Here is a 141,706-nt window from a genome sequence, read left to right on the forward strand (position 1 = left end):
TCTATAATCTATCTATACAGATAGAAACATGAAAAATCTCACAAACAAACAGGAATCAAGGCCTTTTCTAACTTTTATGTTTTGCATTTCTTCCCTGAATCTTGCAGAATAAAACTTTGTTTCTTCTATTATGAAAAAGGATCTGCACCAAGATTTCTGCCACCACCCATGTAATCAGATTTGGCATTATTAAATTCACACTTTGCCTTCAGGATTTATGGTGAGTCATCAGCATGTCGATCCTCCTTCTCACATCTTTGCCTTACCAAGCAACACCCCAGTCTCACTTTTTCCCTAGTGCTTGATAAGGAGTGAGTTTGCTGTACCTACAGAGCAATGCTAATTGGGCTGTAATTGGAGCAGAGTTCCATCTCTGGGATGCAACTGGTGGGTCTGGAGCACATGGCAGTAGGGACACCTGGTGGCCACCAGGAACACAGGGCCTCTGGAAGAAAACTCGGTGCGAGTTGGTGAAAAGCTAACTTAATCTAAAGAAGAGATTGTTAGGCCCGTAGCAAATTCTGTGTTTGAGTCTTTCATTGAGTTAAATAGGTATAGATGCTTGCAATTGTTCTGTTAACATGAGAGAACTCAGGATTCATGAACCTCATTTCCACTGTGAAACAGGAATCTCTTACAAGAGTGAGAGTTTATTCTATTCCTGAAACACCAGAGAATTCCAGTCATCATTTTATCTACATATACCTTGAATCTGATATAAAGTGAATGTTCCTGAGTGTGGTTATAGCATATATCTGTGAGGGAAAATAGATTCTTTTTATTGCATTAACAGGGAATGGGTCATTGTCAGAGGCCATTGTCCCAAACTCTGCACAAAGTCTTGCAGATCTGTGACTAAAATGGTGGCAAAAAATTCCCAGTGGCCCAGTCCTCAACATGCTACCACTTCATAGCCTATCATCTTTGTATCTCACTATGATACATCCCAGAACAACACCACTGTGTAAAAGGAGGTACAGATTTTGCAGTCAAAATAATGTTTTCTGCATGGTACATCCAGGTAAGATAAAAATATAGTAAAGAGAAAAGCTTTATATCCAGCATGTGAAAGGCTCATAACTGAAGGAATGACATATGGGGAAACTAATTTATGGAAGGAGTCCTCTTCATGTTTGCTGCTTAGTGCACAAGGTCTTTTTAGAAATTTTCACATGGTGAAGGCTTATATGAAATTTCAGTATTGTTTCCTGCAGTCTGAACACAGCCTCCTGATGAAGCATTTTGGTACAGCTCAAGGGAGTGGCATCCTGTTATTTTCCAATCAAGCCCATAGCTAAACCAAAGCAAAGCAAACTAAACCAGCCAAACAAACAAACAAAACCCAAAAGAACCAAACAGAAACAAAAAACCACCACCACCACAACAACAGAACAGAGAGGTACTTCATGGAAGGCAAATGTAGTGTTCATGCTTCATTTCCTGCAAAAACTGGGGGAAAAAACCTAGAAGCTGCAAGAGATCATGGCTGGTGAATCCAACAGCTGTATGCAACCCTAGAATAGCAAACTGTGTCTCTGCATTGACCAATTAGTGCCTAAGGGACACTTATATTTTTCTCTGGAAGTCAACTATTGGGTGTGGAACTCGAGATTCCTGAGTTTTGATGTCCAGAATTACCAAGTACAATAGACCAGAGTTAATGTAAGTGAGCTTTGAACAAAGAACATGCTACAAATCCTGCTTTCAGCTGCTGATATCAGTTACCTTCTTGTCCCAGCCACACATTCCATCTCCATATTTTACCACCATTTTTATGTGCAATGTCTTTTCCCCTAAGCTGCCCTGTCTTCCCATGAGGACACTTTTTAAAGCTCCCAAGGTTTGGGGAGGACACAGCTGGAGGTCACACATAAGGGAAGTGGCCAGAAAAGGGCTTTGTGGTAGAAGTGCAATGACGTTTTTAGACAAAAAATTGCAGGCAGGGGATGCCATGCACCCTCTTGCCCTTACGTGCCCGGTTTGTCTGTGAAGGACTCAGCTCATTTGCCAAGGATCAAGGCACACACAGGCACCCATTCCACAGGGCAGCAAGCACCACAAGCCAGGCACCGCTACATGCTTGTTTATTGTTGGCTTTATGGATAATTTTTGATAAAATACCTTGGTTTTGTGGCAGGAGGGAAACAAAAAGTGATCACAGAGTCACAGAATGGCTAGGATTCAAAGGGATTTCAGGAGACTGTCCAGTGACCCACTGCCAAGGCAGGGTCACCCAGAGCAGCTGCCACAGGAATCCAGGTGGGCTTGGAATGTCTCCAGGGAAGCGGATCCCACTACTTCCCTGGGCAGCCTGTTCCAGTGCTCTGCCCCACTCTATGTAAAGAAGTTGTTCCTCATGTAGAGGTGAAACTTTCTGTGTTTTAGTTTATGGCCACTGCTCTTCATCCTGCTGCTGGGCACCACCAAAAAAATGTCTGGCATCAACCTCTCGGCACCCACATTGAGGTTCCCTTCCAGTCCTCTCCAGATTAAAAAGCCCACCTCACACAGTCTCTCCTCATATGAGAGATGCTCCAGAGCCCTCATCATGTGTGGCCATTAATTAGATATTGATTGACACCCATTGACTAAACATTGGAATGGGCTGCCCAGAAAAGTGGAGTCACCATCGCTAGAGGGGTTTAAGGAAGGTCTGACAGGGTGGCATTCAGTTGTAGGTCGGCTCGATGGTCTCAGGGATCTTTCCCACCCTAATCCATTCCGTGTGGATGTTCCGGGGCTCCGTCCCCGGGGCCCCTCAGCGAGGCGGGGAAGGCGCCGTGCGCTTTGTGGCGCCGCCGGCGCTCCGGGCTCGCTCCGTGCGCTTTGTGGCGCCGGGCGGGCGGGCGGAAGCGCCGGGCGGGGGGACGCGGGCCCTTCCGGCGGGCTCGCAGCGCCTCGCCCCGCCGCCGCCTCCGCCTCCGCCTCCCCCGCTCGCCGCCCGCCGCCGCCCGGCGCCTCCATCCTGGTACTTGGGAGTCTCCATCCTGGTTTCTCAAGTGCCCGGACCCAAAACAGGAAGTAAGTGCGCGGGGCCCTGCGGGATCGCAGGGCCGGGAGCTCCGGGCAGCGGCAGCGGCCGCGGGCGGAGGGGAGGGGACGGGGCGGGGAGCGGCCGTGTGCGGCCCCGCGGCTCGGCGCGCTCGGGCCGGGCTGCCGGCCGGGCGGGCAGGGCCGGGCGGGCAGCGGAGCCCGCGGCGGGGCCGTCCAGCGCCGCCGCCCGCCGAGGGCACGGGAAAATGGCGGCGGCCGCCCGGGGCCAAATGGCGGCGCTGGCGGCCGCGGGCCAGCGGGGCTGAGGCGGGCCCGGAGCCGCCGCCCCGGGGGCAGTGCCGGGACAGGGGCAGGGCCGCTGCCTCCCGCCGGCTGCTCTCCTGGAGAGCCCTGGGCCGGCCCTGGGCCACGGCTCCCTGCCTTCCCGGGGAGCTGCCGGGCGGCGGGAGCGCTGCGCGCAGCGAGATTGGGAAGCGGTCGGACGGACCGGGCCGGGAAATGACCAAACCCGGCTCCCTTGGGGGGGCAGGGCAAGGGGAGGCCGGCCAGCGCCTTTGTTTTGCTTATTATGTTTTATTATTTTTTAATTGTTAGTTTTTTTTGTGGTTTTAACTCCCTCCCGCATACCTGGATGTCTCTAATAAGAGGCCCACCTGCACGATGGCATTTGAATTTCTCCATTTCCTCTCGCTGGGTCTGCGCTTGGGGTATCCTGAGCTTGTGGGTTTTATCTGTTTTGTTTCATAAGCTCTTTTTTTTTCGCAGCGAGAGTTGTGATTTGAGGTTGCTTAGGGCAAGTGGAGTCTGAAGTGTTCGACTCTGCCAAGATCAGGGGTTTCATCTTAGGGCGGTACCAGGATTTTGTGCACTAGAGCTATGCTCTGTTCTGCCAAAGTAAAGAATTCCGGTTGGAAAAGCGTATTTCCCCCACCACCACCACCACTCTTTTTTCTTTGTTTTTTTTTTTTTTGGTTTTTTTTTGGGTTTTTTTTTTTTTCTGATGTCTCTTTATTGTTGGTTGTGCCCTTGGGCATGGTGAAGTGTATTACACTTGTACCAGCTACTTCTTCAGCTGACTGGTAGTATTTGTATGTATTCATTCACAAAGAGTGGCACTATTGGGACCCACCTGGCCATTGTTAGTTAAAGTAATCTAGAAAATGCTTTTTGTTTGCCAGTACTGCTCTGGCTACAGATGTAAGTTGGCCTCTTGACAGCGTACTTAGAATTCCTTTGCAAAACCAGGAAATGTGGGTTTTGCATTGAGATGGACACATCTCATTCTGGTTTTCATTTACATCATTTCACATGATTATAATACTAAACAACTTCATGATGTTTTATGGCTTACTGAAAAGATTGAACTTAAATTATAACTCCTTAAAGAGAATGCCCAGAAATACTGATTTTTGTCTTAATCACAAAAATTATAAAAAGTGTCTATATAAGAGACAAAGATCTCTCTGCTGTGTTTTGCATGTTCTTCTCTTTTTTTTGAGCATCATTTCTGTGCTTATCTGTCCATCAGAAAGCAAGACTTCTCTTTGCTTATCAGTCTTATAGTTAAGATAATTTTTCTTGCATGCTGAAGTTCTACCCATTGTTTATAAACGTGAGGAAGTTACTGAAATGCCTAGCAGGGAACTGGATTTACATGAAGGGAAAAGAATTTTAGTACATATACTTACGAATTTCTATCCATATCCATAACCTTGTGCCCAAGAGCCAATTCATGAAAAAGAAAACTTTAAACTTTCTGTGTTTATTTGTTTTGAAAGAGCTAGGACATAGGTTTTATTTTGTTTTGTGTTGTTTTTTTCCCCTGTGTGACAATTAAAGCATGCTCAGTGCTTTTTATTAAACTTTCAATGGACAGGCTAAAACTCATGGAGTTCTGCCAAATTTGGATCAATGCAAATGAGAACACTTTGTCCCATTGTGTCTCCCATATATTCTGTTTCAGTGATGGCCCACTTCTCTAAATACCACTGATGAGTAGGATGCAACTGTATCTACAGGACTGTAATCTCATGCTGATACAGATTAATAAATTCTTGTATGCCCCAGACTCAGGTCCCTGGGTCCTTGTGATTGTTGCCTGCCCAGTTTGGTTCCTTTTTGTATCCATTGTTGGCAGCTGTTAGAGAAAATTTCTGCCTGGTGGAATTTTGAATGTGAGCAGAACCCATTTGGTCTGGAGTCAAGTGGTGGGGGGGGATTTTGTTGAATATTAGCATAACAACACTGGCACTAGTTTAATAATAAAAGCTCCTGATAGTGCACTGGAAGTACTGACTTGGTGTGGAATACACTAAACATTCCTGCATCCTAAAATATGAGGTCCTGTAATGACTTTGTTCCCTTAGTGTTAGTCTTGAACGAATGCCTTGAAATCCCAATGTGTTCCATGGGATTGTTCCAGTTAAGTGCCCCAGTACCTGGAAATCTCCCTTAATAATCTTCAGTTTTTGCTTTTTACAGGACTTAGTGAAACATACTTATTGCCCAATTCAGAGAATGCAGCCTTTAATTCAACTTACTATAGAAATTTTAAGACTTACTACGGTCCACTAAAGACTAGACATAACATTCAGCTAATAACTAGGGGCAATGACAGAATTCTGTCTGCAAGAGTAAAAATACTATTTCTTAGAAGTGCTTAATTTTTACAGCCCACAGAATAATTGAGCCCATCTGTCTGATGAGGGTTATTTAGAATTAAAGGAATTTTGTATTATGATATTACTACTTTTTTTTTTTTTTTGGTGTAAAATCAGCTTTGTGGGGGTTTTTTTCTGCCATAATTCTGCTGTATGCTTCCCATATAAATAATAACAGCTCTATTATGTGGCTTTAGTGGAAAACTTGTATTGGAAATCTGTATTAAATGAGTCTTGTACAAGACAAAGTATTTTCCCACTTCTTTGGCTGCATGTTGAAACCTGTTTGAAATTGTAATACTGCTCTAACAAGTGTTGAATTTGGTAAATGCACACAGAATTCCAATAAGGCAAAAAATGCTTTTTCAAGTGACATTGATTTCTAAAGTGCAATTTCATTATGGCTTATGGCACCCACACTCTTGGTGCATGTCTATCCAACACTGTTCTCTTCCCCAAAAGCTAACACCCTCCTTCAAAAAATGAAATATTAGTGATGGATTGGCACCTCTGTAAAGAATGTGTCTGAATCAAGGATTAAAGAAAAACCTTGGAAGAGGTTTTTCTTTAATCCTTGATTCAGACACATTCTTCCCTTTCAAGGAAGCCTTTTGTTTAAAATAAAACTTGTTTGCATTTTCAAAAGCACACCTAGTGAAAAGAAGGTGATATTTTGGAGGTGATGAGAGTACTCGGGTCCTAATTCTCACTAATTAATAAACCATGGCTGTCATTTACTTTGCATTTGGCTTTTGCAAGAGCAGATGTGTGGATGTGCAGGTGTGTGTAATGAGCAGAATTCATGTGGTACATCCCAAAGCCTCTGCTGTGGTCTGGCATTGCTCACCACAGCTCCAGCTTCTGTGCTGGAATGGATTGAGGGTGTCCTGCAGGCACAGTGGCCCTGCAGCCAGGATCAGGAGAAGGCATCAAAGGGCTCAGGCAGCAGCACTGGGCTTTGGCCACTGAGCTCCCGGGGGATGTGTCATGTCTGATGCATGTTCAGAGTGCCTGGTAGCTACATCATTGTTTAAGTGTGAAACAATGAGGTTTGTAAGATCTGGGGATTGTGTCCTACTCAGTCAAAAGAACCACCCCAGTTGTTCCTGATTTGGGTCACTCATTCATGTATAAGTAGGTTGGTGCTCTGTCCTGGGTAAATGTAGCTTGGAAGAACTTGGTTGGTTGGTTGGTTGGTTGGTTTTTCTTTCAGTTTTCTTGTATTTGTGTGGTCTAATGAATAAAAAATAGTGTCCAAAATATGCATTTGACTTTGGCTTCATTCCTCATGTTCTTTCTACTCCAAGGCCATCTGTATTAAAGTTGATGGGAATCGATTGTGGCTCTTTTAAAGGTTTTTTTCAAGGCTTGGTCTAGGTTATTACCTTTACTCAGAAAACTTAAGATACACTGAATCTTGAGTATCTTACACAGGGCATCATTATTTTTTTGGGAGAGCCTGCACTTACAGGTATCATAAACCATTTTTGGGAAATCGAGGAGTTATAAACCCATCCTCCATCCAGGAATTCCATTGAGGAATGTTTCTTGGGAAGTCACAGGTCCTTGAACAAAGTGCAGTGCCCAGTGTTGGGTTGGGGTGCTCTGCAGTTTGGGGGAGCTGGAGCTGAGAGCTGCAGATGTGTGACTCGATCAGAGGAGTCAGTGGTGTTCTCAGATGTGCTGCCTCAGCCACTGTCTGCTAAATCCTGTTACAGCTCTGCATGGAAGTGCCAGGGTAGCAGCTACTGATCCTGAGTGTAGCTTCCTCTCCATCCCTGGAATGCCACATTTGGACAGATGGATCCCTTTTATGCTGTGTCCTGTTCCCTCCTAACTTGCAAACCAGCAAGGCAGGCAATGTAAAGGGATTAATTGCCTTGTGTTTTTTATTTGGTAGCCAAATTCTCTAAATATACAGATTGATTTTCATCAAGTTCTGTGTAACTGCTGAAAGAATGACACAGCTCTGCTGTGCCTGTACTCAATTTTCATCAGTCTTCAAATAAAAAGAAGGAATGGTCTGCTCTGTCTTCTGCTGTGGATGGTGCTGTAATTTCCACTGCTTGCAGAACAGCTGTAGGTGAAGTAAATGTGTCTTATAAATCTGATGTCTTTCAGGCCTCTAAAATGGTGAAAAGTGGATGCTTTCAACTGATTGTAGAAAAATAAATGTTGTGACAACTAGTAGACACAAATTAAGGAAGAATCCTCCACCTCATTTCCAGTAACTTCAGGAATTTTTACTACAGCAGTCCCTGTAGTAAAACTTACTTAGAAAGTACGTATGAACATGAAAAAGAGAATCTGTTTATTTTGGCCCGGTTTGTTCACTCCCCAAAAGCTAAATTAATAACTTAAAACTGGGTTGAAAAAGTTACAGTCTGCTAATTTAGCTGTAACACTTTGGATGTCTTCCTTCATGTTTTAGCATTAAGGATGCCTCATTGGGCTCCTAAAATCAGTATTAGAGCCATGCAGCAAACATCAGCTTCTAGGGAAGGATAGAGCACAGGCTGTAACACTCAGCAGCAGATGAATCCCAAGGAAGTTACTCCCTCCTACATTTGCATGTGGCAAGGAACTGTTGATGGTAGATGTGAAAGAAAGTTTGAGAACCCTCTGATTTAAAATGTCAGTGGTATTTGAAATTTTTTACATGTTCAGAAGGGTAATGTCACTTCATTTGAGGAATCAGTCACTGTGTGTGCTTAAAGATGTGCCAAATCTTCAACAAGCTCGAGAGGTGAGAAGTTTTTTAGAAGGACTGGCAGTAGTTTTATCTTTCTAGGATAACACTTCTCTTGGGGATCTTCAATACTGAAGAACATGTTTTCTGATTAAAAATTAAATAATCTCCTGCTGATGCAATAATGTTAACATTATACAGGGAATTTAAAATCCAGGTTGTAAATTCCACTTACATGTGGGTATGTAGCTATCCCTGCCTAGTACATGGAAAATTTGTAATGTATTTGTGGTTTCTTTTTTCTAAAGCTATAGCCAGATATTTTTTAACAACACTTTGGCTTCAAAATAAATGTTAAAACTAATTTTTTGTGTTTGTTGACTATGAGTAAACACAGACAAAGGACTGAGCAGTTAAAGGAGAAATAGATTATATTTTCTTTTTACAAATTTCTGCCAAAGTCAACAAAAGCAGGCTTAAAACTTTGATGAAATCTTTGTAAAACTTCTGGATATTTTAGATGTGATTTCATTTAGCTTCTGCAGTAGCAAAAGTTGCATCTCTTTGTATTTGTATAAAAAATTTATTGTGGGGTTTTCTTTGGTTTTTTTTTTTCAGAATTACTGCTGGTGGTTTACATAGAATTTCTTAAAAACTTTGTGTTTCATTGCAGTACTTTTATAGTGGAAATGAAATTATCAGAGACACTTTATATTGCCCTAATTCTGTGACTTCAATATGTATGGCTTATCCTGGACTACTTATTCTCTCAGTTACTTTTTGTACTGGTGATTGCTTGTCCACAATTTTTCAGTTACTCTTGTTTAAATGCTGAAGAAAAAAATGCAAGTTTCACATATAGTTACATGCACGGAAGGAGAATAAAACTTTGCAAGTTGGCAGTCTATAAATAGGGCAGCTGTGACTAATAGGACACTAGAAAAATATTTGTCAGTCCTGAATAGCTTTCAGTTCTATAACAGCAGAATGATTAAATTAACAGTGGAACAAATACTGGACAAAAATCTTTAGATGTGAAGAATTTAGAAATGCTGAAAAAGTAATAGCTTAGGTTTGTGTTTGAAAAAAAATAAATCAGTAGATTGCAAATCCTCCTACTAAGGAGTTTAGGGACTATTTTTAACTAGGAAAGTGACTTTAAAGCTATCTGGTTTTACCCTGTGCAATATATGTGTGCAGGAAGGTAAAGGTAGGTGAATGTCTGAAATTGTGGCCTTGTCATGTGAAAGAGCAGGCTCATTCCCTGTGGGATTTTGTGCTGGCTGTGTGGGGTATGGAAGCAGCACTGTGGTCCAGGTGGAGTCCAGCTGCAGAAGGGTAATTTGTGTGTTGCTCTTTCAGGTTTGAGTATGAGCACAGTTGAAGAAGAGTCTGACACAGTGACAGTAGAAACCGTGAACTCTGTGACTTTGACTCAGGATACTGAAGGGAACCTAATTCTTCATTGCCCTCAAAATGGTATAGAATTGTATTATATAGTATTTTTTTTTCTTCTTTGTTTTGATTGATCTGACCACCATACATCCCACAAATTCTGTGAGCTACCCAGGTGCAGCATACTGTACAAGAATTGCTCTGCATTGGTTTCAAGAATGATAAAAGGATGAATTAGGTGTAAATCCCAAAACTGTCTATGTGTGCCCAACAAAGATACAGCTGCTGTGGTTTATTTCATTTGAAATGGATTCTTAGAACCAAGCACATACCCAAATTTCTGTAGACTGATTGGTGTTTGACAGACTGTGGATGGAATTTTCAAAGAAAATGCATGTTGAAGAAAGCGTAGGGACTGTTGTGGCCCATAACTTAGACCAGGTTCCTGGGCAGCAGAAAAGCACTGAACCAGCTTGTCACATTTGCTTCTACTATTTGCTTTGGCCAGCTTTTTAAGAGAACTCTATGCAAGGCTCCTTAGCTTACAGGAAGTAACCTGGGTGTGTTTTTGTTGTTAGAAGCTGATGAAGTAGACTCTGAAGACAGCTCTGAACCTCCGCACAAGAGGCTCTGCTTATCAGAGGATGATCAAAGCCTTGATGATTCTACTCCATGCATTTCTGTTGTTGCAGTTCCAAGTAAGTTCTTTTATGTACTCCTGTAGCAAATATACCTGCTGGTAAAGATTAAAAATGGACTCTTGAATCAGTACAATATTCTGCATGGGGTCTTTTGCTTCCAAATTTTATTCATATATTTGGGTATCATATTTTTTTTTCAGCCTTGGATAGTTTTGCAGCAATTAGTTCTGGCAAAATAAGCCTGTGTAAAAGTAGTTTAGAGACCTGCAGGTGCATTGAATAAAATGAAGGATAAGTAAATTAGCAAATAGGTAGCTTTCCTGCAAAGAGATTTGGGGATTTTTAATTATCAGACAGTACAGTTAGTATTTCAGTGTTTTGTAATATTGAGGTGTGTGTAAAAGAGATTGATGTAAAAAATATAGGATGAATACTGAATTAGTCTTCTGGAAGTTGATTGAATATTAGAAAGTTTAATATAATCTCCCAAAGGGAGACAAAACCAGATCTCGTTAAAATACCAATTTGCAGTACCTGGAGTGCCTGTTTATTTGGTGGAACTAGGTGGAAATTTCTTAGAAGTAAAGGCATTATCATGTTGAAGTTGGAGGAGGCCTGGGGAAAATGCATGCAGCCAAAAAATTTTAATGTTGTTCCTTAATTGGAAAATACTGGAGGTGGGAGTGGAAAAGAAATATTAATACAGTTTCAAATTTTTGCATCAAACACATTTTGTTTATATTTCACATTAGATCATAGTTGTAGTCAAGCATAAAACTGAAGGTTTCTAAGTCCGTATTTAAATTTTATGAAGAGAAGCAGTTGATAATCATTTTAGTTGATAATCATTTTAGAATTTACTGTGTCAACAGATAAATACCAAATAAGGCTCTTCAAAATTTTCACTTCAAAGGTAGCAATTTACAAAACTTGTAGCACGTGTAAAAAAATGCTTCAGGAGTTAAATATGCAACTAACTTACCCATTCTGAAGTTTCAGAAAATGACCAGAGCTTTGAGGTGACCATGACTGCTACCGCTGAGGTAGCTGAAGATGAAATTAATGAAGGAACTGTTACCCAGATTCAGGTACAGTAGAACTTCAAAATTTACCTATTTGATGTATGCCTTTATTTAAATTGAAGTGAAAAGGGAAACAAGTATCAGAAATGCTTGCTAAATGAATAAGACTCTTTGAAACTAATCTTTGTGAGCAGGGATCTTGTTTGTAAAAATGCTGGTCTGTAAAAGGACAGTTGAATAATTTTATGTATGAGAGAGGTTATTTGTAGTCTGAGGTTACTGCCCAAAGAGAAATATTGCAAAGAGCAATAGAGGTAACACTCCACTGGTAGTTATGTGCTCTGTTGTGATCTGCATAGAATACAAATTTATCTGTTATTTCTGTCATTCTTTGATTATAAATTAAGCTTTATAAAGTGCTCAAATAGTCGTTGTCTTGTCACCAGTCCTAACAGTTAGATGCAGTTTTCTTTGTGGGTATAGCATGTTTAAAAGTTCTAGATTGGAGATGCTGGATATAGTCCTATTTCCACCACAGCCAGTGAGACTCTTCTTACTTACTGTACCTTAAACAAGATGAAGAATGTTACCTTGTTAATTCCCACAACATCTGTATATTAATGTGCTAAATCTTACTCAGGTGTTTTAAGAAAGGTGATAGTTCCAATGCCATATTTAAGACATGACACTTTTGAACAGTCAGCAAGTTGATGAGGTGTGCTGATTTCATTTTCCTTCAAACTGTGTCTCCATGTTAATTGTAAAGTGATGTAAACAACTCTATCTGACTGTATCACTTCATATTGGTCTTTTCAAGATTCTTCAGAATGAGCAGTTGGATGAAATCTCCCCAATGGGCAATGAAGAAGTATCAGCTGTTAGTCAAGCCTGGTTCACAACCAAAGAGGATAAGGATTCTCTAACCAATAAAGGTGGGGTATTTCAAATCAGTTCTCCCATGCTGTAGAAAGGCAGACTATTCCAAATGGCTCAGAACATTTTGCAAGTTGCATAAAGTCGTCTCTGGTCTGGCTTTTTGGAGATGGGCCTTGCCTGCAGTGGTGACAGTAGTGGCCACAGTAGAGAAGGGCTGTGGGTGCTGTGTGTCAGCCCAGATTGGGCAGAGAGTTTGCCTGGTCAGGGGGTGGGAAGCTGCTGCAGAACTGGGGGACACCAAGGAAAAAAAACAATCCATGCTCAGGTTAATGGAATTGCTTCAGAAGAAGGGAGCTCCTGCAGACCAGGACCTATTGAAATAATCTCTACTACTCCTAAAACTTCCACCCCACTGGTCATTCCTCTGTTTCCAAATATATCTGTACAATCATGCAGTAGTTGCTCAAGAGATTTTGTCCTTTTCTTTCCTGCCCACAGGGGAAGTGGCTTTCTAAACCTAGAGAAAAAAACTTAGTGTCAAATGAAGATGTGTTGTCTCTCTGGTTTTCTCAGCCCCTCTGCTGTTTTTCTTACTTTGACTTGTACTTTTTCTAGAGGAAAAATATTTTTTTTCAGTCAGCTCAAAGCAACTCCCTGTTTTTGTTAGAAACCTTTAGGAAGAGACTCAGCACTGTCAGCCAGTCAAAGGAGGGCACTTAATCTGGTGATTCCAGTTAAGAGATTAATAACTTGAGGATGGTATTTCTAGTAAAATATGCCAAGAAGAATATTTGAGAATCTCTACTGGCTGAGCTTTTCTTGTAAGCTCTGTGGTTTGTCACAGAGATAGCAGTGGGGGAATGCCAGTGTGTGTCTTCTTTTGCAGTAGCTCAGAGTTTGGCATGTGTTGCCTGAGCTCATCACTTTATAGCAGTCTCCACCTAATAATGCTTTCTTCCCACACCTGTGGGCAGGTTATAATCATCTTGACTATGAATATGCAAACATGTGAAGTGCAGAATATCTGTCCTTTCCTGAAATAGTTTGGTATTAAAGGTAAAGAGTAGCAGTGTCCCATTAAGTCAGTTCAGAGGCTTGGACCTGTGTGAATCACAGTTATTGGCATACATTATTTTTCTGTCTCTGTAACTGTGGAAGAAGAGATTCAAGCTATGGGACACAGGGAAAGAGTACTCTCTCACCAGTTCCAATGGAATTAGTAATAATGCCTGTACTTTTCATTATAATTGGATTTGAGTAGACAGTCTCTTTGGTGTGTTCTGTCTCTCAGCTCTGGTAATTAGCAGGCTGAGAAGGAAGTACCCTGATTTTTCTGAGCAGAGGTGGGCAGATATCCAGCACACACCAATATGTAAACTGGGTCACACCAGCAGAAGCTCAATTAAAAGTCTGGTATGACCATAAGGGGAAAATAGGATCATTTAAAGTAGGAATGTTTTAATGTTTTGTTGATAGACTTCAGATTTGAAATTTTCTCTGAATAAAGTTGGTTGAATTTGCTTTTAAAGCTTAGTTGGCATTGTAGTTACTAAAGGCATAGACAGAGAGGAAACGTTGTTTCTATTGGCTTGCCACTTTTATTTGGGGAAGTAAAAGACCCACCACAAGGTTTTATGTTGGCTGTGACCCCTGAGCATTACTCCCAATCCAAAAAGAAGGAAAGAGATGGGGATCAGCTTGTCAAAAAGAGGCTTAATGGAGCATTTACCTCTATGGAAAGCATTCACAGTAGGTGGCAGTACTCTCATGTTCAGCAGTGTTAAGGCATGCAAGAGAACCCCACCTTGTTGCCAATTCCTCAGGTAATCTTCTGAGTTGTATTTTGAGTTCCAGCTTCTGGAATCATTTTGAATGTGTGGAAATTTCAGCTGTCAGTTTAAAGGCAGAAATTTTCTAGTTGCAGCTGAAGAGAAAGGCTGAAAATGTGACTTGACAGCTCATAGAGGAGTTCATGTTCTGTTTTTAAAAATGGGATGTTTTTGAAAAGGGGTCTGACTCACATTATTTAAATATTAGTTGAATGTTACTGTCAGATATGAAATAACATCTGTTTAAAATTAATGCTAGGTATATTTTAGTAGCTAAAATTACTCTTTCTCTTGTTAATTGCAGCATGGGTCATGTTTTCAGATGCTTCTGTTCTTGCTGTTTTTCAGCCTTTACTTCAGTAATTAGTTGTCATTTCTATTTTCAGGCCATAAGTGGAAGCAAGGGATGTGGTCAAAGGAAGAAATTGACATTTTGATGAGTAACATTGAGCGTTATTTAAAGGTATGTTTAGAGTATGTTCCCTGCACATTGATGTGGTAAAATGCAGTTCCTGCTAGAAACCAGCTTTCTTTAGTACTTCCCAGAATACACAATAAGTGATTTGGATTGGTTTGGTGTAAGAATGGTCATCATCCATTTGAAATACATAAGAAAAATTTATTCACAGACAGGATTTAAGTGCTTTAATGTATGTAACATTGCTTTTCATTTTTGTACTGGATATAGCCTGTTTTGAGCATCCTGACATGACATTTACATGGTTAAATCTCTTTCTCTGACTATACATTGAGGACTCATAAAACCTTTGTTGAAGATGCTGGAAAAAAATTGCAGTAGCAGTTTCCTTACTGAGCACTGAATACAACTTCCAGACATCCTTGGTGCCAAGTCTATGATCGTGTACTATACTAGCAGGATGCCTGTGTCTGCTTTCTTCCCCTTAAATTACTGGGGTCATAGTTCAGTGTAAATGGGCATGTGGTGAGCACACTGATGGTGATAATTGCCCATAAACCATATTTGTGGTAGGCTTGCAGCTGAGACTATTTGAGCTGAACCCTTATGGCTGAGAATAAATAGCCTGGATATTACAGTTTCACCATCCTTCACTTGTGGTTTAAAAAAAAGCCCTGAATTTGTGTTCATTGGGATAAAAATCCACAGTATTAGTTGAAGAGAGTGTGTCTGCCCACACACATATTAGAGTTTCTGCCACAAAATCATTCATGGGTAATACTATGTTTTAAATCTAGTGAAGTTTTTTTAAGCTAGTTAAATAACTTTTCTGAATTACTGATAAATCATTTGATTCGTTCTTTTCCCATTTATCTGCTTTCTTGTACTGCTTTGAATAATTGAAATACAGTGATTCTTAGTTTAAGCTGAAGTTAAGCTTTACTGTTATACTTCTTTGCAGTGTTTTTGTATTGAATTTATTTGAGTTTCCATCAGAACAAGAAGAGTAGTTTAATTGAAAGAAATACCTTTTGCATAAGGAATATCTAAAATTATGTAATAAATCAATATAGCACTGTGTGACAACCTTCCCTTGTATGGCCCCAGACTAATTCCACCGCAGTACATATTCCATCATGTTCTATATGATGGTTCAATTTTTGATCTTAAAATATACATTGGACAGACTTTTTTTATTGTATGTGGATAGGTGTTAGAAATTCTGTGTCTCCCTGGACTCCAGCGTGAAAAAACCAAAACAACAAAACCTAGTGTTCAAGGGTTTGTATTTGAGGGAGCTAATCCATAAATACTCAGTTTTACTTTTGGACTGTAGTATTTGTGATACACAGAAAGTTGCATAATGGCTTCAGTTCTTGTGTTCTACTTCTTGATTCCTAGGAGACTTTATCTAAGGTGTTTTGTTTGTGGTTTTTGTTTTTGTTTGTTTTTTTGTTTTAAATGCTTTGTTCTAGGCCCGTGGAATAAAAGATGCCACTGAAATTATATTTGAAATGTCAAAAGATGAAAGAAAAGATTTCTACAGGACAATAGCTTGGGGTCTGAATCGGCCTCTCTTTGCTGTCTATAGAAGAGTTCTTCGCATGTATGATGACAGAAACCATGTTGGAAAGTATGAAACCCTCTAATGCTGCATGGTTTTATTGGTATGACTAGGGTCATGTATTTATGCTTGACGTGTTCTATGTGAGACAGAAAATTGTAGCCAAACACACCTAGATCTTGCTAATATGTCACCTCTGCTCAATTCTGATCGATCATCCTTGGCAATAGTTGTGTTCTATTGATGGTATTCAATGACAGCTTTAAAGAACAAATAAAAAACCCAAAACAAAGGTGAATAACAGGTTCTGATATGATGACAGGACTTGGACACAAGGATGGATCTGCTGAGATGTAACTTTTTCTAGGGCTGTGACCTGGAAGTAATTGATCTTCACCCCTTATGCCCTTGCTTGCCATTTTTTAAAGCAGTGATCTGGTGCTATCCAGAAAGGATATTATATTTTAGTGTTTGAAGGGAGTTGAAAATTAAAAATATCTTCTCATTGCTGGTATACTTTTTTGATGGAAAGTCAGCTTTATGGTGATGGTGAATTGGGACAGTAAGGAAGAGGCTGTTTATTTGAAAGACTGTTGTAGAAAATTCTAATTCTGTTCATAGGAGTAAGATCGCGGAGACTGAGGAATTTTTCTGACAAATTAGAGGAATCTTATACCAGTTAAGCTTAGAAATGGACTAACGTGGAAAATGACATTTGTTCCTCACATTCTTCTGAAGTATTCAGTCAGATTGTATCTTACAGCTGAAATTCCTTAATCTCTTCTTGTAGCCAAATGTGTGCTGTGTGGTTAGTAAAATATTAATATTTATGCTGTATGCTTTCCTAACTCCAAATAATGTCTTTTTATTTACCTGTTGCTTAGGTATACTCCTGAGGAAATTGAAAAGCTTAAAGAGTAAGTTATCTTATGAACAAGGTCACTCTTCCTTGTTTATATTTAGTAGCTTGATCCATTTTTAAAGATTTCCTTCTATGAAATCACTGAAGAGTTACAAATAAATTTGACTGCTCCAACACTACCCAAAAGTAGCGGTACCTATCTAAAGTAAAATGAAACTACATTTGGCTTCTGTTATTTTTTTTTTTTTCTTATGTGTGTTCAGGACCTAACAATAAGCAACAAAGTTCTAAAGCAAGGCTTCTGTTGTAACTAGGAAAGTTTCAGATTTTTGCAAGCACAGTCACTATTTGTGGTTATGAGAAACAGAAGTTCCTTTTCTTTACGAAATTTGAGCAAAGGTTATTCCTAAAGGAAGTGGCAGGTCAAGAGTAGGATCTCCTCTAAGCAGTATTAGATACATAAATGATCAGCTCAAAAAGCCTAATTTTAAGTATGAACCTGATAGATCAAGAAAGTGGGGCTGCAGACTTTATCCTCTCCTGCACATTTCCAGGGTTGAGCAGTTGGAAGAAGCTGTTGGACTGAAGGAAGGAGGGGGGTATATTGCATTGCATTGATGGATCTGTTTGGATCAATTGAGCTCGTTTGTGTCGTTCACAAGGTGCCTGTGGTTCCAGATGTGTCAGAACTACTCATGGATCAACAATTTTAAGCAACCTGCTGTCATGTGAAGGAGGAAAATGATTGCTAAAATGATGAACGTGATTATGCAGTGTTTTGCTTAATTTAAATTGTAGGATGCCTGGGTTTTCATCAGGCATTACTGAAATTTTTCAAGTGCTCTGTACACCACCTGAAAATCATTGAGGAACCTGTATAGAATGGAAATCAGCTGTTTATCTAAACATTCATATTCTGTTTAACACACTCATTAAGCCTCACAATCTTCCTGCAAGACAGATACTATGCATTTTATATGTATAGTATCTGTGCATTTTATATGTACCTTGATTGATACTATGCATTTTATATCTATCTTGTGGCTCAGCTGGTCCAAAAGGCTTCTAGGAAGACATAGGAAAAAGTAGCAGAAGATAGTAATAGTAAAGTGGCAAAGTGATTTCCCCATTCTCTCTTTAAGCCTGCAAACTGCACATTCATCCAGTTTTTATTAGTGAATATTTGCTATTTTGGTAATTTCCTAAGTGGATGTAGTGCTAATGAGCACATTTCTCTCTAGGCTGAGAGTAAAGCATGGTAATGATTGGGCCACAATTGGAGCTGCCCTGGGGAGAAGTGCTTCATCTGTAAAGGATCGATGTAGGCTGATGAAGGATACCTGCAACACAGGTGAGGTAAATGCTGGTGTCAGAAATGGATATTCTGGTTAAAAGTCTGTCCCTTGTGATTAATGGTTATAGAGTTTGGTGTTTGGGTCAAGAGAGAGACAGATGCACTTCAGGAGTAAAGTACTGTTTATTCTGTAATGAATATATTCAAGTATAAAGGAAAATTCAGTCAGACCTCATGTGAATAATGTGCACTAAATTGTTGCATGGTTAATTCACTCCAGCTAATACAGTTCAGATAGCTTGGATCAGTTTGCTTTGGTCGCTATTTGGACGAGTTCTGTGTGGCCTTATTCATCTGTGAGAGGAAGAGAAAAGAGAAATTTGGCAGCAGAACAATGGAATTGTTGATTTGTTAATCAAGAATGGATATAATATAAATTGTTAGTAATTAAGAACAGTTACATCTTCTTCACAAGTTAAATTTGCATCTGGAATAAGGTGTTTCACATGGCAGTTAAATATCTGCTGGCATGTTATGGATCAGAGCAGAGGGTATGTGCTGCTGGTTAAGGTGGAGGGCTTCTGTCTCTTTCAGGAAAGTGGACAGAGAAAGAAGAGAAAAGACTGGCAGAAGTAGTGCACGAGCTGACAAGCACAGAGCCAGGTGACATTGTCACACAAGGTGTGTCGTGGGCTGCGGTGGCAGAGCGGGTCGGGACGCGCTCGGAGAAGCAGTGTCGCTCTAAATGGCTCAACTATCTCAACTGGAAACAAAGTGGAGGCACCGAGTGGACCAAGGAGGATGAAATAAATCTGATCTTGAGGTTTGTTATTTTAGGTACTTTTAAAGATTTGTAATATGTGTTGCTAGCAGGATTCCATTGGGGTCCATTTTGCTGGTTTCCTAGACTGAAAATTCTAGAACCTTCCAAAAATCACTGCTGTGTTTACAGTTCTCAGAGATTTATTATTGAACATATTTTTTGTTTTTTGTTTTTTTAGTGAATGTTAGTGTTCGTGAAAGGTGTCAGATTGAAAACCCTGGAGACTGAAGTCTTCTTTATTCCACAGAAAAGGTACAGCACAGGCAGCAAACCGTGCAAGCTTCCCACACGTTGCCCCACCGATGCGCTTTAACCCTTAACTGGAGGGTAGCTCAGTCTCCCTGCCCGTTCAGTCCTTGGCCTCTCTGCTGAGATGACCAACAAGGGTCAAGTGTGGTGGTGGTTTCTGTGATGTGGACATCTTGTCTACAAAGAGCTAAACTGAGACTGCAAATTAATTTCATGTAGGCCAACAAACACTGATTGGAAATCAGCATCTCTGACTACATTTGAACTGGCAGCCTGGTAGTGACTTTGGAAATCTTTTGCTCTCTCCAGTCCTCCTCCCATTTTGAATGCCTTTAACTCAAGCTTTTTAGCCAGTGGATTTTTATGGGTTGGGTGGGAAGAAAAAGCCAAGACATCCAGGGAATCTAAGGATTACTTACAAAGTAGGATTAACAAATTTACGGAAACTGTTTGACATAAACTCAAAACGAGGAGCCTGATTCCACATTTCAGAATGTGCTGGGTATATTTCTTAGTATTTCTGGTTTGGTCTGTCCAGATAGCCTTTCCTCGTCCTACAGGGTTGGTTTTGGTAGGTTTTTTTTTTTTCATTTTTACTTCTTCCTTTCTTTAGCTAGCAAGAGTGCTCTTGCCTTATTTGTGAAGAGGACTTTTCTTAACTTCCACAAAAATATTTTCCCCTCACTATTCACCTCTCTTTCATATGCTTTATGTACAGATAAGGGGAATTCAGAGATTTTTAGTGATTTCAGACAGATTCTGGTAGAGAAGACTGTCCCTTATCTGGAGAGCCTGGTGGGATTGATTTATGAGGAAGTGTTTAATGCTGTAGTTAACTTCATCTACTTTGGCTAAGAAGCATCTGAGAGAAGGCAAAAATCTGTGTTAAGGACGGATGGTTGTTACTTAGAAGAAAACAAGTAAATATCATAACATGAAATTAATTAAGTGAATGTTCAGAGTGAATCTCAGGAAGTATTTCCTGCCTTGGAGATGTGTTTGGGGAATGTTTTTTCAAAAAGAAAAGATGCAAGTACCACCACTTGGAATGCTTCACGATAATCCGATCTAAGACCTAATGTATAAGTAAATAAGGAGAATAATCCTGCATGGCAAGGAGATGGACTGGATCATCTAACAGGTCTAGTCCATCTTCTGTTGTTTATGATTCTGCTTGACCTCTGGCAGCGTGGAGCCTTGGAAGCCTGTGTCGATTCCTGAGCTCTGGTGGGCTGGTCACTAGCATGTCGTTCTGCGCTGTTACGTGTGACACGGCCGGACGCGTGCGACACCCCTGCCGCTCTGGGGGGCCCTTTCTGACAGCTCAATGTTTTCTGTGTCCTGCCAGGATAGCGGAACTTGAAGTTTCTGATGAAAATGACATCAATTGGGACTTACTGGCTGAGGGATGGAGTAGTGTCCGCTCCCCACAGTGGCTTCGGAGTAAATGGTGGACCATTAAAAGACAGATTGCAAACCACAAAGATGTTTCATTCCCTGGTAATGTACTGCTTCCCCTGTAATGCACTTCTCTTCTGAAAGCTCCTGTCACATATGTCAGAGAAATAAGGCTGCATTTTGTTGTCTGCTTACAGCATTGCTGGCCAAAGAGCACATTGCTCCTTTGCTGGAAGTTACTGGCCCCTTGGATCTGCTGGCTGAATTGCTCCTACGAGCAGTCCTTAAGTGTTTCAGTCAAACAGGCCAAGCTGACATGTACAGCTAGACAGACTTTGCCATCCCTTCTCAGTTTGGCTAAAGTGAGAGTATGTATATAAGCAGCTCAGCTGGCAGATCTCACATGATGCTGATCTTTGGTATGGAGGGCAGTGACCCCTTCAGGTGGAAGAGGATATGTATCTGCAGCCTAACTATGGCCTCAAGTTAGATGTGTTGCCTTTATGTTGTTAAAATGTAATTTCTGTCAGGTGCTGAGCCTTAGCTGTAGACAGAAAGTAGATCTACTACTAGCTGCAGTGAGGAGGAGGGGAGGAGTCAGGAGTATAAAGCTCCCCCAAATACATTTCATACCATTTTCCCATTCTGGATTGGAGAAGCTAGTGCCTAAGCCAGAGCGGGGTGTCTGTGACCTTCAGACCTCCCTTTGTCTTACTTGGGGAGAGGAAAAAAATCAGAGATTAGACATGTCATAGTTAATGAAAGATGTAATTTAATGCACACTTGTGCTGTGGTTGACAGTGTGGTTATATATTAGTCCTTCCTCAAGGCTGCAGCTGGGAGGTTACCACACATTAATAGGCAGTTGTTGCAGCAAATAATTCATAGATAAATGCAACACTGAATCAACAGGCTCTACTCTCTTTCCCCTGACAAAGGGGAGATGTTTAGGCAGTTTTCTGTAATGAATTCTAGAAAAGCTGAGGCCTCAGGTTTTGTGACCTGCTATTAAATCAGCTGCTCCCAAAGCAGTTATAGAGAAGAAGGGTGGGTGGTTCTGTTGGAGCAATGGGCCTCCTCATGCACAGGTGAAGAATTGTCATATAACCACTGTGGGATTCATTCTCTCTTGTTCCCCATTTTCAGTGACATTTCCATCAAGCTCTTGAACAAATCTGTTTCCATGTTGTAGAAGATTGGAGGATTTACTTCTGGTAGCAGCATTACACAGCTAGTGATACTGGCACTTGATTGTATCTTGGGGATATATCATGCATCATTTTAGAGAGTTCCAAAATTTTATGGCCTATGTGTTGTTTTTTCCCCCAAGCATCATGAAGTGCCTGGATTCCATGAGGAAATCTAGTTCACTGCTGTAGTTGGCTATAAATTGTCTATGTATGTGCTAAATTTCTAGTTTCTGTATCTCTGGAGGTTGCTGAAGTTCCAGATTCTGTAGGATTTTGTTTGCTCTTTTCATCTTGGGTAAATCACCAATTGCAGCATTTCAAATGTGCTTGTTCAACCTGCTTTAGCATGAATGTTTTTTCTCTCAGTGCTGATAAAGGGTCTTAAACAGCTCCACGAGAACCAGAAAAGCAATCCAGGGCACCAGCTTCCAGAGAACAAATGTGGCAGTGGCTTAGCAAACACTAACTCCAGCTCGGGGATGCAGCACGTGCAGATCCGCGTGGCTCGCTTGGAGGAGAGCACGGGCAGTGCCCCCAGCCCCATGGCAGCTCTGCAGATCCCAGTGCAGATCACCCACGTCTGTAAGTACTGAAACAAGCCACTCACAAGGCCTGGAACTTGCTTCTGCTAAGGTGGTGAAGGAGGAGTGAGCGTGTCTTAAAGATTTGTATTCATTCTCCCTTGGTCTTGCCATAACTTGAGATAAAACATTTCTGCGTTCTGTTTGCCTGTTTCTAACTTTGTTTGGCGAATGTGGGATTGCTGTGGCTGTAGTTCCAAGAAGCTGCAATTGGAGCACCTGGACACAGGTGTTGTAGGTGTCTGTTTGTGTGTGTGCACACAGGAGTTTGTCACATAACCTGTTCTTTGAAAAGCCTTCAGTGCACAAACCTCTTAATGAAGATAGAGCGTGTATGTTTATTCCTTGAGCTGTTTCTGGTCACTGTTGTGCAGAGCAGTGAACATAATGTACAAGTTCTCCTTTTTTGAGTTACATAGACTGCTGTCCCTAAGTTCTGATGCAGGGCACTGAAGGGAAGGTATAAGTGTGTTTTCCTAGTCCTTTCTTATACAATTATTTGTAGTCTCAAGCACTCTGGAAAATGTTAGCTGCTAAGTCACGCCAACATTCAGCCAGTGTTCTGCTAAACCACTGTATTTTTTTAAAAGTTGATGCTTCCCATGCTCTTAAGGATGAACTTTGCTCATTATCTAACATTGATTACCAGATCTGCTCTGAGTTTAGTTCTTACTGCTTGATTTTGTAACTAATCTTATTAAGTAACTCCAGTCACATGCAGTCTGTCATCTGCACTGTATATTATTTTGCACCGTTTGTGATTTGTAAATTTTATTAGGAAAATTTAGTGCTTTGGTCTTGCTGATTACCAAGTTAGTTACAGAATATTCTGAGTTGGAAAGGATCCACATGGGTCATGGAGTCCTAGCTCTTAAATGAGTGGCCCATACAGGGATTGCACCCACAGCCCTGGCATTATTAGCACCCTGCTCTGAGCTAAGCTCATCAGTCTAAAACTGATTCTTCAGACTGTGCTTCAACAGGCATTTGACAAATAATTTTCTGTGTGTAATTTTAGTAGATAAATCTATCTTAATCTATTTTAATCAATCTTAATCTGTTAAATGCCAGCTTCATTTTATGGGTTTTATTTTCTAATTAGAATGACAGATGCCACCAAGCCAAGACCTTTTGGTCTGTCATAGTATGTCAGTAGTCTCAGACTTTGAATGAAGCTTGATCAAAGCTGATGAGCAGGCAGGATGGGCTGGGATCCTGGAACCTTTAGTCATTTCTGAATTGAATCCTGTAATGGTTGTTTTCTGACTTCACTTGCCCATGTCTGCCTAACAGCCTTTTCCCCCATTTTAGTCTGCTTTTCTGAAGAATTTCTGGTTTTGTAATCACAGTGAATTTTGTATTGTGTGTTTCACAGTCCCATGGGTGCTGAACCTATTACCCACTTTCAGCTGCATTTGGTAGAAGGCTCAAGGTTTCAAAGGGGCAATTCCTGAGGTTTTATGAATATACTGGCTAGGTGACAGGCCACACTTTACAGCTCTCTGCTACTGAGTACCAGGAGATCTGCAGCAAGAAACCTTGAACATGCCACTACAACAATAATAGCTTCAAAATTGAGCTTTTATCTTCTTAAGAGACCAGAATTACTGTATTTTGCTGCCACGGAGTCTGAGATGGCAAAGCTTCCAGTGCTTGGGTCACTGTTATCATCTTGTAGATCTTTTCCCCTTTTGGTATTTAGGAAATTACTGGAAAACCCCAAGCAGAGTATTAATTTGGTTTCGGCTTCCTGGAACTTGCGATTTTTTTTTTTTTTTTAAGACTAAATAGAAATTGTAATTATGGTTTTGAAGGTTGTTTGGACCTGGTGATCTTAAAATACCTGGTGCATCAACTGTTTCCAGTGCTTCTCTTCACTGCTTTTAGAATTAGTGGAGCTAATTGCATAAATAATTACATAGTTGTAGTAAGAATACTTACAGCTTTTACACTGCAGTCATAACACCCAGGATAGGCAAATATCTGGGAAGCATCTGAACTTTCATCAGGGGTGAACATTCTGTGGAGGGCAGAAAAGATTAAAAATACAGAAAAAGAAAAAGAGGTCTGTGGAAAACACAACAGTATTAAGCTTGACACTGGTTTAAAACAAGCAGTACATGATCCAAAGGATATTATTACACCAAAGGGCATCGTTACATTAGAACCTCTTGCAAATCTCATTACAAAAAGTAATTAAATCATGTCAGAAACTTTATTTTCTGCTTTTATCTCTGTGTGCTAAACCCATAGTTACTTTCTTTTGCACTTTTGGATTGTAGAATGCTCTCTTTAAATAGAATTGTGTCTTGGGTACCAATTAGAGAACCTTGTCATTAGGACTGCAGCCAGTTTTCTTTTTCCTCTTAGGGGAATTAACAGTACCCTGCCATGTATTAATTATAGTATGCTATGCTCTCTACAGGCCTGAACATTCTGGTTTACATACTTTCCTTTTTTTTTTCCTTCCTTTTGCAGCCTCAACCGATTCCCCTGCTGCTACTGTTGACTCTGAGACAATAACACTGAACAGTGGAACACTACAGACCTTTGAGATTCTTCCAGTAAGTAACTGGTGTTTGTTACTGTGGCTTTTTCTTTTCAACCCAGCTACTTCTTAGACTATAGAAGTGTGCATTTCCAAAAAAAAAAGAAAAAAAAATGGGGGGGAGGTTTTCAAGTAGAAAGAAAAAGAGTAAAAGAGTTCTAAAACTTATTTCTGAAAGTGTAATCCATTAGGGCTGCCGAGTAAAGTGTGAATTACAGTTAAATGCTTTAAATTTGCTTCAATGCTACAAAGTTTTCCTTTGTGCTTGGATTTTTTTCATTGTTGAAATCTAACATAAAGGAGCCAGAGAAGGCTCCCAGCAATTAAAGATTGTCTCAGTTCCATTGTCCTGTAATTTGTAGCACAATTTCTCTTCCATCTCAATGCAAAAGTAAGTTGAATTTGTTCCTTTTTTACCTGCTGATGTACAGCATATTACAGACCTACTGGGCTCCTGCCCTTAATACTTGCCTTGGTAGCCTAAGGTGAGTTATTTTCTGCTTTTTGAGTGCAGTGCAGCAGTCAGTGCAGAAGGGATTGGATTGGTGTGGTGAGTTTCCAGGGGAGTTACAGTTAGGCTGGTTCATGTAAATCAAAATGCTCCAGTATGTCCTGGGCACTGCCTTTGGGTATTAAACCTGTGTTGTCTTTTTAGTCCTTCCACCTCCAGCCGACTGGGACACCAGGTACCTACTTACTGCAGACCAGCTCGAGCCAAGGCCTCCCTTTAACGCTGACAACGAGTCCCACCATGACCCTGACGGCCGCGGCTGCTCCGGCCTCCCCGGAGCAGATCATCGTTCACGCCTTATCTGTGAGAGCTCTGGGTGGGGACAGGGGGAAGGGAACAACTGGGGGAAGGGGAACATTGTTATACAGGGCCCTGCACATGCCTGTTAAACTTGCAAAGCCGTTCCTAAGTCAGAACAATGTTACTTTGCTTAAAATCCTGAAAACTGAGAATTTGGGGGTTTGTGTGTTAGTTTTAAAAAACAGCCTCAGGTTGCTTCAGAACTTTGCTTAGTGAGGAAGTTCTGAACAGAATGTCTCCATTTAGTGCTTGGTCCCCAGCAAAACCAAGTTTTGTTGTTTTGTGATGTTTTCAGTTCCTCTCACAAGTAGATAGTGGTCCACAGCACTTGGATAGTAGTGACAGGTATTGTTTTTTGCTAGAGGGAGGGAAGGGGAAGCAAACTGGAGATTGAATCACAAAAGTGATGAAAAATTCAGTGGAAAAAACACTTTCAAAATCTTTTGAATCTAGTGATCCTCACCTGAATGGTTGCTTCTTTCATGTTATTATTTATTTACTTTATTTGTGACTGAAAGAACACATGACACCACATTTAGTCAACAGAGTTGTTCTTTAGGCACAGGAAAGGTCAACAGATGATTGGGCTGACATACCGTATATATAAAATCTAAACTACACTGAGCAATTGGAATCTTTTTGCTTGTATCTGCTTGAAAGATTTGTAGATAGTAACAGCATAGTCTCTGACCTTGTTTGGGGTTTTGTCTCTTTTTTGCAAATGCTGCTGACAGCCAGAGCATTTGTTGAACACGAGTGACAACGTGACAGTGCAGTGCCACACGCCGAGTGTCATAATCCGCACCGTTGCTGCCGAAGACATCTCCTCCTCTGTCACCCAGACAGAGCTGACTGTGGATGCAGACATTCAGTCAGCTGACCTGACAGATCCTCCAGACACCCTAGGAACAAATACTTTCCCACATGATATCCATCAGTCCAAGCTGAGTGACGAAGAGCAGTCAGCCTACAACGAAGACCATGCTTCCAAATTTAGCAGCAGGAATAGTAGAGAACTGATGGATGGAGTTATGGTAAGAACAGAGGAGGAGATTGCTGATGCTAGCCTGAAACAGAATGAGGATTCTCACTCTGGTTTACCCAGCACTTACGTTACTGAGGTAAGGGAGGGTATAATACTTGATGTTTTCCCAATTTCTGCTCTTCTGGAGAATTTTTTCATTGAATCTGTGGACTTACTTCAGACCAATAGCTTAACATATCTCAGTGATTTCATTTATACTGGTAGCTGAATGGAGAAAGATTAAGAGAGACTATTCATAAGAGATTTAGTGAAAGGACAAAGGGGAATGGCTTCAAACTGAAAGGATGTAGGTTTAGATGAGGCATTAGGAGAAAGTTCTTTCTTGTGAGAGTGATGAGGCACTGGAACAGGTTGCCTGAGAAGCTGTGGGCTGCCTCATCTCTGGAAGTGTTCAAGGCCAGATTGGGTGGGCCTGGAGTGATCTTCAAGGTCCCTTCCCATCCAGACAATTCTGTGATTCTGTATCACAGTGATTCTGTATCACAGTTCTCCAAGTATTTGCTGAGATCCTCTATCATTGAGCTTTGTTAGTGAGTTACGAGTATGAAAGTAACAGCATTTAATTTGGTTCCAAGGCTTATATTTGACTTCATCTGGAGCACTGAGCACCTCACTAGCTGTGGAGTTGCTTCATTACTCAATGTTCTTCTGCATGGTGACAGTGGAAAGGTGGAACATTGGTGGCACTGAACAGGTGCCTTCAGGTGATTCCTGCTTGATGCTGTTGCTTTAAACTGGGCTGTTAATTGTCCAACACACCTGCATCAACAGATAGATTGAGCAAGGGAGGAGAGCTAGAGTATTTGGGTTTTGCTTTATGACTCTAATAACATAATTCAAGATGTACCTCAGTTTTCAGTTTTGAGGGTTTCTGTTAAACATCCTGCTCCAGTCAAGTATCTGTTAAATGGGAATTTGAAACATTAAGCTACTTCTCTGTCTGACCTCAGATTTATTCATCTCCAACACCTGAGATGCAGAAATGAGTTTATCCAAATGATTACAGCTCTTTGGATTGTTTCTTTCAGTTGCTGGAATTATGAAAATGACTAAGTCACAGAAAACAGAGGTGCTAAAAGAAGATAACACTCTTTAGTCAGTACAAAATTCCTCTTCCTTTATGGGTTTGATTAGGTAGGAATTTGGGAAAAGATGAGTTAGAATGAAAACCCCTTGCTGTTTTTTAGAACACTGTTCTCTACAGTAGCTGCATTTCTGCTTTGTCAGCCTTGAAAATCCATCATTAATATGCTTTGGCCTTGTCTTTGAAGAAGCTTCTAATAGTGCATATCTGTTATGCTCTTACAAAAGGGAGAATCTTTGTACATCTCAAGTTTGCTACTACAGAAGCATCTGAATCCTGAATACATCAGAAGATGGGGATTATTCTTCCATTTTCCCCTCTCTTTGTCATAGTTGAGATAATTGTGATAAGATTTTCAACATTTGAGGCAGGCCATCAGCTTTCTATTCTAATTTTAAAACTTCAGCTTCTCGAGGTAGAATTAATAAACTTTTGATATTAACCTAGTTCCTAGTTTAACTTTGTACAAATTGCTCATTGCTAGCAGAATGTAAAACTAAACTTTTTTTTCTATACAGAAAAACAAACTGAATTTGTAATTCTAATTTGCCTTACTCTTCAAGTCAGATTCAAGTTTGACATGTGTACTTAAATTCCAGGAAATAGTGAACTGTCTGTGAGTAATTCTCAGTGAAAAGTTACTCCAGAAAAACATGCCTACATTTTGTTTTCTTTAAATCAGTGTTATTTTTATGAGCTTGCCAGGGTTGTATTGTCACTGTGGGTGGGTAGTGGGAGGCAGGCAGTCATGCTGCAGGGTTTTATTATTTCTGGCTGGGAAAGGTGCCCATTTGCCACAATGGCTTCTTTAGTTTTTCACGCCTCCTCTTCCCAGTTTCAGGCCTTGCAGCCCAGTGCTGCTGGTGGGCAGAGCTGTGTGCTCTGCTGAGAGCTGCTCCTGCAGGTCAGGCACACCATGCCCTTGTGGATGGGACCAAGTGCAGTTCACAGAGCTGCAGCACAGGTTGTGAGCTCCTCTCCAGCAGCATCAAGGAAGGGGTTTTCAGACAGCTGCCTTTGCAAAAACACTGTGCAGTTATGTAGGGAAACAAGTTTTCCTACAAAAAACAAGGTGGATGAACATCAGGATTTTCTTTAACAGAGAGGGCTGTAACCTCTGAAAACAGTGTAAATCCAGGTACCTTCCATTGTGTCAGCAGCTGCTAGCATTCTACATCAGGGATTCCTGAAGTTTGAACAAACCTTACACGTTACACACAAAAACTGGAATCCAGATATCTCTGCTGGTTCTGGCAGTAATGTGTGGGATGACTTTTCACTGCACTTGTGGAACCAGGAGGGTGCTGTGACACTGACTCAGCCAGATGTGTTGCTGCTATTCCAGTACCACAGGAGCCAGGGAAGAGGCAGGAGCAGCAGCAATGGCAGGACTGGAAGAGAATGAGGGTATTGACAACTTGTACCTGGAAAGAATCAGTGTCTTGCCAATCTTATGGTACCATTAGGCTCAGCAAAAAAAGTCTGGAGCCAAGCTCCAGCCAGTGAGAGACCAAGAAGGGCACAGCAAATAAAGGGGGTCTTTTGAGCTCTGTGTTCAGTGTCAGTTAAAACTTGACAACAGGAGTTGTGAATTGTAAGGTAAAGCTGTTGGATTTGTGGAGCAGGTAAGTGCTATAATGGTAATGCTTCAGTCTCAGAACATCTAGACAGAAAGTAGTGGAAAAGCCTAATTATTCCTCTTCACAGACTTAATATTTGACTTTCAAGGGAACATTTTAGCACCACCTTGCAGTGTCTCCCGTCCTCTCCACATTGCTTAACAGGGTAAAATTCTTCTCATCTTGTTTTTGGATGCCTGCACTAAAATAATATGCCCTGTAAATGCTGAAATAAACTATCTCAGGTGGTGACATTTCAATTTAATGAGATAAAATTCATCCAGGGTGGAGTATGGCTGAGCAATGCAGGGTTTTTGTTTATGCTACCATGAATACACTCTCATGGCCTGTTCTGTGTTGTGCAGGACCTGGGTTCCCCAACAATAGAAGAACAAGTCGATCAGCCTACAATAGATGATGAGACTGTGCTTATTGTTCCTTCTTCCCATGGTTTTATCCAGGCAACGGATGATATAGATAATGAATCAGTCTTGCCCTTGACAACTCTCACAGGTATGACAGTTCCTGTCATTAAAGCAGTGCATAGAGCTTCTGAGTCTCTGCAGACAACACTTCATAGATCCTTGCTTCCTCTTAAATAATTTTACATATCAGTGCTATGAAACTGCAAGTAACCTAACAAATACTCCTCCCCAGAGGAAGGATCTCCCAGTAGAGCCATCAGAGGGTCGGCACAGACAGTGCAATACCTGATGGATGCAAATGTGAGTCACACCATTGTATCCATATATATCCATATTGGCCATCACTTACCTTCTCTAGAGATACTCAAACCCCACCTGGATGTGGTGCTGTGCAAAGTGCTCAGGCTGAACCAGCTTTAGCAGGGGGTTGGACTAGAGGATCTCCAGAGGTCCCTTCCATCCCCAGCTATTCTGTGTTCCTACAAATTGCAAACTGCCTAATTTGGGCAACACTACCTGTAATTGCTTAATTGCTGTAATTCCAGGCTACATTTCCCCCCTCCTAAGTTTGTATTTCATATCTTGTTATAATGGCACAGCAATAGTTGTAATGCTTTTTGTCCCTTGCCAGATCCTATCCTACAGCATCACGGAGATGGGTCACACATTATTGGCTCATCATTGGGCAGTCCTGACTCAGAAGATTCAAAGGATGTTGAGGATTTGGTGAGCTGTCACTGAGAAGCAGCAGTGGTGTCCATTTTCTATTGACCATGTTTGCATTGTGAAGTTAGTTACAGCCCTGTGCCACGTCTCCAAAGAAAGCAGTCACAGTCTGTCTCTTTGAACAGAAGCTTCCAGTGTGAAATGCCTACGGTGCACTTTCTCTGCTCAGGCTGTTTCCCTCATCAGCAGGGAGGACTGAGGTGCCACATCTCACTGGGGTGTTCCAGTGTGCTGAAGAGCCTCTGTTGCAGTGCTCACAGTGCTCAGATCCATCCAGTCAGTTCTGATCTGACTTGTTACTGATGTGCTGAACTGCACACATGGAAAAGTGGACAGAAGTCAAGGATTGTGGACTGTAGCCTCTTAGTGCCACAGCAAGTAGTAGTTTGCACGGGTTTCATGAAGAATGGGTGAGGATTTTTGCACTTACTGACTCTTGTAACACATGGAGTAAGAGACTGTTACATTTCAAGAAGGAGTAAGTTCCATCAAAGACTTCAGGGAGCATGGGCAGCATCGTGAAGCAGTGGTGTGTGTTCCCATCTCACCTGACTCGTTCACATGTCTGTGGCACAGGAAGAAGGCAGAAGCTTATGGGACTTGCCTGGTCTTCTTGTTCCTGAGGAGTCCATTGCTGGCAATGGACAGAGCTCAGAAAGATCACTTGTGGAAAATCTTTTCTTGGTTGTTTTTTTTTTTTTTTCCTTTCATCACTACAGCAAGCTAAATAAAAAGGGAAGGGCTATGAGAAAGGGAAGCTACTGGGACCCACCGGCCTCCCCCAACAAGCTTGGAATTTCTTGGAGATTGTTGTGAGTAGGTTGGAACATTTGTCTCTGTTGCTGTTTACCTGACACTACCAGCCACCTCTCCAGACATGATTTCTGCAGCAAGTTAGTAAATGGGGAGTGGTTTGGAGGTGGCAAAGTCTTGGAGGAATAGCTCTGTGAGAGTCTGGACGTAGGGCCTCGAGGCAAAGGCCAATTAATTCCTGCATTGTTTGAAACAGACACTAGCTGAACAGCAGCCTGTTAGCTAGGAATCAAGAGAAAAAGCTATAGAAACTAAAGACTTGTATAAATTATTTTATTTATTTCTGTAATTAGCTCTTCATAATCAAGAGTTGGTCTTTTTCAGTCTGTGGTTTTGTTAATGTGAAAAATAAGTTGTAGTTTTAAATGGTTGCCTAGGGAACAGAAATAATTGTATATTCAGTTTCAACAAAATAAAGAGTATTTGTCTTACTTGACTGTAAGATGCCATTTATTTATACTACCACAGATCCTTTCAGTGCTGCAGTTTATTTGTACAGTAATAAAAAAAAGTGCATTTTTTTCCAAAATGAAAAAGCTTGTGCCATTCTGAAACATCAGTACAACTGGAATGTTCATTAAGCGCAACAGTAGCTCTTCAAAAAAAAGCAGAATGTCACGTCTTATGGCAATAATTCTCCCCAACAAGAGGGACATTACATATACATTTACATGAAAATCATGTACTGATTGATCCTTGCACAACCCACTTCTTTTCTCTCAGGCTGATGGTTCTCACTTCAATATCTCGAGTAGAGCTGAGAGCTGAGCTGGAAGCAGTCTGACACAGCAGCATCATTGCTGGGTATTCCCAATGTCCTTCATTTACCCACTTCATGGAAGTACAGGTTGGCACATATACATAACATGACAATAGAAAACAATATGTAGTAAATTAGATTTCTAAATTTGGGTTCCAGGTCTCCTTGTCGATACCAGTAGATCTAGAAGAGAAGAGGAGTTTGTGTTATTTCAATAGGCCGGGTCTTTTAAGGAAACTATTTTTAGTAACTGAATTGGCAACTTGCAAGGTTTACTTTTGGGGTTTTTTTTCCTTCCTCTAAAACAATCCAACTTCTCTGGCCAGAGGGACTGAGTGTGTGTCTGTATGTGAAACAGGCCCTCAGGACATGCTCTGTCTGGTCAGCTTTGCTGAGAGGGCGGGAGAGTGGGTGGCTTAGCTGGGGGTGTTTTAACTCTCAAAGCTGGCTCCACCCTGGTGGATGAGGACAAACGGCAGCTTTGCACTAACACAGTCTATTCTGGGCAGAGTCGTGGCCACCAGCTGTAGGATCAAAAACTGGGACTGGCCAGGCATTGCAGAGCAACTTCCCAGCAGTGAGGGGTTCAGGGCTGCTCCAGGTCACAGCTGGAGGAAGGAGAATGCTCCAAGTATGAAAAGCTACAGCAGAAGAAGGAGCCACTGATGTCCCTGCCCGTGGAAGGGGGGTGGACTACATGGTCTGACAGCTCCTTCCAACCCAAACCATTCTGTGATTCTGTGAACTCAGACCTGCCAGTTCCCTTTGCCAGTGCTTGGGACCAGCTCCCTTGGAATTCTGCAGTTGTAGAGGAACATCTTCCACTTGCTGTAGCTTCCTACCCCTGTAACCCATGCCCTGTGTTTGCAAGGTCACTGACTAATGCAAGTGCGTGGCCGATCCCATTTCAGGTGTCTCCTGCAGCACAATCCATCTCTGCATTCCCATGTCAGTGCTCTGCTCCCTGGTTTCCTACTCTGTCTCCACTGGCAGCTGTGGGTGGCTCTGCCACAGAGGTGACAAGTCTTGCACCACAGCTGGGCTGCAGGAGTTGGCTCAGTTCACACACTTACTCTGCAGCAAATACAAAACTCACTGCCATTCCCTCATTGTCAGCTCGTGTTGTGGAGGCAGGAAAGCTTTTCTAGGAGAGTGTAAAAAAGAAGGCAGCACCACGTAAAGCAGATTTTATTCAGAGCCACCGACTCAAAAGCACGGCAAACATGGCGGTACTTACAAGAATGCCAGCAGAAATGCAACACAAGGAGATGCAGAAAGCAAAAAATACATTCACAGGTTTTGGAGGTAGTTGTGGGAAGACAAAAGCACTGATTAGAGTGACCTGTATGGAGGAAAACAAAGATGAGGATTTCACTCTGGCCAGAGCTGCAGTGAGAAGAGGCTCAGCCCAAGGGTTGGAGCAGCGCAGTGCTCACATCCTGATCTGCTCACCCCTCCCTGGCCTCTGACTCCCACCCCTGAGGAGCTGAAGGAAAATGTGCAAGTCTGGAGGAAAACTGCTTTGATACAGCTGCACGCTGAGAGGAGTGGGAAAAAAACTTTGCCAAAAGCTTTGCCACGCTGGCTCATTGCCAGAAACCACCCTCCAAGTGGCCCTGAAGCCATCAGGCCCAGAGGTGCACACCGCCCATGTAGGAGCATCCCTTCAGCCAAGAGTTCCACCAGCTGGCATCTTACCTGTCCCCAGAGCCTGCCTGCACCCCACCTGTCCCCACAGCCTCCCTGCACCTCACCTGTCCCTACAACCTCCCTGCACCTCAGCTCTCCCACAATCCCCCCGTGGACCACACTCACGGTCTCCAGTCGTGAAGGTGTTGGGTTTGTCTTTTAAGCTTGGGGAAAGCACAGCTCAACACAAAGGGACAAACTTTGGAAAGACTTATATAAGCCATAAATAGAGGACAATAAATCATAAATAGAAGGAAATAGAAGCAAACAAGCTCTCCTGGCACATAAGTGCTTTGTTGTCTCACCCAGCCTCACATTCAGCCAGGATGGACAATCTGCCAGAGAACTTCAAGGATTTTATTGCAGCTCTTAAAGAAATGTATTCCTCTTCTCCTGTTGTCAAAGAGTTTCAAAAGACAGATATGTCCCAAAATGACTGCCTGCCCTAAATCAGAGCCTCTTTGGTCATTGGAAGCTTCACCAGCCATTTTTGGGGAGGAATTCTGTTTTTCTCCCTGTCACTTAAAGATGCAACACGGGGTGGGATGGGAGATACTTACTACAAGCAGCAAGGTTGTTAAGCCACCAACAACTAGATTGATGATTCTGTCCTGAAGAAAAGAGAAGAGTGTTACATGTACCTAAAAAACCAACAACAAAAAAAAACCCCAAACCATATAAAGCAGAGCATTAACCAACAGCACTTAGAGCACCAGCCAGGATCCACATTATTGCCAGCACACACAAGGCTTCCTGCTCAGCTCTGCCACACAGGAAGGCTTCCCCTCCCTCCACGGACCCCAGGGAGGTTGTAGTTGTCAAGGCCTCGTGCAGCAGGTTTGCTCATTTGCAAATGGCTTCTCTGCTACATCTAAATCGATTACAGTTGTGCAAATTGTATTTAATTTTTTTTTTTTTTTTTAAAGAGGGAGTGCACAGATGGAGGTTGTCAGAAAAAGCTTTTTTTAGCCTCACTGCCTGAGAATTAATAGACTGATAGAGTCTTAGGTGGGAATTTGTGGGCTGCTGGCAAGGAGGTGAAGCGTTGCCCACACCCTAACACCAGCAGATCTGAAGATGGCACACAGTGGCTCTGCTTGGACAGACAGATATCCCCCCTCACTTCTTTCTGCTGCTCCTGGACAGTATAGAACAACTGGGAGCTCACAATCTTTTTGCCCCTGGGAGGAAAGATCCCTCAGTGACAGCATCAGTCCCTTCCCAGTGGCACCAGGGCAGGGACTGGCTGTGACACTGGGCTGTGTGACCACGGGCTCAGAGGAGCACCCACAGCAAGACCTGTACTGATGAACCTTCTGGAGTAAAAAAACAAAGGAAAAGGAGAATGTTCCCATCCCTGCCAGCACACTGCCTCCTCCCTAGTGCTGCTCTGAGTATAAACATGTATCACCACATGCACACAGCCAGGTGTGGCACCCCAGATTGCTGACAACTCAAACCAAAGGCTAAAACAGCTACAGCAGAAAAAATGTGCAGAGAGAAAACGCCCCAGACTTCTATTAAGTGTACTGAGAGTCATTAAGTAGGTATGGTGAAAAGAAAGTGAGAAAAGAGTTTGAGCAGTGAAAGTATTTTGCCCAAGACATCCCAGCCAGCAGGCAGGGCAACACAGGCTTCCCTCCACTGCTCTTGCACTGTTCTTGCCTCCTAGAATTTGGATTTGTAGAGAGACGTGTGCCAGGTCATCAAGAAGTAACTCATGACAGCAGCAGGGCACTAGAAGAAAGCAAAGAGGAGGCAGAAAGCAGCAAATGATGCTTTTGTGGGACACCACCAGCCCTCCCTAAGGCTGTGGAGCTCAGGTTGAGGTGGTTCAGGAACAGGTGGATGCTGTGCCCTGGTTGTGTTCATCCCCAGGGGACAGGGCCACAGCAAGCAGACTCAAAAACCTCTTCTATTAGTCCCCTACTCCTCTTTGTAAAACAAAACCAGTGATAGTCCTGCAGCCCAGAGGCCCCAAGCTGTGGGGGAGCAGCAGTGGCTGCAGCAGTGGGAAGTGACCCCCCCTCCATAGGAAATTGTCACCAACATCCTCTGTGCAAGGTCCTCACCAGCCAGGCACAACCCCCTTCTCCTCACTGGCATTTCCACACATGGAGTTGGTGATGTGACAGCAGCCTCTGAGAGCCAGCTATGAGACACCCACCACTGACCCCAGGAAGGAACCAAGAGAAGAAACCCCAGGCAAACAAGAGAAGCAACTTGAAAAGTACAAGCATGAAATGCTCCATGGGAGCACATCGTGACAGCTCAGTTGGACTCCTCCTCCTCACCTAAAATAAATTTAAGAGCTCAAAGCTGACTTTAATTTAGGCAGGACATGGAAGGGTCCTTACCCCAAAAGCCACTCCAGTACCAGGAGAGGATGGCAGTTTTGCTCTGCCCTTGCCCTGCAGACCTGACTGAGACCACCAAGGCAATGTTACAGAAGGGGACCAGAGCTGGCATTCAGGCTCAGCTCCTCCATTCAGGGTGGCAAGAGGTGAGCAGCTGGAGCCCTTGTGCCATGAGGAGATAGCAGGGAATGCCAGGGAGCCAGCTGCAGAACTGGCAGTGGGTCACCAACCTGCAGAGCTCACCTGGTGAGCACAGTCACAGCCAGCTCTGCAGAGAGCTCAGAGGGATGGACACACAGCCAATCACCATCCAGAAACTCAGCCATGACTGTGCTTATTATCTAGAGACCCATTGCACCAGGACAGGCTGGACTGGCAGGAGAAAACATGGGGGTCAGACGTGACAGCGATCATGGAGCATTTCTCTCTTGACTGTTTCAGTGTGGGAGAGAGCATCCCCCAGCACAGGATCTCACACTGCTGACTGAGGGACCTCCCAGTGCCAGCAGGATCAGGCACAGATGCCAGCAGAGGAGCAGTGGCATCCAGTCCCTGCAGCCAAGGCAGCCCCTTCCCCTGCTTAAACCTGCGGGCACTCAAATTTTCAAAACGCATTGCCGGCACAAGAAGGTATTTCAGGATCCAGGGATTAGAGACACTGATCCTGAAATCCTGGGCTTGGTGAAGCAGTGAGAGGCTGTATTCCCCAGTCCCCACTGACACTTCAGCCCCAGGCAGCTTAGCACAGCAAAAAGGTTAAAAATACTCAAGCAGAGGCCAAGACGGCTAAAGGGATTGGGGATGACGGAGCCTTTCACCTCCACACTGTGTCCGAGTGCACAGCCTGGCCAGGGCAGACACTGCTGGATGCTGGGCATGCAGAAACTGGCAGTGGAGAGCCTTGTGTCCTACAAGTCACCCAGCTGGCACAGCAGGCTCTTACAACCAGCACAGCTGATTCAGGAAGGATTTTTCTCCAGCATCACTATGTACTGTGATAGCTGCTAGAGATAAAGACAAAAAACCCCAGCAGGCACACCAAAAGAGAGAGCCTGCATCTGCCTGAGGTCACCTGGACCAGCACAGGGTACTGGCACACACACCAGCTTCTGACAGAGCCCAGCAGTGCCTCCATGGGGGTCCCCATTCAGCCAGCCAGCTGCTGAGACATAGTGAGCTGTTGGCCAGACAGCTGTTGCACAAGATGCGTTTTGAAACAAGAGGGTTTCTGCCCCATCCTTCTACTCCGAGGAGGGTATTGCAGGGGCTGGAGGCATCAGACTTCTCCCAGGGAGCCTCTGCAGTGCAGAGGTCTCCCTCCATCTGCCTCTGGGAAAGGGACATAAGGTCAGGAAGCGTCAAATCCTTGCAAAGCAGGTGGGCACAATCCAGGATTCTTTAGGATCTGGGTCAAGGTTGCTTGGAGCAGCAGGGAAACTGAGGCTAGACTGAGACTGTATCTGCACTCCCTCCACAGGCTGTGACAGAGTGGCAGCTTTGCTCTTCGCCCCATTCGAGCTTGGCACCTTCCATCCTTGAATCCTCCAAGTTAGCAGCATGTGGGCTGAGCCCCCAGGGATCCTGACAGAGGCTTGGCCAGGAGAAGGGAATGGGCAGGTTCCCTGGAGCGAGTGTACCTGGTGCCATCTCTGCAGGAGTGACAGGAAGGCCATTTTTATGCCTTACATCAGCAAGTCCAGATGGTCAGCAGCCATTGCAGCCCGTAGGGGATGCCTGAATGCAGTGCCAGACCCAGCCTGGTGGAATTGCAGGCAATGCAGGCTGTGCTCAGGGCCGTGCTGGACACCCACCCTCTGCAAGACATGGGGACTTCCTGGTGTGTCCTCAAAAGCTCATCATTCCCATCCCAAGCTGCTCAGTCTCTCTATTGCCTTCTGCTTCCAACCCACAGCAATCAACTCCCACCCACTCAAACGCTCCCACCATGGAGGAACCCAACCTTGAACGTCTCTCCTGAGGAGTGCTGCAGCTGTGACACTCTGTGCCCTCTTTGCCACCGTACAGCTGTGCCTTCCCTTGTCTCATACCCACTCACTGCCAGCACTGCATCCCTGGAGAGCCCAGCTGCATCCCCAGTGCCTGGCACTCATCAGTGCCGTGTTCCTGCCCTCCCTCTGCCCACCAGCCACTTCTTTGGCACCACCTTGCCCCAGACTCTGCTCAGCAGTCACACAGGAGAGCCAGATTGGCAGGAGCAGCTGGACCACAGCAGGGCAAAGAGGTGGATGCTGCTGCCCAGCTCTGCCATCCTCAGAGTGGCTTTACCCTCAAAGTCACCAGCTTGGAGACCAGGAGAGTGCAGGAAGGTAGGAAGAGGGAACCCCCATCTCTACATCCATTTCCAATAGCTGGCAAGGGTGGGAGACCCCTAATTTTGGGCACAGGGCTTCCCGGGGCACAACACTGCCCCTGCCCCTCCTTGTGGCCCCAGCCCGAGCAGAGGATCCCGGTTTGCCGCTATCAGCCATCATCTGCAGAGACCCAAAAGCAGAGCTGGAGTGTGGGCAAACACACTTCTCCCGGCAGACCTGCTCCCGTTTAAAGGCAAAGTTTAGCTTTTTCATTTCTGACACAGAACATTCCAGCTCGGGACCTCACCAGCGTCCGTTCCTAAGCAACCCCAGTGAATCAGGGAGGAAACCCTGGCCAGCACAGCGGTCCCCTGTCTGTGGGACACGGGTACGGCAGCGAGAGGCCATTGGCTGCTCGGCCCATCCGACAGGTTCCAAAAAAGCCACAGGAGACAGGCAGGGGTGAAGTGCTGGATCCCCCTTAGAGCCCGGGAACAGAAATTAACACCCCACCTTTATTATTTTCCACTCTCCCTTGCCAGAAGAGGCATGGCTGGAAAAAGACAGGGATCAGGGATCGAAGGCTTAACCTGTGCTGAAAAGTTTGGGAGTTCCGTGCCAGGACTGCCTCCCGGACTGCTCCGATGGCACATCCCAGTCCCCAGAAGCGCCCATCGCTGGGAGCTTCCCAAAATCCCTGACCAAGGACCCAAGTGCCCCAACACCTCCAGTGCTCCCCATCAGGGCAGCACCGCTGGTGGGGATACCTGTCCCCACTCAGTTCATCTCCCTGGGGTCCTGCCTGTCCTCCTATGCCACATCCTTCCATTTTCCCCCCAAAATCCGGTCGGTATCACTTTGTTCTCATTAAACATTATAATTGTAGCAGCAGTTCCGAGTTCTTGCAGGGAGGGCGGTGGTGGACTTGATACACTTCTGAATGATCTCAAGCAGTTTCAGCCTGCACCCCCCAAAGACACACAAATGTGGTAACCCCTCCTAACAGGGGACAGCCCCAAGTCCCAGACGGATGATGTGACACCTCCAGGTCCCGGTGCCGGGCGGCCCCAGGAGCCCCGTCCCCAGCACAGCCCCGCAGCAGCGCCGAGAGCCGAGCGGCTTACGGGGATTGACACCTGAGGAGCCGCTGCTGCCACACGTCAGCCGAGGAGCCACCGCCAGCTCCTCCAGCCCGGGAGGAAAATCAGTTCCCCGGAAGGCACCAAACGCAGCCCCCCCATCCCCATCCCCATCCCCATCCCCATCCCCATCCCCATCCCAATTCAAGATCCCCCAAACGGGGTGAGAGGCGGCCCGGGGTCGCTGGGCACACCCGGATGGGACACCGCGGTTCTGTCACCCCCTGCCCGTGCCCCAAGCCCTTCCCAGCCCCACTCCCAGGGTCCCCCCAAGCCTGGGACCCCGAGCCCCAAGTTCCCGATAGAGTTTTGGGGGGATGTTGCTTTGGGGAGGATTATTTGAAAGTTGATTTCCTTGCGGGGAAGGGTAGGGAATTGTTTTGTGAGTTATTTGGGGAGGGGGTCTTGCTGGAAGGGTTTAGTTCTGGGGATATCGCTTGGTTTTTTAAAAAATTTGGCGCGGTGTTCGTTTGGGTTGATGGATTATTTTTGGTTTGGGGCACTAATTGGGAGATGGTTGTTTTTATTTCAGGGTTATTTTAATAATTATGCCAAATTGAAGCTTTTCCTTCTTTTGGAATTTGGGGGGCTCCTCTTATATTTTTTCACTGGCGTGCAGCCTTTCTGATTTTTGATGCTGTTTTGGAGGGGGACTGAGGATTCTTTCTTATTTCTTAGGGATTTTTAAATTTGTTTGCAGGATTCGGGCAGGTTCCTCGCTCGGGCCGGCCGCTCGGCTGCCTGCGGCGCTCCGTGCCGAGCCCGGGGGCAGGGGCTGGCGAGCTGCCGCTCTCCGGGGCGGCCGGGAGGAGGTTCCTCATAACCGGGGAGCATTCACACCGGGAGGGTGAGGAGGGGGGGCACTACGGGACTTTCTGCTGCATTTCCTCCGCCGCGGTTTGCTTTGGCGGGGGGCTGTTTTGGGGGAGGGGGGTGCCGGGGGTGGCCGCTGGCGTGGCGGAGCGCCGTCCCTTACCCTGGCCGAGGTCTCCCCGAAGAGCGGCCGGTTGTCCGCGCCGCCGGTGCCGTACCCGCGGGCGGGGAATCCCTCCATGGCGCGGGGGCGCTGCGCCGGCGGCCGCGGGGGGGCGCCCGCTCATGCTGCGCCTCCGCCCCGCCCGCCCTGCGCGCCCCGGGCGGCACCGGCACCGGCACCGGCACCGGCACCGGAGGGGGCGGAGCGGCACCGGCACCGGCACCGGAGGGGCGGAGCGGCACCGACACCGGCACCGGAGGGGCGGCACCGGCACCGGCAGGGGCGGCACCGGCACCGGCACCGGCAGGGGCGGAGCGGCGGCACCGGCACCGGTTCCGGAGAGGCGGAGCGGCACCGGCACCGGGCGGGCGGAGCGGCGGCACCGGCACCGGTTCCGGAGAGGCGGAGCGGCACCGGCACCGGGCGGGCGGAGCGGCGGGAGCGGCCCCTCGGGCGGGACCTGCGCGGGTGCGGAGCCGCAGCCCGGCCTGCGCGGGGAGGGGCGGAGCTGGGCCAGCGCTGACTGTGCCGATTTGTTGCTCAACAAAGTTGCGGTATTTGAGCAAATCTCATTAGGGATGACGATATGGCAGCTTGGAGGAAGGAGCCTGATTTGATTTGGTTTTGATTCTATTTGATTTTTCTTATTACAGGTTTTATTTTCTTATTCTTTTTGTTTTCTTTTATTTTGTTTTCCTTTATTGTGTTTTACTCTCATAGAATCGTAGAAGCAGAATATGCTGAGTTGGAAGGGACCCGAAAGTAACACCAGTCCAACTGCTGTCCCTGCACAGGACACCCCACAAACCTCAGCCTGTGCCCAAGAGCATTCTCCAAACCCTTCTCGAGCTCTGTCAGGCTCAGTGCTCTGAGCACTGCCCTGGGGAGTCTGTTCCAGTGCCCACCACCCCCTGGGTGTAAAGCCTTTTCCTAATATCCAACCTAACCTTTATTTTTACTGTCGTTGTGTTTTTCTTATTTTGTAATTTATTTTATTTTACTTTATTCTATTTTACTTTATTTTTAGGGGCTTATTTATTTATTTATAAACATCTGATCCTGCTAGAGCTGAAAAATGAACATGTGCCCTCCTGGTCCCCTACATGAGTTATCCACCTAAACTAGATAAAAGAGAGGGATTATTCCTGGATCTAGGATTGGTAGCAGTAAAACACTTTTCTTATATACATTCCTTAGCCAAAGTTATCCCATGTCCCAGCTGCTGCTGCTGCTGCTTTGGAGTTTCTGATGGGTTTGCATGTGAGAAAGCCTGGAAGCATTAATTTTATTGTTATTTTAAATTTTTTAAAATTTATTTTAATTTTCTAATTAAATTTTATTTATGTTTTTATTTAAATTAATTTCTATTGCTTTGGTGTTTTGTTTTTTTTTTACTTCTTTAGTTAATTTCATTTTTTCTATTTACATTGCTTGGTCTCAGAAAATAGCTTTCCTCTTGGATATCCCCCAGACCATCATGGATACAACCTTTCTCCAAGTGCATTTTAGGATGAAAAGAAACCAATTAAGATACATTAAATGTTGTGGCTTCCAGGACAGATTATAAATTTTTTGTTCAAATGAGCTCTGTGGTTTCCCCCAACCCTGCTCTCTCCAGGAGCTCCAGGGGGTTTTTGCCCTGAGAGACAAACTCCCATAAATATGACTGGAATTTAGGAGAAATAGCATGGCCGTTTCCTTCTTGCTGGATAGAAAGGATTGACAGGCCAGGTCTGTAGGTGAGAAGATCAGAAAGAAGAACACCAGCTGCAGATAGGAGCTGTCAGAGCAGTTGCTCTGTTGGTGGCTCCAATTCCTGTCACCAAGGTCCTCCTGCAGGCCACTGGCCTCACAGGCTGGTGGGAGCTCCCCAGCTGTTGAGCAAGAGCCTGGTGAAATCAGCTTCTCTTGCGAAACATTTCTGTCATTTTAGGTCTCAAGTGCTTGCCCTGGGGCCGTGCTGTGCACACAGGGCTGGAGCACTGAGCACTCCAGCTGCTCTCAGCCTCTGAGCTCAACAGCTCGGAGACCAAAGCGCAGCCGCCCCAAAGGGGAAAGGTATTGGATTCAAGTGAGGCTGGGAAATCATCACAGCCTCAAAGGGGAAAGGTATTGGATTCAAGTGAGGCTGGGAAATCATCACAGCCTCAAAGGGGAAAGGTATTGGATTCAAGTGAGGCTGGGAAATCATCACAGCCTCAAAGGGGAAAGGTATTGGATTTAAGAGAGGCTGGGAAATCATCACAGCTTCAAAGGGGAAAGGTATTGGATTCAAGTGAGGCTGGGAAACTGTCACAGCTTTGCTGGGGTACCTGTTGCCAATTCCCGGACTTCTGGGACTCTGGCTGGCCCTCCCAGGGGGCTCCCCTGTTGGGGGAGACCCTTCTGGAGTGGTCTTGTGTCAGGAAAGAGATACACACTGGATCTTTTTGATCTTCAGATTCTTGTTTATTGTTATCTTATCTAGAGTTTTGCACACTGTCCACACCAGGTTCAGTGCACTGGAAAAGTGCCACAAAAATGGCCAACAATCTCTTGTTCCAAGGTCTTTTAAAGCTAAACTATCCAATTAAGAGCTGACACCTAGATTATTTCCCTTTAACCCAATAACTGATCCCTAAGAGCCTGCAATGCAGACTTTTCTGCCCAATTACAAACTACCACCAAAACCCATGAAGAAGAAGGAAGAAGCATGAAGAAGCAGCCCAGGACGACACCCTGTGCCCTCCATCTTGCTTCCATCCACAACATACTAAAAATCCCAAAACCTCAATTTCCCACCTAAGTGATACACCTACGCTACTCCCTATAATCTACTTCACACCCTAGTGGATTTCAGTCTATTCTGGAGTTTAGGAAACTTTCTCCATGAGTGAGGGTCAAAGTCAGTGCTCCCCTGGGGGTCAGGGCACCCCAGAGCAGACAGAGAAATATTCCTGGTGTCCTGGGTTTCCACACAGCTTCAAAGGTGAAAAGTATTGAATTCAAGTGAGGCTGGAAAATTATCACAGCTTCAAGGAGCTTGACTGTGTCCTGAGCTGAAGTACTGGGTGGGAAGGCACAAAGGCCTCCTGTAGCCCTCCAGCAGTCATTCCCAGGGTAAGCCTTGGGGAAGAAGGGTGTCCAGGACCCAGTGGAGAGACTCTTCATGTCCTCTTGAACCACTTGGTAAAAAACAATCCCATGGTGTGAAGGATGTGGCTTCCTGACACACAAGTGCTCTTGACCTACAGAACAGTTGGTTCTATGCTCATTTTTCAGTACTTGTGTATTAATTATTTTCCTGAGCAGGCTCTGACTGTGCCCAAATTAAATACTGAGGGAGCTGTAGGGTCTGGGTGGGGCATGGCAGTGCTGGAGGGGGTGACTGTGGGAGTGCCCTGCATCATTTAAATTTGGAGTTATGGCTCGGTGGGACAAAGACACTTAACCTTCTTCCAACATCCACTGAATAACTGAGAACAAATGCAAAACACAGGCCAAACTTGCTGAAAACCACAAATTGTTACTTGTGCATAACAATCAATGAATCAATAACCAGGGAATACTGGAATGGGAGTTATTTGTTTCTCAGCCCATGCTTTGCTATAGTATCTTGTTTTTTAAGTGCTACACATCTTCTACACTTAACCAACCTACATCTCTCCCACTTGGACCACTCACTTGTGCATCAAAGTGCTTCCTGGGTGATGTGATCACTTTGTAGACAGCAGTTCTAATTTGATTAGAGTCTGATTGAGCCACTAATGTAACAGACCAAGCAGATTCACTTCTTTCTACAATTCAAAGTAAGTATATAAATCTTCAGTGAAAAGTACCTATGCTTCTCAGGTCTGAAATAGAAAACAACTTGCTATTTAATAGAGGAAGTAATATCAAAGTAAATCTTGGATGATTTAACATTGGAAGGATTTGTACTGCTCAGGTTGGACACAACTCCCTTGGTCTTATTTAGTGTGTTTTACATTTATTACAGTTGGCTTCATCTGTTACAGCAGTTCCAAGGTTTACATGCTGAGCTTTAGCTCTCCTTCCTCAAAAATATTCCTGGCATTACTTCCTAGAAATAGATTTGGCCCATAAATTGCAGAGAGCTTTGGAGTCTCTTCAGAACATCAGCACCATAGACTATAAAAGACTATATGCTTTCTCCTGCCTAATATTTTATTTATATTAAAAGTCATCATGTGTTTTTCTCTGCACTCTGAGTGAAGGTTTAATTCAGCACATAGATGAAAATTTCAATATATCCCAAGGCTAATTATATATCACTGTCACTGATGCTGCAGCCTCTGTAACTCACCAGCTGGCTGTTGGAGTCCCAGGGTGGAGGTCAGTAACTCATCTGGGCAGGCAGTGAAGCCTTCAGCCCCTCACTGACCTGGCTCCCTGATGCTCTGTGTGTCCTTTCTAGTGATCTAATATGCTGAGGCTTCTAATGCATCAATTTATTCCATAACTCTTTGGCAGCAGGGGCTTTCTGCTGCCATTTATCTTAGTCTCAGCTCCAGCAGGAGCAGATCTTGCTCTCCTGTCTCTTTCCCTGTAGCGATTTCTGCTTCCCGACCCAGCCGTTACTGATTACAGCCTGGTCATTGGCTTTTGCACTTTAAATCAGCCCTCAGCTCCCAGCATGACGGCCTTGGGGCTATTCTGCTTGGCACACTTCATTTTGAAAGGATAGCAGTTTCCTCAGAGCTTTCTAACAAAGCTTCCACAAAACTTCTGGGGCATTCCAGGAGCTGTTTTCACTGTGTTTTCACAGTCCAAAGGAAACCCGACTAACAAACTTGGCTAGTTAGAACAGACTTTAATCTCATCTCTATCAGCCCCCAACCTGAGGAAATACTCTGGAAGAGGAATAAATGGACTTTTACAACACTGAGATCCTTCTCCATCATCCCAGAAGAGTTGGTTTTGACTCCCTCTACAGGAAGAGTCACCTGACTCTGGCAGATCATCAAGGGACAACCAGCTCGAGGACAGCCATGCTCCCCCCAGAGCAGGGGGCATGATTTTCTGTTAATCCTGCCATGCTGAGATTGTACATATCTTGCCTTTGCTGGGGGCACATGTTCTGCTGAGAGGACAGGAAGTTTCTGCAGAGAGTGTGGAGAAGAGAATCCAAAACCTCTACGTTTAGCAGTTTCCACCATCAGTTTTACCTAGTAGCTGCCTGCAAGGACCAAAAGATTTTAAAACTGGTACCAAGAGGTGTTACAGACATATTGAAACTTTAAAAGAAACAAAACCAAACAAAAACCCTCAAACACGAACAAACAATACCTCCCAAAAACCAAAACAAAAACAAATGAGCAAAGAAAGAAAAAAAAAACACAAAAAGGACAAAATCAAAATTCAGTGAAGTATTTCCAGTATACCCCAGGTGTAATCTAGTGATGTAGCCAAAGGTCTCTGCCTGCATCTCTCAGTTTATGGTAACTTTCCTTGAGTCTCTGCCTTAGTGCTGTCAGAGTTTTTCCCCTAAACAAGGATGCTTTAGAGTTAATGGAGAACCTGAGTGGCACTGGGACCCATGGGGCAGATGCCACAAAGGGAACACAGGGCTGCTGGGGTGACACCCACTGTCACTGTGGGGCTGGGGCTGATGTGAGCAGCCCATACCCAACAGCTCCCTGGACTTTACTGTCATTGCCTGGAACATGGGGAGGAACATCAGCCCAACAGGAGGGGAAAACAACCATGGCCTTTCATGTTTGCAGCCAAGGAGAAAGGTCTGGGCAAGCAGTCAGCAGAGGGAGGCACGAGCACACAGATCCTGTGCAAACCTCAGCCCATGGCATCCCTCCAAGCTCCAGAATCCAGGCAGGGGGCTGCAAGCAGTTCTGAAAAACTATTTGTTTCACTTTTTTCACATTTATGTTTAGCTCTTGGAGATCAGATGAGAGACTGAGCAAATGAGGAAGCTGAAACATTCTCATTCAAGGATGTATTTTCTGAATTATTCATTATAATCTTCATTCTCCTGTGGATTTTTCAGCATTTGAGTTATATGAGAATTGTGGACTCTTCCTCTTTTATATTATCTTACTTAATGAATTGCAGAAGCTTTCCCATCTACTCCTTCATGCTCCAAAATCTCAGCAGAGAGTCAGCGTTCAATAAATTTAGAGAAAATTTTCCTTAATATTTTTTATTTTTGAGAAAAAATATCTTCAAAAAGATAAACATTTCATTAATATATGCACGTCTATGCATATACAATGCAAATTTCCCTCCTGGGCTTCTGATAGATGTATAAGCTGTTTACCAACTGCTCCTCTGAGCTGGTGGCAGATATTAAGTGGGGCAGCAGCTGTGGGGCTGCTTCAAAACACCCCTTTGAAGAGCAGAGGATAGAGCTTGGTGTGGGACCAGTGGTTACACACCAGCTGATCAGGAAAACAGCCCTTCATCTGCTGCATCTGCAAGTCAGACACCACCCCTCACCCCACCAAGGGTGGCAGAAACATCACAGGGAAATCTGCATTGGTACTGATCTTCAAGAGAAAAGCTCCTTTGAATAGCAAAAGGACACAGAGCAGCAGTACCACCTCCTGGTTTTGCAGGATTTCCATCTTGTCATTTAAGCTTTCCACAGTGGGATGAACAGAAAATTATGCACCTATTTGTCCTTCCTTAGTATGTGCATATGCTCCCCTTTGGCACTACCACAGCCTTAAAATGCAGGGGTTTGTGATTCTCTGCAGAGAGATGAGATGAAAAACCTTCTTTGCCCACAGTAAGCATGCTCTGAGAGGTCATCACACCAGCAGCAAGGGTCTGTGTGCCTCATCCCTCTTCCCAAGCCACCTCAAGGCTACCTGCCAGCCAATCACATTCAGGAGAAAGAGATTTTCTTCCCAAAACTCAATGTTCCTGAGGCACATGCTCCATTAAACAATGGCTAGCCAGAGGCTGACTAAAACATCTGCCTGAAATCCAGACTGCTGCCTCTTGTGCTGAAATGCTTCCAGCTGGCACTGCCCCAGCCGCAGGTTTTTTCTTCTCCATGGGCATGTGCAATTCAAAACCTGCAGTGGCTACAGCCTCTGAATTGAAAAGCAAGTCATGCAAATCCTAGTGGCACCAGGGAGCTGTTATCTTGCTAAAGTTTATGGATTTCACAGAGTCTGAAGGCAGAGGGCTCCATGCCAAGTGAGAGGTGTGAACTTTCTTTTCAGGGTCTCACACAGCACAAGTCACTGCTTATAGTCAGGTAACTCTGGGCTGAGACTGATGACAGTGTTTGGAAACTGTGTTAGTCCTCAGGCAGTAAAATAACGTTCCAGAAACAAAACCTCTGCTTGCTCTGTATCTCTCTTACATCTCTGAATCCACCTTGTTTGTATCAGACAAGATGTGTCTGATCTGTGAAGCACAGTGGAAAATACTTATTAACCTCTATTGAGAGAGTCCCAGTGTAACCACTTCATTAATTTATCCCTGATTAGAGTCTGTTTATCCAGTCTAGTATCATTCCCTTTTAAGTACTGGTTCATGTTTATACTCCATCAGTCCTCTGGCACCTCTCCAGTTTTCCAAAGTTTGTTAAGATCTAAAATTAGTGAAATGAGAGTACTGAGCTACTGGTCTTAAGAATGGAAGTGTACATGACCCCAGGCTTCTGAACTTAAAGAGTTTGTATTTAGCAGGTGATGTTTCACAACCTCCTCAGCTACAGATTGTAAATGATTTCATCTGGTATTGATGGATCCTACTACCTTCCTCTGATATAGTAAAGCAGTAATTATGAACATTCAGTGTGATGTTTTTCCCATCTGATGGATATAAATGGTGAGATTGTAAACAACAGAGAAGCTATTCCTAAGTTAAGATTGCCAGTGATATTTTAATGTCTTCTTACTGTCTAAACACACTTAAATTTTTATATTTCTGTTTCTGTTGCCTTGCATTCTCAATAATCTGCTTGCAATATACATTCTATGGCAATGAATATCTCTTCTAAACACCTCTTCTGAACTCCTCCTTCAGATCTGTCTGTCATCTATCTTCTCTGTTGAAATATTGCTCTGGTCTGACAAAATATTAATCCACTGATGTTTAAATAACCTCTGTCTTTGTAGTTGCAGGTGTAGTAATCTTTCTCATTTGCTGAGGCCAAAGTTGGGAGTGATAGGCTATCAAAGAGATATTTCATGTTTTTGATTAGCATCTCCTCCAAACAGTGATCTTTCAGCTCTGGTCCACAGACCTCCTCCTTTTTGAAGGGTCCAGTGGAGGGAAGAAGGGTCCTTCTGGACTGTGACTCAAGTTCTCTCTGAACAAGATGGACATGTATCTCAGGGAGGTTAGGATAGGAGTTGGCAGGTTGTAACCACCACAGAACAAGAGTTCCACTGTCTGCAGCTTCAGGAAACCAGAGCCACAGAAAGAAGCTGATCTGCAGGGACACCAGGTTCTTTTCTCCAGAAACACTGCCCACCCCATCCGTGTCACGTGTGCCTGGCTCCAGCCCATCTCTCCAGGCACAGCATCCTAGCACTTATCTCCTTGCACTCACAGCCCACCTGCTGGCTCCTTCTTGCTCACATCCCAGCCTGGCTGGAACATCGTGTACTTGGCACCAGGATGCTCCCCAGGACGGCACAGCAGACATCCTCTAGACATCCAAGGCAAACATGAAGAGCCAGCCATATATCCAGTTCCCCTGCTTTTTGCTCCATCCTCCCAGCAGCTGGCAGCAGTTTATCCACCCGAGCAGGACAGCTCCCACTTGGATGAGGTATTTGGGTGCTCCTGCCAAGGCAGGAGGAACATCTGCAGCGAGGAGCTGGGACCACATCCTACTTCCACAACCAGCAAGAGCTGCCAGCAGGGGAGGAGGTTTCTGTGAGCACGAGATTGCTCGCAAAATGCTGATGCATCTGTGTGCTTGACTCTTTAACCTGCTCGTCCTTCCCTGAACTCGTCCCCTTCTCCCCTCCCTTCCCCCTCCTCCTTCTGCTTCTGGGCACTCCCTTCCCAGTATCTCCCGTCCCTGGAGCTGCCGCCTGCCAGGGCACGTGCTGCAGGGCACCACCGCGGGGCTCCGGGGCGTGGGTGCCTCTCCACCATCCCTCAGAGCGCAGCCAAGCGCCCGCCCCGGGGAGCCTGCCACAGGACGCGTGAAACTGCAGAGCATCTGCTTCAGTAAATTGTTTGGTTATTCCGAATCACAGAAGTAACAAATAACGAGGAAAACGGTGATTTGAACACACAGGCACACAACCATTAATAAGCAGGTGATTAGAGATACAGTAAGGGAAGCCAGAGCTTGCCAAGCACTGGCTGATGGGTCATTAAAGGAGCTACTCTGGCTTTGGAGAGGATCTGCCTCAATATTGTAACTGATAAGATGGAGAAAACGTGGTTAGTGTGAAATTAGGAGTGTATTTGAGGGAGCTTGAGGGACTGAACAAAACTTAGAACAGGATGTTTGCAGAAATGAGCAAAGACACAGGAAGGGAAGGATCAGGGTGGAACAAGTATGAGAAGATGACAAGGAAGGAGGTTGGAGGGATCAGACATGACAGCAAGTGTTTGGGCAGGACAATCACCTGGCTGGGCCCTGGCCCTGATCCATGCGGTCTGGCCTGCCTTCTTATTAAATCCCATGCTTGATTACCTTTGCTGTGTGCCAGGCCCTGGAAAAGACTCAGGGTCTGAGCCAGGGCTGGTTGAGGGAGCCAGGATAGGGGCACTGGACAGGCTTTTCAAGGGATCCTTGAATGCAGAGTGCCTGTGAAGGCAGAGAATATGGGAGAGTATTAAGGGGAAAAGAGAGACACAAAAGCAACAAGCAGCAAAGATTCTCTATCTCAACACTGAGAGATGTAAATACACTGGCAGAACAAAGCATCCATAAAAATGATTGTTTGTTCAAAGTTACATTGCAGTAATTTTTTGGGTGCCACCCTGGAACTCTGCTGTCAGTAGACATTCCCCAGTCACCATCCCAAATGCTGTTTGTGAGGGTGCTGTGCTTCAGACTTGAATTAAATGTAGTCTCAATTACAACAAGAAAGAAATTGTGGGTTTTTTAAGTAATTACAGTTGCTAAGAGGTGCTCAGCACAGGCAGGCTGAGAAAGCAGGTCCAATGAATGAGATAAATTCAGTGGAACTGAAGTACCAGGAAAGAACCTGCAAGGAGCATAAGGCAACTCCATTCGAGCTGCTTTCAGGCAGCCCTCATTTGTACTGACTGTGTGAGGAAAAGCAGCACCAACAGCTGCTGAGTTAGAAAGTTGTTTTTAATGATTTTGAGGCCAACCATTTTCAACACTTTGAAACAAGGAAACCATGTTTGAAAACCAAAAGGTTGAGATTCAACTGTCTTCAGAGATGGAAAAACAACTGTCCATTTGGGTGCCTAAGTGAAAAATCAAAACAATTATACCATCCCTCCGCGTGGAGCTTTGAGCTGCTGTGACTGCAAAGCAATCTAACAACCATGGTATCACTGTCAGAAAACACTGTTCCAAAATGGATTCCAGTAAAGCCTGAAAAACAGAACACAGCCTGGAACACCCCGGGCTGCACTCTTATCATTTCACGTGTAGTAGTCAAACACAAAGTCTGAAAAGTAGGTCTTGGAACTTTGTTTTCCCTACTCTTGTGAGCTTCTACAGGCACAGAAGGGATTTATTCTTCTTGAACAAAGCTATGAAGGGAATTAGAATTAGATCAGGCTTAGGCGGCTGCAAGCTAACAGAGAGCCTTGCCACCAGCCATTCCTTGAGCAGCTGCAAATGGCCATTGAGAGCAGTACAGTATTTCCTGATAAGAGAAATACCAACAGATAAGTACCTGGGAAAGTATTTTTTATGTAATTACTTTTTACTAAGACTCAAATCAGAAAAATAGCACATCTTTTCATCTCTAGGCAATACAACTTGAAATATGTGCTTTAGCTCTTTAAAATTCAGTAAAAGAGTTTGTATAATGATGTTCAGAAATAATTTATGTTGATAAGTACTGTTGTGTCACCCTTAAATGAAGCACAGCTTCCCCAGATCGCTTACTTCTGATACTCCTTCATAACTAAGCTTAAGAGACAAGTGAGCTCACAGCTCTCCACTCGCTTAAAACTGAGGTAGGGATATTTCAGTTAAGAAATATTTCAGCTATTTCTCTTACCAGATGTATCAGATAAGAGAAAACACAGAGTTCTTTTGACAGCTCTTCCAAGGAAAAGATACATCCAGCACACAGGCAGCAGTGAAACCTTGTTGGTACTCAAGTATCAGCTTCACACTCAGCCAGCACATCTGAATGCCAAAGCCTGGTCAGGAGGAACTTTGGCAGGCTGGAGGAGTGGACACATTGTCTTAAGTTTAGCACAAACTGGATGTCAAAGGACAATTATAAGTGAAACCAACACTGCCAGTACAAAACCTGCTGTTTTCCTAATGAACTGAGAGAACTCCCAGATTCACCAGTCTTGATAAAGGCCATCTCTGTAAACTGGTCTGGCTAATGACAAGTCTTGTTTTAATCTTTCATCCCATGAATCTTTTAAATATCACAGTGACATTCAATCTTTTTTACACTGTCAATGCTGAAAAATCTAATATCTAGGTAATTCACTCTCTCAAAGTGGGAAGGATCTGTCAACTCATATAAAATGGAACATGAATTCCCATGCTATTCATTTAAAGTGAAATATCCATGGGCTGCATGAAATGCACACTCGTAGTTTTAAAATACAGACAGAAGCATCCAGCAATATTGCAAAAATATTGAGGAGTAGTCAGGTAAAATGAGGGAATGCCAGAATAATCTCTTATATCTGTTTCAACTTCTAAAAATATTTCTGGAAGGAAAAAAATTCACGTTAAATCCTAAAAAGTTACCTGCAGTTTTAATTCCTGTTCTTGAATGCCCAACTATGTCCTTTTTATAGACTGAGAAAATGGCTGTACCAAATGTTCTCATTTCTTCTGTGTGTGCTGATAGCAATAATTTCTGACAATAAATTTGAGCTGGCTATACACCACATCTATTTTTTGTGAAATTCTTTAAAGGCTGTTTTTATGTCCACTGGAATATTTTGTTTTTAGGAATCTATAAAGCTTACAAAGTGAGATCCACTAAACTAAAGTGACAAAATAGATGGGTTATCTGGAAATTTCTCTGTTTCCACTATTTAACTGCAAAGTATGCAAAAAGTCCTGTCTTTAAAAAGTACATCCAGAGCACTCCAAGCATAAAAGAAACCATAATGAAAGGCTGAAGTGACATTCATTGCAGCAATGCTTTATTTCTCTACACTGCAGAAACTCTCTATATGCCATTAAAACTTTCTGAGAATATAGGTTTCATAGTTGTTTCAGAGTATCTTTCAGTCATTTCTCTAACAGAGCTCATACAAATTTAAGCGACAACTTTCCAAGTGGTCTAAATAAGATGAGGAGATCATCAACAATCATTGTCAATGAGGTCTTTTAAATATTGCATTCACACTGCTTATTTTGACTAGGAGCTGTAAGTCCTCTATTTCTCATCTGGAGTCTGCTTCCATCTTAGGCTCAAAAAAATGAAGAATATCCATAAGATAGGTGGTCAAATGTACACTGCTAACTCATGCCTAAAACTAAGTTTAGATACTTTAGTAAAAGCTCAACAGTCTAGAGATAGGAAATATTAATAACAAAATTTTTGTAACTACTACAAACACACCTACTGGTTTACATAACAGCAGTCTGTTCTACTGGTCAATTATCAAGAATTTTGGCATCTCAAAGTATTTTAATTAAATCCCCTCATGAGTGAAGGTAAGTACAGTCCCTCATCTTCATTGAGTGTCTCAGTAGCCCAGGTACAGGCAGCTGCTGCAGAGCTGATGTCACAGCAGCACAAAGAAAAGGTTACATAGCTGCACTTAAAATAAATTAATTGTGCCAACAAGAACTTCTCTCTATTCAAAACAAAGGCTGTCCAAACGACTGGATCAGGTGTGGATGTTGATAATGTGACATTTGAAGTTAGATGAGATGAATTCTGCCCCGAAATCCCACATATCATCTGTGTCCATCACTTTCCCCTAAATATTACCAAGCGTGGGATTTCATGTTCTTCCTAGAGTTTTACACTCCATGCTCCCAACACCTATGAATCCACAATCCACCCACCTCAAGAAGGCATATGCTACTGAGTCAATTAATATTTCCTCTTTGAGTAATTTTTACTGGCACCTGACAAAAATACTTTGGGATAGACAAAAAGACATTTCTGTTGTGACTCTTTCCATTACAATAACCAGTCTTTATACCTGCAGCTCAGCACTGGCCATTGTTACTTGATTGTTTAGCATCCTTCACTTAAATTAAATTCTTTGCTTGTTTTTCTTGCTCTGCTCCAAGGAAATGTCAGTAAGTGCTCTGGCCTCACTTTGGCCCTTTGGAGTCTCATAACCCTTGGCTACCTCAAGAGACTGTGGCTGACATTAACCAGTGTCAACCAGATTATATTGTTTGGAATAAAGATTGATGCTTGTACTTACAATGGATGTTATACAGTTAGCTGAAATATATGATGCCTATTTACCAGCTTTTTAGCTTTATGTCAAAGCATTTGTAACCAGGAAAATGAGGAATAATAAGACATTTAGTAAAAGGAAGGAAAAAGTGAAGTTTCTATGTCTATAGTTCAGGCTTCTCTACATTTCCAGCACTCCCCTTTCTATCTAAACATGACATGGATACTTAAGGTAAACCAGATTACACAGTTCATTTACTTACAGGTCTTAAGAAACAATTTATAAAAACAAACCCACCAGAACAGTAACAACTCTAATACACATAAATTTTCACTTTACGGACATCTTTGTCTTCACATTCTCTTTGCCTGTTGTAATAATAGAATGTATTGTCCCTTCTCTGGAGTTTCTTAACAAATCCAGTTTCTGGCCAGCACTCTACCTACAAGTAGAACAAAAAGAATATAAAATCACCTTAACATGCTCACATTAAATGATGCTTGTGCATGACACTGCAAGGAATATAGGGTATGCTTTCAAAGGAAACCTCCATTTGCATCTGAATACTACTTTTCTATTAACTTGCTGAACTTTTAAAAACAGATTGAGAACAAGATGACAGTTTTCAGGTTTAGTATAAAGTTATCTGATCTGAAAAGCCTAGGAATAGGAATCTAAGGATATTTAAGGGCTAATTTAAAATTGCACAAGTCAAAGCTTTCTAAAACTCCTTGTTTAGAAATATGACATTGATGCTATTCAGTTATTCAGCAATCTAAGAGGCTGCAAGTGTCTGCTTCTGTAAGGCTGACATATATTTAAAGGTTTCTTTCAGATCCTTCTGACCATGAAAAATGTGTTTTTCATTAGTAATTTAATGAAAATAAAGTAAACTTCAGACTGTATCAGTCTCAAAGACAGTAGGATCAGCCCCACATAAACTCAGCATCACCCTGCTGCTCTTTACTGTTTCATAGTGTAAAGCTTTAAATTAAAGGCTTCACCATTTGCACGTTCAACAGCTTTATGGCTTTAGTGGCTCTTTCAGCTTGAGCATCTATGACTGCTTCTGATTAAAGTAAACTGTAAAAATCAGGTAATAAGCATCCTATTTGTCTTCCAGCCAGAGCTGACAACAGGATGTCAGACTAGAGCATGCTCTAATTGGAGAGCCCCAGAAGTGGTTTCATCACTGACCTTATAGCTTCTGGCATATAGCTGTGTTATTTGCATTGTCTGTCTAAACATAACAGCCTTAATATTAATTTCACCTACATTATAATTGCATCTTTAGTAACAACTGCATTACAGACTAACGTGGACTAAACAAGAAATTTTGAAATATATAAGTTGAAAGAGAATCACTGCCAGGCCCTGGCATGCTGGAACTGAATGCTCACTCACATTACAATTAGTCGGTGGTATTCTTTAACTTTCATCAGGGTTTAACTGCCAGGGGTTGTGCCCTGCCATAAATCTTGAACACACAGATCCTATCACAATAATTACATTATTTCCTTCTGCACTTACTGAAAATTATACCACAGCCCACGATAAAATAATAAGCTGTATCTTAATATGCACATCAATGTGTTTTGCTGTGTTTTGAGTTAACTGGATGGCGAGGGAGTTTCTTGGAACTTTCTGTTCTCTCTCATGTGCACATGAGGTCAGCAAATTTTACAAGTGTGTTCTTCATACTATATTTGTTGCTTTGGAAGATAAATGACAGAGCTGTAATAAAAATGATACATTGTTTGCTGTATTACCTGTTGGTTGCTATTTTGAACCTTGAGTAGCCACTGGATATTTGGCCTCCACTCAATAGCTCATTTGATGTCCTGGGGAGCATCACTAACAGCTGCAGTGAGCAGAGGCACAAGTCCCTGGTGCAGACAAGAGCCTGTGTCACAACTGCCTTTAGTACAGCTCAAATATTTCCATTGTGGACATCATTTTGATAGAGGCCAAGCTCTGAGTGTGCACGAAGCCTGACTGTGCTACCACACAATCCAACTGTTAACTGAAGTAGCATGACACAGGACTGACTCCATGGACAATCAACAAGTTTCCTATCAAGTCTATTGACAGACCAATGGGGAAGCTTCAGAGAGCTCACTTTGAAATATTTCTTTCCTGAACACTGAATGATTCCTTTGGAGATCAGCTACATCTGTTCAAAGAGCTCAGTGATGCTTCTAAATGGACCAGACATGGGAAACAAAACACAGGGTAGGTAGTATTTCTGCTTCACTTCTGTGAAATTAGTTATTCTACACAGTTAACAACAGCTCAAGAATTCAAGTCAGACCTGTGAGGAAATACACTGTATCAGAACCTAGCCTAAATGAAAGGAAAAAAGCAGCACCTCCATTTTTATTTAATCATTTTACAAGAGACAGAAGTTTAAAGTACAAACTCTTACAAAGTTCTAAATCTTACCTCATCAACTTGTTTTACTTGTTTATATTCCACCTCATCTCTGTATCCAGCTTGCTGAAATCTGTATAAATTCTCTACATCATCTGACCATATTTTGGCACGATGCATAGATTTTGGTTTGATGTCAGCTTTAGTCATGACTTCAGAAACTTTAGGCTTCTTCCTGAAATTAGACTTAAAAAAATTAAATAGAGAAGACAGAAGCAAGTGATTTTGTCGGGGACATGGAGTAATGGATAGCACAAAATTTTAAAATAAAGGAATTACAGAGTTCAAAGTCTGAGGTTAAAACAGGGAAAAATTATAAGCAGTTGGAATCAAATTAAATGCACTACTTGATGTCAACCCAACTCATCTGTACTTCCATATACATGTTGACTCAACCTTCCTAAAAGTTAATTGTGCATATTGGCGAATAAAAAAATACTAAATGCAATAATTCTGAATTTCACATCTTTGCAGTTGCTGTCCCCTTGGGGCAGGCAGATTTCCAGATTTTTCTCTCTTGCTCCTGAAGGGGCACCAAACTGGGAATCACAGAATGAAGATCTGGGCTCTTACTGAAGAGCAGCAAACACACAGGATGGGAGAGGAGGGGAAAGGAGAAACGCACAGTCAGTGACATGGCCACAGTGCCAATGACAGAGAGGAGGTGTTCAGAGATAAACTGGATAAGGAGACAAGGCACACCACCTGCCAGAATTCCCTTTTCTACCTTTGCCCGAGCAAACAGACTGCCACTGACTTCCTCCTCACACAAAACCCATTTGCTCAGTCTGCTGAGACATAGCAAACAGGTTAATCAGCTGCTAAACCTGAAAAGAGCAGAACTGGGACAAGCTGAAACTCAAACTGAAAAGAAAATTAATTAAATAGATAAATGAGAAAAGAACCCAAACAAACTAAAAACAGCAACAAAAAAGCAATTAAAAATTGCAGACAGTGGATACTTACCAGGGATGGATTTGAACTATATTAAAAAAATAAATAATTTAATTTCTGAATTTCATTGCATTTGCTTTCCTAAGCATATCTTATTTTGCTGCTCAAATAGAACTTTTACTGCTTCTGCCAGCCAAACACACCCATCACTATCATGCCTAGCAGGTATGATCAGAGATGAGTCCCAGTTCTGAAATGTCACCAAGCTTCAGCTTCATAACTAGGAAAGTAACTCCAAGGAATGAAAGCTTCTGGATTTTGCAGTGAGAGGATGAATAGTTTCCTTCCCTGTGGGTACCATGCTGCCTCCAAACCTTGCCCAATTTTTTTACTTGGCAAGTTCCTGTATCAACAGAGAGCTTGAAAAGTTGAATGCTGAAATCATATCAAATGGAAAATGTCACTAGTCTTTTAAAAAAGCAGAAACTGGGAAAAAAAGTCTTGCACCACATGATAAATATTGGGGAAATTATATCAAGGATTATTGTTATCAGAATGTGGAACTAACAGAAAGAAGTCTGCACACCTGTCACCTGTTTGTATGAAAGCCAGCAGGAGACAAAGAAAGCCTTTCATCTCCTATCGAATACATTTATTAGAGATCAATAAAATATGTAAAAGGGCATTTTTCTGACACCACTAAACCATTTCTTTCAGTTTAGTATTCCAAGCATTCTTTTACCAGGTACTACAGCATTTTGCAATTGAAAGAAGCCATTCACTAAACTAAAGAAATTAATTTTCCCACCTGGATATGAGGTATCAAATACAAATTAACAGGATAAGCACAGATCCTTATTCTAAATTCAGGGTAGTAAGTAGGGTAAGTTTGTTTGTAGCCATCACAGGATTTTTCAAGCTCTGTATTTTTCATCAGTGTTTGATGAGAACTGTTGTCAGTCAATATTAAGTTTAGACAGTCAATATGATGAGCAATAATATTAGATCCTAATAAATGGTAAACTATAATAAAATGAAGTGTCTTGTGATAACTTACATGTCATTAGTGTTAAGTACTTGTTTACTGGACATGCTGGATTCACCTAATGAAGGTTTTTCTTCAACACATGTGGGTAGGTCTGGCTCTTCTTGAGTCACCATTAATTCACAGTGCCTGTCCACAGGCGTTCCTGCCCAAAAAATAAAGATCATATATTGAAAGTTCCAGCTTAGTGACTTCATATAATGAAAGCATCCCATTTTGGGGCAGCTATTTAAAAATTGTACTGTGTCTATTGTGTGTCCAAGTTCCAGGCACAGAGCTGTTTTCATTGTACCAGAGCAGGGGACAGCTGTACTCCAGCCAGGAATTCAGGGAAGAGATGAAAGACAACAGACAGACAAAGGCAAATAAAGAAGACAAGAGAATGGTAAGAAAATATTCAGTTTAATATTAACACTTTTCATTTAAAGGGAATTTTTGAACAGTTAAGTGGACTTTGCTGAGATGACAATGTTTGCCAACTCCTAATTTAGGGTAAACAGTGAGTGCTTTGGCCCTGGGAACACATTTTTTAATGTTAATCATAACAGTTACTGTGGAATCCTAATTAGCCGGGGCTCACTGATGGTGATTTCCTGAACAGTTACACAAGCTGTGAGGGTTTGTGGGAGGAGAGTGTCTGCTCCCTTAGGGCATCTGCCCAAGGACCACTTTCACTGCAACTTGGGGCTACAGGAAGGGGAGGAAGACATAAAACAATATATGGGGACTCAAACCTGAGCAGCAAATGAGGGAAGTGATGATGAGAACCACAGTGGTGGCATGTGAAGAGTGTGAGAATGTTTATTCCAGCAAGGTTATCTGATCAGGGACCTTGTCAGTTGGGAAATTTGGGAAAAAGGGGGAAACAAACAAAATATGCAGGCACAGCAACCTGACAAAACAAACACTGATAAACAAACCTCAGCTCCTGCACTAATAGCTGGGCTATCAAGAAACTACAGGAATGACATCCAGGGAGACCAACCTGGACTTTGCACTGGTAGGATTTAACCAGGGGGACCCAGACTTGGAGAGGTGTGGGAATCCACGTAACTCTATAGATCTGTGAGGAATGTGCAAGAGTGAGAAACAAAGATGGGAATAGACAGGAAGGAGTAGAAAATAAGTCTGTCCTGTGAAACAGGACCAGTCAGTATTACCTATCCAGCTAAGTCTCACATCTGATCATCACAGACTGTCCTACCCTATTGTATCTTCTTAAATCTTAACTGTCTCTCTACCCAAACTCTGTATTCCACGTGTGTGTGTGTGCTGCAAGGACAAAGTGGAAGCTCCTGGTGAGATCTTAGTATGATGCCAGCTCTGGGTATGAGCACCTGTGATATCTGGAGGAGGTGGGGGTACTAAATTTCCATACACTGGAGCAGGAACAGGATGTATCCTGAAAAATTAGCTACTAGGGGTGGGCTGTCATGAGTGAGGGGCTCCATGTCAGCAGGTGGAGCAGGACTGTGGGTCACAGCCTGTGTGCCTGGTGCTGGGGAGGAGTGGTGTCTGTACCTTCACCCATTTTGGTATACCTAGGGTGCACACCCATATGACGATGTTCACAGGGGTCCCAGGATGAGGGAAGAGACAAGAAAGTTGACTCCATGTTCAGAAGGCTTGATTTATTATTTTATGATATAAATTATATTAAAACTATACTAAAAGAATAGATAAAAGGATTTTCATCAGAAGGCTAGCTAAGAATAGAAAAAGAATGAATAACAAAGGTTTGTCTCTGACAAAGACAGTCTGGACACGTGGACTGGGATTGGCCATTAATTAGAAACAGCCACATGAGACCAATCACAGATCCACCTGTTGCATTCCACAGCAGCAGATATTCATTGTTTACATTTTGTTCCTGAGGCCTCTCAGCTTCTCAGGAGGAAAAATCCTAAGGAAAGGATTTTTCATAGAACATGTCAGTGACACACCTGTATTCACCAGCAAACTTGAAGCTGAAGAGTAGGGGTACTTGGCTCCAGGCCAGGGTATCCAGCAGGACAGGGAGCCCTGCTGCATCCTCAGCCCGGACAAGGAGCATCATGTCCCCAGGCAGGAGGGGCCCTGGGGCACAGCAGGAGGAGATGGCTGTACTGCCTACATCACTTAACTCAAGCCAGCAAATACATGACCCGCCTCAGAAGAGCCAGTAAGAGATTTCAGAGGATGTTAAGGGGTTGGAAGGGCCTTAAAGATCATCTCGTTCCAACCCCCTGCCATGAGCAGGGACACCTTCCATTAGATCAGGCTGGTCAAATCCCCATCCAACCAGGCCTTGAACTGTCCCAGAGCTGGGGCAGCAAAACCTCCTTAGGAAACCTGTCCAGCGCCTCACAGCCCGCACTGTAAAATAAATCTTCCCAGTATCTAATCTAAGCTCCTCTCTTTCCAGTGGCTTCTGCCTACTCTACCCGACAGTCCCCTGTACATCCCGAAGTGCTCTGGCAGACGTCCCGGCCTGCACCCGGAACTGCGCTGCGACCGTAACTTCACCCTGCTCCCACCGCCCTGGCCACAACCCGCCCACCCAGCCCTTAAGGCCCACCTCACTTCAAGAGAGGCAATACGGGGACTCTTGTCAGGCGGGGCGGGGCGGGGCCGCGGCGCGATGTCGGCGCCCTTACGGCCTCCCCGCAGCCCCTCACGGCTGACCCCTTACGGCGCCAACGGTCGCCAGGCAACCGCCCGCCATGGCCTCTTTAAAAAGGCCGTGCCCGCCCCTGATAGGCCAGCGGGGGGGCGGGGCCGCCTCGGGATTGGCTGGGGGCCGGGCCGGCGGGCGGGCGGGCCGGCGGGCGGAAGCGCGCGCCGCCCGCCATGAGCCGTTTCGGGGGCCGCACGCGCGAGTACCCGGCGCTGTCCATCGACCGCTTCGACCGCGACAACCTGCGCGCGCGGGCCTTCTTCCTGTCGCACTGCCACAAGGGTGAGGGCCCGCCGGGAGGGTCTCCCGCCGCCCGTCCCTCCCCCTGTGCCTCCCTCCCCCCTCGCGTTGTCCCCGCCCCGCGTGTCCCCCGTCTGACCCGTGCCTCTCTCCCCAGATCACATGATGGGGCTGCGGGCCACAGCCCTGAAGAGGCGGCTGGAGGTCAGGTACGGGCTGGAGGCGGGGCGGCCTCAGGGGAGGCTGAACTCAGCGCGGGGAACTGCCATGGGTCAGAAATCCCAGCATTGGAACGGGACAGGGATACCTCCCACTAGACCGCTTTGCTCCTACCTGGCCTCGGACTCTTTCAGGGATGGGGTATCCGCAACTTCTCCGGGCAATTTGTTCCGGTGCCTCACCGCCCTCACTCATTCTAAAAAATATCTTCCTTCTATCTCATCTAGGCCTGCCCCCTTTCAATTTAAAGTCAGCCCCCCCCCACCCTTGTCCACACCGTGTCCTTGTAGAAAGTCGCTCTCTATAATTTTTAAAAGCCTCCTTTAAATATCAAATGGTAGCAGTAATGTCCTCCCCAGAATTTTCTTTTCTCTAGGCTGAAAAACCCCAGCTATTTCAGCCTTGCCTTCAGAGGAGAGATGCTCCAGCCCTCTGAGCATCTTGGTGGCCTCCTCTGGACCTGCTCCAACAGGTCCCTGTCCTTGCTGTGCTGGGGCCCCAGAGCTGGCTGCAGCACTGCAGGTGGGGCTCACAGGAGTGGGGCAGAACTCCCTGCCCTGTCCTGCTGCCCAGTGCTGGTGATGCAGCCCAGGATAAGATTGACTTTCTAGGCTGCATGTGCACACTGCTGGCTCATGGCCAGCCTCTCATCCACCAGTACCCTGAAGTCTTCTGCAGGGCTGCTGTTAACCCATTTATCCCTCAGTCTGTTTTGATAGCAGGGGTTGCCCAGACTCAGAAACACTTGGCCTTGTTGAACTCCACAATGTTCATGAGCTTGATGAGGAGATCCTCTGTTATTCCCTGGAAGTGTTCAGTGCTGTGCCTGTGCAGTGAAGGGGCCAGCTGTGCTCTCTGAGATGTATAAGCAAGCAGGTAGCCAGCAGTTTGAGGGAGACAGTTATTCCCCTCTGGCCAGCATGTATGAGACTTCTGGGGTACTGTGTCCAGCCCTGGGCTCCCCTGGGTGGTAAATTGATGGGTGTTTTGGTCAGCATCAGCGTGCTGGTCTGGGGCCAGGGCCATGTGATGTGTGAGGAGAGGCTGAGAGAGCCGGATGTCTTCAGCCTTAGGAGTAGGAGACAACCATATATCACTGCTTGCAGGTAGGGGTAGAGGAGCTGAAGCCAGACTTTTCATGGAAGTGCATAAAGAAAGGGCAAGGGACACCTTTTTCACCGTGAGGATGACCAAATGTGGCAATGAGCCTAGGGAGGTTGTGGACCAGTTCCTAGGCTCTCTTTGATTTATTAGAGTAGATATTGCATTTCCTTTGATGCAAGGAGAGAATCTCTTTGCTCATCAGGTCTCTGTACATCAGCTCAAGCTTCATAAGGAGTATTCTTTGTTCTGCTGTGTGCTGAGTGTCCCAAATGCCTGTTCCAGGGGTGTGTGCAGGGGTAGAGAAACAGCAGATAGGTCATGACCATGTACCACACGCTGCATTTGTGTCTGCACCAAACCATGCAGGCAGGGGCACACAGGGGCAGGTTTGGGTTTGCTGTGCTGAAGAGAAGCCTGCAGGCTTCCAGCTCTGCAGATCTCCTCACATGAGAGGTTTCTGAGGGCAGGGTTTGATGTTCTGGGTGCCAGGTGCTGATGTGTCGTTAGATTGTTCCTCATGTCTACTTTAAAAAACACTTATCTGTGTTTTTTGTTTCCTCACAGCTTGAAAGTTAAACTATACTGCTCACCAGTAACTAAGGAATTGTTGTTGACTAACTGGAAATACAAGTTTTGGGAGAATCATATTGTGAGTTTGTGTTTATTTTGAAAATAGCACTTTCCAAGCAGTGATTCTCAGAGAAAAGCAGCTCTCTGCTCCTCAGGAGTGTCTGAATATTGGTGTTGATACAGTGTTTCAGGCCTTGAGTACTTCCAACAATGTGCCTTTCCTGCTGCTTGCTATATGGCATTGGTTTATTGCTATTTGTTATTTAATTATTTTTCCCCAAAAAAAATTTTTCCTTTTCTCTCAACCTCAGCTTTACATGGCCTTCATCCTTACATTGATCATTTGTGCGTTTGAATTTGTATTCATTTTCTTACCTTGCTCATGTCTCTTTGCTTCTGTCCTTTATTTCTCTTTGACTTCATTGAAAGTCTCTTGTTGCTTGGAGTGTATATAATCTGAAGTTATATGAATTTCTGATTCCTTTTTGGAAAATGGACTATAACATGAAAAAGTTGTAGTATAAAATCACTGAAAAACTTAACAAATTTACATTATTTCTAGTGTTTGGAGCCAGACTGCAAAGAATCAGTGTACAGGTGACTTGAAGTTATTTCCTTCCCTTTGCAGATGCAGGCATTATGAAATGGAATATGAGTTTTTTTACAAAAATAAAAATAATTATGTCTGCACAAATACAGGAATATATGCTCCTGGTGATTTGTGGACTCTGCTTCTGGTAATAGGGGGCAGTGGAAAGTCCTGCAGCACAGAGCTGTTCTAGCAAGATCCACTGCTGTGGCACTGGGATTTTGGGCTTTGTAGTCATCCAAAATAAGGCATGTGATCCATCCAGAGGAACAAGAGCTGTTGCTGATAAAAGTCCAACATGCTCTAACTCTTTTAGGCATGCACACCTTGCCTGAGGTATCTCTATTTAATTCTTAGATAACTTTAAGGAAAATTTATTCCACTGGAAATGGAAATTTATGACTTACTATGGGAAAATTAGTTTAATTTTACAGGCTTAGCATTAACCACAGTGAGTGCTACAAATGTCTACATAATAAATAATTAGACATAAACATTAAACAGAATGCTCAGTAAATCCTATAATGCAATTAATCATTTTGTTACAGGTTGCATTGGAAGTTGAAACACCAACTCAGATTTCTTTAGAAGATGAAACATCTGGTGAAGTAAGTTACAGGAAAAAAAGATTCATATGTCAGTCATAGGTAGTAATGCTGTTTACATGAGTGTAGGAAACACAGCTGCAGCATCTGAGGCGCACAAGCTTTTTTTAAAATATATGTGCCCCTCCTGTAGTTTTCCTGTAGTGACAGAAAAAGGGGTGGGAGTTCTAATCTAAAAAAGGCTTGGTTCAGACTAGATATAAGGAAGAAGCATTTTCCAATGAGGATGGTGAAACACTGGAACAGGTTGCCCAGAGAGGTGGTGGATGCCCCATCCCTGGAAACATTCGAGGTCAGGATGAGGCTCTGAGCAGTCTGACCTAGTTGAAGATGTCCCTGCTTATTGCAGGGGACCTGGACTGGATGAGCTTTAAAGGTCCCTTCCAACCCAAACTGTTCTGTACTTGCTTACCAGGAACCAAGGAAGTAGAACTGTCTTCTGTCCAACTTGCTTTATAAGCACCATACAATTCTTGGTCCTCTTTTCTGCCATGACAGGATGGTGGCTGCAGTGTGAAGAGACTCTCTGGTTTTAAAGCAATGCTGAATGCTCCAGGAAGCTGTGGGGAGTAATGCATTGCTCTCACTGTGCTGACAAAAGTCAACTACAGGTAGTACTTACTACAGTCTGAAAATAATGCTAACCCCTCTCTTCCAGAAAGAAGATGTAGTGGTGACACTTCTGCCAGCTGGTCACTGTCCAGGTTCAGTCATGTATGTCCTTTCAACACTTTAAATGTTTCACCACCTGGCATTTAATGAGGAGTTTGACCCAAATGTTGCTGTCTGCAGGTTTCTGTTTGAAGGTGAGAATGGCACTGTGTTGTACACAGGGGATTTCAGGCTTGCAAAAGGAGAAGCAGCCAGAATGGAGCTTTTGCATTCAGGGACCAGGTGAGCTATTTGTGGGATATAAAAGAACAGAAGATCATATGGCATGGACAATTTGGCTAGGTATTCATTATTTTTTCCACATTTTTATTCTAGATTAAATATAATTGCAATACTGCAGTTACAAACCCCCTTTGACGTATTCTTTGTAATGAAGAGGTAGAATTACCTCCATTTGAAGAGAGAGGAAGTGGTGTGTCTTAGCACTGTGGTATAATGTTTACTCTGATATTACATTTCTATCCTCCAGGGTAAAAGACATCCAGAGTGTGTATTTGGACACTACTTTTTGTGATCCCAAATTTTATCACATACCAAGCCGGGTAAGTCTAATAAATTGTGCGAAGAAAGGCCATTAAAGCTGTTAATTAATTAACTATCCCTTTGTTAGGAAGGTCTTACAAGGCAATGCCATTTTGCATTACTCAATCACAGCACTTTGGAAGTATTTTCCGAGATAATTGACAGCACTTTCCACACTTTTCAGGAGGAATGTTTAAATGGGATCTTGGAGTTAGTGCGAAGCTGGACCTCACTGTCCCGTAATCATGTTGTGTGGCTGAACTGCAAAGCTGCTTATGGATATGAGTATTTATTCATAAACCTCAGTGAGGAACTTGGAATCAAGGTAATGTTTCTCTAATTGCTGCTTTGGAACAGATCCTCAGTAATGATTGTGGCCAACACTGAGCTGGCAATGGCTGTTCAGAGGGCTGCTCTGTTACAGTTTATGCCTGTTTCATTAACTTCCCTTGAAAAATGCAGTTGTGCTCAAAATGAGGTAACTAGTTGACTTCAGTCTGGAACATCTGGACTTTCCAAAGAGAAGTTAATTCCCAGTTTTCAAGCTCAGTGTTTACCTCACTCCCTTTTATTTTGTGAGTGATAAACATCATTTGCATACAGCATTAATAGTTAGTATATATATTCTGATTTTCTCATGAGTATTCATCCTTCTTCAGTAAAGGTAGTATGTTCTACTTGTTCTAGATGTCCAAGTTTTGGCTGACACATCTCTGCTTGGACATTATTGGGAGCAATAATTTAAATACCTGCCAGCATTTGGGGGAAGCAGAATCACATCTATACAGCTGCTCCAGCTGCAGTCTGGCAACCACTAATAAAGAGTAAACTCTGGCTTTCTCTAGGTGCACACAAACAAACTTGATATGTTCAGGAACATGCCGGAAATCCTGTGCCATGTTACCACAGACCAGCGCACGCAGATTCACGCCTGTCGACATCCTCGGGTGCGTTTGTTCTGCAAAGCCTCCCCTGACCTTGCTGTGAAAGTGTGGTTATAGGTGCTGATGTTTGGGGCCTCTTGGGTTAATGAAGATTGGTGAAATGGTGACTTAATGTGAAGCAGAGTGAAAGCCTTAGTTCGTGGGTTGAAGTTGTTTTGTTTTGTTTTTTTAAGGAAAAAAAGGGGAAAAATATATTAGCTTATGCTAGAAGTAATTTAATTGTATTTGAAGCCTGAAAATTCTGGTTCTAAGTGAAGTGAGACAAGCAGCAGAGTAGAACAATCAGGTGTTACCCATTTCAGTCTATCAAAAGCAGCTCAGATGGTGCCTGTGTGGTTTTAGCATGTGGCCATCCATTTCCATGATGTCACTCAGGCTGGAGGCTCCAGCTTGGGGGAACACAGGTAGAACCTGAGATGGCACATTGGGGCATTGATCTCTGGCTGATTTACTTTGCCAGCTGCACTGAAGAACCAAGGTGTGACAGGGTCTTTCAAGGGAATTAGAAGTGAGAGAGGGATGTGGTTTGGCTAGATACTATGCTGCTTAATTTCTGGGTAAGAAAGGTCACTGTTGAACTTAATTTTATATCCATTGGACAGGATGATGACTGCTTCCGAGGGAACAGACTGCCCTGTGGGATGACTTGTCTCAATGGAACTCCCGTGCACGTAATCAGCATCAAACCCTCCACAATGTGGTTTGGGGAAAGGAAAAAGAAAACCAATGTCATAGTGAGGTGAGCATTTGGGCCACCCAGAAAACTGTTGTTTCAGGTTTGTATCTTACCTGATATGTGTATAATTGAATCTCAGAATGGACTTCAACAAGAGTAGGTTATGCTGGTCTGTTGACCAGGAGGAACAGCAGTTACCTAACTTCTGTGTCTCTTCTGGTTTTTTAGGACTGGGGAGAGAACATACAGAGCTTGTTTCTCTTTCCACTCTTCGTACAGCGAGGTTTGTATACTTCTAGTACTGAGTATACATTGACTAAGAAAATGTAAAAGAGTTTTGATTATTCTGGAGTGGATTACATGATTTATCATAATAAGAAAAAATCCTGTCAGTAATAAGATGTAAGGAGATAGGAAGTTCTGAATGCTGAAGACAGAAATTTGTTTTAATATGTGCAGAGGAACTTATTAAAGTAGGGCAGAATTACAAGCCTATTTCCTGTTCTGTTCTCAATGTATAGGTCACTTCTACAATTGTTTTGACTCCCTTTTTATTTTAGATTATTGTGTAACAATGCAATGCTTAAAGTATGGAGTTTTAGTTTACAATATATTGTTTATCTGCTGTGACTTAGATTTGGGTGGGTTTGCCTTCCTTTCTCAGCCCACATATTTAGACCAAATTTTCTCTCATCCTGACTGCTGCTCTTGCCCCTTTTCCTGTGTTAAAAGACTAAAAGAAAATTGGTCATAGCAGCATCTTCCCCACAATCACACACTTTCATTTAACGTGACTCAATACAGCTCTAAAAACACTTTCTCCTAAGAAACTGAACTGAAACTGGATCAGTGCTAACAATGAACTGTCACAAAGTCTTGCACTACAAAATGGAGGAAGGCAGTCCTGTTTTTAACCTCCTGATTAAGTATAAATTTGCTCTGCCATGCAGAATTTTAAATGGAGGTCCCAGTGTGGAATTTGCTGGTGGAATATGGGGGATAGTGTAACTCTAACACTCCTACCTCCACATGCAAAAATAGATGGGTCCTTGTCTTGGTTTGAGACAATTTAAAGGAGAACACTCAGGAATGAGTTGTCTCTCTTTACAGGTTCAACTAATCCCTTTCCACCAGTAAGGAATGAACTGGAGTAGATAGATGTGAAAAAATAAGTTTCCTAACAAGTGCACCAGCAACAGGCAAAAAAAAAAAAACAGTAAATGACTGCTAGATACAAAATTGCAATAACATTATGGGCCACGGCAGGGCAGTCCTGCTGTCTGTACAGATAGCAGTGTAACCTGCAAATGTTTCCAGTGCTCAGCAGGAGTGCTCCAAAAAAAGCCTCAGCAGGAGTGCCCCAAGCCAGACACAATTCCTGAAGAAATTTACAGGAGATCATCTAGAAGATGACAGTGTAAGGCTTGGAAAAAACCACTGTGTTTTGTCATAATGGGCTTTTACAGGATACTTCAGGAGAGGCTTTAGGAATAGGAAAGGAATACCTGATCAGTAAGAAAAATGTGTATTTGAGAAGACCAGCAGCAGAAAGGACAAAAGGACAAGGAATCACTGGATCACATTCCAGGTCTGCCCAGCCATTTATTTCAGGGACAGTGATGGTCTTGTGTAGTAATTGATAATTGCAATGAGGTGTTAGGTGAGGCTGAGTTCTCAGCAACCTTTCAGGCCTGTTTCCTTGTTCCAGAGATACCCACTTTGACAGAGTAGTGGGCTACACTGGTCTTTTCATAAAGACTACTAGTAGTACTTTTGGATGTGCTTGCATCAGTGCTGCCTTTAAGTGGCACTCTAAACTGTTGATGTAATTTGTTAAATTGCTTCTTCTTTTCTGGAATTCAGATCAAGGATTTCCTGAGCTATATCTGTCCTGTGAACGTGTATCCCAATGTACTGCCAATGGGTGGGACAGAGGACAAAATTCTGGAAATGTAAGTGACAAGGGGCTGCTGGAGGGAGATGATCCAAACTCTGTTCCTGTAAGGACAATTCCCCTCCTGAATCCCAGCCTCTCAGGAGGGCCACTGCCTTTTCAGATTTTTCTTCTATATTCAGTCCCACAGACTTGGGCTTTCTGAAGCACACAAGTATGTTGATCTGAGTCTCAGAGTTTGTATTCTACTTCTATCTGTGTGTAGAGGCTTTTCTGCTGGTAAACCCTGTTTGGGAGGAAGCTGAATACAGATTCATCTGACTCTGTTCTGCAACCCATTTCTATTTCTCATTGCTACTTCTGAGAAGTTTCTTTCAAAGGTGATTTCTCTGGGGACTTGAACCCCTCCCCTGCACAGCATCAGAGAGGCCAGTTCTGCTGTGCTGTTGTAGGTGTTGGCAGCTTAAAGAGCACCCTCAGGGAGCAGGAGAGCTGTGGTGTGTCAGTCTGGACAGAACAAAGATCCCTGTTCCTTTTTCCTTTCCTCCTTAGTAAGAAGGGAGACTTCCACATAATAATCAGTGAATAAAATTGCAGTCAGATTTTGAACCCTGTCAGCTTGTCTTCTCTAAGGAAGGAACGACAAGATATTTTCCAAAAAATGTACATGTTTTAAGGTAAATATATTTGAAAAGACAGATTTCTACCTTTCAGCTGCTGAAGCTCACCAATGAATCAAGATTTTGCCCTAGGTATTGCTGCCTTTGCTTTAACATTTTTGCTGCAGTGCCTATGAAAGGCATGGAGCAGTGTACTTAAAACAAGTTAAAGGATTTACTTTTGCTCCTGAAAGCATCTGCTGAGTTCTAAATATTAACTGCTTTTTTCATTCCCTTCAGATTAAAGCCATTATGCAGGTCATACAGGAGAATCATGGAACCCAGGTACAAGCCCTTAGGAACCCTGAAGAGAGCCCACAAGAGAGAATTATCTGATACAGGTAAAGGTTCTGCTGCTGCTACTGCACCTTAAATGGAAGTCTGAGACTAAGCAGAGGTGCCAAAAGCTTTGGTGTTCACCACAGTCTGTCTGTGTGCTCACAGCAACAGCTGGAAAGGAGAAATAGAAATTATGTGAACTTAGGTCTTAGGAGGATGAGAGAGCACTAACTGTGTGAAAACACACACTTGTTTGCAGTCTTAAAATGTACTTAATGCTCAACAGCCCTTTAGGTTTTTGGATGGAGTTTGTTCCCTCAGTCCCAGAACAGCCCTAGGAAAGCTTGTTCTGTCTCTCTGAGACACTGTGCTAGGCAAGGCAAGCACTGTCAATATCATCCTGCAAAATCTCCAGCTGGGTTAAAGAATATTTTCCTCAATTTATACTAAATTAATTTTTATTAGAAATTTGCTCTCAGTAAGATTTTAGCAGAGATGTGAACTTTTCTTAGTGATTTTCTGTTTGTTTCTTGCCAGATGAAGATGATCTCTTTGAGTCAGAATTAATTTCTACAAGGCCTAAGATTCCAAAAGGGCAGAGAGGAGAGAGCAGGCCCTCCAGCACGGGACAGGCTGAAAACTCTGAAGGAAACATTAATGAGAGCACAGAAAGTTACAAAGGGACCACAACTTACACCTCCCTCAAGGTAGACTTCGTGGACTGTGAAGAATCAAATGATGATGATGATGATGATGATGATGAAGAAGAAGAACCTGAAAAAAATACAGTTCAATTTCTTTCCCATGAGCCAGATGCCACTTCCACATCCAATTTCAATGGAGTAACTAGTGACCAGCAGGAGTCTAATGCCAGTGTCCCTTGCTGGGATGAATTTTTTACAGGTAATAAACTAGAGGAAAGCTCTGAAAATGAGGACAACCTCCCATCTTCAGCAGATGCTGGTGGGTCCCAGTCACTCTTCAGTGATTCAGATGGAGTAAGTGACTCGACACACATCTCCTCCCAAAATTCTTCTCAGTCAACACACATATCAGAGCAGGGGAGCCAGGGCTGGGACAGCCAAATGGACACAGTGCTCATCACCTCCCAGGAGAGAAGTGCCCTGGACCTCAGCACAGGTGGGAGCAGAGCAGTGTTTCCTGTGCTGCAGGGGAGTCCCAGGGACACTCAGCTGGACAGCAGCAGGGGGAAGCCACCAGGTCAGGACAGACTTTGTGCCCACGATGGTGCCTGTGGCTTGAAAAGCAAAGGCTGTGAGAAAGCTGCAGAAGATGGCACTGCCCACATTCAGGATGTGCTGGCAGAAATAAGTGACAGCTCCAGGACTCCTGATCTGGAGCTGAGGAGGGACTCCCAGAGCTCCTCTGACTTTGAAATTCCCTTGACTCCTGGTGCTGAAGCACCTCAGCCAGATAAACTGCACTATTTATACAAGAAGCTTGCAGCAGGTGAAAACATAATCACTGAGAAAAAAGTCTGAGAACGGGTATAACTGATGACCTTGTGGTAATACCCAGCATGTCTATTAATACCTGAATTATTTTTCTCTTTCCTGCTGGTTACTGTCTGCAGCTATGCTGAGTCATGCTTTATTCAGAAGTATCTTACTCTCAGGACCAGGCACTTGCAGCCTGTGTACCTTTATTGTTCCTTCCATGAAACACTGAAAAGGAAGTATTCCCAGGAGGGACAGTAAAAGTCTTCTACCTCCCAAGGTCCAATTCTCCAGGACTGTAAGCAGACAAAAAATGGACCAGACAAAACTAAGGGTAGGACACTAAATGAAATTTAGTGTTTATCATGAGCTCTAAGAGTTTGCCTTTGTAATGTGATCTCAGGTTTTAATAAAATAGCACACTATTAACTGTGGGGAGGAAGACCTAAGAATGACCATGCAAACAAGGCAGTTGTAATTTGGCTTTAGTCCCTATTACCATTGTTTATCATTATTATAACAACTTAATCAGTACTCACTGCAGTTATTTTTAAAAATAACTGCAGAACAGATTAGAGAATTGCTGAAGTTGTGAGGGGGTTTTAATTTGTTTTAAATCAAATTGTTCATTTCAAAAAGTTTTTCTTGACACTGAGCTTTAACTCCTGAGTTAGGTACTGCAGACTGCTGTCTTTGCTTCACCTCCAACTGCAAACAACTTGTCATCACTTCCTCTGTGTTCTGGTTTGTTCTGAATTTCTTCAGAAATATTTAAAATCCTGTGGTTCTCAAGTTACCAGCCCTGTCCTGCTCTGGCAGGTAACTGAGCCACAGAAGGTAACCTGGTATCCCACACAGGCTCTTGTACTACAAAACGTCACCTCCTCTGCAACACTCTGTAGACTTCACTGTTTTAAATCAAGACAATATTTACTCCATGCACATGTGCCATCATAACTCTCATGAAATTCTTAGCTTCTAACCTAGAAATGTAATTCAGGTTTTCCTAAACTAGAGTGCCTACAAGATATCTAAAACACAGAAGTCATCTAAAAATCCCTGAGGTTTTCCACCCATGGTTTTAAGTCCCAAAGAATGAAACATAATTTAGTACAACATTCCTCCTCTCTGAGTGTGCCTTCAGTTGTTGTGCCATGTTTAGTGACATGTGAATGTTAAACCAACCAGCATTCTGCCACAGGGAACAGAGGCAGGAGGGACAAAGCATTGCCATAATCTATGTATGATTCTAAGAAAGATCCATGTATTTCTCCACTGTTACCTTTCCTGCTGTTTGTGGGATGTGTTAACCTAAATTCCAAATGTGAACTACCAACTTTGGGGTTTTTCTAGCAAGCCTGAGTGAGTGGAACTGCTGTTGGAACTACCTCTGTGAATAAAGTCAGACAAAACAGAACCTCTTCTGTTGGCTCATTTCACATCTGAAAACTGTGCATGTAAGTTCAGGGCTGCCTTTAACAGGATGCTCAAATATATAGGAATGCAGTCTGTTCAGGCAAGTGTAAATTTATATCAGTTCTCACCAGCCCTAAACTGAAAACACATCACTTCCTCATGGTCCCTCTGCTGGAGTCCTTACACTCCTAGAAAATTTGGGTACAAGCCAGGAATTAAGAGGTTGCAGTCTTAAAGCAAATGCTACAACTAATTTTGACAGGCTAATTTTTTTTTTTTAAAAATGACAACAACAAGATAAAAACTAAATTTAATTTATTTTATCAAAAACTATAGGAAGACAGCAATACTAGAGATGACACAGTATGAAAAGAAAATGTTCCTGAGCTTACAAACTGCATATTCTAATACAGTTCCTAAAACATACATTAAAAAATAATCAAAAAATTGACTTAACTTGGAGATTAAATTAATAGACAATAGCTTTTCTTACAGGTGGTCTTGCGGCTTTAGTTTTGCTACAAAAAATAGAACCAACAAAAAAAGAACAGCTGGAGGGCAGGCCACAGGTTACCAGCCCCCAAGAAGTGCATACACAGGACTGAATTGGTGACCATGACGATGCCAACGGACCACAAAGCAAAACAAAGGCAGAAGCTGGGCTGGTTTAGCTTCCCTAAGAAATTGAAAACAGCTGTTTCTCCATTTCCAGTTTGGCAATTTTCTGCCAAACTCTCAAAAACAGTCAAAGGAGTTTTAAAAGTGACACAGTGTCCCATTAAGCTAATTTATTGACTGCAATCCAAATACACTGTGAATATGTAAATATAAAATACTGTTCAAGGCTCTTATGTTGGAAACTGGATCCATCCTTCAAATAAATACAAAATACTGCTACCTCCCAGAACATAAATTAACAGTTCTTTATTTATGGCAGAAGATAACACACATCTCCTTAACAAACAGCAGCGTTATTCCAGTGCTGGTGATAACGTTCTGTGCCTCTGGAAAAGCAGACACCGCACTCCAGTACAACTGCCACAACTGTTACCTTCTAAAATGCACCTCCTTGCAATATTTAAATCAATCCGAGCATGGGGGAGCCAGAGCCTGGGGCCTGCCCCGTGCCCGCGGCACAGGCGGGGCTGGAGTAAGGAATCCATCTCCTGCCGAAGCCGCTCCATCCTGCAGGGACAGCGCAGGCTGCAGACTGCGGCGGATTAAGGAGCTGGAGCCTGCACATTCCATCCACATGGAATGCACTGCTCATTTGAGCTACATGCAAGAGAAAGCACTAATGACTCCAAACGATGCAAGATCATCTAGAGTTTGCTGACATTAAAGCTCCACATTCCACTTTAAATTAAAAAAAAAATCATTAGAGATATGGCAGATAAAAACTGATGAGATTCAGCATTTATCAACTATGGATACAGGTTAGCCTGATCACATCGAATACTTTTAATTCTAAGCAAACTTCCTCCTATTCATTAAGCAATATAAAGTCTCTATTTCAACGTGTATCTCTGTATTGTAGATTACAAAACTCAGCATTTCCAGCAGCCTATGCTCTTCACCAAAAGTGTAAAACTGATTTTGGCTAGTAGCATATAAAATGCCATTTTTTACCAAAGAGCCAGATCTTCAGTACAAATGCAACTGTGCTTCTTAAGAAACAACCTTGAAATGCTCTTTTTGAAGTGCTAATAATTAACATGGAATTTAAGGCATTTTCTAACAAACCAAGTAAACAGTTACATGCTAGGTACTTGACTTCATTCACCTGAGCCAACAGCTGTGCACCTTATAAAGGTAACTAGCTGACCTATGATACATAGCCAGCATCCAGCTATGGAGCATCCATTTATGAAGCAATATTATTTTGCTTGACCATGTCAACATTTACATGACCGGTAAGCAATATGCAAGTTTTACAAGCTCTGAATCCATGAGAAAAAAGCATGTGGATCATTCCTAGAGCATGGACCTTGGCTGTAACTCCACTCATCACCCACCTCAACTGCTCTTCAGTGGTTCTGAAGCCAAGCAAAACTTAGCATATGTTATGAACAGACTGAGACAACTTTAAGATGATCAGGGAAAAAAAAAGATTACTCAAGCAGCTGAAGAACATTCTCAGCCTTTACATTCAAGAACATCTTACAAATGCCTACAGCAAATGGGTATACTCACCCCTAGTCTAACTTCACTGAAGTTAACATTTTTGCAACCAGAAAATACAGGCCTAGTATCTTAGAAGTCTGTCACTAGGTAAAAAAGACAGTATGTAAAAATTTAACCAAAACCAGTTGTGAATATGCATCAATCCCAGGGCTCTTTTGCACCTAACAGATAACAGACCATATCTCCACACTGCACTGGCTTTGTTAGACAATGGGCTGCTCTCCTTAACCTTTTGCTATCTATTTCCAAACTGTAGCCAGCAACTTGTTTCAGCCACGACTGCCAAATTTCTGTAATGAAAACAAACAGCAAATGTTACTTCTGACAATTCCATATTTACAAATGCTCTGTAGAACTGCAGTCCTCCTGAAGAATCCTAACTAAAAATCAGAGCATAACAACTGAAACATTCTACATAACATCAGCTAAGAAGTTCAAGTTTTACACTTGGGATTTGTTAATGCCAATTCCAGAATCACAGAATCAATTAGGCTGGAAAAGGCTTTTGAGATCATCAAGTCCAACCTATGACCAAACACCATCTTGTTAACCAGACCATGGTACTCAGTGCCATATTCCACCCTTTTTTAAAACACCTTCAGGATGCTCCTCTCTGAGCAGCCCATTCCAGTGTCCAATCACCCCTTCTGTGACGAAAGTTTTCCTAATGTCCAACCTAACCACCCCCACTCCCAGCACACCTTGAGACTATGTCTCCTTGTCCTATTGCTGGATCCCTGGGAGACTGACCCTCACCTGGCTACACCCTCTTGTCAGGGAGTCAGGGAGGGAGATGAGGTCAGCCCTGAGCCTCCTTTTCTCCAGGAATGTGATGGAGTGGCTTGGTGAGCTCATCTGCCAGCTCCCTCATCACCCTAGGATGGATCCCATGGACTTATGAGCATCTAAGTGACTCAGCAAGCCTTTAACTGCTTCTTCCTGGATTACAGGGGAACTATTCTACTCCAGCTCAGGAGCCAGTTGTCCTGAGGACAGAACAACTGTCTTAATGTTGAAAACTGAGGCAAGGAAGGTGTTAAGTACCTCAGCCTTGTCCTCATCTTTAGTGACCATATTGCCTCACTGTGTCCAACAAAGAATGGAGGTTTTCCTTGCACCTCCTATTGTTATTAATGTATTTATAAAAACATTTTTTACTATCCTTTAAAGAAGTGGCCAGGTTAAGTTTTAATTGAGCTTTGGCCTCTCTAATTTTCTTTCTGCAATTACTTCCTTAGCATGGAATTCCATGGACATTTTACAATTTGCACACCTGTGAACCTTTATTTACACACTGACTCTCCTTAATCTCTCACCCTGGTGCCATAAATGTTATGGCTAAGATCTTCAAGCTTTTCTTTATATAACAAAAAAGCAAAAGAACTGTCAACTAAGTTTAGAATTCAAATGCCTCCTGACTTCTCAAGGTATAGAAAACACACAGCTTGAAGCTGAGTCACAGGAGGTTTAGATTGGATATTAGGAAAAGGTTCTCTCACCCAGAGGGTGGCTGGGCACTGGAAGAGGCTCCTCAGGGCAGTGGTCACAGCACCAAGCCTGGCAGAGTTCAAGAAGTGTTTGGACAATGCTCTCAGGCACAGAGTGTGACTCTTGGGGATGTTCTGTGCAGGACTAAGAGTTGGACACAATGACCCTTGAGGGTCCCTTCCAATCCAGCTTATTCTAGGATTCTAGGAATATTCAAATCAAGGTACATTTTAAGAGTTTTCTTTGCATACTTTTTATGGCTTCCTAAACAATTGCTCCAGAAAAATGAATTTTTAATCCCCATCAGCAGTTCTGTATTGGCTTGAAACACTACAATCTCTTTCTTTGGCCAATGCCACTTCAATTACAAACACAATACCTTGTTTTCACCATCCTTATTTAGATTAGATGTATGAATACTTGAATATATGTGGGAAAGAAGACTCTTCTTATAACACATTAAAAAAAGAACAAAATATTTGTGACTCTGGATACCCGAACTCAGTTGAGATAACCTCTGCAACACATGGCTCCACATTTACAGACAGTTCTGATGCTCTTTTTGGATGGGCTAAGACCTTCAGCAGAGTCTGAAGTCAGATCTATTGAACCTGCAACACAGATGAACACAAGTAAGGAAGTTGTAAAAGACAGACCAAGATCATGCCCAGTATTCAAACAGCTTCTAAAGGCCTTCTAACAGCCCAGTTCAAAGAGCTGTGTGGGAAGCTCACTCAGATTCTACTGAGATCCTTGTTACAGCTACTTGTACAACACCTGGCATACACATCGGAATCCAAAAGTCAGACTCGATCTTCGTACCCCCCAGGTATCCACATGAATCACCTGAGAGTGCAGCTGACCTTCAAGGGCCTTCAATGTCAGTGTCACAAACAGAGAGAAAGAGGAGTTTTAAGATTCAAGATCAGTTTGGCAGTGTGGTGTTTTAAGCCCGGATGGCAATGAAACACCACGCAGACACTCACTCGCTTCCACCCCAGCGGAGCAGGGAGGAGAACCAAAAGTATAACTTGTAGGTTGAGATAAGAACAGTTTAATAATTGAAACAGTAAAATATTGTAATAATTATGATATTCTGATCATGCTGATACTGATTATTATTATTAGTAGTAGTAGCAGTAGTAGTAAAAGAAAAAAACAAGCATGAGTAATGCACATACAATTGCTTACCTTTGCTTCATTGATGCCCAAAGGCCATCCCTGAACTCTGATCAGTCCCTTCTGCATATCTCCCTAGTTTCTACACTGGGCATGACATTCTCTGGTATGGAATATCTCTTTGTCCAGTTAATCTGTCTGTCCTTCCTACCAGATGATTTTTTTTTACATTTTTTTGAGTACCTCTTCATTGGTAAAGCATGAGACACAAAAAAGTTCTTGATTTAAGAAAACATCAGTGAATTATCAACACTATTCTCATACTGAGTCTAAAACACAGCACTGTACCAGCTGCTAAGAAGAAATTAACTCTATCCCATCTGAAACAGCTGTTCCATAGGACCTACATCCACAGCTGAGGCCTACAGGACACCAGAACTCAAACCTATGGTGCCTCATGCTGCTGAGCCATTACAACTGCCTTAGTATCTATCTTAGTAACTACCACTAGCAGACTACCTGGAAAGTAGTTTACCTGAAATGCTGATTTGAATAAAGGAAAGCTTTATTTAAGGGCAGCCTGACCATTCCTTTGAGCTTTACTGGGACAAAGCTTCAAAATCATTTGCTTCAGCAGACAGTCCAGCCACGATCCCCGATGTGCTAGGAGCACTGAAGGAGGCAGTGCACTAGAGATGCAGGCAAAAGCTTCTGGGTGTGCTCCTCTCTGCACTACACGTCACAAGCAATGACTGTTCTGAAAGCCAGAGCTATGTTATAAAAAGCTGTGCCTGAGCTGAAATGCTACCATCATTCAGGCTGCAGTAAAACCCACCAGCACCCCAAAACTTCCACAAGAACCAAAGTGCAGACCTTTCATCTGATAGTCAAAGGTTAGCTCTTCTCCAGCCTTGATGGTTCGGGTAGAGAACAGCGCTATTCGAGGAAGACGCAAGTCGAGGTTATCAATAAACACATTGAAGACTTGAAGATTTGGATCACACTGTAAGCAAAAATTAATGCAACTTCTGTTTAGAAAAATTAACATTTAATATCACTGAAGTGTTTAAATAAACCAAGGTCACAGCAAAGAAAGAATGGGTTCTTGTCTCAGTGACAGAAGTCTGCAATTATCTTCTGAAATCAACATACTGAAGTAATGAAATAAAAATTCGTAGCTCAGATTTAAGTCCTTCCAGGAAAGCAACATTTGCACAATGTGCAGACTACACTAATATGCAACAACCTATAAAAAAAATGGCACCTTCAAAGGTGACAACAAAAATGGTGACAAAATAATTAGAGCCTACTCTAGGCCAACGTAGGTTAACATTCAGAGACTAGTATGTACCAAAAAACCCATAAAAAGAATTAAAGTTGAAAGAAAACTAAAAATAACCTAGTGTTTCAAGCCCCACAAATTCACTGCTCTGTAGTGATGTTTAAACACTGCCTCCAGGCCAGAGAAGCACTGCTTAAACATACTATGCATGTTTTTCATACTATGCATGAATTTCTACTGTAAACTGAAAACCTGCTTGGCTTCTGAATTCCCTGCCATGGTCTGGGTGCCAGGAGGAAGGTGAAGGTCATTAAGCTGGAACTAGAAACCACTTCCTCATTTTGTCTGGATTAAGTGTCAAAAGTCAGTAGTCCCTGAGACTGTTAAATTCTGAATGCATTTTTGTTCTTTAACAGTGAAATATATCACACAGTAAAGAATCAGAAGTGAAGTTACAGACATCTAAATTTACACTGAAGGCTGAGAATACTTCACTCCCATTTGTGAAAGTGAAGAGCAACTGTCTGTATCTAAAACTCTCCTTCATTCTTCTCCCTGGCAAGCCTGCATGAAATCCAAGTATCATCATCTCACAGACCTGAAGGCATGAATTTTCTGTATCTGTAGAATACTGACTGTGCACCTCACAAACATTGGATTAGTAAGAAATAATAATTTTTAGTTCAGGAATCCTTACAAATGCAGCTCAGCTTTCTTGCTTTAGGTACTTCAGTCAAACGTCAACAAAACACTACAAAAACTGCTTGTTAAAATTTACTTTTGACTTCTTTGGCAAGTTTAGATTAGGAGGAAAAATTATATTTCTCAGCTGTAGACACCTAGGAAAGCGCAGAAATTTTCTCTTTTTTCCTCTACCAAGTTTGCAGGATGAAATTCAGAGTAACATTCCATCCTGCCCAGCTACAAAATAACACATCAATTCCTGTCATCTCTGACTCCTGGCTAATTTCATTAAGGAACTGTCCCATGTTAAGTATTTCAGGTACTCAGAAAAAACACACCCAAACCAACCCTATTTTGGTTGTCTAGAATCAGCTGATTCAGTGAAAACTCCAGTCCTATAGGATGTCCACTTCAGGCAGCATCTCTCCCCCAGATTCTTGTGGGCAGTCTCAATCCAACTAAGGCCCAGTATTCTGTTCTATTTATTACATCATCTGATTAACTGGACTGTGCTGGTATGAAGCAAACTACTCCAGAAAAATTGTGAACATAGTAAGGAAATGTTTACATTAGAAGACATTTCTAGCACAATTAGAATAATTCTCCAAATTCTTAGTATACAAAACAAGGTCTTACACTGTGGTTTACAAAGTGGGACACATTTCCATATCGAGCTGCATCTACTGTAAATTCATCCGAGTCATAGTCCAAATCAAACAAGTATGTATTTCCCTGGTTGTCATAGAACTGGCCTCGCCTCTCTGCTTCCTCACTTGTAATCACCTAAGAAAAAAAAAAAAAAAGGAATACAGAAACCTGCATCATATTATTATTACTAAATCAAAACAAAAATCACAGTCAAGTTAGAAAAAAAAGTTAGAAAAATACTTTGCAAAAAAAATACCACAATAAGTTCTTGATGTTGAAATAGCATTCCATCTAATGAATGAAGCATACATAAGAGTAAATACAGCTGAACTAATTATTTTTGATTGAGGCTTCTCTGGGTGCAATTTGTCTACAGCTGATGGAGAGCACTACCTTGTCTCTGGGAAAAAAAAATGTATCAGCACCCTCGACTAATAATTTTGATGATGACAATAAAATCAACTGTTTTTACTGAAATTTCTATATACACACTTTTTCCATTAGATCCAGAAAGCCTCATTTACTTCAGATAAAACCAAGATTCAACCTTTTCCCTTTGCAAAGATGATCAACAGGTATCAGTCTTTAAAACCCAGCCACATTTACAGCCTGATATTCATTTCCTCTCTTCCCAGAAGCATCTCTTCCTGCTATTTTTGACTGCAATGAAAGATTCTATTCACTGCAGCTCAGACACATCACAAAGCTCAATCTATTCAATTAGGCGAGTGTGTCACTGTCAACAGATGAAACAGCTTAAACAACTTCATCTGCAGCCTGTCACATTAAACACATTTTATTGTGTAGATTTAGCAAAGAAATCATAATTTTGCAGCAAGAGAGATACAAAATGTGATGGAATTGGACAACAAATCCCTCTAAAATCCAACAGAGGAGATTTGAGAAGTCAGCAGTAGATATTAAGTAGATTCAGGTGAAACAGTAAATACACACTCTTTAAGCAACAAAATTACATAATCACCTTCCAGTGAATGGAGACTATGACCTTTTGTATATTTAAGGGAAATGGATGAACATGAGAAGAAGCATTGGAGCAGGAAGCATGGAGGAAATCTACTTAAAACCATAAACATAGTACAAAGGGACAGAAGGAAATACTTTGAGTCAACATAGTAGCAAGGCAGATTTGTGGTAGAAACAAAACACGCTGCAACAGAGAGGCTGCCAGGAACTGCTGTGTGAAGAGCCCTGGAACAGAGCAGAGGCTGAAACACATAAACACATGGCAATAAAAACCTCAAGAGTAACTCAAGGTCTGTATTTTATAACATAAAAGTTCTCTTTGAAATAGTATGAGATTGAATAAGCAGATAATGTCCGTACTATGAATCTTACTCTTGCTGTTAATCAAAAGCAATAAATATGCTTGGAAATACTACCTTAGAAGTGCAGACAAAGCAGAAAAGAGACTGAAAGTCTGTGCAGGGAGTTTCAAAACAACTGTGCTTTGGGAATGGCAGAAAACTACAAAAAAGATGATCAGGAAAGAATGAAGAATATGATTGCCATGAAAGAAACTAAGGACTTGTCTTTAGAAATACTATAAGGACATGTATCTAAAATAATTCTTTAGTGCCATATGAGATAAATATTCTCTTTACTTATGACCTTTTACAACTGCTCTGGAATGAAGGAATGTTCTAGACAACATAATTTTGCTGTCAACTTGAATGTCCCTTTCTCTCTCTACTCAAAAGCAGACTGATCTCTTATATAGTAGAATTGCAGAGTATCCTGAGTTGGAAGAATCCCACAAGGTTCACCAATTCTGGCCCTGCCCAGGACATCCCCAGGAATCACACCATGTGCCTTATGGTCCAAACACTCCATGAACTCTGTCAGGCTTGTTGCCCTGATCACCTCCCTGGAGAGCCTGTCCCAGTGTCTGACTACCCTCTGGGTGAAGAAGTCGAGAAGTGTGAAAATAGAGAGAAAGATCATTAGGATTTTATCTAACATTTCCTTGATTGTATGTAATTCACCTCTACAAGATAAATACATACCTACCTCTCCAACATACTCCATCACAAAACTGTTGGTTTTAATTTTCTGGAGGGTTTTTACTCCCCAGCCACGGCCGTTGTTGGTTCTGAAGATGCAGAGGGAGTATGGGGTCCCTTTCTGCACAATCCTGTTGGGGCAGTCAGGCCCACACCTACAATATGAATTGCACTCATAGATGGGCAAGCCAGGCTGGATTTTCAATTTCTTACGTTTATTGTAAGCCAAAATAAACCCAGCCTCCTTTGGACAGCACTTCTCAGCAGGGCAGTCAGCACATTCACAGCCAGTTGTTATTCCATTGAGCACATTTATTCCTGGAGCAGGTTTGTACTCATTGATGTAGTAGAAGTCTAAAGGAGGGCCTTCAAGATCCACGGTGTTTTCTACCAGAATCATTGCTTTGTGATTCTTTTTCCTGTTGAGTTCTTCTTTCCACCTCTGCAGAGCTATTCTTTGTTTAGCCTTCTTTACAATATAATCTGCAATTTCAGGTTTCAGAGTTTTAACATGGTTCCTCAGTTTCATTGCTTTGCCTCCTCTCCCCCGAGACAAGTATTCATTCTTGTCTCTAAGAAAGTTCTGAATAAGAACAGGGCAGTTCAGATGTTTCTGAGGCTCCCAAGTATTTGAAGATTCTGGCCATCCTTTCCATTTCACAAGATAGTATGCTTTGCCCTTGAAATACAGAAACAGATACAGATTTAGCCAGAGCTCATGTTGCTGAAATCCACCATCACAGAACAACACGGACAAACACAAGAGCTCTGGACTTAAGGACCAGCACGCAGAGCAGAAGGCCTTGAGGTCCCCATAAAAATTACATTTGGGGAGAAAGAGAGAAATCAGGTTGTTTGCAAATTAACTTATAGCACAACTTTGCATACTTTACAAATTGTCTCTAGGGGCAAGGAAATCAAAAGCTGGGATGAACTCTGCTAACAGCATACCTGGAGGAGGAGGAGGCTAGTTTGTCAAGGCAGGTGCTAAGTTATGCTAACTCACTGTATGACTCGTATGCACAAGCAGAATGCAGTCGTATCACATACAGAACAAAAAAAAAAGCAAAATGTAGCAAAAAAAAAGTCTAAAACCCACTATTAATCATATCAACCATCCTCACAGAACACTAATTAATTTGATAACTGTAATATTGTAGTTACAATGAAGCAGCATACATTTTGCACTTATTTAAAAAGGACAAATAACTGTAACAAGGACAAATCTTGAGACTGAATTTCACAGGAAAGCATTCGCAGCACATGGCCCTAATTCTTTGTCGAACAGACTAAAGAATCAAGAGAGAAATACACATTGTTGTCTGCAAATAAAGGAGAGGCATCATAATTCATACGGAGCTACCACCCTAAAGCATCAGCATCAGATACACAAAGGTGAAACATTTCAGATTCTAAATGTCTGTAATTTCAGGAAAAGATCTTCCTTCTTACACACTGAAAGTAGCAGTTTACACCACCTTCTGTTTGCAGTTTAAAGTTTAAAATATATTTAATTTGATGCCATCAAAAGCTTTGTCCTCACTGATTCTTTATATTACGAGCAAAACTACCTTTGGCTTGCTTCCAAATTTCAGCTGAAAGAGTGATCAAATTGGTCTGTATTTCTCTTACCTCTTCTACCTTGTAGTCACACAAATATTCCACCTCATAACTCTTTAGACTCCTGTTGGTGATTCCAATGGATTTACATGTGAGATTTTCCTTCCTACATAATTCTTGGAGGGTCTCAAGTGAAGCTAGACATGGCACATACCAGGCTACAATAAGAAAATTGGTAAAGAATCCTATTTAATGTCTCAGCTAAATTGAAATCATTATGCCTCATCCCAGAGTCCAGTCCCCACATTACCATTTGTGACAGCAGTCCACGAGTCTCTTGTACAACTGCAGCGTCTCCAACTCAACCCTTCTCTAACAGGTCAAGTGAAACACGTTCATGATTCCCTCCCTGCACCTTTATTCTATACAGTACGTACATGTCTAAAGAGGGCAGAGACTTCCACAGGTGAAAGATACACTAAGCACTAGCAATTTTCTACAACTACCGCATCGCATAACTGAATTACGGCAAGCAGGAAACCTCCATTCTTTAACGAGACCGCCAAATTTCTGTAGTCAAGCGCAACTGAGTACTTGCGATGCAACCATGGTGACTGGACGAGGAGATAGAGACCCACAGCCCTCATCCGGAAGGATCGCGAGTGCCCTGTCAGCCAGGCAGATTTAGAGGGACGAGACACTCCGCAGGGCGCCAGCGCCCGGGAAACACCGGGATCAAGGGGCTGGATGGAGTCCAGAGCGGGAGCCGTCGGCTGCAGGGCCGTGCCCGCCTCCCCGGGGCTCCGCGGGCTCTCCCGCCCCGGCCCCCGGCGCAGTTCACGGAGCTCGGGAGGGGGCGGCGGTGCCTTTCCCGCGGCCGCCCCGGGATCCAGCGCCTCTCCCCGTGTCTCACCCCCGGTTCCAGGGTTACTCCAGGCACTTCCCGCCCTCCTCCCACAGCTCCCCTGGGGCAGCGGGCACGATCCTCAGGGAAGCGAGCAGGACCCCCAGCCCTTCCCTCCCCGCCCGCCGGGGGTCTGTGGGCAGGGGCGGTGGGAACGGTTCTGACAGAGCCGGGCAACAGGGACCGGTAGCGGCTCCCACCGCCGAAAGCGAGCGGGAGCTTCCCCACCCGTCCCTCCGCCCCGTCCGTCCCGGCTCCCCAGCGCCCGGGTGGCTGCAGAGCCCCAGGCGGCCCTGTCCCCAGCCCGCTCCCCCCTCACCTCCTCGCCAGCCCTCCATGTTGGGGGGTGGGGGGGCCGCGCTTGGGCAGCGCCGGCTCCGCCCCCCGCCGGAAGGGGGCGGAGCGCAGAGGGCGGCCCGGGCGCGCGCGCGGCGCCGCCCACCCTCCTCTTTCCCGCCTCTGCCGTGAGGGGCCCCGGAGGGACGGAGTCGGGAGAGCGGCTGAAAGGGAGCGAGATGGATTTAAAGCCATTTTGCTTTTGTTCTTACAGAGCTCTGCCGTGCCTGGGACAGGCGGGGGAAGCGCGAGGCAGCTTCTTTCCCGGGCCCCTCAGCTGCAGAGCTGAAAAGAACCTCGGAGGAATGGTCCCGGCCTTTCTTGTGGGCGGGTGGGGGAAGTTACACTGTCATTACACCTCCTCAGAGGAGGTGTTTATTATTAATGTAGCTTCGACAGAATCACATAATTGATAAGTTTAGAAAAGGCCTCTGAGATCATCAAGTCCAACCTGGGACCAAACACCACCGTGGCAACCAGACCATGGCACTGAGTGCCACGTCCAGGCTTTCATTGAACACCTCAGGTTGTTTAATTAAACATTCACCACCTTCTTTGGGCAGCCCATTCCAATGTCTACTCACCTTTAATGTGAAGAAATTCCTCCCACTGTCCAACCCAAACCTCCCCTATCACAGCTGAGTCAGCAACCTCTCCTCCTGTCGGGCTCTTTCTCCCAGGCAACCACTGACAGGAGGGCTCCTTTCAGGCAGGTAATGGAATACAGCCCTCTGCAAACCCTGACTGCTATCCCTTGATGTATTCTCTATTTCTTGAGGCTCTTCTGTGACACTTTCGGTGTTTTACGTAACACATGATTGTAAGCACTGAATTGTTGTCCCTTAACTGCACTTTAGGCTAACACCCTCATATTTCATAACCATACTCGCCTGCTCCATCTTGTCATTGAAAAAGCCTGCCAGCTTATACCCACACTAATGTATGACAATACAGATTTAAAACAGTACCACACGTTAGGGAGATTGTCAGGATCTGCATAAAAAAATGTATTTTTTAATTACATATAAATAAGCACACTTCACTCTTGCATTTCTCAGGTAATATGACAAAACCATTTTACAGAAAAAAACTCTTAAAAAAAAAAAAAATTCACCTGCTCAAGAGGCCACAGCAAATGAGCTCCACCTTCACGGTTTTGGGTAGTATCAAGACCACACAGGATTCCAGGATAATTACCTGAGGGTGGATTTTCACCAGTCTCCTTCTCACTGGTTCAAAGCTATACTACTGCAGTCACAGATGCACTGGCTGAATGGGTACAAGACCTGATTAGTCAAGAAAAAAATCTTCAAACTATGTAATATGCTTGTGGCTGAACCACAGACATTTGTGCTTTGCATTTTGTAAACCAAGGGCTGATAATTCAATGATCTGCATTCACAGGTCTTGACAAACATTTTGCACCACACTCTAAACATGCTTGGTAGCAAAATAACTTGATGGCATTTTAGTTTATTACAGCCCTCTAAGAATCAGGAGAGAAATCACAGAGAGTCACTGCTTTGGCAGAAAAGCCAGTAAGAGACAAAAATCAAGTTAGAAAAACATTGCCTTCCAAAATGGCCTATGATGCCACTTCAACAGTGATGATTTCACACTTTCCAGTATCTTGATCTGTGCAGGTGACGTGCAAGGACCCATCCCTAGATAAAAGAGAGAATTATGTTTATGATTATTTCAACACAACACTTACTATGTTACTGCATGTGCGAGAGAGGATAAACAACAGTGTTCACACAGATGAAAGGATGATAGGTCAGCATCAAAATATCCAGGGACAAACATGCTTCAACACAGATGAAATGGGTTTATGAACTTAAGTTTAATTTAGTCGTTTTTATATCCACTTCTTGCCCTTAAAGCATCTATCTTCTCTACATATGTTGGAATTAATCAAAGAACAATTTAAATGCTGCAATTTAATTTATTTTGTACAGGTTTCAAAAGAGAATATGTGGTAATATTACTCAAAATATTCCTTGTGAGAACTGAGTAAGAGCAGTGGATTGATAAACATGTCTTGTCATAGCAAGAGAATTTGACTTTTGAAGCGTAAGCAGTCATTAAATTCCAAGGATCTCCTTCAGCAAGGAAAACCTTAATTGTCAAAATCCAAGACTTAAGAAACAGTACTGAGCCCTACTTCAGCTAGGCATACAGTCAGAAAATAAATGTAGGTACAAGTAGATGTTCTCTACTAAACTTCCTCTGCCTTTTACACCTAAATATTCCTTAAACCTCCTTCCAAATAATGATGTGTTTCTCCATTACATAGTTGCATCTATAATCCCCAAAATGTTTTCCTAATCAGTGCTCAGTATAAATCTCTGTATGACAAACCAGGCATTTTAGGTGAGGTCTATTAACAGGCATTAATACACCTGATAGCTAACGTAAGAAAATGAAGTATTTTGAAACTTAAATTGCAAGTAGAAATTTCCTGTGGCACTGTTTCTCTGTTTAACAACCCTGATTCTGAAAGGACAGAGCCACTGTAAATTCTACAATCCTTCATAACTAAAAAAGACAAAGCCTCCTTCAGTTTTTCCCAAGAGTGTGGACATTCAGCAAAGCTACCCAAACCACTTCCAGAGGAAGTCTAAGATCTGACTGCTCTCATGCATGGTCAAACTGATCAACGGTTCAGAAGTTGCTAAAAATAATCTACACAATTGTGTTAAGCTTTGTTTCTTTAAAAATCAAATAATGACAGCACCAAAGGTACTGCAGAAAACCCACATTTCTACAGAATTCACCCCTGCTAGGACTGTACAGCCCTGTGACCAAAGAAATGCTGAAATTTCTCAAAAAAATGAAATACTCTGTAACAGGATCAAAGACTGTCAGAAGTGTGACATAGCAGGGTAAACAGCAGAACAAGTGTTTTGGGTACCTTTTCATTGTGAGAACAGTTAGTATATCATGTAGGCCATCCTCCTTTTTATCTAAATCCTGGAGTACAATCTATTAAAAAAAAAAAAAAGAAAGTTTTATTATAGTAGGTTCTTCAAGTTCTTATCCAGCAGTTCAAGAGAAGTGACACAACAGCTAAGATGTGAAAATTCATGCATTTTAACTATTTGCACTATTGTTTTTGTTTTGGTTCAGGATATATCCCTGAGATAGCTGAAGTACCTATCATTCCCACAGTGTCCTTTAGAATCAGTACTGCAATTATTAGGTAACATCAGCTCCCTATCCCCTTTAAAGATATTTGGGCAGAATTAAGATGGAATAACAATCTTCTTAATTATTCCATCGACTTCAGACACATCTGCCCCTTCCCTGATGCTTTCCAAGGAAAGCACATCATAACTGTTTCAAAAGAGCTGTGTTCTCTCTGTAGGTTGATTCCTAAACAACAACTTTAAACACTCACTTAATAAAATAATTTCATCTTATCACTGCGATAAATCAAATTCAATTATTAATAACAAGATCCTGTCCAATCCAGGAAGATCAAAAAGTAATCAACACATTAGCTATACCATTTCCTTCATCAGTTTTATTTTTAAAATGTTCAAGGATCTGTGTATGACTGGAATAACTGGTAAAGATCTCTCATCCCAGGTGATCTTATTACAGTAGTGCCAAGTGTCAAACCATGTCATCCATTTAGGAATTCAAAAGGGAAACTTCAGTAATTTACAAAGTAGTCATGTCCAGAAGAATAATTAAAGGATCAATATGAAAGTGATGCATGTCACTGTAATCTTTTAACAGCAACTTTTGGTATTGGTGGAATTGGTTTCCATTTTTTTTCCAGGTGGCTGCTGCTGAAAATACACAGGAGTTTGCACACACTCACCTGTGCAAATTTCTCTTCTTCATTCATGGGACTCTTCCCCAATGACTCATATAGCTCAAGGCACACAGAGGAAATGTTTCCAGGAGCATGCAGGGTGTGCTGCCTTCGAGCTGGCAGTGGTGTCCCTGATGGAAACAGCACTGTGAATTTGTCAGCCCCTGACTCGTCTACTCCCTTAAAAAAGAAAAAAAATAATATAGTTCATGTTTTTCTATAAATGCTTCACTGAGCTGGAAGTGTTACAACAACGCTCCACAAGAAAAAAAGTCTAAGCTTCCTTCCCTCTGTCACATTTACCATCCCAGCAAGTAAAAACCCTGACATTCCTATAAAGGAGAAGTCCAGCTATTACAACATAGGAAAGACACAATCTATCTCCCCTTAAAATCAGTTTTTTCTGTCATTTTTTTTGTCAATAAACCAAAGTTACCATGATAACTTACCAGGGGTAACCTAAGTTACCACTGCTAATCTATAGCAAACCAGTAGAAGTAATAATAAATCAATGCTGTTTCTCAACAGCAAATCACAACAATCACACATAATCAGTGCTATATATTCACTGTAGCAGTAAAATTTTCTAATATTCTAATTTTAGCCTTACCTTAAGAAGAATATCTTTGGCAGAACACTCAATGAGTGCATCCTCTTCTAACAAGGTATTCTCTTTCCCTAGCAGAATTCCTGCCTCTATGGCTGCACCAATGGGAATAACTTCATCTGGAGGAATTGAATTCAGTAATTCCACAGTTGGGAAAATATCTTTGATCAGCTGCTGTAGCTTTGGGATTCGAGCAGACCCACCACAAAGAACTACCTGGAACACACATCATTATAATTTCAAATCTTTAGTCTGTGAAATAAAACAGACAGGTCACACCCAGCTCTGCAAAAATGAAAACTGCTCTTGGATATTTTATCATCTGCAGTTGTTGAAATAAAAATTGATGCAATCTTTGGTTGACTTGATACTTTCATTTCTGAAATTAAAGTAAATATGATGTCTTTGAAAAGTTTGTCTTACAGCAAGAATCACCTAAATAAAGTGACACCTTGAAAATTGAAAAATTCATCATAAAAAAAACCTCAGGTTCAAAGGGACTTGCAGAGGTGATCTAGTCCAACCTCCTGGCCAGACCAGGCACAGTTACAACAGGCTGCTCAGGACCTTTCCTCCACAGATACTGTGTTCCACAGACTCTGTAGGCCCTTATGATTTCCCTCATACTACACATTCCTTTCCTGGCATCTGAAAATTCCCCGTGCTGTAACTTGTGCTGCTAGCCACTCACCCTTCCATCATGCACCTTTCGGAAGGAGCAAGTCAGGTTTTATCTATAAATCCAAGTCTTATTACAGAGACTTTGTTGAAACCAGTCAGATCTGGAATCAAAGCTAACTCCCACTTTTCCTCATGTAAAACATAAACCTAATTTACAACTCTGAAGTTATTTATTTTTACATTTAAAGTGTTCCACTGCCCTCCATCCAAAGCACTAAAGCCTGAAAGAGCCTTAAAAGCCACCTAAAAACCCCTGCCACCAGAAAACAAAAGCCATTCTTTGAACAGTGGCCTGGGATACTTTATTATCCATCAGAGAAACCAAGATGTGACACAACAAACACTAATTAAAAGTCTGAAACAGCATCAAGTGTCTTGAAAGGACCAGGCAGCTTCAGCTGCAGACCTGAGAGCCAATTCTGGCAGCAATGAATGCAGCACCATTTGCCAAGCACAGGTACAAAGGGGGTGAGATGAATTTCCTCTCTTACATCCAGGCAAGAGAGACAGGAATTAAACCACTAATGTCTGCTGCCTTGCTCACATCTTTGGGATTAAAGCACTCTCTGGTTTGGCACCTCCTGTAGTTTTTAAGCCAGCAAGGAGGAACACAAGCACCAAGTAGACACTTAGTGATCTGCTCAACTTTAAGTCAAAACTCTGCCTTTCTTCACAAGTGTCAGCAAACCCTGTTCAAAGTTCAAGGAAGGCAGAACAAAGCCCACAGACTGAACTTAAGGAAGGTACTCCTCAGTTTGAATTTGGGCAGTTACACAAATACACCAAATGGAGACAAATCCTCCCCACCACTCAATATGCAGCAGTAAAAACAAACAACTGAATGTGACTCTGCCTTATACTTAACTTCAGACACCTGAAATGAAAGCAAATACAGCAGTTCTAAAGATCCTGAATCTATAGACTTTGTTGGATCCCAGTCAAAACTGCTTAAATACATCATGAAATAATCTCAGTCTGCAAGGAAAACAGGCCCCATAAGCATTGTTCTTGTGGAAGGAAGCATCCTACAGACACATAATTTCTATTATTACCTTATTAATGTCATCTGCTGTAAAACCAACTTGCTGCAAGAGCTTTTTAATTGCTTCTACACATTTACTAAAAAGTGAAGAACAGATAAGTTCAAATCTGGCCCTAAAAGAGAAAAATAAAACATTCAAAAAGGATCATGTCATCCATTAGAGACAAGTACCTGAAATGGAAGAAAAAAAATTTTTAGAATATACTTTAGTTCTCCAGCTGGTACTAAGGGATTTTAAAAAAATAGTATTTTCCCATTAATAATCTTCAAGCAATTTTGTTGTTGTGGAAGTATCTGTGCTATTAGTTCCATCAACAACACCTACATGGATGCACACTCATTCTTCAGTGTACTCCAGAGAAAAAAACCCAGTATTGTTGTCTTGACAACACCAGTATTGCTGTCTTGACTCATGCCAAAAAAATAAAGAAAAATTCTGGAACTGCTTCACGATCTGTAAAATGAATACAAGGACTCAATTTTTAGAGGCAAATCAAGCTGTGTCCTGATTTTCACACAGGGAGCAGATTAAGCAAATTCAAAAACAAACTCATGCTTGCTTTTGCCTCTTTCAAGCCTGCAAAGGAAGTTCTACTCTATATGAATACCACAATTCAAAGTCTGCAACACTGATGCACAGGATTGGCATCCTGATCCAAATGGAGCTGACCCCATTTATACAGTACTGCTTCTCACACTTTGAAACATGCTGGGCCTTATTTGAGCAGCTCCAACTGCTGGAGCTCTGGAATGGAAAAGTCTGTTTCATTTTGCTAAAGCTGCTGCTGCCTAGAAGAGCAATCAAAGTGAGCTAAAAATCTCAGTAACTGATCATCCCAAGGGAAAAGAGACTGAGTAGGACACAGCAGTAGGAACAAAAAGACAGAAAATGTCTTTCTACTCCAGCTCTCGCTGAGAAGCAACATCAAGACTTCCAGGACTCCTACCATTCTGGATTTCATTGAGATCAAGAGATCAAGAGTCCACAAGCCATCTTTTCTTTAAAGAAAGTACAACAAAAACAGCAAGGGAAAAGCAACAGCCACCCTGATTCATTACAGTATCTACTCCCCACCAATCAACAACCAGACTCTGAAGATGGGGTCTCCTTGTGCCTTTTTTGCACTTCATTCTCTAACCATCAGGGCAACACTGTTACTGTGACAGCCCTGACCACTACAGATTGCAGCATAACAGAACCATCAACATGAAACAGCAGGTTTGCCTTCAATCCAACTTCCTTCTCTAAAATAAACACCATCAGAAATCAAAGCTTACTGAATATCCATAATACCACCTCGAAAAATTTCAGTAGGTTCAAGATCTGCCTTACCTGGACACATTACAATCAAAATCCAATCCATCATACAATGAATCTACAAAACAGTTTGCACTTCCCAGGGTTGATAATGAGTGTTTTGCAATATCAGCACTGTTCATTAACTTCATCATGGCTCTGGGATTTCCTCTAATATCATGTTTACAAGACCTATATTAAAAAAAAAAAAAAATTATACTAGTTTAAAGAGGCAAGAATTTGACTGGTAACTTTCTGAAACGAAGAACAGGTTAGAGCTCTTGCACTTTTTTTCTGTAAACAATTTAGTATTAACTACAATATCACTACTGAAAGCTTGCACACATCTCGACACAACAGAGTCCACAGCTGAGCCCTTACAGTTTAACACCAACTTCAGGCAACATCCACCCAAACTCAGGCATTTCCCAGTCTTCCTCCTCGCAGGCATTCCCCTGACTTCCTCCTGTTTGGGACAGTCAGACTGCTCCTTCAGCATCATCTTTACTTGAACCATTTCACTAACAGAGATTCTGCTAATTTTTTTTTTTAAAAGCAAGCACCACATAATGGACATCCTGTCCTAACAACAACATGCTTGGAATTCATATCTTACCTCTGAAATTCAGAAGCTAAGTGTTGTGCTAGAGCTTCTGTGAAGCAAACTCCACCAATGCTGTCATCTGTGTTTGTAGCAAGTACACGATATATTCCACTGTTTACTTCTATGACTGTGATAGAAAGTGATGTTCCACCCAGTTTATACACCAGCACGTTGCTGCCACATTAAAAAAATGTTGAAAGTAGCATTAATTTTGACACATTGTTAAAAGATTACCACCATGTACTGAAAGTTTTAATCAGACAAATATATGAGAACGGTAAAGAAACACCACACAAGAACAAAAAAGTTTAAACTGACAGCAGTCTTTAGTATTTTGAAAGTGAATTATCTATGGATTCAAAAAGACAACCAGGTGCACCTACTGAACCCAGGAGCTCTGCTTTAGTTCTTCCAGCCCATGTAAAATGATCCCATCTCACACAATTAAAACCAGCTATGTCAAAATATGTTTAAAAGGCAATGCATTTTTCTTCAAACCAATCTGCTTATTAAACAGAAAGCTGGAAACTGGGGACAAATCTTCAAAGGCAATTCTCAAAATATAAAGACCAAAACAAAGGGATTTAATACACTACAAAATTACAACTTCTAAATGCTTATTGTCTTGATTGAGAGAAAAAAGCAAAACAAGCCTCATGCTAAGGCAACATGGCATTCCCTCACTTAAGATTTCACAGGATTTAAGTACAGCAGCTTAAAAATAAGTAAAATACTAGGATTTTACCTTTTCCCAGTGGGTGAATCTTGGCCAATTCCATAAGCAAGGAGAGCTGCAGATGGTTCATGAATTAATCTCATAACATTGAACCCAGCAGCTGCAGCTGCTTCCCTGCAATGAGCCACAACAGCATTTCATTTTACTTTAATGATCTCACTATAGTCACACACTACTTAGATTTCACCTAAACTACCTGTGCCACCAAATCAGACCTTGTTTATAGCATGGTATTAACAAAACTGAGGGACTGAAAAAGTACCAAGAAGGGCAGTTGCTACTACTGTGTTCTTCAAATAATTAGATCTGCTATGTGGTCACTGTCAAAGAAAACACTGGTCTATCAGACTACATAGCCCATAAAAACTGCAAAATACCCTGCAACCACACCTCACCCTAAATCAAACTTGGTAACTTATCTTCAGGAATGGTATTAAATTCCTTGACACATTATTTCAACTGGTAACAAAATTAATTTACCATGCCTCACTTGCATTAACATTTAACTTACATGTTTTCTTGAAACTTCAGTAACCCTGGCAATACCCCACAACTTGTTTCCTTCACTTTGAAGTTATACCAGAGCAATAGAATGTTTCATTATAGACACTGCAAATTCCCAGCTCACCGTTTTCTGACCAACTTTTAGGTGTGCTTTATTTATTTCCTTCATGACAGTTAAATATAAGGGCTTCTACATATCAGAAAGCAAAAACAGATGCTGCCATTTATGCTCAGCTTTAAGCATGCTTATGTTTTCCTGCTGAGGAACTGTTAGAGCAAAAGTATTTCCAAACAGAATTTCCAAATAGAAAACTGGTATGTATTCCAAATCTGCACTCTGACAAAGCAGAGCTCAAGAGGCCATGTAGCACAACTCTGGGGAGTATGGAGGGCAGGGAGGGGAAATTATGGAGGAGGGTGAGAAACTATTTGCATTTCAAAGGGATCACTGAAGATCCCGATCTGAAATGAGGTTCTATCCTTGATGACATTGAAATTGCCTCTCACTTCAGTAATTCAGAATTTCCTTTTGGTCACATCTGCAAATTCCCATTAAAAGTTTTCCACTCAGGATTTAATCTCTTGCTTTCATATTTTCCTAGTTTAAATAACATCCCAATATCTTGACTGATGGTCATAAGTTGAAGTCCAGGAGCAGAATTCCCATTGCTGATCTTCCAGCCCATATGATTTAGGCACATAAATAGCAGAAAAACCTCAATGCTCTTACCCAAGGGCATTTTTCTGATTCTCTCCAAAATCAAATGGTACAGTGACAACAACATCATTCACATCTGAACCCAATGCAGACTGGGCAGTCTCTGTTTAGAAACACAGGCAGAGCATGGTGATTAAAAGCAAAAAATGAAAAAAATATATGGCATCTTAAAACTAAAAGGACAGTTTAAAAAGCTAAAATGTGTCAATGAATGTAATTATTATATACCTTTCATTTTACTGAAAATTAGTTTTGCCACATCTTCTGGGTTAATAAGTTTGTTATCTATTTCGTACTGAAGTTTCCCATTCTTCTCAATTATCTGTAAGAAAAACCAACACACCTTTGTTAGACAGCAATTTGGTTAATAACAAAAAGTCATGTTTAATTTAGGCTCTATTTAAAGTAAAAAGCACTGGACTGTGTAAACACTCTCTGCATTAGTGTTCTACTACAAGGGAATAAACACTTTCAACATGCTTATCAAAGACCTGTAGCATATGACAAACACAACAGGGTCATTTAAGAATTGAGAGTCAAGACTTTTCCTTTCTATTAAGTTTTCCTGTGTACAAAAGCAATGTTTAGAACAAAAGTACACTCCTGGTTTTATTCCATAAGAAAAACCCCAGCTATTTATAAAATCACACCAATATGAACAGCAGAAAACTCACTCTTTTGTTATGAATGCATTTTCCAGGATAATTTTTATCCTGCTTTGTAAATTTTCTAGCAACAATGACAGTATTATGTAAATTAAATGCTGAGATTAAATCAACTTATTAAAGATGTTAATCACAAGGTGCTGCAACTTGAGTATCTTCCACCAGCTCTAAGAAAAACCACAATGCTAGAACCTAAATATATTAGGATTCATCTGTTTGGAGGACGGCCAAGAGAGAAAAAATTTGGAACTAAGTATATTTTTCTGGGAGACCCCAGAACATGATTATCAACTGGATAAAAACAGAAACATTCCACACAGCAGCAAAGTAAAAAACTATATAAATCATCATACTCACGGAGCATTTGCTTTCTGCAATATATTTCTTTGCCTGAGGGTCACCAGAGCTGTTCATAAAAATTCAAAATAACAAAATAAATCATGCATTCAAGGTTAATTGCACAAATGCATCTTGCTGATATTCCTTTTAACATCTCCAACACATCAAGCTATACTTGAACCAAAAATTCCTGTTTTCATTCTGCAGATACATTTATAGAATAGAAGAAAACCCATCAGTTCTGACTGGTGGCATTTTTCCTTCTCCTTTCCTAAAACTTGTGATTGAAAAAATTCCTACTACTTAAAAAAAAAAAAAGAAAATCAAAACCCAACACATTGTTTTAACCTGCTATCCCCCATGAACATTTATAAAAGATTTCAGTGAAGTTCTGCATCTGAGAAGTGTTGAGAAATACACCAGGATGGACAACATCTTGTCAGCTCCTGTCAATGAAAGGGCTGTAACACACAGCTGGGACACCACTAAGAAGTTTTGTCACATCTCTGATGTTCACTGCAACCCAAGAGGTTTAGTTCTACTGTCACTGTAATTGCCAGTGCAAATTATCACAGCTCCTCTAACAGGAATCCCAACAAGCAGTAATGAATAGTTTCACTACTGCAATAGAAGCAACACAAAGTTTCATGCAAACAAAACCACAGTGGACTTTACAGAAGAGCACTCAGATGACAAAAAATCCTAGTTAAGAAACTTAAGTATGTATGAAAAGCATATATGCAACTTGCTGCTATATTTCACAACTTGATTTTCACAGACAAGCTGAGACCTGAAATACAATTTTTCTCCTCTATTTTTTTATTTTCACAAGCATCTCTTTGCTACAGGAAGAAAATATAGGCTGAGAAGCTCACACTACCAACCCGGTCTGGGGGAAGGTGTCCCCGCCCATGGCAGGGGGGTTAGAAGGGAGGTGAGCATTAAAATCCCTTCCAAACAAAACCCTTCAGTGACTCTATGATAACAGAATGATTTTTCAAGAGATGCTTTCAGTATTAGTGTTAAGATGCTAAACCAGCTTTAAACGGGATAAAATGGGTGCAGTCACCATCCCTGGACGTGTTTAAGAAAAGCCTGGATGTGGCACTTGGTGCCATGGTTTAGTTGAGGTTGTGAAAAATGGGTACTTTATGATTGGCTTTTTGCAATTATGAAAATGAATATGATATGTGTTGTGTTAGAAAGTTATGCTGTATTAACTTTCTTAAGTAGTGTGTTAAATATAGTTTTAGGTTATAACAAAATGTTAAAATACAAACTATGCTATGTAAGATACTTTTTTTGAAGAAAGGACTTGCAGGACACCGAAATCTTTCAGAGAAAAAGGATTATCAGAAGAAATTAACTTCGTCCCACCTCGCTCAGCCATGACTGCGCTGGTTAGGATTCAGAGGAAGAAGATGACACTGACCAGAGAGAATCCTGTGTTTGAATGGCATTTATGCATCATGTATGAGGTGTATGAATATGCAACAGGCTATTGTTTTTAAGGATTAATCCTCTGTTAACGTGGGTCCTTTTTTGGGCTTGTGCTGCCCAGAAAAGGTACCCAGATGTCCATAACTCTTTGTTTCTATTGCCTCATATTGTCCTAATCTAATTTGTCCAAATGATTATTACTCTAATTGTATTGCTATTTTTATAATAATTTTATTCCTATTAAGCTTTTAAAAATTTTTAAAAAAAGTTATTGGCGTTTTTCACAAGGTGTTGGGGCATGGTTGGACTCCATGATCTTTAAGGTCTCTTCCAACCCAGTCACTGTGAATGCTGTGATTTCTCACCGCCGCTTCCACGCCCATTCTCTTACCTTCGCCCAAGGATCTGCTTTACTTTCACGACAGTGTTTGAAATATTTCTTATCCGACTTTGCTTCGCAGCTAAGCCAACAACCTGAATGAAAAATAAATGAAAACAAGAAAGGAAAATCCGAGTAGCAGGCAGAGCCGCCTCCCCTCCTTCTCCCCAAGCACCCCGCGGAGGGGCAGCCTCACCTCCTCGCTCTCCGAGAACGCCACGACGGCGGGAGTGACCCTGTCCCCGGCGTCGTTGGCGACCACGTCGGCGCGGCCATCCTGGGGAAACAGAGGGAGAGAGGCACAGCCGTGAGCCCGTGGGGGCTGCACCGCCGAGGGGACCCGCCGAGCGGGCCCTCCCCGGGCCCCCCAAGCGGCGCTGCCCTCACCTTGTACACGGCGGCACACGCACAGGTGGCGCCCAGGTGCACCCCGATGGCCGCCATTGCCCCAGCCCGCCCCGACGTGCCCCGCGCGAGCCCGCTCCCAGCCAATCCCGCGCCGCGCTGCGCAGTCGCTGTGAGAGGAGCCAATGAGAAAAAGCAGAGAGAGCGGCGTCATCGCGCATAGCAACGGGGGCAGACTGCGCGGGTTTTGGCGGGAAGCGGTGCTGAGGCGGCTCCGTGCGGGTTTGGGTAACCTGGGGCAGCGGCGGCGAGAAAATAGGAGTTAAAGGGCGGGAACTAGAAAGTAGAGAAATCAAAATAGAGACTGGAGATCAAAGCGGAGAAAGCAGCGAGTGTGCGTGTGGTTTATGTCCCTGGCGCCTCTCGCGGTTCAATTGCTGGCAGTGAAGCGCATGGAGGGAGAGGTTATAAATCACAGAATCACAAGAACCTTTTCCAACCTTTTCCTTTAGGTTGTGTGAAAAACGCCAATCGCTTGTTTTTCAAATTTTGAAAGTTTAATAGTAATGAAATGGTTATAAAAATAGTAATATAATTAGAGTAATAAAAATTTGGAAAATTAGGATTAGGACAATACGAGACAATAAAAACAGAGTTACAGATGGTCCAGGTACCTCTTTTTGGGCAACATAAGCCTGAAAAAGGACACCCGTTAACAGAGGATCAATCCTTAAAAGCAATAGCCTGTTGCATATTCATACACCTCATCCATGATGCATAAATGCCATTCAAACACAGGATTCTGTCTGGGCAGTGTCAGCTTCTTCCTCTGAATCCTGACGGCGTCTTCAGGGCTGAGCGAGGCGGGAAGAAGTTCGTTTGTTGGAGCAATAAATTCTCTTTCTTTGAAAGATTTCGGTGTCCTGTGGCTGCTATCTCGCTGCAAGTACCTAATTTCTCTCTTAAAAAAAAGTATCTTACATAGCATAGTTTGTATTTTAACATTTTGTTATAACCTAAAATTATACTTAACACACTACTTAAGAAAATTAATGCAGCATAACTTTTTAACATACACATATAATATTTATTTTAATATTTGTGAAAAGCCAATCATAAAATATGAGCTGGAAGAAGATCTTTGAGATCACCGAGCCCAACCAGTGACTGAACACCACCCTGCCAACCAGGCCATGGCCCTGAGTGCCTTGTGCAGACTTTCCTCAAGCATTTCCAGGGATGGTGACTCCGCCACCTCCCTGGGCAGCCTGTCTAATCATCATTTCTGTGGAGAAATTCCTCCTGTTAGGAAAATTAATCCACAAACACCAGAGGTTTATGTCTAAAAAGGAGACAGAGGAGTCCATTTACTTTATTTGAATAAAGGGAGAAGCCATGGGGCATTCCCCTGGGATCTCTCAAATTTTTGGAGGATGCAGCCTCCTTTTTATCCTAATTTGCCAGCCACATATCCCTTTTCTCTTCCCCCTTGGCTGAGGTACTTGAGAGGTAGAGACTTCCCAATATGCCTGATACCAAAGATTTCCCTCTGATGTATAACCCTCCCTTTTAATTTTTAATTCTTACGGAATTTTGGTGTTTTTCTTCCCCACTGTTTCTTTCATCTTTCAATGCCTAATTTCATTTATCAACAAACTTAAAGTTTATTTGTAAAAGCAAAAAAAGCAAATATCTTTTTCCATTCATCAATCAGTGGATTGATGAATGTTCCCATTGCTTTTTCTTCCCATTGTTTCTTTTATCTCCCAGTGCTAGTTTTATCTACCAGCAGACCCACAGCTTGTTTGTAAAGACAAATCCACTATTCCTCTCACTCTTAATTGTGAAAAACACGTTCACTCTCCTGTGAAAATTAAAAAAGTTTAAAAAAAGACAATAGGAGACAAGGACCATAGGTGGTTATTCTGGTGGGTGCATCTTGACACTTGTCTTCGGAGATACCCCTTAAGTACCTTTTCCCTTCCATCAGCCCGTTGCATATTCATAGACCCTTATGCATAATAAACTTTTCCCCAAACTAGTTTACATGTTCCAAGAATTATTTAGCATATCTCCTCCTTGGGCCCACCTTTTTAGAGCATGCATATTTCTTGGTTGTGGTTTTAGTCCTTTTTTATCATCATCTTCACTTTTGGCCCTGGCCCATTTTGTCTTCAGATGGTGAGTGCTGAAGGTTGGCACATCTGTAGCAGGTGTCTTCTTCATATGTTCATTGGATGTTATCCCACCCAAGCAGGCATTTTAACACAAACATATCAGCTATTTCACTACTATGTCTGAGCTTAATTAACAACAGAAATAAAACCTATATCTTTATAACAAAGTCCCACACAAAGGCATGAGCAATGCCTGAAAGCAAAGCTCAGTGTCCCATAAGGCTACACTGCTGTTTGAGAAATTAATTCTCAGTGCCACAGGACAGGGAAGAAAAAAAAATTATCTGTAATCACTCTAATCACAGAGAAATCAGCATCACAGAAATTCACAGAAAAGCACAGAAATTCATCCTGGCCAGAGCAGTGGGCCAACACCTCCTCAGATTTCGCCTGGCCCCGTAAAAGGAACTGCAAAGTTATCACAGGACTGGCCAGGCCACCTCACATTTGCAACCTCACACTGCCCAGGTGACAGGACTTGTGTAGGTTTGGGTGCTCATTTGCATCTCATTTCCATAGGGAGGCTGAATGCCCCTCTGGGCCATCTCACTGCCTTGCTCTGAAACAAAGATTGTTCTTATCATGTTTGTAAATGATATGTTGAAGGTTAACGGAATGGACCAAGCTCACAGAAAAGTGAAAGGTGTTACTTGGATTCTCAAAGGAATTGTCTGTCAGAACAGATCCCAAGGTTCTTGAGTCATGGGACAATCTTCCTTTGGGTAACTGAGCTTGCTGAAGGTGCCCAAGGGCTGGAGCTCAGCTGCCAGCAGTCCATGCTCCAGAGATGATGGCAGTGTGACAAAGGCAAAACTTATACAGCTGGAAACAATCCCTTTGGAGGGTGTCCAAACTGTAGCTCCTTTCTGTCTTTTGTAAATGGAGGAATGAAAAGGGAAAAAGGGTAGAAGTGGGCAGGAGAGAGCTGTGGGGACTGGAAAAAGGTATTGTAGAAGAGAGGTGCTCCCTGTGATGCTTCTGGCAAAAGAAAAGAGAAGGGACTCTGGGAAGAGACACAGAAAATGTGAGGATAAAAGAGAACACAGGCCCCAATACAGAAACCAAGAATATTTTTGCAGTGCTTTCCTCCAAATCCTAATACTGGTGGCACCATTCATGTCAGCATACTGGTATTTAGAACCCAAGCCAGAATGTGTAATCTGTGCATTACAAAGTGCTTGTGGCCACCCTGGTAACAACTCCTACACAGCTAAGCACACCCACAGTTATTTTCCAGTTGTTATGCCATAGACATGTCCATATGGACGCACAGAATTCTGCTTATCTCAACCAAAGCAATTAATGTTCCTGCCCGGTGTAAGCACACCTCAGTGACAGCAGGCAAGAAATTCCTTGGCAGAGGTTTGTGGTGGCAAGTGGTGTTTGCTGAGGAGGGAAAAGCCCTTGTCTGTCTGTGCCCTTCCTATGTTTTTGGGAATTGTCCTTATCTAATGGGAGGTTCTGAAGCTTCACTGAGCTTGAGTGAGCTGATAGATGGGACAACAACCCACCTCTAAATAAAGAGTGGAACCAGCAGCCTGGATTTGGAATTTGATCTTGCACTTCTCTGCAAGAGCTATTTCTCTGAGGCAGGAAGAGGAGAAACACCCAGCCACAGTCTGACTGGAGTCCTGCACATCTCCAGGCAGCTCCATCCAACAAACACCCACCATCAAATTCAGCTCAGAATTAGATGGGTGCTCAGATGAAACCCCTCAGTATTATCTCCCAGCTGAAAAAGCAGTAGCACAAACCTTTCATAGTGTCAGAGCTGTCCCTTCTCTTCCTCTGGGCTGTGGCATATCTCTCAGCCATCCAAAAACCAGAGCAGCCTTACATCCTCATATCTAATACAAATCAGCCCTCTTTCCATTTAAAACCATCACCCCTTGCAACAGACCCTGCTAAAAAAATTGTCCCCATCTTTCTCACAGGCCCCCTTTAATGCCTTTAAGGTGGAAGCAAGTGTCTCTATCAAACAAAGACTGTTTTGCAGCTGGTAAATAGTATTTACTCTAAAATATCCCTTGGGGTGAGGAAAGAGGGATGAGAGAACTTCTTTTAATTATTTTGTGCGTGTTCTGACTTAATTCTCAGAAAATTAAGCTTCAAGGAGATAAGATGGCAGCTCCAAGACTGTGGCCTGTGTTCATCTCTGGCCTGAGGATGTGAACAGAGGCAGCTCAGTGGTCAGGATTCTCAGGAGAGCTTTCTGAGAGCCTGGTTGTGAGGCACCTGGACAGGAATCCTCTGTGTGGCACTTAGCCCCTGCTTTGAAAACAGCTCCTTCCCCAAGACACAGCTGTAAGACTACAGAGCCTTACTGGAGGTACTGTCATCTCTGTTAGAAAACTTCCATTTCCCTCACTTTGTACAAAAAAAGGCTTTTCAAGCTCATTGCCTGAATTCCTCAAAGTGATTAGACCATCCTTATTCATTGCAGTGCTTATTTGGGGCACACATGGCGTTGGGGGGTCTGTCTGTATATCACATCCAAAGCTGCTGGGCTTTGGTGGAGGCTGTAGCTGTTTCTTAACTGTAACACTTGCCATCCATTACAAAAGTCACTTTACAAAACTGATTTCAGTATCCCTTCTTCATAACCACAGTATATGAATGGTAGGAAAGAAGCAAGCTCAGTTAGTGGGTCAGACTAGTTAAATAATTATCTTAATATATAATAAGTGGAACAAAATATTTTTATAGGTCGAAGGTCAGGGCTGACCGCTGTGGACTCTTCCCTCAGCAGACCAAAAAATAGAAGTACATAGAAAGCTTGGCAGGCAAACCCCTTGCAGAGCTGCTCTCGGCGCCTGTAGGTGGCAGAACTGCCGCATGAAATCGCCGCGCTCCAATTTACAGCGCTCAGTCTGGCAGCCCCGCAGGTTGGCAGCAAAGTTGAGGCCAGATTAATTTTCTTTTACTCACACCAGAGTGCTTATTAGAGAGTATCCCAAGGTTGGTTTATATTTTAGAGGACATAGAGTATATATGACATCTCTGATTTGGATTGTAAACCAAGAATGGTTGTTTTCTTTCTTTTCTTGAAAAACCTTAGGGTGCTTTCAAAATAAACCACCCTTTTTTCTGCACTCCACATCACAAACTTGAGTCACAAAGTAGGAAAAATTTGATTTTCTTACAGCCTGAAAGAACCAAACTGTAACTGGGGCATTGATGAGTGCTCCTTGAATGAGCTGCTCACCACACTGAAGCATCCCAAGGGAATCTGCTGATGACTCCACTGAAAACAACGTTGTCCTGAAAATAGGAAGCTCTTTCAGGTCACTCCAGTACATTTCTTCTCTGCTGCCACTCAGCCAATTGTGAATTATTGTTGACAGGAGCAAGGAGGTACTGAAGGCCAATTAAACACAGCAAACACACTCCAAGGCTAGAACAGAGAGCTGGCACAAGTCACCTTTAACAAGGGTTTGTTGAAATTTGGCTATTAGGGAAATCAAACTTGTATGAATTACTGTAGAGTAAATATAAGCACATGCCATGGATAATATAATTGCATGTACATTTGGTGTTAAGAAAACAAAAAATATGTAATATTCTCATTGCTGCTTGGGGAATTGCTATTGACTGTGTCAGGCAGTATCATCTTTGGGCACATCTGTGATGATTAAAGTTGGCTAAACAACTTCATTACTTATGTCAAGCCTAAGAACTTTCAAACATACATACCAGGGTTGGGGGTTTTTTTCCCCAGTAAAAGTGCATATTTTTCTCCATTTTCCTCTCTGTGTTCCAGTTTTTCCATCTCTTAAATGATGTCAAGTTCACTCTGCAGGAATGTTGAAAGACGTAAATAATAGATAGGAAGTGTGCTGAGATCCTTGGCTGGAGGATGCTCTGTAAATGCAAAATGTTATGGTTAATAATGCAGATTTAAGTTGTGACATGAATTACAAAGGATGCCATGAGGCAAGCTCAGAGCTTTCCAAGTAAACAACATGGTAAAATATGCCTGAAATTCACCTTTTTGGTCTCAGTGGAAAACCTTGTGTGCATTGAGCACTGCCATGAAGTTCATGCTCTGCAGGGCAAGGTGGCTACAAAAGGATGAGAGAAAATGGCCTCAAGTTGTGTCAGGGAAGATCTAGATTAGAATTAGACATTAGGAGCAAATTATTTGCTGAAAGGGAGGTCAGGCATTGGAATCACCATCCCTGGAAGTTTTCAAAAGGTGTGTGGGTGTGGCACTTGGGGTCGTGGTGAGCACAGTGGGGCTGGGGTAAAGGTTGGACTCCATGTTCTTAGAGGCCTTTTCCAACCTAAACAGTTCCATGATTCTGTGAAAATTGAGCAGTGTTTAAACCAGCAGTTTAAGAAAAGATGACTACCACAGCATCCGATTTGCTAGTGATTAATGTAGGCAAAGAATGGATTTAGGCATGAGGGTGCCAGCTAGAAACATGGAGTTCATTCTGTGCACTGTCAGAGATTTACCACATGTTCTTGTGGAAGCCATTTCATTTTGCTGTTCCTTGAGTTCTTCATTTGAAAAAAACCCCAAACCAACAAATAAACAGGAGCAGCCTTTTCCTTCCTCCCAAGGGTGTTCTGAGGATAACCACATTAATTAGTTGCCTGCTTAGAGGTGAGTGTAATAGGATGGAGTAGCTAGAACACAGCTCTTATCTCTGCTGACCAGTCCTGGTCAGTATCATGTCAGCTAAATTGATTTTTGCAGAAGGTGATTAAATGCAATTAAATGTCCATGTTAAAACCAACACTAAGATTAGCTTTACTGAGCTGAGATCAAAGTGGTGATAGATTTTGAGCTCCTTTTATTAAAAAAAAAAAAAAGTGTTAATAGGATTCATGCAGAGCTGACAGAACTACTTCCTTTCCCACAATCCCACTGTTATCTATAGACCTCAAAGATGAAATTACAGTTCTTCTTTAAACTACAGAGCAGTCATATTTTTTTTTTTAAGTGTTAATGATCCCTGTCTTTAGCTAACTTGTTAATATTCCTTTGGCAATCTCTGCTGTTCAGCTTAAGGTTTTTATTATTGTTGTATGTAAAGAATTTTTTGACAGATTTTACAATTCACTTAGAGAAATTTAGTTCTTGCTGTGGACATCATAGCTGGTCAGCAGCTGTGGGGATGCAAAGGAAAAGAATGGCATCTGGAACCATTCTTCTTTGTTTGAAGTTCTGAGAAAGCCCTGGTTAAATAGCAGAATGTGTGCTCAGAAAAATCTCTGTCCATCTGCACCCACGGGCATTAATTCAAATCCAGTAATGACAATAATAATGATAATTATGAATAACAGAGGACGGTCCTGTGGCCTGTGAGAAGCAGATTTGTGTGGTTTGTGCTTCATTTTCAGCATATATGGCTGTGTGCTGTTGGACAGCCATTGAAATCAGTGGGACTCTTTCCAGCAGCTTCCCTGGTCATTGGCTGGGGCCCTAAACTGCCTATTACAGCAGGGGAAAATTAACAGAGCTGTTGGCAGCTCATCAGCTGATGACTGAATAGATACACTGAAATTCCCTTCCACCTTTACAGAGGAAGCTGGGAAAGGCCAAGTGTGCAGAGGAGGGAGCTGCTGTGCTGATGAGCAAACAGCTGCACTTTTCCTCAGTGACAGCTTCAGGGCTTCCGAGGAATTCCAGACACCCAAAGATTTTACTGTGTGATGCTCTGGTTTTAATGACCTGGATCCAGAGAGCTGCCTCTGAAATAACAGCTGGCACTTCTGTGGAAAGCTACGCTTTTTTATGGAGACAAAATCACTTTTTATTCTGAGCAGACCTGGGGCCCAGGCAGTTGGGATACATCTGATCCTGCCTCCTGAGCCACAGGAGGGCCGAGCAATCAGGCAGTTTGTTGTGAAATCCCTCCATGCTCTGATGTTAATCAGTTGTGCTGCAGGGACTCCTCACTTCTTTGAAAGTGGAGGGGCAATCCCCAAAGTCTTCACAGAAGAGCTGCTGCAGGAGACAGGCTGCTTTCTGGCAGCTCACAGGGGACAAATCCCTCTCCACCAAGCAGGGGTTTTAGGCCAACTTCAGCAGAGACATCTGCAGCACCAATCAATTGCATGGGTCTACCCTTTGAAGGAAGGTGTACACTGAATTTTCAGCTCTGGATTTCCCCAGTTTGCCTTTTGGAGATTTTCCTGGCCTGTTCTCATGCCCAGAGGTTATTCCTCTGAGTGCTGTTCAACCACAGAGCAAAAAGACAAAATCTGCTTGAAGAAATTACAGCTAAACCAAGAGGAATTCCCTGGGGTGCAGTGAACCAGTGAATGAGTCTGGGCAGAAGATAAGCAGAGGTTTCTGTGGATCAGACTCCTGCCCCTGTGCTGAAGAGTGCTTATCCACTATGGGTCCTGGTGGGACAGCCTAGGTGGGTAGAGCTGCAAGAGTCTCATTCTTGGTTTAGAACCACTGGTTGTCTCTGCCTTCTCTGTGCTGTAAAAGCTAGTAGAAAGCCCCTGCTGCTTTTATGGGATGCATTCTGCCATGAGGAGGAGAGCTTCCTTGCTGTATCACGTTACTCATTAATTCATTTAACTGTACATTCATTATGTTTGCTCATGTGACAGACTGACACAATCCAAGGCACACCTTCAGGATTTATTATAGGTGCAAATTTAAGCAAAACATTGCTACATAGACACACCACCATTCAGTACCTCCTTGAAAACCCATTATTTTCACATTTACAACATCCATTCTGAGCAGGTCTGGCACTGCTGTGCCCTTTGCTTTGCCATGTGTTTTACCCCATGGAAAAGGGAGTCCCATGATTTTAGTCAGTGGCTTGTGGCAATTAACATCCCTGGTATAATTGTGCCTTGTACTTCCATGGGTTTCTAGGAGTGTGCAAGCCTTTCCAGCTCTGCAGCATCCTCTTCCAAAGATCTGTGAAAAGTATAAGGTGACAGATATTTTGATGAGCTTGGGTAAAGTAGGTCAAGGTTTTAAAAAGAGTTACTGGGTTTTAGGGTCTCACTGTCACATTTGGGTACCTTCCTACAGACTGTTTCTGTTCTTCAGCCTTTCTAAACCCAAACAGAAAGGGAAATAAAAAGTTCTGTAGTCCCTTCCATCCTTTTCTCATCTGCTTACAGCTTAGGCCAGGAAAAGTTTGGGCTTACACTTTCCTGCTGGCCAGAGCAGCCTTAGTTGGAGGCCTGTGTGGATGACTCATGGATGTGGATGGGCACTTTCCCAGCTCTGCACTGAAGGAGGAGCAATGCTGACTCCTTCAGAGAGAGGTTGCTTGTTCAAGTTGAACAGCTGTGCACAAAGACTGCTGAGTTTTAAATAACTCTAATAAGTGAAGTCTCTTCTCCCTCTTCTTGCTTTCTTTGTACATCACAAACTTGTGTTCCTCTTACCCAGACAGTTTTTCATGGCAGACAAAAACTAAATATAGGACATAAACAGCCAGTCCCATGCACTGAATGAAACCTCATTTCCAGTGGCTCAGTGACTTTTGGATCTGCTATGTTTTTCCTAGTAAAGTGCAGGGGCTGGCATGAGCTTTTCTCATGGCTGGGCACTTCTGAGACTCATCCTCTGTGTGATTTTTCTGGTGGCTAATGAGACTTACTCTAAAGCCTTTCTCTTCAGGAAAGAAATGAGACAGAGGAGCTGGTGCCATCCCCCCTAGAGATGTCATGGACTGGTAAAACCTTGGTCCTTGGCTTTAAACACTTGGAGCTGCAGACAGATCAGTGGAGGATATGGGACTACCAGCCCATTTCATTTGGGATGCAATAGTTGGTGTCCCTGACTGAGCTGCCCTCTTACAGCAATTGCTCCACAGCATTTACACAAACTGGGTGAATTTTGTGCTCTCCACAGCACAGAGGAGTTAAGGACAATGTGAAAACTCACAAGCTGTCTAAAGCATCTCTCACATTCTTTCCTCTTGCGGAAAGGAAACTGGATTGAAAACACACAGAGCTCTCCAGGAGGGTGAGGGAGGCTGGCTGCTGGAAGTACTGACAGGCTGGGGAGAAGGCAGCAGGGTCTGTATGGAGAAAGCAGAGCTTGTTCCACAGTGCCTGTGTGGAAAGCCCAGATCACACTGTGAGCTGACACTGGCATCAAGCCCATGTTGGTCACAAACACTGCCTTAAAGGGATGGTTGGGGTTTTTATTAGGAGTTGCTTTTGTAGCACCTGAGCAGCACAAGGCATTTGTCAAACACCTTCAGAAAAGATTTCTAACAGACATGCAATCATTAATTATTTACCTTGCAATAGGTGAGCAGAGGTCCCAGTATGCCAAGACCTGTACATAACACACACATCAACACACACACACACAGAGGAACTGTTTTTCTACACTATTCTCTGAGGATATGGTGTAAATAAAGCCACAGACAGAATCCATAAATAAATAAAAGGGCTCTGCCCTGTTACCAGTGAAGTCAAGAGTCTCTCACTGATGACACTGAAAGCAGAATTAGCCATAGGGTATTCCTGGAGCACGTGGTACTATGGAATTGAGATAGGGGAGGAAGGAAGTGCCAAAATGCAGTGGGGGTGAAACTCATGTGCTCTGGCTCAGCCGCCTGAAGCACAAGGTCCAGGTCAGAGCTAGTTCACATGTGGCAGAAATGGGCATCTGAAGAGACACTTCCAACTCATCAGTTTTTAGGCTCCTGGCAGGCTCCCCACACTCAGAGTTCTCCCCTGCAAGCACAGCCTGGCACACACAGACCTACCCTGTGCTCTCTATTGTTTTTTCTCTCTTTCAGCACAGGTAGGCAAATGAGCAGCAATACAGAAACAAATTGCAGCTGTTAGTCAGAAAATGCAAACCAAAACTAGCCAGCCTAAAGCCTGTGTTGCTAGGAAACAATCTGCCTCTTACTATGCATCATTGCCATTTGCATGCATACACTCTTCTGATTTTCTTATTAATATTCTTCACCTCAGACACTCTTAAGAAAATTCCACTACAAGCTGGCACAGAATCTACTCCTCTCCAAGTCCCCCAGTGGTTTAATTTAACCTCAGACTGCTGATGCAAATGGCTTCAGTTACTTAATTTTAGTCTGGCAGGAAAGTGACAGAATTCACATGCCCACATGCACATGAAAACAGGGACAGCTGAGCTTTGCAGGACACAGTGGCATGTGCTGCCTTCTGCTTTTCCAGCCTGTCCTGGAGGTTTCTTCCTTTCAGTGTTGCTGTTGACTTTTACATGCCTTGAGGAACTAACCTGTCTGCTTGTGATTGTTCCAACCATACCCAGAGGGAAACTCAGGCAAAAATAATTAATCCTGCTAAAATTATTTTTCTTAGGACAAGTACCTTTAACCTACAATTTTGTGTCAGTTCTAGGTAGCTCTCAATTCACTATATTGGAATTTAGGTCAATGTAGGTAAATCAATACCCAACTGCAGTGGAGATTAGGTTCACCATTGATTTTAAGTGTGTGTGACACAGGTAGAGTTTGCCATTTACAAGCACAGGATTTATTGGTGTGAGGCAGCTTTAAATCTCTCTGGCCATGTTACACCAGCTCTGCTAAGGTTTAGGCTGGAGCCAGAGGGGGATTTCCAGTGGTGCATTCCCAGTCTGCTGATGGTTGCTGATAAACAAAGTCTCCTGATAAAGCATGGTGTGTCACTGCTTCCCAGTGCAGTTCCATCAGAAAATTGAAGTTTAGCAGGAATCATGGCTTTTGCTTTCGTTTCAGCATGTTTCCAGGTGAGTTCATTTCAGGTATGTCCTGATGCTGTCAGGATTAGGAAGGGGCTCTGCCTGTAGTGCCAGCAGCAGCCACGGCAGGGCAAGGACAGCAGAGACCAGCAGAAGTCGCCTTCAGAGCTCTCGTGCTGACACTGAGCAGCAGCAGCCAGCAATCACATCATCTTATCATCTCACACCGAGGTATTTGGCACCGGCTGCAGCTTCCACAGGCAGCTCCTTGGCCACAAATCCATCTTGGCTTTCCTGGAAGGCTTTTGTCTTTTATCATAGCAGTGAAGGAAGGAGGCAGGGTTCCTGTGGATAACCCTGTCCGTTGCATGTTACAGAATCCTGGGGAAAAAAAAGCTCTTTTTTCCCAAAAATCCGATTGCAGTGCACAAAGGACAAAATGAGTGTTTCACCTTGCATGTGTAATCATATAATGGATGGGAGAATCAGTGTGGCATCAATATACACACGTGTTCCCTTGTGAAGATTATTCCCTAATCCCTAGATCTTTGCTGCTTGGGAGTGATTCTTGAACAAGCCTGTGTTTTCCTTTGCTTGTTGTCTTTGAAACAAGTTTGCCTCAAATACACAGCCAAATCCACTTAAAGCCATTATAAATGAAAACTCAAGCTTTTTAGACCTACTCTAAATACATCTCTTTCCACATTGTTTTATACTGTATCAAAATCTATAGATATCCAAGGGTTTTATCATGATCTTCAGATATCCAAGGGCTTTGCTGCCTCACTTTACTAAACTGAACTTTCCAGAGGTTTTTAGTAGAATTTGAGCTCTCAACGCTCTTATTGTTTTGGTGCTCTTCAAATCCCTTCCAATCAGGGTTTGATAAAAATGGATGGCAACACAGCCAGAAAATCCCACTACTCCAAGACATTCTGCTTGTTTAAAGAGGTTATTGACACATAGACAGGTCGGGCCTGTGTATTTAACATTAAGTACAGAAAATGTAGGTGCAGGAAGATCAGCAGAAGATAATGGTACAAATCATAAAAGGAAAGCAGAAGTCTTATGCATTATGTTTCTACCTCAAAAATTCCTCTGGGAATGAGCAGAATCCCTTCCAATTCCACCAGAAGGATATGTGCTATCTCTCATCCTGGGCTGCTCTGCCCAGGCACCCTCATACTGTGGAAGATGTGGGAGGCAGCAGGACAGGTTGTGATGAGAGCTTAAGCCCTGATGGGCAGGATCTGAGCTGGTCCCAAAGTCTAAGACTGGCAGCAGATCCCTTAGCAGCAGGAAGAAACCTTCCTCTGGTAACTTGAGCCATCCTGGAAAAAGTGAGACCTACTTTCTAATAGCTGGAGAAGCAGAACAGAACAAGATGCAGCACTTAGGAAAGAAACTAGTTCATGCATTGGCAGCCCTTTGAGCAGTTTTTCATTTCACAATCAAACCCAACAGAAAAAGGACTCTGACTGTAGTTGGTTAAATGCAATAGTAAAATTAGTAAAAAGCAGACTTCTAATGTGTTACATAAATGCCTAAAAAATCACATCTGAACCTTGGCAGCCTTGCCTCGTCTGGAAATCCTGGACTTGAATCTCTTGACTGAGCAGACTTCTCTAGGGCCATTGGGGTGGCCCAGCTGGGCTGGAAGGATGTGCAGCTCCTGGAGGTCCCATGTCACATATGGCCACAATTGGTGTCTCAGCCAAGAGGGTTTGAAATATGTTGAGGTCAATGAGTAGAGCCTATCTTGTGTGGGTTTGCAGTGAATTTTCAGTGTCTTCTGTCACAGAGGGAAACACAAGACACATAAGTGGGTAACTGTATATTTTTATCTATATATCTGTTTGTAAGTTATTTGGGTACATCTGCTTTAAAAAAGGAAGTGGAAGAGGAATTGCTCCTTCTCCATCAGTAATGAGCCAAGGACCTGCTTTACTCTTAATGTTACTTGCCTTTTGATTGTGCTTTGTCACAGAAGTTAAGTCCATCCCTTCCACCTATTTAAAATTTTCTATTACTTTATAAAAGAGCAGAGTATTACTCTGGGGATGTGGCCAAACACACTTTTCCTAAACCTTCCTGTCTACCTCCATTTCCCTCCAGGTACAATTGAATAAGATAGTCTGCATTTCCTATCCAAAACCACCATATCTTTTTGCAATGAGGTATAAAACAATGTACAAAATACATAAATTTGGATTTCATTACCAAAGTATTTCAATAAATGGATTTAATTGTGTTGTCTAAAGTTTGCAAACTTTTTCGTGTGGTCAAGAATAAATATATATATATATATATATTTTTTTATATATATATATATATAAAATAAATAAAAATATTTAGGTCCTGTTCAAGACCTCTTTCTGCTCAGCTATGACTTATTTGCCTGTGGAATAGGCAGTCAGGTGTGCACCTAAGAATAGACTCAGAGTTGCCAGGAGTCAAATGAGCCCAGCAGAGCCCAGACAATTCCCATCAGCCCATGGCTTGGTGTGGGTTCCTATGCAAAATTACTTAGAGGGAAAGGCACTCAAGTCGCACACGGCGTTTAAGCAGCAGTTTTAAAATTTGAAAATTAGGGAGGAAAATATTCTCTCTGAACAAAACATGGGAGTGGGAATATTTTGTGTACCAGGTGGGACTCCTTCATCCACTGAACTGGTGCAGAAATAGCTGCCATCAGCCCACAGCGTTCTGGAGCTGTCTCAGTCTGTGAATTGACATTTGCTGATGCCAGCAAACTCAGCAGCCCAAAAAGCTATTTTTTCCCTACTGCTGAGACCACCATTCCATAGACTCTGGCAGAGGAGGTGCCTTCTGTCTCCCAGCATGTCATGCCAAGAGAAAGCCTTTTGTCCCCCCACAACAGAGGCAGTGGCAGGGCAGGAAGTTGTGAAACACTGACTGCTGTTGCTGGCAAGTGAGCCATAAAGGAGGGTCCTGCCAGAAGGACACAGGCTGGGATCGGACCTCCCTTTCTGTGCTCACAGCCAGTGTGGATAGGTGAGGCCATCTCCTGAAGGGAGTACTGCTGGGGGCTGAGCTGAGCAGAGCCAAGAGCTCCCTGGAAGTTAACTGCATTGTGAATGCTGGGGCAGAGATCCGGCTCCCTGTCGGAAGCACGGACAATGCTTCCCCTCAGTCCTGCCACTGAGAGATTTCTGCCAGCTGGGCACCTGCCATGGATTTCAAAATGCAGCTATGAAATTGGTAGCTATCCCAAATTCAATAGTATCCTGGAGGATGGTGCTGAGCAGTGTTCAGGCCAAATTTGGCATCTTTTGTATTTGCTAAAATCTGCCTTCTTAATAGTCCTGGTCAGTGTCTGCCCTCTCTGTGCAGCATCAGCTCCAGAGTGTCCGAGCAGCAGGATGAGGTGCCTTTGGGGACAGATGTGAGGATTGGTCCCCCCAGGTACCCCCTCTGCTGCTCTTCTGCCCTGCAGAGGCATCTAAATTGGGTAGGACACTGATGGGGTGATCCTCTGCATCTGCTCTGAGGGACACTGTCCCAATGCTGTGTGCTGATGAAGGATCTGTTCCCTCCTTGCTAAAGGTCTCCTCCTTGCTGGAAGCTGCACAGGGCCATAAGGACACATCAGTGTGTTACTGACTACCCCCAGGGTAAACTTCAGACTCTCTATTACAAGCCCAAGGGCTAAGAGACATATTTTAAATGTAGAATCTTCAATTCTGACATTTCACTTTCCTCTGGGAGCCAGGAGCTTTATCTGACTCCTTCTCAAGCCTTAAACACTGCTACAACTTCTTGGCTCATCTCCTTCACATCTAAATCACCCACTGGATCCATCTTTTCAGAGGCTGTTTTGCTGCAATAAGATTTTCTCCTTAAATTTTGTGGTTAATTTCACATTTGCAGCATATGAATGAAATGGCCAGATTTTCCAAGCCTTGAAAGCACCTTGAAAGTCCCAATAACTTTTGTTCTTGCCAAATATTTGCTCTTGAAGGCAGAATCAAACAGACCCGTGCTGTGGTTTATCATGACCTGATTACACTGCAGCGAAGTCAAAGGGTGGGTGTGAGGGGGAAGCAGCTATTTAAAACCATTTTCCTCAAAATCAGAGCAGTCTGTGGGAGCAAGACAGCTGCTAGATGCATTGTGGGCACTGAGATGGGAATTCCTGGCTTCCTGTTTAATCAGGCAGCCAGCTGCAGCCAGCAAAACTGACCCCGACAAGTCGAGTGGTGGAAAGCTGCACCTGTGAGCTGCATATGTGCCCGTCGTGGGGTTGGGAAGGAAAGAAAGGAAGAAGTCTAAAGACTGGATCAAACAAATGAAACCTGAAGTGTGGAAGCTGTACAGAGGTTAAAAAGTAATAGCACCGTGATGGATCATCTTGCAGGCTTGGCTGAGAGAGGACTCAGTGCATCGTGGTGAGGAGTCGTCTGTGCTTGGGAAATTTTCGGAATGCCTGCAAAACCAGCAATCCTCTGTTGAAACTTGGTTGTGTCCTAGGGTGGCATTATGAGGCTTGTATCCCCAGTTGTTCTGTTTATGCTGGATATTATGTTCTGTGCCTTCAAGACTGGTTCTGAAGAGAGAATGTTTTGTTTTGGCTTTGGTTTTGTTTTCAGCCTGCTCCCTCATGGCTGGTGGGACACAGACAGGGCAGTACATAGTGCTGCTTTTGCTTTTTGTTTTGCTTTTTGCTTTGCTCTTGCTCTTGCTTCTGCTTTGCTTCTGCTTGCTCTTGCTTTTTGCTTCTGCTCATTAGTTAGTTTAGCTAAGCAGTCCGAATTTTTCCCTGGACTGTTTTTCCTTTCCCTTTTTTGGACCTACCTGAACCTGCTCCAGACTGGGACCTGGCAAACACCAAGAGTTTGCACCTTGAGGCTGCAGCAGCTACCCCAGCACTGGAGGGACTGATAACAGTGCAGCCACCCCAGGAGAGACTTTCTGAATTTGTCATCTTTTTCAGAGCAGTGACAGAGTGGTGTCATCTGGTATTGTTCATTTTGTGTGCTTGGGGGTGCTGTGCCTGTTAAATAAACAGGTTCCTTCCACTTCTCTCCAAGGAATCCTTCCTGAACCGGTTGTGGGGAGGGGCCATGTGGATTTGCTTTCTGGAGGGGCCCCCTTTGGAGTTTTTCTCCCAGATTTGCCCTAAACCAGGACAGGTTGCTACTCCCACTGCCTGAAGTTCTGGATAATTAGTCTTAAGGACATCACAGGGATGCCTTTGGATGGTTGCCTGTGAGGTCTCAGCGAGGAGTGTGGCACTGAAATGCCCTCAGAGCCCCGTGCAGAGGCAGTAGCAAACCCAGCCATCTGTTTTGCTCAGGCACTGTAAGCAAACATGGGACAAGTGCATTGCATCAACACACACACCTATTTCAGCCTGCTGGTTGGGAATTGCCCCTGCTGCACATGTGGGCAGGAGGCAGCATGATGCTGAAGTGCAGCCCCTCAGCAGCTGCCCCCACGGATCCAGGTCAGGCAGTCAGCCCAGAGCTTTTACTGTCAGACCTGAGCTGGTTGATTGCTGTGGTTCCTGTACTCTGTGAAGGATGTTTAAGTCACCCACTTCTATCTGAGACGGATTTTATGTGGTCATGAACTGCATGACACCAGACTGGGAGGAGTGTCTGATACACCGATAGATTAAACTTCCACCCAGATCCCAGTAATATGGAGAAATGGGCCAGTAGGAACCTCATGAAACTCAACAAGGAGAAGTGCAAAGTCCTGTGCCAGGGGAAGAACAACCCCAGGCACCAATACATGCTGGAGGCCACCCAGCTGCAAAGCAGCTTGTCAGAAAAGGACCTTGGTGGACACCAAGCTGAACATGAGCCAGCACAGTGCCCCTGCAGCAAAGAAGGCAAACACTATCCTGGGCTGCATTACACTAACTATTACCAGAAGCTGGAGGGAAGTGATATTTCCCCTCTACTCTGCTCTCTTGAGACCCCTCCTGCAGTATTTTGTTCAGTTCTGGGCTCTCCAACACAAGGGTGACATGGATATACTGGAAAGTCCAGCAAAAGATCATGAAGACAATGGAGAGTCTGGATCAGCTGTCCTAGGAGGAGAGGCTGGGAGAGCTGGGACTGTTCAGCCTGGGGCAAAGAAGGCTCAGAGGATCTTATCAATGTTTGTAAAAACCTGAAGGAGGAGGGAGCCAGGCTCTGTTCAGTGGTGCCCAGTGAAAGGGCCACAGACAATGGGCACAAACTGAAACACACGACCTGAAACACTGGGGATGCCCTCTGAACCACAGGAAACACTTTTTAGCTGAGAGAGTGACTGAGCACTGGCACAGGTTACCCAAGGATGTTGACTCCATCCTTAGAGATATTCAAAAGCTGTCTGGACACAGTTCTGGACAATTGCTCAAGGTGGTCCTAGCTGAGCAGGGGGCTTGGACAAGATTACCTCCAGAACTTCCTTTCAGCCTCAACCTTTCTGCAACTCCATGATCTGGTTTCTTGATTAAATACAGAATCTTGGCCACAGGCATGACTGTTCATTTTCTCAAGCATCAAGCAAGAATGTTGCAAAGTAAACAGAGCTAAGTGATGTGTAGACATGGCCAAAATTAAATGAAACTGAGCGAAATGATTGAGGACCTTGTTTGGTTTAATCATCTATCTCTGGTCAAGGCCATGGCAAGTGCAAGCTTTATTTAGAGTTTTCAAGAATAGGCTTCCAAACCAGAAAAATCATTTAACAAAATACCATTTCCTGAAATAATAATTGCTTTGGTAGATTTTTTTTTTTCCTCCACAGAAATGTTTTTATCAAGAAGGATACAAATAAGAAAGAGGGATTTCCTTTCCTGTAAATAAAATAGGTTTTGAAGTGTTTTTATAAAATGCCTGGAGGTTTACAGGGAAATACAAACCAATTATACAAATCAAAAATCTCTCACTATGTTTCCCCTTAATATTGATTCTGGTTTTAGTACTCACAAATCACTGCTGTGCTGAGTTGAAGAGCAGGTTTTGTTCAGCAAGCACTCAGAACACAAATTAAAATATATGCCTGAAATGCTCAATGATGATGTATTTTCAAGCCTCTGTGAGGGAAGAAGTAAATATGGTGCTTTTCTCTGCATCAGAAATTTCAGAGTGAGATTTTGTGGCCCATGTGTGACACAGGGTACCTGGCATGGTTCCTCATGGCTCTGTTTCTGTTAGCCACAGAGACATGCTCAGTTAAGGGCTCACAGAGTCAAAGGAATTGAATGAATTTTTTCTGGGAGGCAATTGTTGCATTGTAATTAGCATTGTCAAAAATGAGAAGGTGATTTTAAGGGTGAGAGATAATGAAAGTGCCTTGAAATCAAATATCACTGGCAATATTTTTTAAATGGATATGGGGAGGGTTCAAAGAAGAAGTCAGTGGGAATGAAAAGAACCTGAAAATCCACCTTTTTTTGCTCCCAGACATTGCTCCCTTCTTTTGCATGCCCCATTTCTCTGCTTGCCCATCCATGCCCAAAATCAGATTCCCAGTCCCCGAGGGCAGGACTGTGCCACAGCCTTGGGTGCTGTGCCATGCCCCAGCTGCAGCACGAGGCTGAATTACACAGCAATCTCATCTGCACAACGGAGAGCCCATTCCCGGCACAGAAGGCCACAGAGCAGATTTCCTCTCTCCATGATCCTAATTAGCCATCTGTGGTGTGCAACTGGAATAGGGCTCTGCTCAGCAAGCAGAGCAGGGCAGGGGCAGCCAGAGAACAATTCCCCCAGCCCAGGCTGGGCTGCATTTCTCTGTGCACAGCAGTGGAGCTGCTCACTGCTGCCGGGAGCAGAGACACAGCTGCAGACCAGCCAGGGAAGGGCTGAGACCCCCTGCTTTCCCATGACAAAAACTGGAAAAATCAGAGCTGCTTGAGAAAATCCCCACTGGGAGAGTGGCCTTCAGTCCATCCTTTTCCAAAAGGGCATCTGGCAGCCTGCTCCATCCATATGCCAACACGTGTGGGCAAAGCGACCGTCTGGGATATGAAGGATGGCTCCGGGACAGTGGGGCCATCAGGGCCCACAGATGTGCCTGCTGCATCCAAAACACATTTCCAGTCCAAAAAAGTGTGACCAGCAGGTCAAGGGGGGAGGATTGTTCCCCTCTGCTCTCCAGGGGTACTGTGTGAGGCTGGGGAACCCCAGTAGAAGACAGACATGGACCTGTTGGGGTGGGTCCGGAGGAAGGCTGTGAAGATGTCCTGTGGAGGACAGGCTGAGATAGCTGGTCAGCCTGGAGAAGAGAAGGATCTAGGGAGACCTATTGTCCCTTCCAGTACTTAGAGGGGGCCTATAAGAAAGCCATTTTCATTGCCAAAGTCTTTTCCATTTAGATTGGAAAGGACCTTTAAGGTCACTGAGTTCAGCCATCTATGTGTCTTTTAAATACCTGCAGGGATGGACATTCCAGCACTTCCCTGGGCAGCCTGTTCCAGATGGGGACAGACTTTTAGAGCAGGTCCTGTTCTGGTAGGCCAAGGGGCAATGGTTTTAAACTAAAAGAGGGCAGATCTAGGCTAGGTACAAGGAAGATATTTTTTTTGCAGTGAGAATGGTGAAATAATTGAACAGGTTGCTCAGAGAGGTGGTGGATTGGAAGTGTTCAAGGCCAGACTGGACAGGGCATTTAGCAACCTGGCCTAGTGGAAGATGTCCCTGCTCCTTGCATCTTGAACTAGATGACCTTTAAAGGCCCCTTCCAACCCAAACTATTCTATGATTCTAAGTTGCCAACAAGGTAATCATCCCTTTTTATTTAATTCCTTGAAATTTACCTGCCTTTTGGAATGATTGCTAAGAATCAGCTGTCAGGCAAGTCTGTGTTAATTTAAAAGGGCTGCACAGAGACTAGAATACATATTTGTTAATTCAAAGGAAATCTTTCTATGAAGTAAAATCATTGAAACTCAAAGAAATATTTTGTCATTGCTCCTTTGTTTTACTTAATGCTCGCAGTCACGCCGTGTTAATGCCAGTGGGTGAGAGTGAGAACCAGAAAATTGCTATAAATGTACAAAGTTGTGAAGATTGGATGTGTAACTGAGAAAAGAGCAGAAAGTAAATGAAGCTGATCATTTACAAAGTGTCAATTATTTGAAACTGTTCTGGCTCAGAGGCTGGCAGTGTCATTAGTGCGTGAAAGGCCTTTTAAAACAAAAATATGGGTTTTATCTTGAATCCTCTAAACTACAAAAGGAAGAAATTCTGCTGCTGCCTCAAGGACAACTTGTGCTCAGACAGAAGTTTTTTTTCAGTTTGTTAATCCAGCTGTAGGAGCAAGGCTCTAAATCCATCTCAGAAGCTAGTAGCATTTGTTATGAAAGAACAAATTCATTAAGCAGCCTTCTGATTTTTCCAAGTTTTCACTGATGGAAGCAACCTGCTTAGCTGGAAGGTAGCAAAGTAAAGATCATCTCTGTTTTATTCATTTCAGCAGCACAATCAAGACTTGGTTTGAAAAATCTTCTGGCTCCAAGGCCCAGGACTTTGGTTTGGTGTGAATATTTTTTGCAAGGCCGAAAATGGAAAATTTGAACAATGACTTTCATTAATATAAAGAGTGCATGTGTGCATTCATCCAGCTTCAGGAATCATGCAACTTCTGTTATTCATTCTACAGTAGAATGGCACAATTTGTTGCAAAGGACTTCTGTTTAGCTCTTTATTTCCAGTCTTCTCACCACATGGGTTTACTTTTTAGTTGTGTTTTTTCCCAGCTACTCAGTAGGAATCCCTTAGGGAGTAAGGATTTTCACAGTCCCTCAAGATCATAGCCTTTCCTGGGAAGACAGAGGGGTGCACCCAGAGTCTGAGTACAGACTCCAGCTGATCAGTTAGCCCTGTCAGGTTTTAGGCATTCCAAAACAGAAGGTTTTGTAGCCTTTCAGGAGTGAGATTTTGACAGGCATGCTCAAGACCTTCAAAAACCAGATTAGCAATGGAATATGGGGGGAGGGGAATTGTTTGTTTGTTTGGTGTTGAAAGTGTCAAAACATTTAGACATTTCAGAAAATGAATTGAAAAAAAAACTTTTAAAGTTTCTGGTTGATGTTTTTATAAACTTATTTACTATTAAGCAAATTCTTTCATGAATCAGTCTAATTTTTTCCTGTCTAGAAAAACAGGCTCTGACCTCTAGATGAGACTAATAGTTCCTCTCAGCCAGTCACCTGCCCTCAGTGATGTCTAATACCAGGTACAACAGAAGATGAAAGAAACTCTGAAATTATTAGGGAATGTTTTGGCTGCCATAATCATCTTATTTTTTAACCTCAATCCCTATGTGTCTCAGATAAACACAGGCCATCTTATCTCATTGCTTATCTTACTGGTTTCTTGTTGCATCTCCAGCTGAGCTCTTTTAAGCCTTCCCTTATGAACTGGTCCTATGGCATCTGCAATGCTCTTCTCTAAACTAATTTTTATTAAGCTCCATTCAAGTAGTGCCAAGTTGCTTCCTGATTTCATGATTTCATGGTTTAGCAGCACTCTCTTCACATCCTACTGATCTATACTGTATGTGTACAGAAAGCCTTCATCACACAAACATTGTTCCATACCCCTGCCACAGGCAGGGACACCTTCCACTAGACCAGGCTGCTCTAATCCCCATTCAATCTGTCTGTGAACACTGCCAGGGATGGGGCAGCCACAGCTTCTCTGGGCAACCTGTGCCAGGGCCTCGCCACCCTCACAATAAAGAATTTCTTCCCAATATCTAATCTAGACCTGCCCTCTGGCAGTTTCATGTGTTTCATATGAAGTAGGAGGAGACAGAAGCTTGTCTGGTTTCCAGCTAAAGTTTGGGTAATCTGAAAGGAGATAGAAGAGATAGCAGGAGACTGGATTTAAATCCTCTGATCCCCCAGATCTGAAGGCAGTGGAACTCTATTGATTATCATCAGCTCTGATTTAACCTAAAACTTACTTTGGTGCAATGACCACATTCCTTCTGCAGGCAGCACAGAGGCAGCAGATGCAAGTTGTGGCTTTTGTCAGGATGAGAAAGGGGAGCTGCTGGGGAATGCTGAGCTATGGCCAAACCCACCAGACAGACTTGGGTTTGGGAGATGTTCAGAGAGTCAGTGCTACTGTAGGAGTGATGAGGAAAGAAGGCACAACTCAGAACAACAAAATCTGTAAAACAAAATGCTGCAAAACTGACTCCTGTGAAGTGAGAGACCCAGCTAGGGTCTAAGCTAGGCTTAGTTCCTGCTGCAAGGCTGGAGCATCTGAGCTAAATCTGACCTGATGTCTCCTGCTGAGAGTATAACATCAGCCAAGGGGAGGAAAAATTCCTCCTGAAGGAATAATACCAAAGACAGGTCAAGAGTTGGCTGCAATTCACCTTCTCCATTTACTCGACATGTCCAGCTCCCTGAGCTGTTAAGCCAGAACATTTCAACTCATCATTAATTTATGAGGAAATTCAGGAAAATAAAGCAAGTCTAGACTTTTGTCCTAATTATACCTCATCACACATAAAAAGTAGTTAGTACAGTTGGTTGATTGGTGCAAGGAGATCTGCTTGAATGAAATAAATCTTGAATCATGACTGCAGTGTTAGCAAGAGTGATGGGCTTTAACCAAAACCCAATGGCCTCAAGCTGTGAGGAGATGGAGCTCATGTCTCACTGCTGGGGCTCATGGCTGCCACTTCTTAGATGTCACCACCAAGTTAATTTTGGACATTCTCAGCTTGTGAGATTTCTCATGTTGTCTTTGAACTCAGGACAAGACTCACGGGTTAATTACTCTTGTCCTGATCACTTCTCTTACAGGTACAATGGAGCATTTAGCTCTTTTTGTTGGCTGAAAAAGTATCTCTGTGGCTCTCACAGCAAGCAGGCACTGAACATCCTCCCTCCTCAGAGGTAATACAAGCACACACCTGATTTTTAGGACAATCCCTCTTCACTCAGACATGCATCCATGCCATGTGGTGAATTTAAGAGGTCATGACTCACTCATGCAGCTAGTCTTTCTCTAGACTGGTGTCCCTGTAAACTTACTAAGTTCTCAAAAACAGTTGAAGAAAAGCTGGCATGGCCAGCTGAAGGCCTGGAAATTATTGAATGTAGGTTGTTGGATGACTGACTTGTTGAAATAATTATTTTAATTCCAAGGACAGCTTACTCTTTAATTAATGTCAGCTCATTGAAGCCTTAGTTGTGCATCATTTTGAAATTATTTTTCTTACCTAAGCACTAAAAGCTGTTCCCACATAAAAGCAGTTCTTTGGTCCTGCCTCACCATCTGACCTCTCCCAGCCACAGAGCTGTGCAGAGGAACAGGGCACCCAGGTGGGTGAAAAATTATTATTGTTATTGGCAGTGAATCCACTTCCACAGGAATCCATGTCCACCCCAGTGGATGCAAAGTGAGAGGAAGTTGCTGCATATCAGCACAGCCAGCCTCTTGTCTCCTGGCACTTGCTGGATGCTGACATTGCTGCTGATACTTTCACTTCTAGTAAAGCAAGGTGGACCCTGAACGAAAATCAACCTCTTCCATGACAATAATAAAGCTAATGCTTTTCACTTCAAGAGTTTCCAGTTTTGCAGCACATTTTTCACCTCTGAGTTTGCTTTCCCCTCTATTAGATCCTCTCCTAACTTTTTCCAAGCCTTTTTGGGTCAGCAGGTACCTGATTCTCATTCCAAGAGCCCTATGGTCTTCATTTAAATACTGGGCCGTATTTACAAATGGGGAAGTGATACAGGACAGCAAGAGTTCCTGCAGACCAAAATGCATTGCTGTGCAAGCTAGAGGCCACTTTGCACCTTTCAAAAACCCAAAACCAGCCACTGAGATGTGCAGATGTGCAAGACTCACTGAGAAAAGGCTACAAAGAGAACTTTAAAGTCATTGGGGATGAGGACTGAGATTGTTTTACTCCCAGTGCTGAAAATTTACACATCAGGAATTTAACCCCCAACATTCTGCACTTTGGTTCCTGATGAGCTACTAATGCTACTGGAAACATGAAATCTCTTAGTATGTCACTTTTTTGCTCAGTGTTACACCTTACAGGAATATAAAAGGAACAATTACAGGGAGGGTCTGACAAACATCAAACAACATCTAACAGCAAACCAGTCTAGAAAAATAAATGGAAAACTATGACCTTGTTGGGAAAGACTAAACTCCAAATTTCTCTTTAGAAGATATTAGCAGGTAAATGCCATCTTTGTATTCAGAGACCTTTTGTACCAGCAGCTTAAGGGCAAATAAGAACAAGCTGCTGCCCTCAAGAGTTTATACCTTTTACAAAGAGACAGGATATGTATAATGGGTGGAAAAAAAAGAAGTGATTACTCTCCTCCTTTTTACAGATGGAGATAGAGATCAAATAACATCTCTGCTATCACACAGGAAGCCTGTGGAAGCACAAAATAGAAGGAACTGGGATTTTCTGGAAGCAGATGCTCTAACCACAAACTCCCTTCTTCCCTCACTTCCCACATATTTTTGTTTTAACAGCCAGCCTCGAGGCACTGCACATAGAAAGAAGAAATACCTCCCTTTACAACCATCCAGCAGCAGCTGAGTTTTAGTAGGATGCTTCCCTGGTTTTCTCTGGGGAATGGAGAGGGCCGGGAGAGCAGTGGGTGACTTTGAGAGGGGCTGGGATATGTCACCGTCATATTTTCTGAAAAATCCTCTTGCCCAGGATTCTTCTCCTGGGAAGCTGAGAAGCCTCAGAGGAAAAGGAAAACAATATTAACTCCTTTGCTTCTCCTGTGTTTTGCTGCTTTGGAATGTGGTTGGAGATTCTTTATCCAACACGTGAATTGTTTTGACTTAATGACCAATCACAGTCAGGCTGTGTTGGGACTCTGGAAGGAGTCACAAGTTTTTCTTTAGTATCTTTTAGCTTTCTGTCTATATCCTTTCTCTATTCTTTAGAATAGATTAGTATAGTATTCTTTAATATAATATAGATCATAAAATAATAAATTATCCTTCTGATAACATGGAGTCAGATTCATCTTTTCTCCCTTTGACGGGGTCCCTGAAAATACCCCAGGGAGATGGGATGCTCCGTGGCTGGAGGAGGAGCTGGGAGGACAGATCCTGCCTGTGCTGTAGGAGAGTGTGCTGGACATGGGGTTCCCACACAGCACCCCATCTTCCCATTCCTGACCAAAAGCACCCATTCATTTTCTCATCTTAAAAATGAGCAGCCCAGCCAGAGCTTGGAAGAACATTTTTGATCCAAGCCAGTGACAGATGAACGATTTGGGGGTTTATCACTAATAAACACCCGAGCAGCGTAACCAGAGCCAGTTTTGCTATTGTTATGATGACACTGATACAGTGTTGGTGCTGTTATGGCCACAGAGCTCGGGCTACATTATCTTTTTGCCTCCTTCACCAGGTAACTTGAGGCCGTGGCACTATTGATTGAGGACCGCCGGGTGCTGGAGCCTCTGCTCCTGTAACCGTAGCCCGCTGGGGCTATGGGGCTATTGTGAGGGCTTTGTTCAGCTGCTGACAGCTCCCAGCAAGAGCATGCAAGGGTTGCAAACGTTTTTATTGTGCCTGCACCTCTTTGCCTTGTAGACAATAGGAGTGGGCTGCAGGGAGGAGGTAGCGGGCTGACTTTGGCGGAGGACAGAGCAGGAGGTGTAGTACCCCACTTGTGAATGCTCCTGACAGCAGAAAAGGGGGTGCTCTCTCCTAGGAAGGCTGGAATGCCTTCATGCCAGGGCTTTCATTTTGGGCACTCCTGTGGATGTGAGTGCAGCCTGTTGATTATGCAGCTGTGGAAAGCAGGCTAAGCGGATCCGATAACCTGTCATCCAAGATGCATCCTTTCCCTTGCTCAGCCCTGCTCACCTGCTTCGGAAACACACCTGAAAACACTCCATTTGAGCAGCCCAACGCAGCTCCTGTGTCCATGGAGGAGGAGGAGAAGACAGAGGCAGCCCCAGCAGTGTGCCTGCAGCCATCCACAGCAGCAGCCAGCAGCACTGAGCACGGGGGAGAGAGGGACAGCGAGGAGATGTTCAAAGGCAGCAGGCGCTCCGAGAAGCAGAGCACTTCCAGCAATCACACTGCTGCTCAGGCAGTGCCTGCCACCACCCAGCCATCAGTGTTTGCTGCTAAAGAGCTGAGCCAGGAGGTCATTGCACTCTGCACTCACATCCCCAGGCCGTCCATCATCCACGTGCCAAAGGTGAGTGCTCTAGAAGTCACTGTGCAGCAAGGTAAGAGAACTGGCTCGCTTTTACTGAGTAGAGAAAGGGTAGGGGGAAAAAAATCCATGGGACCATTTACCTTGTATTGATTGGCATGCAGTCAGGAAGGGACTAATGGCTGTTCTCACTAAAATAGTACAATATCACAGCTATAGCTTCCCTGCACTATTATCAGAAGCCTTAGGGGATGTTTGTAATAATACCAGGCACTTTTATACTATGTTTTGATCACTTGCCTTACTATCTTTTGTTGATCTTCACTTATTTTGGATGTCATCCAAAATCCCTTGACATGAACAGGCATCATTTTTTCCCCCCTGACTTGAGTGAGTGCTGCGTTTTTGCCACCTTAGCCAAGTGCCTCAAGGCTGTGGCATCAGCAGCTGCAGAATTCCTTTTCCATCTTATTTTTAGCTTGTGTGTGCTTGGAGACAACAGTAAGGTTTTGAGTGCAGTTTTGGTGAATTCAATTTATTCTTGCTTCAATAAGATCACAAAGCTGGTGTTTTGCCATTGTTACTACTAAAATAATAAATAGTAATGGACAAATAGTGCTGCTCTCATTTTCTCTTGGCTAGGTAACTGGAGATCACAGGCTTTTTCCCCCTGATAAACACTGAGGAATAGAAGCCACATGTGTGACTCAAATTCTTTATATCACAGCTTTTGTTTAGGAGTCCATTCCTCTCCCAGTTTCCCTGCCAAATCATGTTTATTCAGAGTGCTGCTGTTTGCTTCCCCTTCACAGTACTGTGTTTGGCAAAGATATCTGTCCTTCTTCTAGAACAGGTGCTAGAAAAAGGTTTAATGTGAGATATATCTGCTGGAATTAAGAAACTTAGCAGAATCAGGGTTTCCAAGTGGGTTATGCTGCAATTATCAGAGCTGGGAGCTCTTAGACCACCTCAGTCCTGTTGCCATCAACCACAGCTCCTAAGTAGAATATAAGTAAAAAATGTAAGGAAGAAATGGAGCTGCCCAAAAGCAATAATTTGTAGAAGGGAGGGCTGACTATGAAGGTGCTCTGGATTCTGAAGAGGAGAGAGCTGGCCATTATCTGGGGATGGAGTTAGTATATTTAGTCCTTCTGACATTCAGGGAGCCAAACCAGCTGTTATCACGGTCTCCCTCACCAGCTGTGGTTTCACTTTTTTTGTTGCTTCCCTTCTGTAAAACATTTATCTGGTTTCACTTTTGTTGTTGCTGTTGGTTTTTTGTTGTTGTTAATTTTTTTGTTTTGTTTTGCTTTGTTTGGTGGTGGGATTTTTGTTTGTTTGTTTTGTATGTTTGATTTCGGTTTCTTTTTTTTGGTTGTTTGTGGTTTTTTGTTTTGGTTTTTTTTTTTCTTTGCTTGTTAGTTTGGTTTTGGGGGTTTTTCCTTGCTTTGGAGGTTCAGGGTGGATGTTAGGAAAGGCTTTCTCACCTGGAGGGCAGTGCAGCATGCGAGGAGGTCACACAGAAGTGATGGGGATGCTGTTCTTAGAGGATTACAAGACTTGGCTGGACAAATCCAGGGCTGACCTGGCATTCCCTTGGCAACCATCTGCCTTTGAGGAGGAGGCTGGAAAAGAGACCTCAGGAGGCTCCCTCCAGTCACCGTTTGTGTGACTGTGTGATGTCTGGATTTTGATGCATGCATGCAGCCTACAAGCACTGTCCCTGAGACAGCTCTTGTGTGGGATTTTCGGGGGTCCCTCATGGCAGGAAGGAATGAATCTGACTCCATGTTCTCAGAAGGCTATTTTATTATTTTATTATATGGTATTATAGAATGCTGTACTAAAACTATACTAAAGAACAGAGGAAGGATGCAGACAGAAGGCTACAAAGAATGACAATGAAAACTCGTGACTCTCTCTCCAGAGTCCAACACAGCCTGACTGTGATTGGTCATTAAATTAAAACAATTCACTTGTTGGATAAACAATCTCCAACCACATTCCAAAGCAGCAAAGCACAGGAGAAGCAAATGAGATAATATTGTTTTCCTTTTTCTCTGAGGCTTCTCAGGAGAGAAATCTTGGGCAAGAGGATTTTTCAGAAAATATGACGGTGACACTCTTGGTTTTATAATGCTGCTCTTGGCTTTACAATGGTTTTGTGACAATTTCTCCCCTCTCTCTGCTCCTGCCTTCCCCCTTCCAAGGCCTTCACCCTGCCCTTGCTGACCTGCTGCTCTTCTCTGTGCTGTCAAAGCCACTGCCAGCCCCTCTCCCAGGCTGTGAGTGTTCACTGTAGCAGAAGAGGTTCCTTATGTTGGGCATCTCAAACCTCCACAGGCTGTGGTGTTGGAACAGGCAGTGCTGAAGGGTCAATCCAAAGATGCTCCATGCTTATGGAGCAGGGATTCTGCTGGCTAGCCTGAGCCAGGGGTTTCTCCAGGAGTACACATGGTCCAATTTTGGAGTAAAATTTATATGAATCTGCAGTCAGAGGAGAAGTCAGGAATGGACCCAATCCTTCTGGACAACCTGGGTGATTCAAATTCAACCATACAAGATACCACTTCAAATCTTTCATCACTGGCTTTAGGGATTTTTAAAGAACAAGTTACAAAAGGAACTTCAGCAGGGAGTGGGGAAGAGAGAGGGAGGTTATGGTCAAGGCATGTGATGGGCTGGGGACCACACACACTGCTCCTGGTGTGAGAGGGAGGAAGAAGATTGAGAGAAAGGATGGTGGGAGGCACACAGGACATCTGGTGTACATGTAAGGGAAGGGACTCAGGGAAAATGTGGTCCATGAGGAGAGAAAGAGGAGCACAGGATCTCTGTGAGCAGGGTGTGGGTGGCCTTGGTGGGAGGGTGGAGAGGAAAGGAGAGGAGAAAGCACAGGGCTGATGGAGAACCAGGGCTGGACTAGTCAGTCCCAAAGCAGAGCTCATGCCTGTCCTAAAATAATAACATCCAGACATTGCTAAAGGAGCCAGTGAGGCCCAATGAAGACTGAGATTTCTATCCTCTTTGTCATACCTGAATTTCCCTTTGTATCTCAGTTTCTCCAGCTATAAAACAGACAGAATTTATCCTATTTCCTATGCAATCACTGTGAAATCTATAAATTAAAATTACATCTAGCTGCTAAGTGGCAAATGCAAACATGCTATGTCCTCACAGGGATCTCACAGTCCTACACAGGAAATCTTTAATTCATGTTCTTGCACCAAATTCTTCAATAATAGCTGAAGTAATGTCAGGATAAATACTCATAGTATTTTGTCTCCTTCATTTCTGAAATGACATCAAGGAGCTAAGGACAAATACACTGAGAACTTCCAGCATCAAGAGACCTGCTGTCTACCTGCCAGCATAATCCTTTTCAAGCAGAGAGAGCATTAGTCCACTCTTCACTAGTAGCAGCATACAATTCTCATTTGAACACATAATATACTAATTAAAGAGATCTTCCAGCTGACCCTCCCTCCTGGGACATGTAGTCACATATTTTGGGTTACAGTGGAGTTGCATGCATGTAACCAAATCCAGAATTTGATCAATTATTCCTTTTATGAGAAGACTGCATCTGCTCCAGATGGAGCCAAGCTTAAATCTGATATAAACACGATCCAAACAGAAATTAGACATGAAAATAATTACCAAAGAGATTGAGTTAGAGTTATTTGGTCACAATTACCATGGCAGCAATATGCTTGTAAATAACCAACCATCATTTTAATATTATGGGGTTGCCTCAGTAATAAAGCATGATTAAATTTCAATGAAGTGCTTGACATCTTGCATCTTTGTCCTGATTCTGATGTGTAAAGAATTAATTCTCTTGTGTTTTGTGTGCTGGAGAGTCTTTATCAGCCTTTACAAGGCCATAAATCAAAGCTGCCAGAACTAAAGACAGGAACTTGCTTGTCTGGTCTTTCAACCTCAGCTACAGCATAAAAAATTTTCTCATCTTCTATTTCCAAGTACAGTTTTAGCAACTGATAAACTCTGGGGTGAAAACTTAGAAGAAATCCTTATTGCTCTGAACCAACAACTGTGCTATGACTCCAATAAATGTTTCATGTTGACAAAAGCATATCAGTGACCCTTCCTACTTGCAATATCACTCACCTGACTTGAACTCTGTTGACCTTCGCAGCTCAGATTGGTTTATTTTCCAAAACAAAAGAAGCCCAAATAGCATCCAATGCATCAAGGAATCATTTTTTCCCTTTCAAGCTGTTTGAGCCTCCTGAAAATCAGAAGCTGAGACCTTGTACTAGAGATCATGGGAATGATATGTTGCATGAAGCTTCCCATTGCTCCTGGGGAGCCTTAAGAAATTGGCCTCACCTGCAACTTCCTGGATAAAGTGCCAGTCACACCTTCAGGGTACATAGAAGCCTTTAGAGGATCTCATAGCTACTTTCAAATCTTGAGTGTGTAACTTTATCTGTTTTGCATTTGCACCTTTTTGGTACCTGGAGCAGTTCCTTGGCTAGAGAAGACACTCAGTGGATTTGACACAGTGAAGTTTATTTTCAAGACTCTGGACATAACAGACAGACCACACAATTCACAACAGCTTTACCAGGCTGTGGCCCAGAACTGCTCTGAGTGTCAGGCTAATGATGTAAAACAAAGCCTGGGAATGACTTGTCACACATCTACAGGAGGGGAAAGTGCTCACTGAGTGGAGATACAGGACTGCAAGGATGAGGACAGTTGAGATGGAGGATACCCACCAGTAGTGGCCTGGGCAAAGCCCTACATTGAAGTTATACCCTGTAGGTAAACTCCATAAATACACTGAATATATCAACAGTCCATTGGAAATAATGGGACTCCTCACAGTCAAACTCACTGATGGATTGGTAATACCAGCTCCTGGGCACACGATGCTCCTGAGGATTCCTGGCACTTCTTGTGCTCTCCTGGGAAACCAGCCCAGAGTGGTTTTGCTCAAACTCCCCTCGGGAGCTGGCTGGCCCTGTGAGCCTGAGTGTCTGACTGCTGATGGAAGCATTTCAAGTATGCTTTGGGAGTTGTTAAGTATTTTGATAAGCAGCTAAAAACTAGCAGGAAAAACATAATTACTTGGTGATTGGCAGCTGCTCAGTACTGAGCTGTCCTTTTGCTTACCTTGGCAAAGGCTTCACTACACCCCTCAGCAGATGATGTTTGTGATCATTTCATCAGTGGGACTGTAGGACTTGCACAGGGATAGTCTTTTCTCCAGCAACAAGGAAAAACTACTTTTATTTTCCCCAGTCTTACTCTGGTGTAAATTTGCTTTAATTTAATCAAATTAAACCCAAAGGGTAAACCCATCTCTTCAAAGTGCTCTAGCTGGATGCTCAATCTCGGGCTGTGCTTGCCAGAGGAGCATTAACACCCTTTGCTCCTCTGACATCTGCAGGAGCTTAGCATCTCAAATAAACCAGTGCCATTTATACAAATTACATTTTTATTTTGATACTTTGGCAAATTCATTTGGGAGATTATGGCCCTGGCCATTTGGCCAGAGCCCTCCGAGAGACTTGAGAGAGTCCTTGGACAGGATTGATTTTTTTTTTTTCCTGTTTCCTGTCTCTCTGTGACCAAAATCTCTTACTAGAACATGCTACTGTAATGTTTCCCTTCAACTCTCCCTCCTAATCTTGACTCTGTAGCTGGCAGCTGTCTGGGGAGAGTATGTGTGGGCTGGCAGTTCCTCACTCTCCACATAAACAGCACCTAAGTGAAACCAGACTTTCTCATTACAGTTTTCTCTTTGCTCTCCACTCCCACACAAACACAGAGGTAATGGCAGCTCAGAGCCTTTTATCCTGGCTAACTCACAACTCATTTTCTTCCATGGCCTGCACACATGCAAAATAAAATCCATCCTAGTGGTAGAAGCAGCAGGCTCTGGTCAAAGAGATGCTGTGTCCCATCCCAGATGCTGTCCCTAGGTTGGCACATCTCTGCATGGACCAGTGAGCTCTGCCAAAGCCCTCCCAGCTGCAGAATTCCCCATCTAACAACTCCCCTTTCATCCCTCACATGGCTTTGCTTTAGCTGACTCCAACCAAAATGGTGCAGTTTACCCTCTTTGACAAGAAACTCTTCTTTTTGCTTTTCCTGAATCCTCTCTTACCTCTCACTTCCTCAGCTTGCATCAGCTGGGTTATTTTTTGCAGAGAGCTTATGCAGTTGCATTTCAGCATCTCCTGCCTAGCAGAGTGGTGAGGGACAGCCTAAGAGCTTCTTCCAGCCTCTGACACTCTGAAACCTATTCCAACAGCTCTCAGGAGTAATGAACCTCCTCCGTGCCAACAACAATAATAGTGGAGCTTTTATAGAAATATAGAAACAGTGAAGCTTTCAGGGGGTGCTTGGAAGTCACGAGACCCTCATTTTAAAGAGATTAGGAGGAATTTATGAAGTTTCACGAAAGGTACATCTGAAAACAAGATATTGTAACAGGAGCACTTTGAAACCTCCTCTAGGAAATTGGAGACCTCATGAAACTTGACAGGTTTTGGGTTTCATCACCAACACAGAACAGCCCAGGGTCAGTGAAGAGTTCATACCCCTTCTACTCTTAGGGTGAACACGAGGGTCCTGGGATGCTGCTGTGTGAGTAAACAAACACTGGCATGCCATTAGCATTCAGGCTTTGGCTTTTGCTCACTTTAGCACCTGCAGAACTGGTACTGCTCAGCTCCTTAGGTGTTCATGCCCTGTTTGCATGTTCTCCACAGCCTTGCTCTGAACTCAATGCGAATGTTATGGTAACATTCTCCTTCCTCCTGCCTTTCAGTAAATTAAAGGGTGTTTGCAGCTCTTGGGGGGAGATAAGATGCAGTTTGAATCAATGGAGTAATTACAGAAGAATATGATACTAATGGGACTGATTTGAATGCATATCTAAGGATGAATGCTGTGGCTCCCTGCCCAGACAGCGCACACTTCCTCCGTGATGAGTTATTTATGACTTGACACACCACAGCTCTGCTGTTTTGTCATTGATAAAGCAAACTCTGTCAATATTGTGCATTCTCACTGATCCAGGGCTGGCTGCTGAGCAGCCTTCACATCTGGTACAGCCATAGCCACTTGTGGTATTTGCTGGGTCCCCAGGATGGAGGAGGAATTGAGAATCTGACTCCATGTTCTCAGAAGACTAATTTATTATTTTATGGTATTATAATAAAGAATACTATACTGTACTAAAGAATAGAGAAAGGATACAGACAGAAGGCTTAACAAGATACTCATTAAAAATTCGTGACCTCTTCCAGAGTCCCAACACAGCTGGTGGTGATTGGTCATTAAGTCAAAACAATTCATATGAAACCAATCAGCTACCTGTTGGATAAACAAACTCCAACCACATTCCAAAGCAGCAAAACACAGGAGAAGCAATCAGATAATCATTGTTTTCATTTTTCTCTGAGTCTTCTCAGCTTCCCAGGAGAAGAAATCCTGGCGAAGGGATTTTTCCAGAAAATATGACAGTGACAGCCACTCCCTCTCCAGCAGCAAAAGCAGAAGAGAAAGGCTGATACAGCTTCACCAAGGGCAAGTTGTGCCTGACTGAGTGACCATAGAAGCCACTCAGTAGTGACTAGTATTGGCTAGGTAGAGTGATGGCACCAGTGGACATGAGAAGAGCTACTGAGCTCATCTACCTGGACTTCTGGAAGGCCTTTTATATGGTCCTCCACAATATTCTTGGTTTGGAGTTAGTTTTAGTAACCTGGGAAGTTCTCTACCTAAGCAGCCTGATCCAGCACCAACCTACTCATCAGCCAGTAGGGCCTTGGGGACTCTGCCTGTGAATCAAGATCAAGCCTTACATGAAACTGATCTTATATTTGCCCAGACATAGAGCTCAAGAAATCCAAAACTTTATAAATCTTCTATATATATCTATTGTATCTGGATATAATGATAAATCGATAATGATACACATAGTATCTCTATCTATATCTATCTATCTAAAGTAGCTATAGATATACAATATCTATATGCATACTATGTGTATTTATAGATATAATTATTCTAAATAAAATAATATTATTTATTATATATTATATATTATATATTATATATATTATATATTATTTTCTATATATGTATTTATAGATAATATAACATAATAGTGTTCTATATTATATAATATAGAATATATTATATATAATATTTATATATAAATATATATACTATGTATATTATATATATTATATATATTATATATTTTTTATATGTGTGTATATATATACATACTATGTGTATCATTATCAATTTATCATTATATCCAGATATAATAGTATAGCTATTTTGAGTCTTTCAGAGTGCATTCTGTGTGGGATCACACACTTCTGGCATGACAGCATTCATCTTTGCTTCTCCTTTTTTTCTTTGTCCCACAGCCATGTGTTGGGGACAATTGTAGCCAGAGATATTGCTGTATCTAATGCACTGGGGCTGGGTGTTGAAACAAAATCTTGATCTGAAAGGCCATGGTTTGGCAGTCCAGCTCCACACTGAGATCAGCATTCAGCCTCTCCCCACACAACACACCTGAATACTGAGCTTTGGAAAAGTGCTATTTAAGCCATAAGAAGACAGGTCTAATTTCTTGATTATTTTTAATGGAAACATTTAGACCACAAACAGTGCACCAACAGTACCAAACCCCCAAAACATCTGGGCCATTAATTCCTCTAAAAAAAACTACTGAGCACAGCCAGACCAAGGGTTTGATATGAAGGGTCCCTCCCAATGGGGATTGTCATTGATTTCAGAGCATCAGATGCAAAATGCTGTTGTTTGAGCTTTGTTCAGAATGTGCACCCACACGCAGAGCTTTGTGTTGGGTAAGGGCTCCAGTGGAGGCTGAACACCCCCCAGAGCAATGGCAGGCTGCTGTAATTTGGGACTAAACATTTGCTGTACATTGGGAATGTAGCCCTGTCCTGTCCCCCTGTTTTCCACACACCAGCAGTCAGGACTTTCCAGCTGCTCTGTCTAAATTGGTGCTTTCTTGTAACTAGCACTAGCAGAAGGGACCCTTAGCTCTCCTGCCCTGCACAAAGCAGACAGATGCTGTGCTAAAAGACAAAGCCTTCTCAGGGGACAGGGCTGCCCTCTCACCTGTACACACACACATGGCTGCCTCCAGCCCTGCTGCTGTACTGGCTACATGAAGAGAAGCTAAGCACAGAGCTAACAAATAATTCAGTGGGTAGAAGCTGCTGAATGATATTTAGTCCCAAATGGCATAAACTATGTGTTCCTTGCTCTGCAATTTCAAATCTAAGTAGTGGAGGTTAGTAAAAAGATCTAACTGACCTGTTTGCTGACAGGATTTGTGTCTGTCCTTTGGCTTAGTAGTGACTAGATGCCAAAAGATAATTTTTAGGTACCTAAAGTGAAATTTTAACAGATACTTCTTGCTGCTGACTACCTTGAGTCCTTCACTTGTCATGTACAGGAACCAACCCACCCCTGCTAACCAAAACTGGGCAAGGAAAAGCAGTAATAGGGCAGGACCTTGTTTCAGTGGGAGATCTCAATCTTCCACAGCCCAGCTGCATGATCTAGAACCTCCCAGGGGAAAAAGAAAAAGTTGTTATTAAGTGCAGTGTGACCCTGCTGTCCAGGTTGCAGCTCAATGAGATTTCAGATGACTGGTGGTACAAATTCTTAATGGCTGAGTGTTATCTTCACTAGCAACAGTGCTCAAGTGGCCCAGGCATCAACACCTGCATTGAATGAAGCTCATCTCTCACTAGAGTGGGGCATTTTCCAGACTCTAATTTGTGTGAGCAAAAATTTGCCTTATTCCCTATGAGGACCACAGTAATGAGTGTTCAGCTTCTTTGGATATCTCCATGGGAAGGTCTTTTCCCAATATTAAGCTAAATTTGTCCTCTGATTCCACAAACCTGTCCAAAAGCTCTTCTGTCTGCTGCCACCTTCCTCTGCCAGACCTTGACAAACCACTCCTTTAATATCCCAAGACTTTGTGCTACTCTCTGTCCCAATCCTGAGTGGGTATGTGACCTCCTAGACATTAAAAGCAAATATGTCATAGGCAAAAAACAGTTTCAGTTCTTCCTTCTACTCAGCTCCAAAACCTGAGTGAGCTTTACTCCTTCATGTTGTGTTTTTCTCCTCTCTCTAGATTTTTTTTTCCACTTTCTCTGCTATTATTCAATCATATGTGATCATTTGACAGAAGCATCTAATATTCATTATGCTGCTACCATAAAATTCCCATTATACACAAACATCCACACTTTGCTGCTTTTAAAAACCATGACATTTGTAAATGAGAAATTTTAAAAAGCCCCACTAGAATAGATTTTTCATGTTTCAGCCAAATATAGTCATATAAATAATTTCAAATGTTGCAACCTCATATTTTCAAGGCAAGTTTGTTTTTATTGCACAAGAATTCAGAAGATCTTCATCTGGTATTATAACTTGGTTTAAAAGGAAAGTGTGTGAAATCAAGCCCCAGACCTTGAGATCCTCTGGTCTGAAATCAAGCACAATTTCTGACAGGGAAGAGTGGCAGAATCAGCTCTCAAGAAACTCAAACTATAAACCTAAGCAGTAAAAGAAATTTATTTATGCTGAGTCACCATCCATTAGCAGAAAAATCTCCCTTGTAGGATGGAATCTGTTCATGCACAATTTAGAGTGGTGAAAAAGAAAAGTATTTAAGGTCCAAAAATGGCCCTGAGATGATAGATACAGGTAAATGTAGAGGGAGAAGGGGAGAATTTTTGTGCCAACAAGATTCTCTCTGAAAGTCACAGTAAGAGCCCGTGGGTGTCTGCTGCTCCTGCCCCAGCACAGCTCCAGGGACAGCAGGGACTGGAACCAGTTTTCTGGGCTATGACTGAAGCCAGTGGCCTTAAGCAACTGCTTGTCCTTATTTTTCTGGCTATAAGTTTTTTGTGGAATTCTCCAGTTTTCAGAGGGATTTGTCTTTCTTGTAGGAGGATTCTCCCAGAGGGCTTTGCTCATACATGTAGGGAAGAAAGCAGGCACAAGAAGATTTTAATTAAACTATTCTTTCAGCTCCCCAGGCTTGTGCAATTTAACTTCTTCTCAGAGATAATATTAACACTTACGTCATTTTTCATTATTGTTAGTTTTGCTTGTGGAATTGCACTGGCAAGAAACCCCCTGGAAGCAAATGCTCATTGAATCCTATTGTTTCCATTCCCTTCAGCCATCATTTCTCAGCCAAAGAACAAATATTACCAGCAACAGGAAGGAGTTTGATTTTCCAACAAAATCAGCAGAATTGCACATGCAGAGAACAGGCATAATATCTCACTAAGATCTGCCAGGTTAAAGGAGTTATTTGTCAATAAAATGTTTAAAAATTAAAGAGAAACTGGTACTCTCTGTAGAGGACTGAGATGGGAGACTTGGAAATCAGTGGCACTGCAGTGGCAGAGGTGTGGAGGAAGGGAGAGCAGGGGTGTGGGAAGTGGAGGAGCCCTCCAATGCCCCCAGGCAGCAGCTCTGCCCCTCTCCTCACCCGTGTGTCAGCTCATGAGCAGCCCTGATTGCCATCTGAAGTGATAAAATAAACACCACCCCCCTGGAATATCCTGGGATTGGCCTCTCAGGCCTGTCAGGGCACGAGCTCAAGCTTTGCCCTGCTCTGAAGAATGGACAGATAAATAGGAAAGTGGATTGAGTGAGCTGGTTCTTACATGGCCCTCCAAAGTGCAAACCCTGAGCCACCTCAGGCTCAGCATTTGTTGCAAGCACAGGGAGAAGGGGCAGCTCTCCTGAAGCTAATTGCAAAGCCCAGTTAGGTTTAAAGCCCCAGGGGGAGGAATGCAAATAGTCAGATAGAAAGAAGCATCTGGAGCCCAGTGTGCTCTCTCCTGCAGACTTTGGGTGCCAGACAAAGCTGTGATCACGTCAGCAGCTGACACTGACATGTCGAGGTGATGTCTCATCACCATATGGGCTCCCAACCAGAGATGTGCTGCCACTCCTCCCTTTCACAGGGTGAGATGCTCAGGGGCTTCCCCTGGGCTCCCCCCTCTCCCTGTGCAGGGATGGGTGCAGGAGAGTGAGCCCTGGCTGTACCTGTCCTTGGGGCATGGACATCACTCTCCAGCACAGGAGGGGGACTATGTGAGCTCAGAGAGTTTTTGCATATCCAGAACTCTCCCCCCAACCTGCAGAATTGTGTGAAATACACAGGTTATTTAAAGAAACCATGCTGCTCTTCAAGATGCACCAAGGCATTGGAGGAAAGAATTCTATTCTAATCTGATGGGTTTTTCATGACGACTTTCTTTCCTAAAATGCAGTGTCACTGTGATTTTCCTCTCTGCTCTGATAGCTGTCACAGCATGTGGGTCTGGCCCTTTGGTCCTTTTCCACACTTTTTGCTTTCCTCTCCTCTCAGCCTGCCTTTCATCTTCTATTTCCTAACATTTCTCCATAAAGTGCATGTGCTGTTATAAATCTTAATCTGGCTTTTGAAATGCCTGTGTAATGTAGAACAAGAAATGCTAGATGTGGGATCTGGAGGATGGTGCTCCCCCACTTCCTTCCTGCCCTCTCCAAAACAAAGGATTTAAATTTTTGGGCAGATGAGCTCTGTGAGCTGGTTTTGCTTGTGGCTTTGGACCCAGTGCAGTTGGTTCAAGCACAACCAGGTGGGCTAAGAATAAATGCAGAGGGTGTGAGATCTAACCCAGCCTGTCACCCAAGAAATCCCAGCCCGAGAGCATGGCCAGCAGGAGGCAGAAGTGGGAGGGAAAAAGAAACTCCTAATGCTGAAAAACTGGAAGTTTGGGAGGTGACTGAAACCTGTCTTGGTCCTGTTTCCTCTCCCGTTCCTCCCGAGGTCAGTGTGGTTTGAACAAGAGTAGCACAGAGACCTCACTATGTATTTTGTAATTTCAGTCTTTTATTCTTTGTCCTGAAACCATTTCATGCCTGAAATGATGTCTCTTTCTGCTAAAGAAATCTTTATTGTTGTTTGGCAAACAAAACAAAACAAAAAGTCAAGATGGAAAACTTGGATCAGCTCTAATAGGTTTATTAATATTCACCATGACTGTATGTCAGAAAGCTCTAGTTTCATAAAATGGCTTCTAAAAGTATTGATGATTGCTAAGAGTGGGGCTATTTTGGCTCTGCTCTTCTGTCTTTCCTGGCTGTATCATTAAATGCATCACAAGGGTGACACCAGCCAGCCTCTAGAAATACCCAACTACAGTGATGCTGCTGATTGTCTGTAAATGATCACTTCAAAGGCTTTTAATGTGTTCTGGACCTCAGTCCTAATGGATCTCTGAGGATGCCAAAGGGTAACAAGATAATGGTTGTGTATCTTCCAACACTGCTTCCCTGCTCCTGCCAGCCTGCTCTGTGCAGGTGGGGCTGGGGCAGGAACCCAAACCAGCTGCATTGCACATCAGGGCTGTAAGGGGAATCATAAGGAGCAGCTTAGCAGGATTACTGAACTGATGCAGGGGTTTGGCATCCCATCATCTTGCTGCTTACCCTAGGGGAGTGTGTTGAACATGAGTGATTAATGTTCTGGGTCTTGCAGATGGGCACTGTAATATGGCAAGGCAACTGTTTTTCAACAAGAAATTAGAAGTGAGCTCCTCCACTTCAGTTTTTTTAACCTCTTTTTTATCTTTGTCCATTGAATGGCTTGAAAACAAGGTGGGGAAGCTTGGGAAGGAATGTTCCAGGTAAATGGGATGCAGGGATCTGAGGCAGAGCTTTTCTTACTTCAAATTATAACATATCCTATCCATTATTATCAGGAGATTTGTGGGGCTGATACACTGCCAAGGTCAGATTAGGAGCTCTGGAAGTTTAGCTTTGGTTTCAAAGAGAGATATTCAGCCAATAATCCTTTGCAGGTCTGCACAGGAATGCAGAGGGGAGTTGTCTCTCTGCTGAGGGACTGACAGATTTATTACCCTGCTATCTGCAGTGAGCTGGGCTTGGGAAGGGCAGCAGTGGAAGGCTGCTTCCTTGGCTGCAGAAGACATTAAGCCCTGCCTTGCTGAGAGAAGGAAATCATGGTGGCTTCCCCCTCCTGGCAGCTCATTTCCCTTTCCCTTTCCCATCTTTTGTCCCCCCTCCTGCCATATCTAGGCACTTCACAGCAGCTCTGGTAGCTGCACCCCCAAACTGCTACAGCTCTGCCAGTGGTTTCTCTTCAGTGCCCTCTGCTCTCTGAGAAAAAACATGTACAGAGCATGGTGGCTGGTTTTCAACTTAGGGAGCACCTCCTAAACCAACTCACCTCCCTGCTTCAGAGGGACTTACAAACAAAATCTCCTGACTAACACTTGTAAAGCCTTCTACAGAGCAGAGACTGCAACCTCAGTACCCCAAGCTTGCCAGGTGCTGCTGAAGATGAGGGTGGCTGTTCATTCTGGATATTACACATGGATTGAAGGTGTACTACAAGGAGATACTTTCCTACAGTTTTGGAGCATCTTCTGTTGTAACCCAGATTTTGCAGAGCAGCCTATGCAGACAGTCTGTGTTTCAGTTTTGTGTAGTGGCTCCTCACCTGCCTTCCTCACCAGCAGAGCCTTCCTCACCTCCAGAGTCCTGGGCTGCAGAGGGAGGATCCCTTTTTCCTCCCAGCTTTGGCCTGTAGGTTGACACATGGATCAACCTTGCCCCACCTGCACTCCTGCCCTCTTTGTCCAATTTGCTGCCCAGTTTTTTGCCACAGCTGGGACTCGGGAGGTTTGGAGCAGGTTTTGGTGGGGCAGGGAGCAGTCTGACCACAGCAACCCCACAGATGGAGCTGGAGTCACAGCAGGGCTCTGCTGCAAACACTGAGGCTCACTGTGAGCAGCAGTGGCTGGTGAGACACTGCTCCCTGCTCTGCTGAGCTCCCTGCTGCCCAGCCTTGTCTCTCCTAAAGGTGTCCTGAGCATCACTGCAGGATAAGAAGCTGTCCTGAAAGGGTTGGGGTGAATGGCTTCAACACTGCTCAGGGACAGCTCCCACCAGCAGAGCAGGACTGCTCCATCCTTTTATTTCCACCTTCCTGCCTTAATCCAGGATATAACCTGGCAAGCAGCCTGCAGGCTCAAATGACCTGTTGGCCTCAATCCACTGCTTGCATAAATTCTGCAAGGAAGTCTGTCAATACTAAAACACCCAAGAAATGAGTTTGTATCAAATTCCTCTGTTCTCTCGTGAGATATTTGAAATCAGACTGTAGCTGACAGTTAAATGTTGGACTACTTCACGTTCCTTGAAAGAAGTGGCTTTCCTTTACATCTTGCATTTTGGGAGCCTCTCATTTATGGTAGTCCCACATCCCTGCAGGATAAAATTGCTCATTTCTGCTGATGTGGTCATGCAAAGTCCTCAAGAGAATTAGAAATCCCTGCCTGTCTTCAGAATGTTGATGTAATAAAAAGAAGGCACTCTGAAAGAAATCCATGGCAAAATGAATAGCCTGAAAAGGCAGAATCTTTATGCACATCTAATCTAACCTCCCAAAGAGCACAACCATTGACTATTATATTGCAATATCCCCACAAAGACCAACAAGAAAATTCAGCAGCTTTTCAGTTTGTCTTTGAAAGACATGTCTGTTTTACTCCATCAGTTTTGAAAGGGCATTGCTTACAGCTAAGGAGCATGGGGGTTTTATTCAGTTTCTGCAGAAAAAGAAAAGGGGATGCAGCCTTCTTCTTACTGCTGATGGCTGAATTTACTTCTTTCTCTAAATTCTTGTAGCTTGAGCCTCCTGTAGGCATTTTTGCCTGGTTAACTTCTAGGAATTGTTCCTCAGTAATGAAAAATTCCTTGTTAGCAGCATCCTAAACACCACATTCCTGATGGGCCTTTGAACTCATGGAAAGGCAACACCTTCCTTTTCTGGAAAGCAATTCTGGACCAAGGATTTGAAAGTTATTTGTGCTTGGAATGCAGAATGCATTTGATAGGAATGCAACTATTTGTTCCCTGCCAAAAATCACACCTGTGAGCCTTTGATTCAAGGAATCCTATTGTGATGAAAAAGGCTTTGTAAAACAGCAGTGCAGTCTCCCCCTGTGAAACAGAAGATTAAATCGTGATTACCCTGCTGTTGACTCAACTGTTAGCAGCTGAAATATTATTTGCTCAACACACTTAACTCAGTTATGATCTGCA

General features: G+C 43.1%; 6 protein-coding genes across 13 annotated transcripts; 2 read left to right on the forward strand and 4 right to left on the reverse strand.

Moving 5' to 3' along the window:
• Positions 1-2,872: 2,872 nt before the first annotated feature.
• Positions 2,873-31,987, forward strand: DMTF1 (cyclin D binding myb like transcription factor 1). Of its 3 annotated transcripts, XM_059847461.1 has the most exons (17): positions 2,873-3,021; positions 9,706-9,822; positions 10,317-10,436; positions 11,373-11,467; positions 12,219-12,333; positions 14,493-14,569; positions 16,000-16,157; positions 16,973-17,005; positions 18,192-18,301; positions 18,839-19,067; positions 20,665-20,816; positions 22,271-22,486; positions 24,964-25,049; positions 25,689-25,847; positions 26,579-26,965; positions 29,958-30,105; positions 30,649-31,987. In XM_059847461.1, exons 2-17 carry the CDS (start codon positions 9,714-9,716, stop codon positions 30,756-30,758), a joined length of 2,304 nt encoding a protein of 767 aa, XP_059703444.1. In that variant the 5' UTR covers positions 2,873-3,021; positions 9,706-9,713; the 3' UTR covers positions 30,759-31,987. The 3 variants fall into 3 exon arrangements, with proteins under 3 accessions (XP_059703444.1, XP_059703445.1, XP_059703447.1); XM_059847462.1 differs by lacking the exon at positions 16,973-17,005; XM_059847464.1 differs by lacking the exon at positions 9,706-9,822 and having other exon boundaries at positions 2,891-3,021.
• Positions 31,816-40,935, reverse strand: TMEM243 (transmembrane protein 243). Its single transcript, XM_059847465.1, has 4 exons — positions 40,790-40,935; positions 34,566-34,616; positions 33,554-33,658; positions 31,816-32,499 (listed from the first exon to the last, which is right to left on the reverse strand). The coding sequence occupies exons 1-4, from the start codon at positions 40,865-40,867 to the stop codon at positions 32,377-32,379; spliced, it is 357 nt and encodes a 118-aa protein (XP_059703448.1). The 5' UTR covers positions 40,868-40,935; the 3' UTR covers positions 31,816-32,376.
• A 12,093-nt stretch (positions 40,936-53,028) lies between these two features.
• MEIG1 (meiosis/spermiogenesis associated 1) lies at positions 53,029-61,890 on the reverse strand. Of its 4 annotated transcripts, none has more exons than XM_059847473.1 (4): positions 61,870-61,890; positions 58,653-58,785; positions 56,714-56,876; positions 53,029-54,713 (listed from the first exon to the last, which is right to left on the reverse strand). In XM_059847473.1, exons 2-4 carry the CDS (start codon positions 58,754-58,756, stop codon positions 54,585-54,587), a joined length of 396 nt encoding a protein of 131 aa, XP_059703456.1. In that variant the 5' UTR covers positions 58,757-58,785; positions 61,870-61,890; the 3' UTR covers positions 53,029-54,584. The 4 variants fall into 4 exon arrangements, with proteins under 4 accessions (XP_059703456.1, XP_059703454.1, XP_059703453.1 ...); XM_059847471.1 differs by lacking the exon at positions 61,870-61,890 and adding an exon at positions 61,198-61,358; XM_059847470.1 differs by lacking the exon at positions 61,870-61,890 and adding an exon at positions 60,584-60,770.
• Positions 61,445-73,143, forward strand: DCLRE1C (DNA cross-link repair 1C). Of its 2 annotated transcripts, XM_059847466.1 has the most exons (14): positions 61,445-61,578; positions 61,694-61,745; positions 63,424-63,508; positions 64,567-64,626; positions 65,282-65,337; positions 65,416-65,517; positions 65,765-65,837; positions 66,002-66,142; positions 66,663-66,764; positions 67,364-67,500; positions 67,666-67,720; positions 69,301-69,389; positions 70,231-70,331; positions 70,807-73,143. In XM_059847466.1, the coding sequence occupies exons 1-14, from the start codon at positions 61,470-61,472 to the stop codon at positions 71,769-71,771; spliced, it is 2,127 nt and encodes a 708-aa protein (XP_059703449.1). In that variant the 5' UTR covers positions 61,445-61,469; the 3' UTR covers positions 71,772-73,143. The 2 variants fall into 2 exon arrangements, with proteins under 2 accessions (XP_059703449.1, XP_059703450.1); XM_059847467.1 differs by lacking the exons at positions 63,424-63,508; positions 64,567-64,626.
• Positions 73,144-73,440: 297 nt separating this feature from the next.
• Positions 73,441-85,425, reverse strand: SUV39H2 (SUV39H2 histone lysine methyltransferase). 2 transcript variants are annotated; one of them, XM_059847469.1, is made up of 7 exons: positions 85,352-85,425; positions 84,201-84,346; positions 82,576-83,247; positions 80,536-80,682; positions 78,807-78,936; positions 77,310-77,425; positions 73,441-75,616 (listed from the first exon to the last, which is right to left on the reverse strand). In XM_059847469.1, exons 1-6 carry the CDS (start codon positions 85,368-85,370, stop codon positions 77,316-77,318), a joined length of 1,224 nt encoding a protein of 407 aa, XP_059703452.1. In that variant the 5' UTR covers positions 85,371-85,425; the 3' UTR covers positions 73,441-75,616; positions 77,310-77,315. The 2 variants fall into 2 exon arrangements, with proteins under 2 accessions (XP_059703452.1, XP_059703451.1); XM_059847468.1 differs by having other exon boundaries at positions 73,441-77,425.
• A 926-nt stretch (positions 85,426-86,351) lies between these two features.
• HSPA14 (heat shock protein family A (Hsp70) member 14) lies at positions 86,352-98,694 on the reverse strand. Its single transcript, XM_059847475.1, has 14 exons — positions 98,591-98,694; positions 98,400-98,480; positions 98,216-98,298; positions 96,403-96,451; positions 95,609-95,702; positions 95,393-95,483; positions 94,168-94,272; positions 93,435-93,596; positions 92,855-93,010; positions 91,532-91,634; positions 89,802-90,014; positions 89,198-89,371; positions 88,283-88,353; positions 86,352-87,032 (listed from the first exon to the last, which is right to left on the reverse strand). Exons 1-14 carry the CDS (start codon positions 98,645-98,647, stop codon positions 86,954-86,956), a joined length of 1,518 nt encoding a protein of 505 aa, XP_059703458.1. The 5' UTR covers positions 98,648-98,694; the 3' UTR covers positions 86,352-86,953.
• Positions 98,695-141,706: the final 43,012 nt, after the last annotated feature.

The sequence above is a fragment of the Haemorhous mexicanus genome, chromosome 5 (genome assembly GCF_027477595.1).
Source record: "Haemorhous mexicanus isolate bHaeMex1 chromosome 5, bHaeMex1.pri, whole genome shotgun sequence".
In the NCBI taxonomy this organism is placed as follows: domain Eukaryota; kingdom Metazoa; phylum Chordata; class Aves; order Passeriformes; family Fringillidae; genus Haemorhous; species Haemorhous mexicanus.

What these genes read in the sequence shown, in the direction of transcription:
- DMTF1 (XM_059847461.1), top strand. Translation starts at nt 9,714, where the DNA reads ATGAGCACAGTTGAAGAAGAGTCTGACACAGTGACAGTAGAAACCGTG. An exon ending in TTCTGTTGTTGCAGTTCCAA is followed by an intron (nt 10,437 to 11,372) that starts GTAAGTTCTTTT and finishes CCCATTCTGAAG; the next exon opens with TTTCAGAAAATGACCAGAGC. An exon ending in AGTGCAGATCACCCACGTCT is followed by an intron (nt 22,487 to 24,963) that starts GTAAGTACTGAA and finishes TTCCTTTTGCAG; the next exon opens with CCTCAACCGATTCCCCTGCT.
- TMEM243 (XM_059847465.1), bottom strand. Translation starts at nt 40,867, where the DNA reads ATGGAGGGATTCCCCGCCCGCGGGTACGGCACCGGCGGCGCGGACAAC. An exon ending in TCGGGGAGACCTCGGCCAGG is followed by an intron (nt 34,617 to 40,789) that starts GTAAGGGACGGC and finishes TCTTTTCTTCAG; the next exon opens with GACAGAATCATCAATCTAGT. An exon ending in TAACAACCTTGCTGCTTGTA is followed by an intron (nt 33,659 to 34,565) that starts GTAAGTATCTCC and finishes TCCTCCATACAG; the next exon opens with GTCACTCTAATCAGTGCTTT.
- MEIG1 (XM_059847470.1), bottom strand. Translation starts at nt 60,671, where the DNA reads ATGCAGCAGGGCTCCCTGTCCTGCTGGATACCCTGGCCTGGAGCCAAG. An exon ending in AAGTTTGCTGGTGAATACAG is followed by an intron (nt 58,786 to 60,583) that starts GTGTGTCACTGA and finishes TTTTTTGGGCAG; the next exon opens with GAACGCCTGTGGACAGGCAC. An exon ending in AAGTAAAACAAGTTGATGAG is followed by an intron (nt 54,714 to 56,713) that starts GTAAGATTTAGA and finishes TTCTACTTGTAG; the next exon opens with GTAGAGTGCTGGCCAGAAAC.
- DCLRE1C (XM_059847466.1), top strand. Translation starts at nt 61,470, where the DNA reads ATGAGCCGTTTCGGGGGCCGCACGCGCGAGTACCCGGCGCTGTCCATC. An exon ending in TTTATCACATACCAAGCCGG is followed by an intron (nt 65,838 to 66,001) that starts GTAAGTCTAATA and finishes CACACTTTTCAG; the next exon opens with GAGGAATGTTTAAATGGGAT. An exon ending in GTGAGGAACTTGGAATCAAG is followed by an intron (nt 66,143 to 66,662) that starts GTAATGTTTCTC and finishes GGCTTTCTCTAG; the next exon opens with GTGCACACAAACAAACTTGA.
- SUV39H2 (XM_059847469.1), bottom strand. An exon ending in GTGACTACAAGGTAGAAGAG is followed by an intron (nt 83,248 to 84,200) that starts GTAAGAGAAATA and finishes CTGTATTTCAAG; the next exon opens with GGCAAAGCATACTATCTTGT. An exon ending in CTTTGACTATCAGATGAAAG is followed by an intron (nt 77,426 to 78,806) that starts GTCTGCACTTTG and finishes TCTGTGTTGCAG; the next exon opens with GTTCAATAGATCTGACTTCA.
- HSPA14 (XM_059847475.1), bottom strand. Translation starts at nt 98,647, where the DNA reads ATGGCGGCCATCGGGGTGCACCTGGGCGCCACCTGTGCGTGTGCCGCC. An exon ending in AATTTTCAGTAAAATGAAAG is followed by an intron (nt 95,484 to 95,608) that starts GTATATAATAAT and finishes GTTTCTAAACAG; the next exon opens with AGACTGCCCAGTCTGCATTG. An exon ending in GATTCACCCACTGGGAAAAG is followed by an intron (nt 93,597 to 94,167) that starts GTAAAATCCTAG and finishes TTAATGTGGCAG; the next exon opens with CAACGTGCTGGTGTATAAAC.